Source organism: Micropterus salmoides, unplaced genomic scaffold, assembly GCF_014851395.1.
Source record: "Micropterus salmoides isolate LMB-PRFRI ecotype aquatic unplaced genomic scaffold, ASM1485139v1 Ms_hic_scaffold_13, whole genome shotgun sequence".
Taxonomy (NCBI): domain Eukaryota; kingdom Metazoa; phylum Chordata; class Actinopteri; order Centrarchiformes; family Centrarchidae; genus Micropterus; species Micropterus salmoides.
The window spans coordinates 7859298-7986302 of NW_024040374.1; the positions used below are offsets into that span (position 1 = coordinate 7859298).

Genomic DNA, 127005 nt, shown 5'->3' on the forward strand with positions numbered 1-127005 from the left:
CTATGTCTCTGTTAGTCCCATGATCCATGCCAGTATAGTTACTTGCTACATGTTTTCTTGGAATGTATCACAGCCAGCCTGACATTCATTGTGCATTTTGTAGCAGTTGCATACATGATTTGATTTGAAACGAGCAGGCGAACAAGACATACATTATATTTGAACTGAGGGAAGAAGAAAGAGAGAGATGTTAATCATAAGAACAGACAGTATTACAACATACTGTTATTTAGTACTATAAGACAGCCAGTAGGGGAATAACTGTGTATTGGCATGCAGCACCTCCTGAACAGTGCAGTCCTCTTCTTAGAAGACTTTTGTCTTTCTTTAATCTGGTTATACGGTGGTTATAAAAATCATTTCCTTTGTGCCCAACAGAAACATTTTATCTCCAACTAAGTTTTACAGTTTTTCAGTATTTCACAGATGTTGATCACCATGTCCCGTATGTGAAAAACATCATTACTATTGCAAAAACAATACATTAAATGATATCAAATATCCACTGAATAATGGGAAATTCGACTAAAGTTCTATTCTTTTTTTCAGTTTTCTAATTCGCTGTTTTGGAGATAAATAGGTTCTTTTGGACATCTATATTAGAGAGGCCTATTTACTGTACACGAACACAATAAAAAAGTGCAGTAGAAAATACAGTTTCTGTGTTTGTATATGATTATATTCTGTTAATATCATTCTACATACTATGTTCTCAATAATGGCTTATGTCCAAATATGACAAGGATGATGTCAATGTCACAAAAGAAAAAATAGAAATAATGTCATATTCAATATCGTATATTTGACAGGTAGATCATGTGCTTAGTATTTTGCTTGAAGAGAAAGTTGATGATAAGAACCCTTGACAATCCGTCCATCCCTGGTCCCTCGTTATATTCTCACCATATCCCGTCAATCACACTTGTCAGTATGGTAATTTCTTATCATCAATCCAACCGGCCCCCCTTTGTTGTCTGTCCACTGAGTGGTTGATGCAGCATATCCATAAACACCCACTGGGCATGTTGGCAGAGATGTGGAAGAAGAATGTGGGCATAAATGGCTAGACACCCTCAGAAGTGTATATGTAGTTCCACAGTAAACAGAGCGTATCCACTTTTTCCACTGGTCACACAGTCTTGTATGGTGTCATCTTGCCTTAAATTCAACCTTTTCCCTCTTTGTTGGTGGGCAGAGGGTCTTGGAAATTGAAGGGTTGTGGGTCAGTTAGCTGAAAGTAAACAGGTTTGGCCTGGCTCAGAGGAGGTCTGTGGTAGATGAGGGCTCAGAGGCTCGGGTCTCAGCATGGGCCTTCAGAAGGTCAACTATGTCTTGGTGGGAGCCTCCCTCTGCCACCGATTGTGCTGTCTGTCCATTCTGTGGAAAAACAGAAAGAAAATGTCATACTTTCCTATCAAAGAAATTGCAGTGGGTGTTCTTATCCTGACAGTGGCAGTGTTGTGTTGCTCCTTGTCTAGCAAGTGGGTATTTACAGTATGTTTGCATCTGCCCTGACACAGGCAATACTACTATGGTAACATTACTGGAAGACCTGGGTTCAGTTTCTAGAAAAAAAAAAATCTAGAAATGCCAAATATTCGTTGAGAATATGATTTGTCATGTTTCTGTAAATATTATCTAATTTTCTTCCCAAATTACACATCAAAATGTGCAACAAAGATTGTAATAATATCCCCGGATAAGCTTCTTTGCATCGTGCATGATAATAAGCCTGGGGAGGTTTGGTAGGGAAAGTGAAATGGGAGAAAGACAAAAAAGACATAAATAAAAAACACTATACTTTCTCCAGGAGCAATATGAATACTACAAAACCTATGAAAATCAAAATATATGTAATGTACAAGGTTTAAAGAGAACTGTCTGTCTATTGCTCATCTTAAACACACATGATGATTTTGGTGCTCTTACTGAAGTCTTTATTTTCAATTTCTGTAATCATCACCATCTCAGATATTTCTGTCTCTCATTAAACTCAACATACTTAATACCTATGGAACAAGTCATGCTCCACTAGCAGTTATCAAAAATGAGAATGCTACATCTATATTTGCATTAATGCTGCTTGTTACTTCCTGCATCATTCTCACAGTTTGTCTTGGTGTTTCCTATTCATTTGTCTAATCAAAGACTAGATATTAGATATTACAGCAAACTAGAGCAGACAAGGCTGCATACTGAGAGAGACCTCTTGTCTCATGGGAACACAGATGTCTCAGAACAGTGTGAATGCTCTGAATTATACTTTATGTAAATTTCACAAACCTGTTGATTTACTTGCATATCATCAAATATTGCTTGCCAGAGCTGCATATTTTCTCAGTTTTTAGATGTTTGTCCCCCACTACCATTAAATATAGTGTATGTGCTCACAAGTTGTCATGTACACAGTAAATGATGGCTGAGTTAAAGGATAATTGCAGGATACTTCTGTATAGACAAATATCGGTCATGCATATGGTACAGTCAAATTCTGGTCAAACAACCTACAAACTGAACTGCTGTACTGAGTTTTCATGATTTAGGCTAATTGTTGAGAACACATGAAGTGAGGTGAATTCTAATCCCCCTGGGAATTGGTAGGAAAATGTTGTATATATGCCATAATGTTATAGTATTGTTGGAAGCAATGACATGCAGTGACAATACTTGTATCCTTTGGGTACTAGAATCACAGTTGGACACAGGTGTGGAGCAGCTGCAGTGTTGGAACAGTGTTAACGACAGTGCTCAAAAGATTGTTTGCAAGGGGTAAGTCCACTGGCAGAGCAAGATACCATATGTAATATGACCATTCTTTGAATGGGAACCTCAGACTGCAGAGGGGAATCTAGAGGAATCAATTGTATACTAGGTTAAACTATAAATCTCCCATGCGTGGGCCAGGCACCAACTACTGGTCACCTAATGCTAACCACAGGGACAGCTTGCACTGACTGTGTGACCATTCATGTAGTACGAGCAGCAGATAACCAGCTGTTGAAATGAAGCAGTGATCCCAGGCTTCTCAGTAAAGAATTAAACAAAACAAAACAAAAACAGCACAGATAGGAAGTCTCAGGTTCCCCATCAGTAGGGATCAGTGTCTTCCCTGCTACTTGCTCCATGTATAAATGCATGCTATTGTGGGAGTAAGAGGTGAATCCATACCAAAGCCATGTTTTTTTACTACAGAGAGCAGCTCAATTTGTCTCTGTATTTTATAAACATGTTTAAACACAGGTCTGTCAGTGAGCATATTTGGTGTGGGATGAGCCGCATTCTGTTATTCCCACAACATTGTGATATATTTTAAACTTGGCAGCGCACTAAGGCAACAGTTCACCCATGGGACTGCATGCTAAAACATCAGTGGAGCCACACTGTTTATGTAGTGACGTGCAAAGTACAGATCTGTAGATGCCTCAATTGATGCCCAGTTACAAGAAAAAAATATAAACTGTTTGAGGATACTCATGTACACATCCTAGAGGGAAGGTATGGACAATCTGAAGCTCTTGAAAAGGTCTTACTGTATGTCTTACTGGATGAGACATCACTGGGGGAAGAGACAACACATTCAGGAGGGCTCTCACCTTTGATACCTTCTAAACCATTTTGATGGAGAGTTTGAATTATCTTCACCTTGTCTGTGAGGCAGGTGTCACAGCGACCTGTCTCCATCAGCAAACGAACGATATGTGTGTGTCCATGTTCACAGGCGCACATCAAGGCTGTGGAGCCCTCGCGGTCCTGGGCATTTACATCCGCGCCGCAGCTCAGGAGCAGCTTCACCATGGCAACTCGACCGTGGCTCACTGCAAGCATGAGTGCCGTCTGGCCTGCCTAGAGAAACAGTGAGAAATACAGAGAATTAGAATTAAACAGTGAGAGGGCAGTTTTGAGGGGGAGATAATGAGATAAATGTATAGAGATGCAGGGTTGAAAAATGAGGGAGGAAAAGAAGGATAGAAGAAGAAGAAGAAGAAGAAGAAGAGAAGGAAAGGTGAGTGAAAGTGAAAAATTAAGAGTAAAGATTTATGTTTTCAAATTAAACTTTCATATCTGGGGTATATGTATGAGAGCCTCAAAGTTCTGCTTGGAGATCATACACTACTTTGTGAGAGTACATTTAAGGGTTCCCTTGACCAAAGTATGCTTTAAGTCTAACATGCTTTTTCTTCCCATTTATAAATTTTGGTTGGTATGCACTACAGATGGACTTCCTGTCGAAAAAAAATGCTGATGTTATGGTGTATTCCTGTAAGTGACTTGTAATCATTTCCTAACATGCTCTGATTTCCCCAGAGGATGTATCCAATTCCCAGACTTACTGTCCCTGAAATACAACTTCCTTTACAACAATAAAACATCATACAACACAGCAAATCCTTTGATATTCAGTATATTCAGGGGAACTGATATGTCAGTGCAAGCATGTATATTACCTGTCTGGAGCATGCATTGACGTCACCCAGTTTCAACAGTTGTTGTGCCACTTCCAGATCATCAGGGGTCTCAGCAGCTGTCAGTGCAGCAAGCATCACTGGGGTATAGCCTGCCTTGTTCACATTGTCTGTCTCACATAGACCTGAATACACAAACACAATGTTTTACTGAGTAAAGAGAGCATTTTGTACAGTTTTGTGCAGGGTTTAAATGCCTTATCTAGCAAATGTCTTTAGATAGATCAATTGTGTTTCTGCATTTATGCTCTTCTGTTTTCCATTCCACTGTGTGTGTTGCTGTGTGTGTTTGCATCTCACCAGTATCTAGCAGCAGTTTCACCACAGGGAAGTTTGAATGCGACACACTGTAGTGGAGGGCCATATTCCCATTGCCGTCTGTCAAGTTAACGACATATGGCAGAAGAGTGGGTGTGGTCATGCCCACTTGTCGCAGGTATAATCTGACAGTATCAGCCTGTGAGTTTTTCTGACTGGAAACCTTGAACCACTCCTGGTAGAGCACCACTAAAACCTGGCGCTGAGGAGAGAGGAATAATAGAAATTATATAAATGAAAAAGATGCCAGTGGCAGCATTTTTATTGTTTCCTGAACATAATCTTTACTGTTTGGGCTGTTAAGCAGCTTGCATTTTCAGCCTGAGAAATGACACTGTAAACCACATTTCTCCACAAAAATTGTTTTTATCACTGTTTGAGAAACAAAATTTGGAAAGTGAAAAGGGCGTCATTTTTGCAGAATTAGAAAAAGATACACACAAGGCAAAAGCCTATAGTTGATACAGTGTGGAGGTCAACTTTTCAGATTTGATAAAGTACATAAAATCATCTCCCACAGCTGTCAGCTAAAAGAAATTCTTACCATTTCTTTATCTGGGGATGAAACCTCTTCCATGCGGTCTTTTACATAGAGGCAGGCATCTATAAAACTCTTGTCAACTTTCTCCCTGGAAACAAAGGCCAGATGACACAGTAAGGGGCAGTCTTTTTTTTATACCCATCTTAGATCTTTTTTTTTTATTATTTGTTTTTGGGTCAAGAACATTCATGCAGACCTGTACAAGTCATTTTGTACATCTCAAACAGCACTAAACCTGAGTGGATGACACTCTCACTGTGTACTGTACTCCAGCCATAACATGGAATGATCTGACATGTGCTGAGTGATAAGTTAATACAGTTCCTGTTTTCTCCTAGGGACCCCGCCTAATGTCGAGCCCTGGGGCACTCAAGGAAATGAAGTGTGTCTGTGTGCCTCTATTAGATTGAGAGCAGCTTATACTGAGTCGGGGAGGAGCAAGTTATGTGAAGCTACTGTACATTAAAGTGTATGTGGAAGCAGGTGTGCATTTAGTGTGTATGTGTATAGACAGAGGCTTATAGTGTGTGAGTGTGGCAGTGAGTCTGTGCAAAATATTAAGAAGTAAGCAGGGGTGTACGAAGTGTAAGTAGTTATGAGTGTGTTTTAACTAGATTTCTGGATTGTGTGCGTTTGTGTGTGTGTTTGTGTGTGTATGTATGAGAAGCGTCATTCAGCACCTGTCTCTGACAAAGTATATAGACTAGCTGGCCACAAAACAAAGCACTTATTGTGCTTACCTGACATCACACATCTTTATGGATGCATTTTACGTGATATGACTGTGTTGTGCTTAAATATATTCCGTGCATTGACTGTGTTTACATTCTTTCATTCAATTTATGATATGAGGAACAGTGGGGAGGTCTACTTAATTTTATTTTTTTAATGTGAGACTATTCAGTGCGGTTGTCATGTTTTTTTTTTTTTTTTATTCTCTAATTGACAGCGTAGAACACTGTGAGGATAAGGTTTGCAGCTGAGAGCTTTGATAAATCTGAAAAAAGAAGACGGAGACAATTTTTCAACTTGCCTCCTGTATTCTTCACTATAAACAATCTCTACTAGCAACATAAAGCAGTCCATGCTGGCCAGTCATTCATTAGGTAAACACGTGGTATTTCTGTTGCCACTATAGCCCCGAAGTATAATTACATTTGCATAGGCTCCCTAGCTACCCTAACTCACAAGTATAAATTAAGCTTTACTGTCTTTCTCACCCTTCAGCCTGTTCTTCCAGGAGCTCCTGGCTGACGTCTGGATCCAGCAGGCCTCTTTCACTCTCCTTCTCTGCAGCCACTGCACCTCCTTCCTCAGCTGAGACCTCTGCATCCTTCTGTTGGGTCTCTCCTCCCTCCTCAGACTTCTCTGCTGGCTGAAACTCCGTCTCCTTTTCCTTCTCTACCTCTGGTTCTGAGCTGTCCTCCTCTTCCTCCTCCACCTCCACCTTTGCCTTCTCATCTCCACTAGACTCTTCGCTGGATGTCGTCTCATAGCTGGAGTAGGACAAAAACAAGTGGACATATTATTCACATTATAGCATCTATAATAAAGCTTTTGTGAACTCTAGTCTGTGTTTAAAGACTGTATGTGACAACCTTTGCCTAAAAAGTGAGAAAATAGAAGAAATTCATCTTTAAATTATGCAGGTGAGACAACATTTTGTGGGCTGTGGAGCATTTAACTCATGTTTCTTCACTAAAAGTAAGCAGGTGTACAGAAATTAGACATATACGGAAGCAGCCACATTGATGAAACACCTAAGCAGGTAAAAACAAAGCAGTAAAGTCAACATAGGCCAAGGCTAGATAAATACTAACAGGTCATTCCCCTCTAGACCTCAAGCGTGACATGAAAAAGATGCTTGTCTAATACTAACTTCGCCCACATATCCAAAACATCCTTCACACAGTTAAACGTATACATGAAAATCCACAGGTATATTTTTGTATGCTTACATTTGAAACCTTGGACAAAACACAACATTTTCAAGGCTGATGATATATTTAGAGCTGTGGTTATTTCTGGTGGTGTAGGGTGTGTGTGTGTGTGTGTGTGTGTGTGTGTGTGTGTGAGAGAGCATGTGATCATTGGGGTGTATTATGAAGGAACCTCTGTGAAGCCAATGATCAGATAAGTCTTATTTTGAATGCCACTGATTCATGCTTATTTGTTGACACACACACATGCACACACACTGAGGCACCACACCACAAGAGGCATTCAGGGGGCCACAGCATTCCCTGGATTCCAGAGGAGCTCAAGGGAGAGCAAAGAAAGGTTAGACTATCCAAAGAGAAAAAGTACAAACAGCAGCCCACATCCTGTTGTGGGCAGAAGCTTAAAGATAGTCAAAGAAAATATTGTTGTCTAATATGTTTGTCTCATTATAAATAGAAACTGCTCAATTTTGTTCGGGATCGAGCAGTGTAACATAGAAACGGAGAGATATTTTTTGTCAGGAAGACAAATCTGGACTATCTTATATAACTTATTAATGGTATGGCCTTTCTTATAAAACACACTTAGTGTATTTTTATAAAAGAGTAGATCCTTACAATACCAGTAATAATGTATTATTTGTTTGGAGAATAGCTGTGCAGCTATATTTGCAGGTCATTCTAAAACAGGGAGGAAGAAATAGACACACCTTTATTCTTCCAACAACTACCATCTGCTTACTTAAAATTCATTAGCTTTTAAAAGCACGTACACACACAAATACACACACTGCATCCAGCATCAGCAAATGCTGACATAAGCACACTTGCACAAAGCACTGAGGTATCATCAATACTGACAAAAATATGCACACACACCACATAATGTACAACACATTGCATGCATTCATATGCACACACATTCACACTCTCAGTAGCAGCAGTGAGGTCATATTCAGGGCAGTGTGTCTTCAAATGAGCCTTGAAACTAACAGCATGAATCAGATGTGCGAAACAAAGCTGGACTTATTCCACAGTCCATGTGGTCAAACTCAGACGAACAATGAGAAAGCTGTCTGGGCTTTCGTCGGCTACCTACAAAATTAGTAAGAATTCATGCTGCATCATTAACAAATGCACAGTTATTTAAAAAAAGAAAATCATGAATCAACAAAATAGACAATGACACTGAGTTAACCTGTAAGCTGGTGACCATCATCTATTATTATGCTTACATTTTATTTGTACTAATTTTCTAGAGACAGGTGGGATAGACTAGTATGTAAAATATTGTTGCCAGTGGATTACTAAAATATAAATATGAACAAGTATTTACCTGGTTAAAATTCTCCATGATGAATATGAACAAAATCCTACTAATTAGCCTATATGGGCAATAGATTTGAGCACAATATAGTCTGACTGTACTTTTTTATTTTTCGTAAAGTGTATACTTTACTTTTATTACACTTAATATCATTAATACGGTCTAGGACCTGCTCTCTATAAAAGTGCCCTGAGATAATTTCTGTTATGATTTGGTGCAATATTAATAAAACTGAATTTAAAGTTTTCTGGCTAACCAGCTAATCCAGATGAAGCCATTTTGCAGAATGTTACACATTAAACCTGGCAACGCTGAAAAATTAAAGATATGTAATCCATGTCTTTGAAGAATGTCTTAAATTAAATCAGGATACAATAGAACATTACATTCAGTTTTTCTGCAATAACGTCCACAAAGGATGCCTAAGGGTTAATTATCATTTAGAAGTAAAACAGTAACAAGACATGCATGGGCACAACTAAAAATGTACAACACACTGCAGCCCACATGAAGATATTAATCATGTAGAGATTGGACACTGATCAAAAAGAAGATTTTACCCTCCATTCACCCCAACAAACTTGAGGTTTTTCTTGGCTCCTTTGTTCCCCTGCTTGTCAGCAACACCGTTTTTCTTCATAATAGATTTGAGACCTGGTGGAGAAGAGGACAGAGAGAGGGGGAGAAAGAGGAATGAAAAAGGGAGGGTGGGAAAAATTCATTAGGCCTTTGTAGAATTTGAGTGTTAGTGTTTACAGTATGTGTTGTAAATGCTCCGTACTTGTATAGCGCCTTTCTAGTCTTTTCGACCACTCAAAGCGCTTTTACACTACATCTGCATTCACCAGTCACACACATTCATACACTGAGCCTAAGTGCTCAAACGGAAACTAACATTCACACTCATTCATACACTGGCGGAACAGCCGCCAGGGGCAAATCGGGGTTCAGTATCTTGCCCAAGGACACTTCGACACGCAACCAGGGAGAGCCAAGGATTGAACCACCAACCTTCCGATTAACGGCTAACCCGCTCTACCTCCTGAGCCACAGCCGCCCATGTAGCACATGTCTATGTAGCACGATGCCAGACAATTCATATTCTGTGTCACTTTTGGCATTTTCTCATACCTAAATACAAAACATAGAAGGTTGTTGTCAGTGGCTTCTATGAGCATTTAAGATCTACCACCCTTTTTGTTAAGGTATAGCTCAGTAGTACTTTAAAACTACTTGATTTAGGTTAGGAAGACAGCACATTCATGGTTACTAACCAGTGTCGCCATCACAACTTGAACCATAGCTAGATGTATGATTTGACACTCACTTCAACCCTTCGTAAACTTGCTGTCAATGAATGCATGAGTGCAATGAGAATGGACTTGCAGACTGGTTACCCCTAACTGTATAAGGTCATTGAATGTTTGAATGACAATGAAAATTATGTAAAATATATATTATCTTTGTAAGATTTTAGACCAACATGTTCAACCTCCAGTAGCGTTCCTAAGACTTGTTACCTATAGCTTTATAACAGTTTAAACTTTGTAGTTGAATAGCCTCTAGAAGAGGATGTCTACCTACGTACAAACATGCAGACACTGTTGCTCCATTTTCTGTTCAAATATAAGTTTCTATAAACATATAATTATAAAAAATTTCTGAAGGAGTGTATTTTTGTCCAGCAAAGAAAGAAAATTAGGCTCAGTAAAAGCAATACATCAAACTGATATTGGTAGCTCATGAGACCACAGACAATGGTTGACACACACTGGCTGAATTTCCTTGTGCACGCGTATATGGTCCACTGCCTGTATGTGTATCCCTTAGAAAACACGTTGAGCCTGGATGATATTTAAGAATCTCTCAATACAATTACAAGAAAGTAAATGGTAAATAGATTGCATTTATATAGCACTTTTTATACCTTACCGGAGGTGCAAGACTCTGGCCTACCCGTCGGGAGCAACTCAGTGTCTTGCTCAAGGACACTTGGACATGTGGAAAGGAGGAGCCGGGTATTATATATACCACTTTATGATCAATGCACAACCCGCTCTACCTCCTGAGCCTTATCAATTAGTAAAGCTCATCATATGGAATAACTGTGTTTGCAGGGGTAAGAGAAGCTAGGTCTCCATCTGTATACTCCAGACAGATGGAGGCGGGCAGCTCTGGCTCAGGAGGTGGAGCGGGTTGCCCACTAATCGGAAAATCGGCAGTTTAATCCCCGGCTCCTCCTCAAAGTGTCCTTGGGCAAGTCACTGAACCCCAAATTGCCCCTGATGGCTGTTCTATTGGTATATGAATCTGACATCTGTTTCACCACTTAGGCTCAGTGTATGAATGGGTGAATGCAAGGAAACAGCACTTTGAGAGGTCTAGAAGTTAAGAAAGGCGCTATACAAATACAGAGCATTTACATTTACAAAGAAGTCTGTCCTCTGTACGACACTGTCAAGAAAAATGACTTTTCTCTGCCTGACAAATATTGTTACACGCAAATATGACATGACATGATGACAGATGACAGTACACTAAAAAAATCTTGGTCAAATCAACAGACAATTGCAGTTATTTTCAGGCATATACAAGTCAAGATTTTAGGCTTTGATAGCAACATACAACCTTGACATTGTCAAGTATGTAACTGCCCTATAATTGATTCTGCATGGGATCCTTTGCTGACTCCCCTTGGCTCTAAGCCCAGTATGGCTATCTTAGTTGTGCCTGACAGCAGACATGGTGCAGAGGCTCTGTAATGTTTCATGTAAGGACATAAGGATGTGGCTTTGAGCCAAAAAACACCAGCTGAAAAGATCCCAGCGACCACCATGGAAGAAGAAGAATGCTTTTAGATCCGGTATTTCTCAAGGAGATAGCAGCAGGGAAATGGGAAAGTTAAGAACATATTTGGCATTTATATACACCCTCTTGCCATCTTTTAATGAATAAAAAATAGTGTAATTTTACCTTCCCTCACTGTGTCAGAGACACAGATATTTCACTCATCCATACAAATATCTAAAGCTCAACTCAAATCTGTGAAGACTGAGGTGAGTGAGAGTTCTCAATGTAACAGTGGTGGTTTCTTCTTCCAGTATTTGTAGAAGTAAAACACTGATGTAATTTGAGGTTAGAGAAGTCCGGCTGGGAATCTCAGGTGTCAAAGATGTAGAAAGCAACTTCAAATTTCAAAATCACTCTTGTATACTGTACTCCCAACACTGAACTTAAAATGAACTTTGAACATAAAATATGTGTGTGATAGCAGAGTGATTCTGTACTTCAGCTCCTGGGCCAGAAACAAAACAGCGAGACATCAAAAGAGGGAAGAAAGTGTGTGTGTGTGTGTGTGTGTGTGTGTGTGTGTGTGTGTGTGTGTGTGTGTGTGTGTGTGTGTGTTTCTGTGCTTGAGTGTCCATTTGACTCTGTATTGTAAGTAAGGGCTTGTGTACTTCCTTAAGTGTGTCTGTTAATACTGTGTAAAGCAAGCAATATGTACTTGATATACTCTTGAACGATATTGTACCATGTCATTTCACCAGTGCTTAGTTTGTTGTCCACCCTTTTATGTAACAGCCAATAGTTATTGTATCTTTGACACACAATATATATTAAATGTCTATATATTATTAAATGCAAATGTGCTGCCAACACAGAGTATATGATCATAATATCATCATGTGGTTTACAGTTTCTCAGCAGATTAATGCTATTCTTTTACCTCACCTGTTACGTTAATGTTGTCATTCAAATAATATGTTATATTTGTATTGAATATAATAAACTACAAACAGGTTTGGCAAGTTGATTATTAAAATGGTTAAGTAGAGATGGAGCCTGCTGAGTTAAGCTTTTACCTCTGTAATGTTATAAAAGTTTCAGAAGAAGACGCTACAGTGGAGTAGACTAAAACTGAAATTAAAAAAACAGAGATAACAGAACTTTGAACTAGAAGGCAAGGTAGATGTTTCGCCTTCGGGTAAACCACTGACAATAATTGGTCGTATTAGTAGGTAGATGTGACACTAAATCATGTCCATATCACTCAGGGTCATTAGACTACTGGCAAAGTATCAGTTTATTAAACCCCTTCATTTTTGAGTCTATTACATATATGTAAGTACATATATGACAGAGAGATACAAACATGTATATACAGTATAAACCACAGGTTCCTAACTGAACCACAGGCCTACCTTGTTCTTGCTGTTTGCTGGCAGCAGCAGCTTTCTGGCCTGGTGAGTAGAAGGCAGAGAGGACACTGAGGGAGCTGACCAGTTGACTCTGAATAGAGCTCATTTTGGAGGGACCAGGCTTCCCTGCTGGTTTCCCTGTTGTTGCTGTAGGGACTGCTTTCCCTGCAGGCTTGGCTGATGCTCCTTTGGCTGCCTCTGCTCTTTTCCCTGCCGCCTGTTTCTGTGTGCTGGGGCCTTCCTGCTGGCTGGCCATCTGTTGAGTTCCAGAGCTGCTCCCCAGCTGTGCCCACTGTTCCCCCAAAAGCCCTGTTAACCGTGTTACGACTTGGCCCAAAGCCGCAGGCGATGTTGGTGACTCACTGGAGCCTCTACGAGGAGGCTGGGCATCTCCAGTATCCCGGCGTGAGGCCTGGGCTTCACTTGAACCACCACGCTGGGATGTTTCACTGGAGCCCCTGCGCAGTGATTGTGTCTCGTTGGTATCTTTGTGAGGGTGTTGAGTCTCACTGGAACTTCTACGAGAGCCCTGAGACTGAGGTTGGGTGTCACATGACACCTGGTGAGTCTGGGCTTCTCCGGATCCACGAATAGGAGGTTGTGATACCCTGGATCCTCTCTGTGGTGTTTTAAGCTCTTTGGAGTCCCGTCGAGTTGCACTGGTTTGAGACTGAAACTGTGCTTGAATTGATTTGGGTCGGGTTTGGACTTCACTGGAGCCTGGAGAAGGGCACTGAGTCTCAGTCTGAGGTTGTGATTGAGATTGTTTCTCATTAGACTCCCCAGGAGTCCTCTTTTCTAGGGTGTGGTCCCCAGCCTGAGACAGAGATATGGCTGGATGTTTTACCTGTGGTTCAGAGAGCTGTGTGGGGGTTTGGGTCTTGAGCTGAGGTGGACCCTGTACCTGCACATGGGGCTGGGACTGATCGGCTTGAGTTTCATTGGATCCCCTACGGGGACGCACAGGTGCAGCCTGAAGTTGAGGAGGTGATGGCTGTGCCTGCTCTGCCGAGGGCTTTCGGCCTCTCTGGGGTCGTACAGGAGCTACTGTCTTCTCAGCTCCATTCTCTGCTGCTACTACAACTGTGTCAATGACCACAGTTTCTTTGATTGTTGCACATACAATTTCACCTTCTGTTGTTTGTTTCTTTTCTACAGTCTCAAGTGCAATCTGCTGTGTTTTAACAATTTCTGTTACTTCACTCTTTGGGGCGATCATTTCCTTTGTTTCTGAGTCATTCTGTGCCATAACAGCTTCAATTTCATTTTCTGTATTTTCTCCTGCTACAACAAGTGGACTGGCACAAGCTTCATCCTGGCTTACAATATCTGAAACAACAGTTTGTTCAACTCCGCTTTCTCTTTGAATTATTTCATGTGCTTCCACTCTTTCACTGACCACAGTCACTACATCTTCTACTGTTTCTCTGCCAGCACTTTCTCTCACTTGACTCTCGACTTCTGCATCTCTTCCTGGATTGTTATCCTGTTGTCTGTTTATCTCTGTCTCAGTCTGCTGGTCTGTCCTCTCTGCTTCCTCTGTCTCTGTCACTCTGTCCACTGTGTTCACTCTCTCTGTCTCTGTCCCCCGATCTACACTGCTGGCCCTCGGTCTCTGAGGATGATCTGTTATTGTCTCTCCTTCTGTTTCTGTGACTTGGTTGACCCTTTCAGCAACTGGTGTCTCGGTCATCTGATCCTGAGTGGTGATCCTCTCAGTTACTGTGCCCCGTTCCATGCTGTTGGCTCTGGGTCTTGGTGGACTCACAGGAGCTACTTCTGCCTCCATCTCTGTCACCTGTTCATGTGTGTCAACTTTATTATTCTTTGTTCCTTGATCTATACTTCCGGTCTCTGGTTTGGGTACACCCACTTCAATACATATTCTATCTGTATCTGTTCCCTGATCTACTTTACCAGGTGGTTCTGTCTCTGTCTCTTGGTTTGAAAAATCTACCTTCTCAGTCTCTGTCCCTGTGTCAATACTCTCTCTTCTTGGTCTGCTGTATGCTTCTGTAGTACACACCTCCACTCTCATTCCATCACTCAGTTGTAGTATTCTTTCCTCTTTTACCTTGTTCTCCTCTAATTGTTCTTTCAAAAGAAGATTAGTTCTCTCCAGCTCTTGGCTAGCTTGAGTAAGTTTAGCCTCCAGTGTCATTAACTTCTCCTGCAGCTTCATACGGTCTGGTTCCTCAAGTTTTCCTCCTTTTGCTGCATTACCATCTTGAATACTGCTAGTCTCTACATCTTTTATAGCCATCCTAAGCGATGATAATTCTTGTCCTGCAATGTCCTGTGATAGCTTTTGCACAGCATGTTCCAGTGGACTCTCTGATGTCTCTTTCTGTTGGTCTGATTTTTTTGATGGCTGTGACTGTCTCTCTGACAATGTACCCATGTCTCCATGTGCTGAGGAACTCTTGACAGATTCCTGATTTATCTCCCTCTCTTTTTGTAACACTGTACTTTTCTCTGTCACACTTTGTTTCTCTTTCCCTGTTCCTGGCTTTGCTGGCACACACTCTGAAGCTTCTAAACCTCCAGTGCGTTGAGTCATCAGAGCTAAGTTGAACCCTTCTGAAGGTCTTTGTCCTTGTGGCTGAGTGTGTGTCCCAGAATCATAACTCTGTGCTATTGTAGAGGATGATATGGAAACCTGGGCTTGGGCCTGGGCTTGGAGCTGAAGCAGTAGCTGCTCTCTCTCCTCCCTCAGTGAGCAGATCTGAGCCTTTAGTTCTGGGATTGTTTTGACCTGCTCTTCTAGTTCTCTGACCCGTTTCAGCGCTACTGTGATCTGCTGGTGAAGCCCTGTCCGATCCTGGGGAACACACCGTCTCTCTGTTATGTCCGGTGAAGCCCGGAACATGTTCTCCGTTGAGCCACTCTCCGGTGTTCCCACAATACGGTCTGGACTGCTTGAATCAGAACCTTTCCGCTGCTGTAGGGTGATGGGCATGCTTGATGCTCGGAGCAGGTTCGGCCGACTTTGAATCTCCACAGTTTTCTCTTCAACATCCCGAGCCCCAGCTCCTACTTCATCTCTGGGCTTAGCTGAACTGTAGCCAGTTCCCTGACTGGTTGTTCCCCTGCTGCTCTGGCTTGAAGTTGCCCCTTCACTTGCCTTGAAGTCAAAGATCTGTTGGACCTCTGTTACCCTTGATTTAGGCTTGGGCCCTAGGGTGGATGTCCCAGACCATGTGCTGTCCTTTTCCTTAGGGGCAGGCCTAGCCCCATGCCCAGGAAGGCTGAAATTCCTGGGCAGAGTGCTGAATTTGGGTGGGCCCTTGACCCTGCGCTGAATGTGGACCCTTTTGATGGTTTTGCCTTTTTCAATATCGTCAACATACTTGAGGAAGTCCAGGTCCAGGTGGAAGCCATAGGGAGTTTCCACTGAGTAGGGCAGCTGCTTCCTCTGAACACCGCCCTCACTGGCCTTGGTCTGAAAGCCGTTGGCTATAAGGAATTAACATGAAAATCAATCAATATTGATTGATCAGTCTTCTACTGCTTCTACAAATAGTTACAATGACAACTATAGCTGAAATTTTTGACAAAATGAACATGAACCAAATAACAGATTATTATTAGCATTATTCACCCACTTGTACAGACAGGCTGTACTGTGCTGCACACAAGGTGCTTCATTATGTAAAACCATATCACTTACTGGGAAGTAATTATCATGCAGTGATTGCGCCAAAACATACTAATCAGCATGCAAAATGCTGCTCATGCTGTGTCAACTTATGAGACAGAGATTGGTTATCACCTGAAGGAAAAACCCTTCACTGCTTTTGCCCGTATAATGGACCAAGAAGTTACATGTTTAACCCATTATGTCAGATATCGTATAATGAACACAAAATCTGATTCTACAGCCCATGACTAATTAATTAAAAATCATAAGAAACTGATTTGTGGCACGAGTTAGAATCAAGGGGACTGTTTGTTAAAAGCCCGCTTAGTGACACTCACCACTTTTCTTGTCCATCATGGGAGGCGGAGTTCTCAGTCATCGATTTGTGTTTGCTACAGTTGGAGCTGGCAACCTAGATGAAACAGAAATAAGAGAGCTGCATGAGAAACTGTTATTCATCATCATCACCATCCGAACAGAATTCTACATTCTGCAGTGTCTAAGTTTTACAGAATAATGACAGATTGAATTAAAGAATAGGGTGGCCATGGATCAGTGGATAAGACACATGCTTTTGGCGTGAGAGACCCAGGTTTCAATTCCCACTGTGACACATCCAACAATGTGTCCATGAGAAAGACACTTAACCCCTTGTTGCTTCAGAGGCATGTGACAATTGTAAGCATTAGTAAGTCGCTTTGGATAAAAGTGGCAGCTGAATGAGTAAATGTAATGTAAATGTAAGAAGGAAAACAGTGTCTGGTCTTTGTGGATAAGGTTCCAGAAGATGTGCAACTTAAAACATAAAAAGTCCTTTGTTGAAGTTACTTGTTCTCCAAAATTCACTATATATTTTCACATTTTCAGTACAGCAACTGAAATAAGACAATAAAGTCTGCAGGAGTATTTTAATGACACAACAAAATATTTTTATAGCAAATGGTAGAGCTAGAATAATTACAGTATACAGCAGGTCAGCAGCACTAACAGTCCAGATGACTTGAAGAAAGGCATATAAATTAGGATATATGCAGCTAAGACTTTAAATGTAATAGAACTGTAAATATGCAGTCAATTAGTCTCAGTCACAGCTACTCTACTGAAGACAACATTAGTTATACAACAACAAATATTAATAGCACAATGAGGGGAAAATCAGTGTCATTGTATTCAATAACTTAATTTTATTTGCACTGCTGAGCCAGGCATTTAGAAGCCATTTAAAGTCAACGTAACCCTGGAAAGGCCTACAAAAGGGAACATGTTCCATTTGGTGCTACTTTGTCTCATTTGTTCCAGTTTGAAACCAGAGCCACTTGCCCATTTTTCTACACTTAGCTTACTGAGGAGTAGAGGTAAGTGACATGTGAAACAATTCAGTGAGGGGAGTCAAAACTTTTATGGGCTTATGCAAAGCTTCCTAATAAAATATCCAATACTAACAATAAAACCTAGGCAATTCACCAAGATTTGAGTGAGCTAATCCATATTAAATGATCACTTAAGCCCTTGCAGCCAAATATCAACTTTAAGGCTATTTAGCAATAGGGGCACATTATTCATGCAATTTCTATGCAAATATGTGGAGAACATATCTTCTAGGAGACATAGGGCATATGTGCCTGAAGCTCTGATTTAAAAAGTACTGGAGTTTAAACTTCAACATGTGAGGCAGTTTCAGATTTTTAAATTAGCATTTTCATTATTTTTAGTAGGTGGGCTAGCACAGTTTCTTTATTATGCCCATGGGTTACAAGTTACTGCAGATGTTATAACTGATATTATAATGTAATTATAAACACTTAAATAATTTAATGTAAATAGTTATATTGCAACAGTGTCGTAACGTAATTTCCTTTCTTCATTTTCACTCTCAAGGAAGATAAAGGTCTTGTGTGAATATGAAACACTGTCTCTAAAAAGGCAGGTTTCCATTTGAAATGGCTACTTTGATGTCTTGAAAGAATGGAATATGCATCTTCAAACTGTATCTTTCTACAAAAGTTTAGAATGCTGAAAAAAAAGTCTTATCCATATAAATTTTCAACTGACGGCCTGGGTTTGAATTCTGCATATCATCCCCTCTCTCCCCTGCCTTTTCTGTCTCTACACTGTAACTATTAAATGAAATGGGGAAAAAAGCCCCCAAAATACACAAATAAATTTCAACTGATCTTGTACCAAATGGTATTACTAAAAGTCACTCAGACTTGCATGTGACAGATTTAGTTGCTGTAATTGATTATAATAGTGAAAATGCATTACGACTTCCTTTGCAGCATATTTTGATACTATATGTTTGTGTGCTTGTACGAAACATTACTTAGCTGATATATACAGTAGTTTGGAGTAAGTGCATAGTCCTGCCCACAGGGTAAGTTGTGTGCTGTGCAGTGCTGAGTGGACACATATTGCAAGACAAGCATTATATGAGCTGGCAATGTAATCAATCAAAATGACAACCAGTCCACCAAGGGACATAAACAGGAACTGTGACAAGCTCTATTTGGCCCCTCTACTGTCTTCATAGATTGAGCCTTAATAATGAAAAGAATTGGTGATCTGGAGCAGAATTGTTGTCTCTGTTACCGATGAACTGATACACACACACACACACACACACACACATAGAGAAAGAGAGTGACACACCGATCAACTGACTGACAGCCTCTGCACAGGATCTGACACCATGTGATTGCTACCATGGCAACCATTCTTCCATCCACTACTTCTGCGTGCCCCAGGAGTGAGAGGAGCACAGGCATTCCTGACTCCTCCTGATGCTTAGTGCAACTACGATCGGCTCACTGTCCTTAAGGCTTAATTAGCTGATTTGGGAGCAGAAGAATGCTGCTTGTAATTGCTGAGTGAAGTACAGACAGACCCCAATGGCAATTATACACGGTGGGCAGGCAACAAAACCTTCCTTAATTAGATCATTACCAAAAGGAGAAACAGAGGTAGAGTGTGACAGAATGTAGAAGGGACAGAAAGGGGTAGGTAAAAAAAAATAGGAGGGAGGGGAGAAGAAAGAACAGACATAGGCTGGAGAATATGAGGGGGAAGATGAAGAATGACAAATGAAGTTTGGCAGACAACACAGTAACAATCAGTAACAGAACTAGCTAGGAACTTCCCCAGTAAGGAAGAGTCTGACCTTCCCTACAGTGTGAGCATCTTTTAAAGTTTCTTCTTTTAATTAAAGTCACTCTTAATCATTGTGTGATTACCATATATGATGAGCCATAATATCAGTCTATTAACATCCAGAAGTGTATATATGGTGACGGTGTTATCACAGCATGGTAGCAAGTACTGTAGATTACAAAGGTTAGGATAATGTATAAATATTTAAGAGGCTCTGGTGACACTGAACATGAACAATCCACACTGGATTACAGTCATAATGACTATGAGCTAAAACCTCATGCTAATCCAAATTGCCACAGGCTACAAAAGGCTAAAAGGAAGTCAAGAGTATGTGTCTAAAACTGTGCATTTTACGTGTGTCAGCACCAATTTAGTCACTCTCTTTGTCAGTGTTGGTTTATGTGTGTGTGCTTACATTGCTTACAGAGTGTATATATAGTGTTTATATGTTGTCTGGTTGAGTGTGTCCAAGTCTCACACATGTACATAACCTCTTGAAGGACTCGCAGCAATCTTTCAACACCAATCCAATAAGCATGACAGCTGGTCGAGAGGCGACGACATCGGTAATGTGAAGCCCGGAAGGCAGGAATAATTAGAGTATAGTAAATAAGCTCATACTGACAGCCAGAGGTTTTCATATGTCATCAGTGTAGTGTTTTTTGACAGTATTATGAAACAGAGACCCAGGTAATTATCTAAATACACAGTGTTGTATTGTAGAATTTTAATGTTGTGATGATATGAATTAAGGTTACACTGACTGCCAAGCTTTTTCAAATTATACATACACTTAACCTAGGCATTCACACATACACACTTGACAAACATATAGAAAATTACTACTGACCCAACCTACCAAGTATGGGGAAAAGCATTAATTGAATGTCATGGGTCATTACATTGGAATGGCTGTGTACGGGAGATTGAATTAGTCTGATACCCTGACACTGAGCAGGCTTAGATAGAAGACAGGCCAACAGGAAACAAGATTGGGGAGTGTGAGCAGGGGACAGGAGGCGGGTGGTTAGGAGAGAGAAAGTGGGTGAGGTGAAAAAGAGGCAAAGATGGGAGTGGCAGGTCACTCATACTATCTCAGACATACAGAGCGGCTTTACCGTTATGTTTCCCTCTCTTCCAGCTCTCCTTCTGTCATTTTCTGCCTCATACTCTATATATTATTAAAAAAACATGCATTACGATCTCTCGTGCACACACACACGCACAAAAGAAGCACTAAACCGGTTTACCTGCTTCAAATTAGAAGAGTTATTGTTTAAAGCCAATCAGGACCACACTGTGAATGTACCTTTGGTATTGTTATATAGGTTTGTTTTTGACTTTTTATTATTTGGGTCACATGCAATGAATGTGACTGCATTTAAATGGGAGAAAGGTTGGCGTTTAAGTAAATAAAAATAACCAGCATACAACACAAAGTGCAGTCTGTCCTATGCTATTTTCATATATTTATAATAACACTATGTAACTTTGGAAAGAGGCAATAACACAGTATTACTTCTAAAAATAAAAGTTGAATTAATCAGCAAATAAAATGCCTCATCAGAATCTGAATCTGAATCAGAAGGAGCTTTATTGCCAAGTAGTGTTTTACACATACACTCAATTACACATTATTACTTCTACAAATAAAAGTTTAATTAATCAGCAATAAAATGCATCATTGCCCAGTTCAATACACTTAGGGATTTTGCTAAGATATTGTGTAATGTAACTGACATTCCTCCGTTAGTTCGCTGACTCTCTGACACTACATTTTTACATGTACCATTAGCAACTGTTCATCAAATGTCTTTCTTTAAAGAAATGTAACATATCACATTATGAAAGCTTCCATGTTGCTTCTTTCATCAGGTTACATTAAATCTGATGTCTGTTATCCATTTTGTACTCATTAGACATTGCCTATGATACAACTGTGAGTGAGGGGCGCAGGTGACGGTGCAATTAGTTCAATCTGGTGTGTTTCAGGTGTGGATGACAATTTTGCATAATGACACACTATGGCACAGAGACCCTCCAGAGCAGCGAACTGAGAAAATTGAGGAAATTCACTGACAAGACCACTGGGAAGTGGAAAGTTTCTGATTGCAGAACCAGATCGAATGACAGATGCTGTTCGCATCCAGATCATGAAGAGAGAAGACATTTATCTGATATCTCAGTGCTTAGTCTGTGTGCGCTCTGCAGGAACAGATCAATCCCTCTGCTCTACAAGAACAATTTGGTCCATCCCACTCCAGTCTAAGATTGTCTCTGTCTATGTATAGTACAGTATGTTACAATAATTCTGCTACTACTAGAATGCATCTTCTGGGCCAATATGGCTTTAATTTTTTATTCACTCCAGTTCTGTCGAGTTCACTCTAGTTCATCATCCAGACCTCTTCTTTTCAGTCCGAATCCAGTATGATCTAGTCTAGTCCAGTATGACATTGTCTGTATTCAGAAGGGGCCAGATTGTTCCCTTTGTGCTAATCAACATCTGGCTCTCAACCCCAGAGAAAAAAATTAGAGAAAGAACATCTGTCTATGGGCTTCATTAAACAGCGGCAAAATCATCCCTCAGGGCTATAGTGAGTGGGCTACTGTTTTATTATAGGTCAGTTCAAACAGCTTTTTCTGTGAGGAACTGCAAATTAAGGTTATGGGTTGCACTGGATACTTTAATACAGAACCAATGAATTTTTATATAACTATTATAACAGATGTCTTCAAAGTACAATAGGGAAAAATATGCTTAAAAGCTAGTTACCTCCAGTAGATTGCTGAACCCAAAAGAGACAAAAAAAAACCCTGTCTGTGTCTGAAAAAAAGCATCACTTTAGTTTAGCTTACATTAAACAGTATGTTAAGTTTCTGACTGCTAAATGGAAATTATTGTCTTTCTAAGCCCAGAGCAAACAATAGAAACTCATGCTTTTACAAAATACCAATAGGGACAAACGATGGCTTTTAAGTCTATCTTTGTATTACAAAAAAAGAGACTTACAATGAATGAACAATCAGACAGAGCTACAAGGTTTTGTTTGCTATTCTGCAATAAATGCGGTATGTTTTATTCTATCAGACAACATTTAAAACATTGAATTCAATTTTCCTTTTTTGGTTAAATGAATGGGTTGGGATTAAGTGAAAAGACTGTTAATGACATTGGCAGATACACTGCTCAGTCTCAGCAGATTACAGTTCTGTTCTGTCACCTCCAACCCTTTCTGTGATCATTTATTCTGTATTTCAATTAACACACACTGTTGTTCAAACATGGTGTTCTGACAGACACACTGTATCCATCTCCAGTTGTATAAAACACACTTAATGTTTAACTGTGGTTCATAAGTAATTAATGGACTGCTGAATTCAGACCCTCAATCAAATCTCAATTTTATACACATACATAAGTCATATGACACTTGTGATTGGCTATTTTTTAATACTACATGAGTGATCTCAGGAGAAAAAGGTGGAAGAAATACTTTTTATCAATACTGCTTTAACTTTATCTGCATCAGCATAACATGGCCTTAACATTACCAACCCTGTCCTGCTTCTGCCCTGTCTGTCAAAGGACAGATAACCCTTACACCATGCAACTGTTTTCTTATTAGCCTATCGTTCTATCTTTACACAGAATGAAAGCATCTTCCCTTTTCAGATCTCCTCCCGCCCTTGTGGTATTCCAGCATGAGAAGAAGCTGCCTACTTTTATTAGCAATAAAGGAAGTGAGACACCATCTATTATTAATTGGAGCACACAGCCAACCCCTTCTAGCTGGAGCTGCGTTAGCATTATGGCTATTTGATGAGGTAAAGTAACTGCTACCACTAATTAGCATGTGGGCTATCTATGGAGTTAGATCACTGTTAACAAATGCTTACAGAAGGATTCACAAATGTATTTTGAGATAAATATATAAATGACTCTCCACAAAAATATTTTTCAATGTACACAAATATATTTATCGGTGTATATAAATGTAAAACAAACTCAACTAACAACTGAAAAACACACAAAAAAACCTAAGGTTCACAAATGTATTTCTGATGTACACACAATTATTTCTTGTTTTATATAAAAGTTAAAGAAAACAAATATATACAAATATATGCATTTAAAAGTATTTGCAATTTTCATTAGAAACATTGATATAGAAACTGTTAAACCGGCTTTTACAAACTGCTTGTCATTTCAAGAGGAGAAAAGAAGGGAATGTGGTTTTTAGAAAGTGGTGAAAAAAAGTCCTGGCACCAAGACAGGACAGGGACAGAGGGGTATATCTAGTCAGGGATGGTAGGAATGAGGAGGGGGTGGGCAAAAGGAAAGAGAGATATGACAAAGGGCAGTGGAGGGAGAAGGTGTGCTGTATGTTGCCATAGAGGAGTAGCTCACTTACAGCACTGCCATGTCACATTAAATCCCCTTCCACTCACTATGACAGCTCACACAGACACAAACACCAAACATGTATAAAATATTCAAATGTACAATATAAGCAAGTTTGAGTTGATGGGTAAACACACTCACACTGAAACGTGGGTTATATATAAATCTGGATCCCCATTAATTACTACATACGCTAAAATAGAGGAGACACACACTCACATTCAATCAGGAAATTCTAACACGATCGGGCAAACATGAAATTAGACATTTGTGCATGAAAGCACACACAAACATGCATGCAAACACACAATTTCTTCCCCCACACAGTCACACACCCCCTGGTGATAAAGAGCCTGCCTGACACCAACAGAGTGTGAAGCCAGGCAGGCGATGGTGGTGCAACACTGTCTGCAGAGCAGGCAGGATGACTCTGTGAAGAAATCGACCACTTATGAATTCACACTCTATTGATCTTGAGCCTGATGACAGCCTTCCAGCTCGGCTTCCGCTTGCACACATACAGTACAAAAAACACACACATGTAAGAGAAAAAAAAATCTGACATGTGACACGCACATTCAAACACCGCCTACGAAAAAAAGAGTTGGCCGATTGCCACACCAAGCAGCTCAATATTCATTTCACTGTGTAGCATGTGTGTTCCCTGATTGTCGGCCTGCCCACTTATTCCTCCTGCATTGTGTAGGCTAGCCAAGCTATGTGAAGAGCAGTAACATTCTGCAAACAGAAAACACCACACTGCCTCTCTATACACATATATACAAACACATACACATTCTTTGTTTTTCTCTTTCACACTTGTTTTCACACATCCCAGGCATTAACATGTGAACTATGTCCTACCTTGCAAAAATAGGCTAGCAAAGAGGGAGTGAGAAAAGAGAGGTGAGGTGTAGCAAAAGAGGAGAAGATGAGCAATGTGAGGTAAACAAAATGTAATTATGGCAGATAAAAACAGGGAAAAAGCAAGAGAAAATGTTTCATGAGAGAAAAGAGTTGATAGAGAGATAAGATATAATATATACAATTATATAATAATAAAAATAAGGAGGACACAGAAACAAGACATAACTGTGAAGATGAGTCAGAAAAAAGGAGTAAATTCTCATGGGGTGGTTTGCCTCTCACCTGCCATGCAGCTCCTCTCCTCCTGTCCTTCCTGTTTCTGTTTCTGTGAGTGCTACTGAGCCTGTCTCTGGTTTAACTTCAGCAGAGACAGAGAGAAAAAAAGAAAAAAGGTGGGAGGAAGGGTGGGAAGGGGTGGCGGTGTTGGCAGAGATGGCGCTAAGGGGTGGAGGAAAGAGACGTGAAGTGAAGAAGCTGTCTAGCTGGTCAGACTATCGGCTCTCTCAGTATGATTTACCAGCCAACCCACTGCAACCTACTGGCCCAGAAAACAAAAAACAATAACACCCTTAACCTACATGGGCTCAAAGGAGAACACACACTCTAACAACACACACACACACACACACACACACAAACCATCACTGCCTCTCTGTATGTGTTTATAGTGCAGCATTTTTAAATGTGTAGACATTAGTGTGTGTAAAGTTCGAGATTGTAAAATGCAAATTACCATAAGGGAGACCTGAAGGAGACTAGTCCTGAGTGTTTGTGTGTATGCAAACTTTTTGCATACGGGTCCCTGTTTATTCATGCATCTACTGGTGTGTGCACGCATGTCTTTATCTGAGGTGCATGTGTGTGTGCATTTAGCCTGCTGGCACAAGGTCTGCCCTACAGTGAACTCCCACAATGCACCAGCCTAATTATTACTGGAGGACTTAAAGTCAACCCCCAGTGTGCTGTCACAGGGCCACATGAGGCCTGCACTGACCAGGTTGAACTCCACACTCCACAAAACCTTTTTAGAAGCATCAGACTAGCTTCGCCGAGGTATCATCTCTGTGAAATTTAACAAATAAATTCCCTAGCTTTTTCCATCTCAATAACAGAAAGCAGTCTAATGATTAAACCTAGCAAGTCCAGCCGGCTCTGTAGTGTAAATGAGGTAAATAATTAACAGCCTTTAAATAGGCTTACTGTCCAAGCAAATGGGTCCTATCTCTTATCTTGCTCCTACACCAATCCCTCAGACCAGCACTGCTAATTCACCTCTTAGCGAGTGAGTAGAGCACCCTAAAACAGCTCAGCAGCAAGCATCTGTAAAATCCAGCCTCCACACTTTGGCTTGACATGCCAGGTTAGCGCACAAATATATGGAACACATGAAATACTCATTTGGATATACACTATAGCATTATTTAATTCATTCAATTAATTATGGGGGGGTAGTTGACACACTACAGATATTGTAACTGTTAATTTGCGCTTTAATTGTGTCATAAATCACTTTGTTTACTTTGATGATGCTGTATGTAATGACTAAATAAGTGTTAGGGAAGCAGAGCATGTGAATGTGTGGGAGAGACAAATTGTTAACCTAATGAGCTAACAACAAGAAACCAGACATAGAAAACATGGTAAAGCACATAGATATGACTGTACATTATGGTAACTTTGCTTTGTATGTATGATACATAAGACACATTCCTAAAGCATAACGAATGTGAGCAATAGCAGAACAGAAACACAAAACAGGGTCATTATAGGAAAAAAACAAATATCATGAGATTTTCCTTCACAATACACAGATCAGTGCAAAAGTCCAGTGCACGTTATATATGAAGAATATGGCCTGACATGAACAGAAATTAAATATTAGGTTGGATCTTCAGCACTGGGTTAGAATTACCTTTCAGTATACTTCTTGCTTATGTTCAGTCTAGCACCTGATATCCGTTATATACAGTAGGATGCGCATGTTTTGTTTTTTAAAGTGATAATAGAAGACTTTCTTGCACAGAGAACCTTTATCAAACATAAACTTAGACAATGTTCACATATTCTGTGGCTAAATCCTCTCCTCTCTCTATATGTCGTACACACTGCATAAAAAAATCTCATATCCTTTCATCAAAAGCAGTGGACTGAAAGATGGTATAATGCGGCCAAGAGGGTTAAGCTTCCCTCTTGCTGATCACATGAGCCGTCTCCTGTCAAGAGGAATCAGATCCCACCTCAGACCCCTAGGACTTCTAGAGTCTCACTCCTCTCTTGTCTGTGTTGAGGTTAGACGTCTAGATTGTCTGTCCGTCTCGCTTGTTCATGTAAAAAAAAAATTGAAAACACAATGTCAAAATAGTGTGTACTGAAACAAAAATTGGTTGGGAGTGAGTTGCTGCCTCAAGTGTCTCTTTTTCTTGTTCACAAGCAAGGGTAAGATGGAGTATGGAACTGAATGATGGATTCGGCCCACAGTAAAACAGGGTATTAACCTGACCCTCTCAATCGTGGTGGAGGGAGGGATTTGCACACCCACATGACCCTTAGACCTGTTGGGAAATAGCTTTTGGAAGGGTCTCCCATGGCCCTACGAGCCTAAAGTTTGGGTGAGGCTCAAAACAAACTAGTTTGTATGTCATGTCTTCTGATCGCATCTGAAGGGAATAAATGTTATTCAGCCACGTTCGAAGGCAGGGTAAAAAGCTGTTCATTTATAGAGAGGGACGAGATGCGATAATCGTTTAAATATGCAACGGTGCATACTTTCTTTCATTCATAGTGCTGCATACATTTGCACATACAAAAAGTGATGTAGAAGTAATTATGAAAAGTGGCCAAATACATAATCTGTAACAACATAGTGAAACATTTTTGGTTGTCTGTACCTTCAAAATGTAGTTACAAATCACTGTTGGAAAACGAGAAAAGTTTTATTTATTGACAACAGTATGGTTATGGTTTGGTTAGAGTTAAGCACAAAAATTACTTGGTTAGGTTTGCGAAAAGATAATGTCATTTTGGGGCACTTGCTGTATTTTTCTTGGGAGGACATTCTCTGCTCCCACCTTGTGGGCTCACAAGGGTGTAAGGGTACAGTTTGTGGACAGTGACCAAATCCTGGATTCAGTCATCTTTATCTCTCTCCGTCTAAAATATAGCTTACATTCTAGCACGCCGACATTCCTGTGTGGAACAAAGTGTATTGTTGTCTATCAGCAGTCTCCCTGCTCCAGGGTGTGCAAAAACACAAAGTTGAAATGTTAAAATTACAGCAGGCAGCGTTACGCGAAGTCTGGCACCCCAGGATTCTGCAAATGTATGTGTTTGAATGTGTCTGGCTGTGTGGAAGTGTGAAAACCTAAAAATGTTTTCAATGCTGCACCCCACAGCTCATAAACATATAGTTCAGCATAACAGCTTGGAGTCATGTTTGGAGAATGTTTTTATAACTGTGGGAGTTACAAAGAAAGACTTAATATGCAGTGTATAATTATAACTAATGGTTGGTGGCCACCGCCAGGCACAGCAGTCATCACTCACTTTCAGCCTAAAGTTTTACTCTTTTCAACTCAAGTCAGGTTACATTGTCAAATATTTTGACTTTGGATTCATTGTTAAATGATCTCATTTCTGGGAATAGCAATTAATCTCATGTTTCATTATACTGTAAGGAATTCACTCCTGATAATTACTATGAATGCCTGCTATGTCTCGTAACATAATTTATATGCTATTGTTAAAGTTTTAGAACACTGGCAGCTTTATGCCAAGTCTTGCAACATGCAATTATCTGTGCAAGTGTAATCTGCAGTATGTGTGTGCATGTGTCTGAGTAGGTGCAAGTGCAAAAAACCAAAAACTGTTTTTACTGGCAAAGCTCACAGTTCTACAACAACATCAAATCCAACAGCTTGAAGCCTTCTGGAAAAGAAAGTTTTCTTCTGAAAATGAACTTAATACACAAGCACAAAAATGGTAGAAAATGTAATTAACTGTTAAATTTTAGGAGGGATTTTTTTCAATGTTTGAAATTTATTTTGTGGTAATGTATTACTGAAGTCATGCATCATTGCTTGGATCCACACACAGTGTCAACTATCTCTTCTTGGAAGTAAAAAGGCCCAGCTCAAGACCATATATAATTGAAATTTACCTTGCCCCACTGACTGAAGATATCATAATATCATAATTTTTCTTTGTTTTCTCATTCCTTCAAGGAAAAAGCATATGCAGACACAGAGAGATGGATAAGACACACTTTGACCAAGTGTTCCTCTCATGATTTTTTTTGCCTGTGCAAGCTCCCAAAATACAACATACTCCCTTGGGTCAAATATGTTGTGAAGGTGAATGTGGGTTATTTTGTGTGTCCCAAGATAGGAAGGGAAGAAGCAGTGACATGGCATGGCATTAACTCTATACACCTTCTAAATGTATGAAACAGGAATGAAATGATGTAAAGCTTTTGACATATTGGCTGTTGATTGAGCAGTAAATGATCATTTCTCCAGCCACCAAGACACTGCACTAGGAAACCAACAAACAATCCACTAGACAACTATTAAGAATTCCTCTGGAAGAGTTGTTTTAATATCTACAGGTTGGGATGCAGTGTTGTCATCTGTCCCACATTAAATCCACTTATTTCAGGTTGTTTCCTATCTCAGAATAACTTGAAGCACTGCCTGAGCAAATTCAAGTTCAAGTGTAACAACAAATATCCTTTACTAAGATGGTTTTAAAATGGAAAAAACATTTAATCAAGCTATTACAAGGATTTTCCACTAAATGTGGGTGTGGTTGTGTGTGTGTGTGTGTGTGTGTGTGTGTGTGTGTGTGTGTGTGTGTGTGTGTGCCAGGGCTGGCAGACATCCTGAGGAAGGCCAGCTGCTGATAACGCCTTCAGGCAGGAAAAAGACTGTTTATAATTTGACGACTTCCCCAGTCTTCTCTGTTTTGCAGATTCTGGGTGTGGCTTGTAGGTAGAGCTGGGAGTGTCCAATGCGTCTACCTGCCCATCTGGGTTGGGCTTCCTAGAGGGCATAAAGGGCTGCCTTTCTGGGAGTCTGTCTCTCTGCTGGCCTGCTGCTTCAACCCCAGCCTGTGTTCCTTTGTTCAATTTGCTGCACCCACCAACATGCATTACACTTCATTCTCACTCATCCACACACTTCTGACATGACTGATGTTCCTCATATCTACCCACGCCATCAACTTAGTTAAGTTGTTTGTTAGTTTGAGTTAAATAAACCACTTTTGTTCCTATTATCTGTGTGAGGCCTCCCTTTTTGTTGTCAGCCTTGAGCCAGGCGGTAACAATAGGTTGAAACAGACGCCCACTTAACTAACCACAGTACACACCTTGCTGCTCAAGTGGAAATGACCTGAACTGCGGTGAACTGGTGAGCTCTGTGTGTGCAATGGTGTTTGCATGAGAAACGAAGAGACAGGGCGACAGAGAGTATGCATTATGTATGTCTGCTTGCTAGTTGAATACAGTAGTGAGAAAATACAGAATGAGAGAATGCAAAAACAAATGTGTGCTACCCTCTACATTTCCTCTGAAATTACAGGGATATTGCGCATCTTACTTCAATCATTTCTTTTTCTCCATCTCTTTCTCTAATCTACATGTGGGTGCAATCATTATGTAAATGTAAAGGCTGACAGGGAGGCAAAATGAATGCTGAAAGTAAAGGCCTCCTTATCGGCTTGCAAGAAAAGCAGCTTGGACGGACAACAGGGAAACAGAAAGAGTGGACACAAAGGCAGAGAGATACAATTTGAGTTTCGGCTACATTCCTACTCTGTATGCTTCTCTTGCTTCTGATATATCCTGACAATGTGTCGTCATTGTTTTGAAAGAGGAGCAGAGGGGAAATGCATCTGTGCTATTGTTAATAGTGTGGGTAAGAACATCTTTGGTAATTTTTCACTGTGTGCAAAATGTAAACAAGAGCTGAGCTCAAAGAACATGCAATACAGTATTGCTACTGTATTACTACAATTATCAATTTGAAAACACTGCAGGCCTGTCTTTAAGTAAGCATGATAGCTTGTGTGGAATTCCATTCATTTTATGACATTTTTATTTGTGTCAATAATTTATTTTATTCCTTGTTGGTTTAGTGCACTAGATGAAAATGTTGATCAGCTGTCAGGAATTTAATCTGGGCAATTTCTGAGCTTGCACGTTTCCCTCAGGTGTAAAACAATGCATACGAAGCTCAAACACAATATGATCAGCTTTCATTGATTCTGGAGGAAGCACTTTCCAGCGGCTGATGGTAGCAGAGGAACTTGAGCATTAGTTTCTTATTGTCTGTCTCACTTCCTAAAAAAGATATTTATTTATCACCACGTGTCACTCAATCTTCTCTCAATCTCAAACTATGTATTTCTAAGGTGGTGATCTGTTTGGAAGGACAGAGACAAACTTATCATTAAGTGTGGGTGAAGCATGGCAAAGCGATAACCTGACTGTGGCTTTGGTCTGCTCTCTCCCACAGACAGCCTCTTCCTGTAGGCCTGAACTCTGCTGACCTGTGGGGGCGAGAGACTACACAGACTACAGACTGGCCTCTAATATTGCTAATAAACACTACAGCCAAGAAACCACGTCTAGAATGTTCTGAGGGAGTGAAATAAAGTAGAGAGATAGCGTTTATGCGTCTGTTATTTTATCTGTGTTTATCTGTGTGTATTTTTCTGTGTGTTGTTTGCCTGGTTTATTCTTGATCATAAATCAACCCTGAAGCCACTGAAGCCTAAACAATGACCAGAGTAGACAGCCAATATGTCTCACCCTCCAGTCTATAAGGGGAAACTTGTTAGCTATGCATTAGGGCTGAAACGATTTATGTTTCGCACGGACATTTATTACTGTGGCACATCGCGCTTACGCTGTGAACACGACGTGATTATAATGGAGCTGTTTGCAAAGTGGAGGAAGAGAGAGAAAATAGCAAGTGACAAAGAAGAAAGTTTCCAAAGTATGTTATTATTTCAAGCTAAAAGAAAACAACTACTCTGCAATGTCACAGTCCGTCCACCATGTCACCTTGGCATCAGCATGACGGCAGCTGAACAAAAGCCCCGGTGTTCTGCCAGCGGACCACAGACAAGGTAACAGTAACAGCAACTTCAGCAATTAACTGAAATCATGATTGATTGTTGAGTTGAAGGCTAGCCAAAGTAAGCTGCAGTCCTCAGCTGAAAATGTCCACACGTGCATTTGTTGTTCTCCTTTTTGGGCCATGAGTTGTAACCTCACAGTCATTAGTTAACTGGCTGTCGGGAGCTGCACCTTTTAACTCCCCTCCAGCTCTCTCTGTAGCTCAGACAATCCCTGCTACCTGCCTGTGCTAATCCATCCTTAACCCAGATTCTTTGTCTTTATAACTGTTATCTTTATAATAACAAACAAACAGCTGTTTCGTGTGCAGGATAGCTCATTTCCCGTTTCACATTTCACATGTTTTCTTGACAAAACGTGGTTTGGAGACCTGTATCAGGTGACAGAGCTACTGTCAAGCTCCTGTAGTGTGTGTGTATCCCGTCCCGTCACGTAGTGTGATTGCCACAAAGGCTTCAAGACTGCCGTCATATGACGGCAAGTTGTGAGAACGGCACAGCCATCGGCCGACGCTTAAAGTTGTGTAGTATACACGAGCCTTTAGTATAACTTGTATAGCACTCGGGTGATGTTTGTGTTGGTAAAGCGGCTGTCTAGTTGTTGTTCTGATGTTTGCTGTATGACACACTATGAATTTCCAAAAGGAGTAATAAATATCTATCACCTATAAATGTGCACAGCTGATCCCGTTACTGGGGGGGGGGTGCCACCGCTGCCAAGCAAAAGTACTTCTTAAACGATGCATTAATGAATTGTTGAAATAATCTATCGAAGCTTCGAATACTAAAATCATCGTTCTCTGCAGCCGTACTATGCATGTAAGCTAATGCAATTATATAAAGGAGACAAAGACCTCTGTCCATCTTTGGAAGGTAGGAAACATATGTTTCGGAAAATAGTGGTGGTGAAAATAATACTAGCCTAAAACACTCAAAATAAGTATGGTCTCAGTTGAAACACACGGAAATCAAGTTTTTTTATAATATAATAATAACTTTATTTGTAGAGCACTTACCAAACAGAGTACAAAGTGCTTTCACAGAAGATAAAGAACAATTAAACTCATAACAGTTAAAAAGACACCATTGAAATAAGACGAGGCATGCACAAATTAAATGAAAATACAACAATAAAATGGCTAGCCAGTCAGATAAAATCAGAAAATGTTCCTGAATAAATACGTTTTCAGGCGAGACTTAAAAGAAGACACCCACTCGGACATCCTGATGTCATCCGGCATATCATTCCAGAGCCTTGGGGCCCTTACTGCAAAGGCTCTATCTCTTCTAGATTTCAGCTTGGCCTCAGGAATGCCCAGGAGACCCCTGCTGGAGGATCTCAGGCTGTGTACAGGTTCGTAAGGGGTTAAGAGGTCACGAATATATTCTGGAGCCAGGCCATTAAGAGTTTTAAAAGTAATCAATGAGAACTTAAAATCAATCCTAAAACAATGTAAAGAGAATAAAATTGGAGTGATATCGTCGTACTTCCTAGTTTGGATTAATAACCTTCTTTCTGCACTAATTGCAGGCCTGAGAACAGACTGTTGCAGTAGTCTAGGCGAGACGAAATAAAAGCTATAGTTTCAGCATCTCTGGCATTTAAGATTTATTTTCGCAGTATTTCTAAGGTGAAAGAAATATGATTGGACAAGCTTAGCAATGTATTGTTCAAAGCAAAAATTGCAATCAAAAAGGACACCAAGATTTCTGGCAACAGGCATAATGTAGGTAGACAAATGACCAATAGAGGGTATAATGTGATTATATGTTTACTTTTGACCTGACGACAAGTGTTTGAGATGATTTCAAATTTTTTGTAAAGCTATACGAGGCTTGCACAGAATGCGTTTGATGCAGTTGTTGCTAAAGTCCATGTTTCCCAGATCTCTACAACAGCTATTTGATCATTTATACCATACGATTATACAAATTTGCCAACCATCAGAGATTCTGCGATGACGTTTAATACTGTGGTTAACTTTCCCTTTTATATTTCTGGGTGAATTAGGCCATTGTAAACATAATTGCTGATCAATGAGCTGGACTGATTTATGGCATTACTGATTTAAATGTAGTTTTCAATGATTAGCATAATTTTTGATAATCAATGTGATGAAGTAATTTATCTGGTTTTTAATTTGCTATATTAACCAAAAGTACTTTGTAGTCTGGATCTTTTACTCTAAACAGTTTCTTAATTGATTTTCCAGAAAATATACTATCACAATATATATTGATCACAATATAAATTTATAAAAACAGTATAAGGGGATTACCCGCAAGTAAAATGTGATTATGGCCAATAGTAATGATGGATAAAAATGAGAACATTTTCACAATGAAAAAGTTGCACAAAGCTGCTGGATTAAGGCCAAATGGAAGGGTTAAGAAGTTCAATAAATTAAATTACACAAAATTCATGTTTCCCACTGTATTCCTTTACCTTTGTCCAACTCTCTCCAGGCACATCTGCACTAACTCTGTGCCACACTTTACAAGTGGAAAACAGTGGTGTTAACCAGGAGGCTTGCTTGGCTCTCTCAGCACAGGCAATTTGTTGAGTCTGATGGGAAACTACACGGGGTCGTAACCTTGTCTGAACAATTCCCAGGAATCTCTCCTTACATAAGTGAAAATGGGAGGGGGGAGCGATGCATTGTGGGTCAGAGGTGTGTTGATGCCAACAGGGTTAAATCTTTTCAGTTGGTCTTCATACTGCAAGAGGAATGTATTTTATGTGACAAGATTTGACAGATTCGACAACAAAATGTTATGATTACCAAAAGAAATCAGATGTAAGCCTTAGGGAGTCAAGAGGCTTAAAGATTATAGAGACAAACATCATTTTATACAGCATATAGGACTCATCTCACAGCCTGCAATACTCCTACTCTGAACCACTCAGTATTGCTCACACAAAGGAGAACCATCATTATCTGCCCTAAGGGAGTCCTTTGTGTGAGTATAATGTTTTCTTTTGAGTTAAAAAGGGAAAATCGCAAGGTAGCATGTACATAAATCTTTATAATTCAAACAAAATGCTTTGATTTTTTTAAAACTGGGGCCACATGTTGGGAATGGCTTTGGGGATTTGCATAATTGCTGATAACAATGGAAATAATTTCATTGGGTAAATAAACTCTTTTGTGGGAATTTGTTCCGGGTGTGGATCCAGTACCATGCAAACAAAAAGAATGTGGACTCAGGCTTTTTACTCCTACTAAATGTTTTTATTGTCAAGAGTAAAGGAAAGGAGAGGAGAGATGAGGAAAAACTAGAAAGAAGAAAAAGGGAATTTAGAAGGAGGCAGCACTGGTGACTCAGCTGGCTGAGGTTCTACCATGTACTCTTGAAATCAAGGGTTCAAGTCCTGGCTCACAGCCCTTTTTGCGTGTCATATCTGCTCTCTTATCTTTCCTGACACTCTCCATGGTTCCCTATCTTAAAAAGAGTGTCAAACTAATCTGGAAGATGAAGTGCAACCAAAGGGGAGAGGTTTGTTTATTGGCATTGTAGAGCAACTGACGCCTACAGCTACAAAGAAGAGAGTCAGGAATTTCATTTCTTCAGCCTGCTTCCCCCTCCACCTGTATTTCTTTCTATGCTTTTCTTTTCCATTATCTATCTTTGACCATTTTCTGTGTTGCCACACTGAGAAGAACACTAAATACAGCAGAGTGCTGCAGGCAGAAGGACTGCACAAAGACCAGCAGCGAGATATTGGACAAGCTTGAGGAACAAGGCGCGCCGGGTTCACCACCATAGATGTGGCAACAAGATGATGAGTTGCTGCTCTTTATGTATGATATTGTACTCCATATATGTATTATATGTACGGTATGCTATTCCAGCAGTAGTGCAAATAGAGAAGAGGATGAGACTGAAGGAGCATCACAAGGATTAAATTGGAAGATAAAGAGTGAGAGGGTGCAACTAGGAAAGGTTGATATTCCTGGATTCTCCAATTGAATGGAAACACAATGGGCTGACCTTTAAGGGAATGGAAAACTGGGGAGTGATGAAAAGGCTATCATAGCTTGCTTCACCATCTTTGCGTAAACTGCTCTGAAATAGTCTGCAGGCAGTTATGAGACAGGAGTTAACTTTCTTTTCGTCCGGTGGGCTCGTACGAGTGTTCCACGTCAGATTCAGCTTCCAACTTCAGATAACTGTGTAAATGACCCACATAACATGATGAATACGTTCTGTGCGTAATTGAGTGTGTATCCATGAGAATTGTTAATTAGCATAATAAACGCCCCAATCACATCCTATAAGGATACACATCATGCCCCATGTTAGGAAGTGATGATCGAAGGGCAAAAAGAAGTTCAGAGAGTGTCCTGCTTTTGGAGATCCATAAAGGAAAGACATTTTTTAAAAGCATCAGCAATGGAATTAAGGCAGTAGGGTTGGTCTGGTCTCTCTGTCTATGGAGCTGCAGCTCTAACAAGTTTCACATTTGCAGAAGCCCTTGGTAATTTAAACTGCAACAACAACCATTCATCTGTCTCTGCCAATATATCAGCCCGCTGTCACGCTCTTCAAAGATTACACTCCCAGTTGACCTTATTATATACAGGGACAAATTAACCATAAATTAGTGCATCATTTAAGTCGTTTTGCAGTTTGAAATGTTCACATTGATATTGTAGTGTTATACAACAGCATCAATAGCCAATTTAAATGAATGATTAATTTGTTAGGCTATATGAATAAATAATATTATAATTTGCATTGCAAACAAACAGGATAATGTCAACATAATTATGAAGTGTAATTTATATAGGATTTTCAAAGTCAACATACTTTAAAATAATGAAATATACAATCACTCACTCACTCACTCATCGTCAGCTACTTATCCTGTGTACAGGGTGGCGGGGTGCTGGAGCCAATCCCAGCTGGCATTGGATGAAAGGGAAATACACAATCCATTAGTGAAAATTTTACGATGGAATAACTGCAAACCAATTGCATTGGACTCCTCCCACAAGTCTGGACCACATGTAAATTGCGAAAGAAGCTATTTAGGATATTTATATAGTGAAGTGAGTAAAGAAATAAGACAGAGGAAATAAAACCACATACACAAGAATGAGACAAGATGGGTACAAGGGTATGTTGATTATTGGATATGTCTGTAGTACACAGGGAGTGCTGCTTCCCTGCACTTTTTGTCTTTCTGATCACGTCCATGCAATCGTTTTAATTAACCAACATTTTTTTTAAAGTGCTTTTGATCTTGCGCTGTAAGCATTTTAAGTGGGTCCTGTACAACCCTCACACAGCCCTGTTGCCAAATGTAGCTACTTGATTTTCATATTGACAGCAGTGTAGTTTGTTTGCCTCAGAGATACTGGAGAGATGCTGTGACTGCTGTGCATCCATCTGTCTGTCAGCTGCCGAGTGGGTGGATACAGTTTTTCAAAAATTCACACCACCATACACAAACAGCACATATAACTCACATTTATTGCAGTTGAGCGCATACAGTATGTGCACAAATGTGAGGAGCACATACACACACACACACACACACACACACACACTCACAGATGTTGAGGATCTGGGACATGCTTAGTTGAACAATGGGGATACCATTTCAACCTTCTCATCCCCTTTTTCACTGTAGCTGAATCCCAAAATCTCATCGACCCCAAATCTATCAAAACATATGTCTTATGGGGGGTGCCTGTTTCTGTGTAGCTAACCCCCCATTCAACTCACCTCATTCTGTCGCTCACTGTCTAATAGAAGTCATCTATCTCTGCATTTACCATGTTGTGAGCTGGGAATAAGTAGTAACTTGAAATTCCTACTCGAGAACAGACCAAAGAATTTATTGCTTCTTAAAGACACAGAGAAAGAAGAAGTTAGAGAGGTAGAGGCAATGTTAAAATAAAGACCTCTGCATGTTTATGTGGAAAATTCCCAGCATTCACAGTTTTCTGATGCCAAAGCAAATATTCCACTGCAGAGACAAGGGTCTGAGACAATGGCTACACATTTTGTGGCCATGAACATGCCAGGCTATCTTTGCCAACCAGGCTTGATATGCCTACATGTCCTGTTAGATAAAGGTTGGGGGTGTGAAGCATACTGACCTATGCCAAACATGTATTGTAGCCAATGGAATGCAGTTGATGCCATCTTCACGTTTGCTGACATTACATGATTATGTTATATGATAAAATTCCCTAAATTTACATAATCTATTCATAATAGATTAAAATAATTACTATAGGGAAATTGAGTCATGAATAAAAAAGCTAACAAGCATACAGAGTTGTGACCTGTAAGGAGCTGCTCCCAGACTTATTTTTTACCACTGTTAATTTCCATTTGAAAATTGTATTTTTAAAGATACAATAAACTTTCCTCAACACAGAATATAATGGATAATTTAACAGTCCTAAAGGTTGTCAGTTATATTTATTCCATCTTTGTGTCCCCCGATGATCAGAATAATTAGAACTGATGGCCAGTCCAACCCACAAATCAAGAGAGACAATTCAGAATTCTTCAATGTAGCAATATTTTCAGGATTTTAAAAGACTATGATGGGTGGGCCTCAGACCCTCCTGGGGGGGCCGGGGGCATGCCCCCCGTAAAGAAAATTTTGTACATTTTAAAGTTAAATGCATTAATGTGATGCAAAATTAAGAGGCTATCTATGAAGAACTTTGCACTCTTTTAAACAATGTTGTGCTCTAGTAAACTACTAATCATAAACCCATTGTATAGCTATAAATGGTGATGAAACAAATTTATTTAATGTTTTTCCAGCAACCCTAAATCAAAGAATAGAAAATAGAATAAGTAATTTCCCTAACAGCTTTTTTTGCTGTTTTTTTTTTTTCTTTTAATGGACAAATGTAACATGTTTTATACTTTCGGTGAATATAATCCAAATAATTTTATTTCCATACTGTATACACGTTATTTTGAAAACTGGACGTTGTCACATCTGTATCCTCGCGGTAAATTCATCAAGTCCGACCCAATTTGAGAAATTATATTTCATGTGGTTTTTGTATTGCGTAACATGAAGACTTCACAGCCTCTCTTCAGGTCAGACTCTCATACTGCAACACTTGTCTTTGTAAAGACAGAAACTGACAGGATAAAGTCGCTAACCTGCCTGTTAGCTTGTACTGATCCATTTCAGTGGATTTACCATAAAGGCTTTCATATGTGTGCACTACAAATTTAAGTGCGGCTTGCTTAATTGCCTTCTCAAAACGAGTGACAGACCGTTAACGTTACCGTAGTTACCTCAAAAGAAAAGTGGTTGTCTCGAGTTGGATGCCAAAGTGTGTGAGTGTGCGAGCTTACAGCAGCACCCACAAAACACAACGTTAGAGGTCTGTAATGTTATTATGAGACGTGTAAAAATATTTTCGCTTCATTTTGAAACTATGGCGGAACAAGTTAGACTGTGGCAGGCCACCATGGTAAGCATGGTACAGCAAATAAATATAAATACAGCGTCTTGGTGAGCAGATTCTTAGACTATCATATGTCTGGAATTTACAGGTCGATAACTTTCTAAGTATCAAAGCAGTTATAATATCCATACAGTGAAAATCATTACTCAAAACAAAGCTGCCAACTGAATCAAAACAATGAAAAGTCCCTTGTCAGATATTGGGTTTGGTGACCAGCTGTATTCACATAAATGAAATTGAAAATACCTCCAGGTGTCCAGGACAATCCAAAAACAACAAGTACACAATCACAAACATAACAAACATAATTGGTGCATACAAAATTCCACATTACTGAAGGTAGTTCTTTGACATGTTGACAGAAGTACACATATTCTTAATCTCATCTGTAAAACAGAGCTTATATTCATCATCTGATAGGCAGCCTTAGAAAAACAAGGTTATTAGTGGATTTTGGCATTTATCCATTCCAACTCCACAGAGACAGTTACAGCCAATTTGTATTCTCATTTTGAGCCAATTTATTTTGTTACTGATTCATTTTCAAGTTTGTTTCTTACATTTTCTTTGTAAGCAGTGCTGATCTAATGCTACTTGTTTAGCTAATTGCTTGATTTCAAGTCCTTCATATACTGACTGAATGGGGACCTTTCAAGGTTCTTATTTTCTTTTGAATTAAGTGAATTTAAGAGATTGTCTCCTTCAAATATCCCCACTGAGAGTATTTGGTAGAGTATCATTTTTGAAAATGTAAACAGATTTCAGCACCCGTTTGTAATTTAGCATCCAGGTAGAAACCTAACTCTGTGTGTAGTTGAAGTGTAAACATAGTCAAGTTTTACCCACTCTCCACTTTTCACTCTCTTTCCTAATGAGCAGGAAAAGCTGTTTGGGTACAATTTTCCCAACTCTGTACCACCCGGCTGAGGTTTGAAGTACAATTTTTCCTCACCTCGTTAACCAACTCCCTCTTTTTTAATTATCAGCCCGTTTCTGCTTTGCCCTGAGCGAAATCGAAAATCTGAAAATAAAACATCTTAGTCTGTGTCATGTAGCGTGAAATATGATAATGTATGTAAAAGAAACGTTTTCTCTGGGGAAAATTGATTTTCCACTTGGTTGGGACTGTGGTATAATCCATCACTTTGCATCTTGCTGAACTGAGATGAAGAAAGTATTGGTCAGACGATTGTTTATATTTATGTTTGACGGTATTTATATTTCTTTATTTTCAATTGGCAACTTTTAGGTGTGATGGGGAGACTAAACTCTTATTTCCTTTGTAGTAGAAAAGGTCAGTAATTTCTTGTAGCAATACCTTCTGTCTGTGGGGCAGGTGTTAGTGAGAGCCTGGGAACACGACTATTAAAACACTGGGCCAATGCCAGAAAGATTTACATATTACAAAAGAGACAGGATTCAATCAGGATGATTGAGGTTATCAAAAAGTGTTGGTGAGTCAGTTTGATAGATTTAATATGAAGGTACCTCCAATTTCAGTTCAATAAAAAACGTGCAATGTTTTAGAGGTTTCATTCATTCATCATAACTCTTATCCTTATCCTTTCTAAAAGGAGGTCTCCAGATGCTGAAGTCATTTTTCAATGAGTCAAAAGACAACAAACTGTTTGATATTAGGAATAAGTAAACTCTGACAACTGTAACTTCAGCAGCAGATGGAACTGCAGTGAAAACTGAAATCTTGTCAACTTTTAGCTTTACATCTGCTACCACTCCGATAAGAATTTAAAACTTTAAATAATATAATTTTATATATATATATATATAAAATACAGTCTCTCACATATTGCTGATACTGTTCTTACTCATTCAAAAGCTTCATAAAATGATATGATATTAGACACTGCCATGTTTCACCCACACAGGTGGTGCAACTTATTTAGCCTAATAAGACTTCTTTTCAGAACTGCATGGTTGTGACAGTGCTTGATTGACATTTTGCTCTTGTTGGGTAGGAAAAAATACACCATTATCATTTTCTATTAAAGTGTGGTCAAACCAAAACGTATTCTCATTGTGTGGCTACACAGCAAACTGCATGGTTAGGACTGTAAACAAACTGTGGGACCCAACAATGTTAGCAGGCTAACAACAACATTCCATAATTCATAAATTTTACAGCGCCTTTACCGTCATTAAAGCCCCTCCAGCCAGTTTTAACTGCCGTTTTTGGTGAACGTTCTTTCTCAAATAGAGAATGGGGGTGTGGTTAATAGTCGGATGTAATACATTACCATGACAACCAAAAACTGACCGGCTGGAGTGTTTACTAACGATATGCTGTGTTAACATCACTATACTGTAAAGTTTAGTACACTTTACTGACTGGCAGGAGTAGCCATTACTTACCCATGACAGAAACTAATGTGCGAGTATCAGCTGTTATCAATCATACAGTCGATGGTCCTGTCACGCACTGCACACGATAACTCGCACTACGTTTTATGGTGCACTTACTTTACCGTGGGGGTGTGGGGGTTGCCTCCGCCAGTGCATTGGTAAAATGGCCATCAGTAAAATGCATGTTGCAGACTGTAACGTTTATATAAGACGGTGGCAGGTGATAGTGCGACGCGTTTTCTGTTATCTGTCTAAAAAATAAAATGAAGACCCTCTGTTAGCCAACTTTCTGCAATAACTATGCTAGCTAAGTACACCTGGCTAACTACAACTTAGTTAACTTAGCTAAATAAACTAGAAAGACAAACTAACATGCTCTGACTTAAAGAGGCGTGAAGGCGTGCCTGCACAAGCTTGGTGAATGACGTATGACTTATGGAATTACTATAGTCATACGTCACAACCCCGTTTTAACAACTAAGCAATTTTTGCAACTGTCAAAAAATATTTGGCAAACTATGTGGGTAATCAACATTGTAAGGAAATGACTCAGAAAAATATGAAATATCATAGAAATGTCAAAATACACCGGAGGGGGGCTTTAATCTCTGTCACTGTCCTTACACTCATTACAGCTGAGTAGCATCATTCTGTAATGTAGTTACAGAAACAGTCGCACACACAGTGACTTCAGACTTGACTTGAGACTCGAGGTGCGGGACTCGTGAACAATGTTTATTCTTAGGAAAGTTCTGATGAGCTTGCTGTTATTCCCCTCCCTCTGTTATCTACAACCTGCCTACGTAACACGTAGTATGAGCACACGTGAGAGAGGTTATAGGTTAGTAATCTGAGGTTAGTAAACATTGTTGTGTCCCGTAAGGTCCTGTGTTGGGTAGTGTTTGTGTTACGGGTGTTTATTTCTCGTTCTCTCTCGCGCTCTCTCCAGGTATGCGACGTGATGTCATTCTCGCAGCTGCAGCTGGTTGCCGCTATATAGGTATAAGGAGCCCTCAATGGCGGTGGCGGCTACTGGGTCTGCGTGCCGCCCGCCGGCATCCTCCTTCTGCCTCAAAGTGCAGGTTATATGGTCTTGGTTGGACTCCGGAGAGCCAGGCCAACCAGTGATAGACCGTTTGTTTTGTGTCAGCTACTAACCTAGTCTTTTTTTTTTTTAGTATTGTGCCCCTGTAACCTTTGTTGTGATTATAAAAATCCCCTATTTTGCCTACAGGTTTTAGTTGTTCCCTAACCATCTCCAGTGGAGATCGCTTTCCGTTTGCTCCTGATTATAATACATTTCTGTTAAAACGTGAACCTGTGTCACCTGCTTGACTTTCCACCCCAGGAATTCAAACTAGCTGTTAGTCCCGCTTCCCCTGGATGCTACTGGGACGTAACATGTTTAGCTCAGCATTGGCCATCTAACGTTAGCTTGCTTCTTGCTTTAGCTACGACCTACTGAAGGTTAATTCGGACTGTTGTTTGTTATGACAAGATGAAAGAGCATTTGTTTACTTGCCTTCTGGCAGTCGATTAACTTAATCATCTACGTCCTGCTGTCTGCGATCATGTTAATTATTAATGTTGGCTGCAAACAGGTTACTGGTTTATTTAGTTATAACGTTACACTGGTTTGAGAGTCTGGGAGATGCGTTCACTTACAGTAGTTTATAAGCTGTCATCAGTTGTAGACGCATTAGGCTACATGGTTGTGCTCTGTGAAAAACAGGTTACATGTTTATTGTTGATCATGTAATGTTACAGTTTAATTTAGTTAACATAGCACTGGATTTGAGTCTGCGGGGTGTCTTGACTTACAGTAGGCTAGTTAATAAGCTGTCATTAATTGCACGTGGTTGTGCTCTTTAAGTGGGAAAAAAAGTTACACTTACAGAATCTACAGATTTATAAGCAGCCTAGTTTGAATGCAGCAGGTGATGCAACATTCATTATAACCACGAGTGACTTGAGACTTGACTTGGACTAGCCCAAAGAATTGTGAGCATCTCTGAACATAAGTAAACAATATCTGTCAAACTGACTGGACACTGGAGAGCCTTACAGTGTCAATTTGTGAATGGAAGCAAATCCTTTTTACTTCAATCATCATAGAAATTAATCCAGACTGCACTTTCACCTCTTTGTGTTGATTGGCAGATTGAAAAACCAATGTCGAAGGTGCACATTAACACTTATTGTCTCATAGTGGGTGTATTCATTAAAATATCTGAATAAAGTTTGGTTGATAATATCAACCCCCATCTTCCATGGATCCTTGACCTGTATTCAGTAATTCTTTTAAACTCTATTTCTGCCCAGCCTCACATACTTTATCTCTGAATTATATTTACTACAGTGCATACTAATACGAACATCTTCACTGACAACGATTTCTAGGACTCCTTCCCATTATATATAGATTTTGATTAAAACCTGCATGCTGTATTGCATAGTAATGTCTAGATTTATAGTCTGAATCCCATTTCTTCTCTGGACTGGACCTTTTTATGCCTTTATTGTTTTTATTAATGGAGTTTGTTGACCTCACATACCAGCCTTGCTCTTTCCAGTCTCAACCTAAGCAGAGGTCTAATCAGCCAGAATAAATGAAAAACACCTGGGTAGGTCTGCAGGGCCTTTAAATGGGTCACACTCAGTGGCACAGGTGCTGCTTGTTGACCTAATTGCTGGTTTACACTAAAAATGCATGTGTGCAGAAAGAGACAAAACTGCAAGATACCAGTTTAAAAAACAACAACCTTTGCCGTCTGTCAACACACACACACAAAAAAGACATCTTCTGATCCACAACTTGCAGGCTCTGTCAACTCACTTACACTGCAGTCCAATTCTATTGTCTTCTCTCTGTCAGACCTCTGTGCCTCGCGCTCTCTTCTCTCTCTGATCTTTTATTTCCATCATGACCCCTCATCTCTGCTTTTGTCCTGTTAAAGCTCCTTTACCAGAGCCTTTCTATACTTCCACAGAATGACAGTTCACAGCACTCACTTAATCTTATCATTATCATTTGGGTATTTCTGACTCACTTGAAAGTACAGAGGCACACAGCATTACGAGTACCAATTGATCTCATGGTCACAACTACAACAGGAGAAGAGGAAAATATTGATCAGTGCTTTTTTAACATCAGCAAAATGAGACAGCTGGTAGAAGTTCAGTCAAATGAAACTACGGTAACTATTAGTGTTGGAAGTCCTTGAAATAGTTCTACTATTTTGTGTTAACAAATAGAGTACACAAGTGGAATTTAGCACTTAACAGGCTGGGTTCTGATTTTAAGGTTTCATAGAGGTCAGACAGTCCAGCAATAAGTCCTATAAAATCCATCCATGATCCCTGAGCAGATCATGTGTGAATTCCATGTTAATGGAGCCGAAGACCCAACTCATTAATTCCAAGGGCAGCTTTTATTCTGCTGTAAACCAAAGAGACACACAGATAGCTGGACTTAAAGAGGAAGGAGGGTATATTCCCTGAGCAGGGGGGGGATATCAAATGAAGTCCATCTCCCACTCCTCTCCTTACCACCTCCTACTCTTTCCTTCAAGGAGAAATAACACAGAGGGAAAGAAAGGGTTGCCAAGGTCACTTCTTTCTTTCTTTCTACCTACTTAATCGTTCACACACACAATCAAGTACATACACATAAATGTATGATCTCAGAGGACGGAGGATAGACATAATTTCTGCTAATGTTGAGAGTAATGCTTAATAGTTCAATGCAGTGGTCATGTGACTAATCTCTGGGTTGCTACATACACACAAGCACCCTGACGATACCCATGAGGATATTCTGTTGCTTTCTACAGAGGAACATGAAGGATTTTAAACACCATGTCAGGGTCAGTGTCAAATTAAAAATGACACCTTGGAAAAACTGGAGCCAGAAAAATACAAAGATTTATATCATGACTATTGTCCCTTGTGAACCCTATATAATATAATTCTAATAACAGTTTTAGTCGACTAAGTGGTCGGTCAGTCGCAGAAAAAAGGCTCAGACTACTGAGAGAGTGTTGGTGTTTGTTTATACCACTCGCAAAAGAGATTTGGACTGCAGGGCAGAAGACATTATCAGGCCCAGTTCAAAATACCCAGCGGGGAATGATGCGGGGGACTGGTTCTGGAATGAACACGAGAACCACAGCCGAGTGAGCGGCAACAGAACCAGGGTCGTCAGCCTCCCAGTGAACACAGACTAGGACCGAGCACAGCCTCCAAGACCAGTGGAAGCCAGTTCAACGATGGGGAATACAGCTCTGAGCAAGACTCCAAAGGATGATAGCGGGTGGGGATTGGAGAGGTATGAATTAGGTGAGGAGCGAGTTTGTAACGAGTTCGTTTTGTAAGTGACGTTTTACATCATCCATTGTGTTGATCTGCGAATATTTGTTTTTGTGAAGTTGTAAGTATTTATTCCTGTGTTTTGAAGACTTGTGGAATGTTATACTGTGTTTAAATAAATGAACAAAATGTTCAGCCTCCTTGCTGGTTGTTTAAGAATCATAATTGCTTGTAGTTAACAGATGGCTTGCTTCGCCTCCCTTGTAAAATGTGTATTTTAAAGGCTAATTATTAAGGTTTTGTATTTCTCTGTAATGTAGCACAGTGTTAATAATGGTGTTTATCATTCTTTCTCAGCCCTGAAATTCAAACCATTTTCTGATGCACCAAAAATATATATTTAAATAATTAAATTAATATGATGATCATGCAATGGCTACTTGACTAATGGCTTGAACTAAAGACTACTTGTCGACAAGGAAAGTCTTAACATATATAATTCAGGGGCAGCCCTAATTTTTACAACATGGTTGGTCTAAAACTGGTTGGAAAAAGACAGAAGCCTACATCCTCCAATCCCTCCCCCCTCACCTCAGCTGCACAGATATCAATATCAGCCAGTCTAAACCACAGAGAAAGAGAGAGCAGACAGACACAGTGAAAAGACTGCTATTCCAGCATCATTTTGTTTCCAAAGCTTCCCAAATTACCAGCTTCTTGAAATAGGTTTGAAATGCTCTCTGGTGAAATGAAATTGGTTTATTTAGGTTCACTGTGGGACAAAGGGGGAAGATTCAAAAGTGACACAGACACAATCTTTGTGTCTCTGCCACACATTCTGTTACACTTGGCAAGAGAAACACACAAGTATGCACAGATACACAGACTAAGAGCTTCTGTTTGTCACTGTGTGCTTTGTGAGATTATTATGGAATACCATCTGAAACAAAATCACTGGTTTGGCTTTAATTGCAACTAAAAACAACAGGTCTTATGATTTGTTTTCTAACAGAAGCAGCACAGTTGACTTGAGACCCCTCAAAACTGGGTTGTGACTAAGTTTCAGGCACTTCTCACATGGTTACAACACTGCCTCAATGCTGCTGAATCCCAGGAGGAATCCTGCAACACTGACTGTAAAAAACATTTAGGCAGCCCATTTGATGTACCTCTTTTGAAGCCTGGAGTTAGATTTGTCACCAACTGTCATCTTGTCTGTTGTTTGGAGTGTAATAGACTAGGACATCTGTGAATCAAGTACGCCTCCTCTTCTTGTAGAAATTATTTATTGACTTGGTGTTTCTGGACAAGGTGGAGGTTTCCACTTCACTTCAAGTGCAGTAAGATTTTCCTTGGAGCCTGCATCTTGTAGCCATTAAAGGCAGATTAAGCGTATTGATCAAATTTACAGATATTTTACTTGTGTATAAATTGCTAGGTTTGGGGTAGTGGTTATGTCATTGATTTACTATTTGTATGTGCTTTTGTGTGTTTTCTTTTTACATTTTTATATGCCATCAACCTGCCGAGGACTGCAGATGAAAATTAGCTTGTATGGCTAAATCTGGCACATTTACAGTTGTGTTCAAAATAATAGCAGTCCAACATGGCAAATTTATTAGTGGGTGTAGAAGAGTATTAGAAAACAGACCCAAGAGTCATGGCATGCATGCTGCTGATTCTGTGTAACTGAATCATTAATAGCAGTGTGGAGTTAATTTAGTGAGGTCATTAATTCTGTGAAAAAACAATGTCAAACAGGTGGCTTTTCTTTAAGGACGAAGGCAGCAAATGTTGCACATGCTGGTTTATAGTGCTCTCTCTGATAACTACTTAATAAAATAAATAACCTATTCAGTATTATTATACTTAATAAAATAAACAAACATAGGGCCGTTTGTCTTTTGCTTCCAAATTCAGTCGCTGTGAGTTCGACTTAACATAAAAGAAATCACTAAAATGGGTTTTGTAAGAAGGGCAGTGCCAGACCAGGACATGGGCACTAGGTCATTCAACTGCACATTCACACACAATGACAGCTGGAAAATCCAAATGGAAAGAACACAATATGGTTTGGCCTGAAGGGAGCTAATTTAACAACACAGACTTTGTTCAGGCAGCAGAGAGGACTCTAAAACAAAAGGCTGGCTGGCTGGCTGGCTGGCTGACTAGAGGCAGACATGCTGCTTTGAGGCACTTCAGATGTTTATAAAAGATGTAAATGAAAGAAGTAGGAAATTGGATGTCAGGAAAAACATTTCATAATTTGATATCCTTGCACTGAAGTAGAGTTAATAAAAAGATACAAAATTAAGGTTGGATGCATAACACATTTCCCTGATACCTGATGTACTTGCTAATGCCAACATAGAGAGGGTAACAGGCAGGAACACAATGTACCTGTTTAGCTGTGATAACCCAAACTTAAAAAGTAGCTTTAGATATGCAAGGATCAAGCAATTTTTACAATTATAGAGTCCTGGCCACCAAGGAGTGAACTGATGAAGTCATATTGCTTTCCAAAAAGTGGCAGTTGCAGAAGGCACTGAAATGGGAAAAGTACAGGCTTTGAAAACTTGGCTGTGTTTGGCAACCCTCTGTTCTGGCTCGGAGCATTCGCTCAACCATGTGTCTCCAGATATGAATGTCATTTGCTGTGCGATATTTCAAAGATCAAAATTATTTAAAAGATTATTAATTTGAAATGAAATCTTTGAATTTTAATTTTAACATGGATTTAATGTGAAAAGGAGAAGTAGAAAGTTGTGCAACAATAAACAAGTGTTTAAGAGTGCAGGATAAATATAGTTTTACATTCATACAATATTGGACATATACAACCAATATAACCACAGCTACTGTTTGGTCAATGGGCAGCTTTATTGGTACTGCTGGGAATTAAGTCCCTAGCTAAAGGGAAACATAGTGACAGTTATTGACGCTAGATGGAGCTTTACTTATTTCTTCAACTAGTATTTTTCTCATACTGAAATCTAACCAAGTGTATTCTGAATGGTTTTCTGTTTGTCAAAAGGCGTGCTCAGAAGTCTTCCCTGTATCATCATATGGTACAGGGAAGAGAAACCACAAACAGGAAACTGGCAGAACGAGGCATTCTGTGAGCTGGTCAACTCAGTGGGATTCCCTTGCTCTTCATAGGACCATAACTGTATCTCTCTCTTTAGTTGATGGATTAAAGCCTTGTTTAGTTCTCTCTTATTTTAGCTCTTGGACTGAGTACGCACTTGACCTTTTCTCTAACCTGTCTCTGCATTTTGCCTTGGCTCTTTTTCTCATACTGCTCCTCTCTCTCACTACTGTGGCCACAAAACCATAACAACTTCATGCTGTTCCTCCATCTCTCCGTTTCGCATTGGACTACTAACCTAGGAAGTACGTGGATTGGCTGTCAACCTGCCAGAGTTGTAAAAGCCACTTTGAAATTACAGCTTTGCAAGCTAGTCAGAATAAGGTTGCTTCCTACAGCTGGGAGGGCTGGACACAGTGCTGCGTGCCTTTTCTGGACCTTCAAACTTGTCAAGATGAAGAGAATAAGTGAAGAGGACAGAAGAGTCAATGGAGATTAAATCTCAAAACATGAGGGGCAGCAATAAAAAACATTCAAAGGATGGGAAAAGGATTTAAAGGGTGAAGACTTTAAATATGCAACTCATTATAGCCAAATATGGCTTATAGTGCTCACAGTGACACTACATTAACCGAATTTTAATCTAGCTTCACAGCACGAAATTAAGTGATTAGTCATTTAGTTTATAAAATGTCAGCCAATAAGTGTCCATCACAGCTCCCCATTGCCCAGAGCGATGTCTTACAATTATTTTGTGCAACCATGAAAAAGGTTATGTATTTAATTTACAATGATATGAAATAATGATAGGCAAGTTCCAACAGTCTATCGGTCTGCCCGGCACTTTGACACATCTCTGACTCTACAGCTGGTTGCCATATATGGTTTGTGAGCACAGGTTACATGTATAAGTAACAAATCTGGCAACCTCACTGTGACGACGAGACTCCAGGAAGTCACTGCATCCAGCTGTTGTTCGCTGTAAGAGTGGTTTTTGATCTTATTGTAAGTCAGAAATACAGTGAATTCGCATATTTCCCAAAATGTTGAACTCTTCCTTAGATGAAAGTGACCAACAACATGCTGTCCCCCCCAAAATGATGCAGAACCGAAACGAATAAGTTTGATGGAGAAAAAGAGGAAGACGAGGAGGTGGTAATATTAGCTAGCATTAGTGTTAGCATCCAAGCTGTTTGTAACCTGTGCTGTTTGTTTATTAGAAAATCACCTTGAGGGAAGTGCCCTTCGACTCAAACTATCCACTTCGTTTCATGATGCTGATGTGAGAAAACCATCTGTTACTTTATAGTCTCTTACTACCACACACTGTGAGTGATGGAGGGGGGGGGGAACAAAGTCAAATAGTTTAATCTGCTCGCCTCTCCATTGAAAGCACTGAGAAGTGTTTAGACCGCTGTCAAGAGGTTGAGAGAGCAGATGGCCAGAGACATACAGTACAGATGGCTAAAGATGAACTCTATGTGTGAGGCCAGTGTGTCTGAAAGAGGAACAAATAGAGATTCAGCAAATGATTCAGAGATTCAGAGAAAAACCTGAAAATCAATTATGTAGAAAATGATGATGGAAGATTTCAGCAAATGATGCACAAAGGAAGAAAAAACAATTCAAAGCCAGAGCAAAGGCCCAGCACAGCTAAAGGCCCACAGGCCTACTTTATTTCCTGTATTCATCAAGATTATAACATAATGTCACCAGTACACATACTGACAAGCCTCCATATGTTACAATGTCTAATATGGCCTAAAGAGGGCTTTTTTCTTTTCTTAATGAGCAGCAACTAGCAGCAGAATTGTGGTCAACAACATGTCTGTTGCTTCATCACTACACATACCAGCATGCATCATCTCATATCTTGGCTGTATATTATTGTCTCAAAATGATTTCCTTTCATGTCCCCTGCTATGTCTGCCAGGATAAGATGTCACCATTTAAGTTACAATTATGAAATCCTTAAGTAAAAGAAAGAGGTGAGAGAAATGTACACCTTGTGAAGTGAAAAGAAAATTACTAAGTGGAGAGATAGTATGATGACTAACTCCGTAAAATCACCCAGTATGTTTGTGTAATTGTTGTGTAAAGTTGAAGCTTTTCCTCTCCTAATTGCCAGTATACACTACCACTCTTTGTTCTTCGTTACTGTCTCTCTATCCACTTTGTTAGAATTTCTTGTGTTGCCTCTTTCTCATACAACCCACAGAATAAATGCCAGAATAAACAGTACAGACAGTATGAATAAAAGACCAAGATCTTGTGTTATAGGCTGCTAACTGTGTTCCCATATCCAAAGCTAAACCACACAGTCACGACCACATCCCACCATAATCACATTTTAATCTCCCTCAGAACATGACAAATGGATTACAGCTGAATTTATCCAGACCATGGATATGTTATATGAATCTAAAATAAATAGCCTTCTTCCTCTGTTGGGCTGCAGGCGAGTTCCCAGACTCCAGGCTATCACACAGAGACTCTACAGAGCTCAGAGCTTTTTTCCCCATCATAATAATGCCTGACCTAACTACTGATAGTTGACCTCAGTTCCTTACTGTCATCGCCCCTCATGCCCAATGATCCCATGAATCACACATCTGGGAATGAAGTATGGAAAACTGGACACTATTCTGTGTGTCTCTGGATGTTAACATATCCCGCCTTACTGGGGTACTGCTAATAGAGGCGTACAATACAGTGAGACTGCTCAACTGAGGCATGCAATAAATTGGTCAATATTGTCACCTACGGTCATGGCCAAAGGTATGGGCAACCTCAACTTAATAATAACTTAAATCAATCGCCTCCTGTAATGGTCAATGAGTTTCTTACACCTCTGTACTGGAATTTGGACCATTCTTTGAGGCTGAGATTTGATGGGTGCCTTCTCCCAACTGCTGTTCTGACATCTCTCCGAAGGTTCTCTAAGAGATTTAGATCTGGACTCATTGCTGGCCCCTTCCAACTCTCCCCTGCTTTGTCTAAAACCATTTTGGGTGCTTTGGGTCATTGTCCTGCTGTAAGAGCCGTGACCTCTGACAGAGACCCAGCTTTCTGACACTGGGGAATACATTGTGCCCCAGAATTCTTAGGTAGTTTTCAGATTTCATAATGTTTTGTACACAGTTAAGACAACCAGTGCCTGAAGCATCAAAGCAACCCCAAAACATAATGAACCTCCACCATGTTTAACAGTAAGGACAGTGTTCTTTTCTTTGAAGGCCTCATTGTGTTTTCTGAAAACAGAAGAATGATGTGCTTTATCAGAAAGCTCTATTTTAGTCTCAGAAGGATTATGGCTTTCTCAGGTTTTTGTTCACTGGGTCCTCCCTTTTCATTCAGATGGTGACAGTGCGAGCTGACACTGTTGTACCTTGTGTCTGCAGGTCAGCCTGAATTGGTTTAGAAGTTAATCAAAGTAGTAGTAGTAGTCAATTATGTGACAGACATGCAGGGGTGCCCCTATTTATGGCCATGACTGAAAATAGTGAAAAATGTGTGTTACATTTGTTTGGCCAACTCCAAACCAACCCCAAAAATATTAGTTTGAAATGTTATAAAACAGGAAAGCAGCACATTGTTGTGGTGTTATATGTTGTTGCTTTTGAGAAGCCAGCAACACCAGCAACTGTTGGGCACTTATGCTAATAAATGTATGAAATAACTGACTGGTGACCAAAATTGTTGTCGATTAATTTTCTGTCAACAGAATAAACTTAACCAAGTAATAGTTTCAGCAGTCATGTTATCACATTGCCAGATATCATTATGATTTTACCCTATATATGAGACAATGCTGGTGAGCGCTTTCATAAATATGAAATGCAAGTCAATAATCACAATCAATTGACATTTTGTCTCGCTGTTTGAATTATTGTAGTTCAGACATCTGGAATCTAAGAGTAAAATGTTTGCACTATGGTGATTAACCTCAAAGGTTGCCGCAATGTAATGAAAAGTAGGTCTTTATAGCATAAACACTGCTTTTTGCTAAAAATCCAACAGTGATTTGGCTTTAGTGGATGTGTAACACTGTAACACAGTTATGCACATGTCAGTGATGATGCAAAATTATGATGATTCATGACTGTCTCAAATGCAAAATTGTTACCCACTGCAGAGTAAATTATTGCGTATTCATTATGTGGTGAATAGGTAAATGAGGGAGTGATTTTGGACATAGCGTCTCTCTATGTCAGTCAAAATATCTGATACAGGCACAGAAATAGTGACATGGATCTATTTGAGGTATAAGATCTACACCATCCCTTAACAATTCCTAATACATCTTAAAGGGGTGAAAGATGATCTAGTGACAGCTAGAGTATTCTTTCCCATCTTTGCCATCTCCTCTCCCTTAACCTTGACTTTTCTAAGAAGCAATAGTCAAAGAAAGACATTATAAGAAAGGGACAGAAAGAAGAAGATGCAGAGAGCGCAGTTAAGGAAGAGTGAACGTGACCGGGGACACAGTTTGTTTGTGTTTATGTGTGTAAGACAGACATTGGGGGTGCTGTATGAGGGTGCTGGCCACACATGTCACGTCAGGAGGCATGATTATCCACCAGGATTACATTTTAATCAATCTAAAGCACTAGTCCCTGTCTGCCAGTGTGTTAATCCCATCAAAGGAGGGCTCTTTCTGCCTGTCAGCTTATCCTCTTCCCATTCACCACCATGTTAAACACCCCCACAAAGCTGTATGTCAAGAGTCAACTGGGCTCTGGCGTGCCCCCGCCCCCCCCCCCCAGCATCACTGCATCCAATCCACCAACAATTCATTCAATTTCAAGAGGCTGCTGGGAGGATTTTCACACTGACGAGGCAAATTAATTGTGGCAATGAATTTTAATGTTAACATTGATAAGAAAAATTGCATTCATGTTTTTTTTGCCATTATTGGTGGCTGCCGTAGTGATTAGCTTCTTTATATTCATATAATGGCAGTTTAACCAAAGAAAGGAACCATCTATAGCACTGTTAAAACCATTAGTCAACTTATCAAAGATGTTTCCTTGGGCTCTGGGAAGATACAGTTTATAGATTAAATAGTAAAACTAAATAATTAATCAGAAAAACAATAGACAGATTTAATCAATACTGAAAATATTTAGTAATTGCTGCCCAAATCCAAAGGCCTCGACTATCTGCTATAGTTGTGTGTGAAAGAGAGAGTGCACATGTGCAAACAAACAAACAAAAATATGCAAAATGTGTATTCATGCTCTTACTCACATTCAGTAATATGCATGCAACCACCTACCCACCCACACACACGGACACACACTGTAAAATCTAAAATGCACTGTCACGGTTCCTTGGTAACTGACTTATCCTGGTTATTTTTGAGGTGCGCACACACACACACACACACACACACACACACACACACACACACACACACACACACACACACACACACACACACACACACACACACAGAATTGGTTCTGAACGAGGCACATCTTTTACAATCCAAAATTCTTATGATTTAGCCAACACATTAATTTCATCAGGAAGTGGAACATTAATTGCCTATAGCACTGTCAGAATGCAACACACAGGAACAGGTGCATTCAGTTCAATCCAGTTCAACACACACACACACTCTACATTAGGACTGTCTATGTGGACTGTCCATGTGTGTTTATGATCTGGACGCATTGGCCATAACCCCACTCTGGAGTCTTTCATCACTTCTCTCCCAGCCTCACTCTCACACAGCCCTGATGAATGGATGGATAGCAAAAGGGTGGGAGTGCAGAGAGAAAGAGTTGAAAGGAAGAGAGAGGAAAAGAGAAGTCACTGGGGGACAGAGGTACATAAAAAGGAAGACACATAACTTACAAGCATTCAGGATAAAAATAACCCAAGAGCCAGGAAGAGATAGAAAATCTTGTTTTTTTTCCCTGCAGACATTTCTCCATCTATTTGTGCATGCAATGCATGTATGTGAGCATGCATGGTATTAAAGCTCAGAGGGAGCATGTGGGAGAGAATCATGTTTTCAGAAGAGAGATGAAACACAAACACACTCATTCGTATACACTGCCTCATAATACATGAGGATACAACTAACTATAAATCTACCAGATAAAAGACACACAGGTACAGGTTGTCTAGATAGCCTATATCTTTTCACAGTAAACAAACAGATGGCCACCAACGATGATATGCCAGATAAGTGTGCAAAACATCAAGACACTCAGATAACGAGACGACAGGATTGGACCAAACGGACATACTAAACATTACCCATCTGCTTGATCTGCTGACAAACTGGGTTTGTTACACAGGATAGTTATTTCTCTCCATATTAAACCACAGTTGGCACAACCGTCTTAACTAAAATGGTTTAGGACAAATCTGGGGCTCTGGGTTGTGGCCAAACTGCCGCATTGCATAGAGAGGTCTGAAGCGGCTTAGTCAGCTGCATACAATGCACAGCAGTGTCATCATTGACACAGAAAAACAAAGCGTCAGTGGGTCACTATTGGTTTGTGTTTGTGCCACAATGCAGGCTGGCAAAGCATGTGTTGGCTTTAACTATCTACAGGGAGACAGCATGACCACACAGCAGGAACAAACTGTGATGTACTCAGGCCTGATGGTACTAACAGCCATTTTTCTTGTTTTTAACAATTCTTCCCGTTTTTCTGTTGACAGGTGCAATATAGCCTACGGTGCAGTCTGTGTTTGGATAGTGACATTTTGTATTGTATTGGCTCAGTGGATTCAAAAGGGAACAATGGCTGATTTTTCCTTGCCCTTGTACACATTTTTATCCATCATGTCCGACACCATTCACCCACATATGAATGTAAACACTCAAATTAAAGCCAAAAGTTGACGTCACTGTAATGACTTAATTTCAAATGTACAGAGCCATAGTGTTGCCAACTTTGTTACCATGAAATAAGGGACAAAAAGTGGAATGCTGCAGTTTGTCAAAATGATAGCTAATCTCTAAATTAAATATTTGGTAGGTTTAATAATAGTTTATTTACAGCAGGCACCTTTAAGACATAAATTGAACCACTACCTGTTACCTTTACTATTTGTCTAATACAAAAACCATGTGACTCTTGCACTGGAGGTTACAAAAGGTTATCTCCTTCATGTACATATGACAAACTAAAAAGAAAATGGCTACTTGTGATGTGTGTGTGTGTTTTATTTCCAGTTCATGCCTTTTCAGGCATTTCATCAGAACTTGATGAATACCATTTGCAGTTTCATCACTATCTTCATAAAAGTCAAGTAACTTGCACCGCACTCCGTCAGACAGAAGAATATCTCACACACACTGGAAACAGTTTCCCTTGTTTGAGGCGTCTGTGGCAACAGAGTAAAACACAGACTTACCTTCAGTCGGGGAGAGACCTTTCATGATATCCTGCACAGTCTTTGGTCCTAAAAAATTCAGTGTGATCATCTTAGCTTTCATTCTTACCAAGTGCATCTTCTTCACAGCTTTTGAGTCATGAAACAACGCACCGTTTAGTTTAAGAAGACAGTCGGTGCTGTTACACTGTCAAGTGCTGTTACATTGTCAAGTGTCGTGATCAGCACTGCTGCTGTTGTATCAGTCAGTGATTAGATCAGCGTAGTAGTCCAAAAACGGGACAAGAGAAGTCATGTATGGGACAAATCAATTAGGCCTAATATAAGGGACATCCCGGTTAATACGGGACAGTTGGCAACCCTACAGAGCCAACACAACAAAAGTGTGTCACTGTCCAAATACTCCCAGATGGCACTGTGCACTGTGGAGTACCCATACTGTGAAACAAGACTACAGAGTCTAAAGTCATGCTAGCTGCTCTCTGAAGCTTTGCTTGAGCACAGTGGTGCTTTGAGCCATATGCTAATGTCAGCATGCTAACATGATGACAACGGCAATGTTAACATGCTCATGTTTTAGTACAATTATTACCACGTTCACCATCGTAGTTCACCGTGTTAGCATAGTAATATTCATCTTCTGGGGACAATGAATGTCTGTATAAAATTTCAAAGCAGTCCATCCAGTAGTTGATCTACCAACATTGCCTTCCCCAGTGCCAGACTGCTTGCACACCTAAAAACATCAGTGTAATGAGTAAAATGGAATAAAACAAATGTAATAATATGACTACAGAAACATGCCCTCAACTAAATCCATCCAAAACAAGACACAAAAGCCAAAAGTAATAACTTTGCAATTGTATTGTCTTGAAATGCTGATATGTCAGCATACACAGTACGGCACATTCCTCAAAGGTTGCAACCACCAAACTACATTCAGAGCTAGATACTGATTGTGTATTTGGAGACTGCTCCTTTCTGTTGCGCTTCTATTACATGCATCCGTACACACTATGAAACTGCAGTTGTAAGTAGATCTGTACCCCTGCCACGAAAATCTGAAACACTGAATGTGTTTGATAGTTAAAATAATTCACGCTGACAGCTGACCAAGCAGGCTAATTTGAACAGGAAGCCTTCTCTGTCCATTGTAAATGTGCGTCACAGATCGTAGTTGTGAGAAAACTAATTTACTCTGAGGCTTGGTCAGGGCTCAGATGAGAGTTTCTTTAAGACGCTAATGTTGCTAAGGAAATATGATTGAAGTGCGAGGAAACATACTCCAAAGAGTGAGCGTACTGGTGCTCCCAAAACCCTCATTTAAGATGCCAAATATATCAGGGATGCAGATTCTGCTCTGTGACTCGCTCACCTCCAACCCACCACTTCTGTTTCCTCTCATCTTCTTCCCCTGTTGCTTTTTTCTTCCCCTTTCTGTCCTTAATGTTTCTCTCTTCCTCTTTCCCTTCCTCCAGCTCTTCATCTGATTTTCTGGATACAAAAAGAGATGCCTCAGTGTTTCCGGAACCCATTGCTGACTTATGGAAATATCTGATTGGGAAGCAGACATACGGGCAGGAAGATAGATGGTGGGTAAAACATGGCCTCTGGAATGCTCTGCTGGCATTTGCTCTCTTCTTCTCTTACTCATTCATTCCTTTAATGTCTCTCTGCCAGGCATTGCTATAGCTGACATGGCAGAGGTGAGCTGAAAGAAGGTCTCTGTCTCCCTCCTCCTATCATCCCTCTATTCAATCCTTGCTTTTTATTTGTCCCCAACATCCCTGTTTTCATCTATTCCCCTCAAATCACTCCTCTCCTCCTCTATTCATTAATTTCTTCATCCTTAAAATCCAAAAGCCCAATATTATCCATTTCCATGTCTCCTTTCTCATCGCTGCATACAGTAAACACACCACAGGATCCTATCTGTCTAGTAAAATGCTTTCTAGCAGCAGGATGAAAGGCATGCAGCGCTGACTCGAAATCAGGGGCTATCTGTTATCTGATTGGCTGACATAGAGAGCTGTCTGTGGATTTTAGTTACCGGGGAGAACAGGGAGATAATGGCACCTTGTCAGCAAATTCTGGAGCTGCAGGGGCCAGAGGAAGATAGATACAGATAGCATGGCCAGTCATGTAGATGTTTTGTCGCAGTTTTTGCATATTTGGTCAAGAGATATGTATTATTTTTGTCTTAATTCTTCATAACGACAATCTAGGAATCATCTTGTGAACAGTGTGCCCAGGCTCTGCAAACATCACTGCGAGGCATGGCAAGAAAAAATAATAAATCAATGAAAGTATAAACACATACTGTATGTAAACACATACATAAACTTTCTCTCCAAACATGCATTGAAGGGCAACACTCTTGTTTATTATAATCTATTAAATAGAGTTTTTCTTGGGATTTCTTACTGAAATAATTTGCTTTCTCCTTGAGTCATGATTGTTGTAATCAAACTGCCACTGTCCAACAACTTGATCCACAAATGGATGGATTTCGAAACCAACATTGTTTAGAGGGTTCTGTGCTAAATCGGTTTTAGGCAGAGAGAATAACAGGTTTACAGGAAGAAGCCCATAAGAAGCCAACTTTCAAACCATGGTACTAAGTCCTTCAGGAAGCATAGTAGGAACAAAATAATACAAGGTAGATAATAAAACAGTGTTATTGAACATACAGCATGGACTAGGTGCATCACATAACTATGTGTCATATAAACCACTTAGCCAGTCCTTAACAATCTAATCTTTCCAAAATTGCATTCACTGAAATAGGGATCTTCAAAGGTACCATTCTTTCCCATTACACTAATTTGTTGTACTGTCGAAAAAATTAAAAAACAATATATTTAATAGGAGTTCTGCGACATAAGATATTTCAGTTCAGGGACTAGATTTCAAAATGAAGAATGGCCTCAAAGGCTAGGCCCTGAATGACAGAAAATGCCTCCCTGATGATACAATCCTGCTGATTGGAGTCATTCATGGTGGGTGTGCCAGTTCAAGTGCTGCAATCTAGTCTGATTGTGTTACAGTGACACCTGCACTTTTCCTCTCTCCCTCCTCTTATGCCTCTGCCTCATTCTTTTTTGGAGTCTTTGGGTGCTTCTCAAGTCTCTTAATTGAATTCATGTTTCCCTCACTTGCATCTTATCCTTGCGTCTTAGTCCCGCCCACCAGCAATGCATGGAGAGATGCAAGGAAACCAAGCCAGGAGAGAAGGAACGAGGAAATATGTTTTTAGAGACATGAGACGTCCTTTCCTGAAGCTTCACGTGAAGCAACGTCCATTTTTGATGACGGTGGCAGCTGATCACAGCTAGATCAGCTGTCAGTTGGCTCTAACAGCTGTAGAGACTTTTGATGGATTTTTTTTTTTTTATTGATCACTTTTAAAGCTCTTCATGGCCTCTCGCCTTGTTATATTTCTGACCTTTTAGTCCCATACGCACCAGCACGTACCTTGAGATCCTCGGGCAGAGGTCTGCTGTCTGTTCCAGAGTCTCGACTGAAAACTAAAGGGGACAGAGCGTTTGCTGTCAGGGCCCCGAGGCTCTGGAACAGCCTGCCCGAGGAAATCAGGTCGGCTGAGTCAGTGAACTCTTTTAAGTCCCTTCTTAAAACATACTTTTATAGGAGAGCTTTTTCCGATCTTATTTGACTTTATTTTATCCCTTTTATTTTATTGTATTTTACTAATTTTATATTAAATTTTCATGCTCTTATCTTTTTTTTGTATTATTCTTTACACTTGTTAAAGCACTTTGTAACTTGTTTTTGAAAAGTGCTCTACAAATAAGGATTATTATTATTAATATTGTGTCTGAACACATGTGCACTGTTGGTACTAATAAAGTCACAGTTATCAGTGCAGAGCAGCATAATTTTCTCTGTAGCTGTTACCTGTTTAACAAACACCTGCACATGAATAGTTATAGGTTACTGTAGGCCTATGTCCAGCTCAGAGGCACCAGATCATTTCTACTGGGACAATGCTTATATTATCTGCATTTAAATTTATTGATTCTGATTGTGAATTCGTTATTGAATAAACCAGAATATGATCATGAGTGTGTGTCCTTCAGTGCAAATAAGAGCTTTGGGATGGTCTACAAGACGGTGGGCTGGAACAACTTCTGGTTCAAGCAAGGATCGAGGAGCGAGGAAACTTGAGAAGCACCCTCTGTAGTTGAGTGCTAAGTAGTCCGGGGCCACCTCCTTCAAAGGATGCACAGTGGATTTGGGGATTCTAAGGGCTGTAAGGATGCATCAGAGGCCACAATTTTTAAAAATTGGTCAGAAGGGGACAGACGTTGTCAATCCGTTTTGATGTAGTCATTCTTGAAATGCACATCAAAGGAAGCAGGTCCTGATTTAGGATGCAGCTATAGATATAGTTTTGCCAAATTGTCTAATTTGCCTAATGTTGCTATAGTGGCAGTTTTCTTTTGATTTTAAACTATTTCTGTATCTGTATGCCTGCCTTTTACCTGTTACCTGCCAGCTGTGTATGTTTTGCCTGCCAAGTCTGCTCTGTTTGTTTGCCTGATCCTACATGCCTGTTATTGAGTGTTACCCTCCATAAACTGTATTTGGATTCTAGTACCTATTGCCAGAAAAACCCAGTTGAGAGCTAATGTGCCTTCATATCTGCAAGCACACATAAGAAAACACTGGGCAAACACTTACTAATACTGAAATGTCCACCTGTTCCCTGGTGAGAAATTAGTGTTTCAGCAGCACCAATAGGAAGCTGTGAGAAACTGAAATGCACAACACACATCACAGGTGGAGGAGCAGACGGGGTTCAGGGCTCATTAAATTCCAGTCAGGCAGCAGCTCCGCTGAGGCCAAACACTCTGCAACTCACACGAAAAAGGTTCTGACTGAGACAAACACACACACACACACACACACACACACACACACACACCTGAAAGCAAAACCTGCTAGTTTACAAGTGTGTGTGTGTGTGTGTGTGTGTGTGTGTACTGCATACTTGTGCAGTGTAATTTCACTCTCTCACACCACAAGTGCACCGACAGCAGTCATATGCAGCAGTGAGCATGCATCACTCTGTTGATCTACATTTCTACATTCCTGAGCTTCATGCAACCCATTAGTGAAAGCTATCTCACCACAGTTAGTTTGAAAGATGGGAAGAACATCAAACAAGCTTTGGGTGCACACAGACACACACACACACACACACACACACACACACACACACACACACACACACACACACACACACACACACACACAATTGAACTCTCTTACACTGAAAGGTCTTTTCTCTCCCCTCTTCTCTGTTGATCTCAGTCATCTCTTCACTTTTTTCTTCCTTTTCATCTTTGTTTCATACCTGCCATTCTTATGCTCTTCTATACTTCCATCACTTCAAATGTGTGTGCTTTAACATTTGAGAAAGCAATGACTACCTTAGAAACGACAGAGGAGTTTGTGTGTGTGTGTGTGTGTGTGTGTGTGTGTGTGTGTGTGTGTTAAAGAGAAAGGGAGAGAGTGCCGATTCTTTTCTCTTTGGCTTGCAAATGGGAGTTATAAAACTTTCATCAGAAAAAATGAGTTGTCAGATTGAGAAAGCATGTGTTGTGGTTGTCCTGGGAATGAGGTTGGATGTTTGGAGTAAGAGACAAACACAAAAACCACCACTCAGTACTCACAGCTGCACATAGGCCCCGACACACAAGCACACATGAATGAAACAATACTCAAAGGCAGTTCCATCAATCCATCCATCCATCCATCGTCAACCGCTTATCCTGCGCACAAGGTCGCAGGGGGCTGGAGCCTATCCCAGCTGACATCGGGCGATACAGGGTACACCCTGGACAGGTCGCCAGTCCATCGCAGGGCATGAAGTTTGAATACATTTTGTTAATTAATGATACCTTCAGTAACAAAACAGAGGGTAAAGAAGACAATGAAAACAACTTAAAAATCTGCACACACACACACACACACACACACACACACACACACACACACACACACACACACAACAAAAAGACACACACATAGACATGTCTACATCTGCAATTCTACTCTACTATTATGCTGCTGTTTCTCTATTTGCCAAGAGGTAGCACAAGTCTGCGGACACTGCAGCTCTGCAGCTGGGTGATATTGGTTGTGCCTGGTTTGTGGTGCTCGCTAAAGATGATTCTGTGTTCAGTATTTGAATTCTCTTTGTTCTCTTTGTGTGTTTCTCACACCTGAGAAATATGTCTTAGGACATCTTTGACTTGATCCACCAGCCTCTTAAAAGATGCCACTTGTTCCTCTCACCAAGTCCATCTATGCAATTTTCCATCAGCATTTATGATGCTAACCACAAGTGACTTGTTGGTCATTTATCAGCCAGAATTAGCTATTGTTAAATTGAAATCAATCATAAAAATTGTTTTTGATTAATTTTATATTGATCAACTAACCTATAAATTGACTAATCCTAACCATAATATATCTCCTCTACTCTTTTACATTTAGTCAGTCTATTTAAGAAATACAGTCTTAACTTTGTGACCAGTCTACAGAAAAGACAGCAGCATTCTAATATGTGGGGGAGCCAGAAAGTAAACCTGAGATTTATTTTTGACGCAACCCAACATTACCCACAAAACCACTGACTTGGTGTGATATAGCAGTTAGTTCCCATAGACTTCACACTATTGTCTAGCGGGTACAGTGGCAATCACAGTCCTCTATACTCTAACATAGTTGCGGTTTACCCACAATCTCTCCTTGTCACTTGAGCTATCCGCAAGAGCAACAGTGCTCACTGTGCTCACTGAGTATGTAGGTGTGTATGAGTTTTTGTGCAGTTCAGCCAGCGAGCTCTCATGGACAGGACTTACAATGTGGATGCAGAGTATGTGCCGTGTTGATAATTGACCCCCTGTAAGGATACATTAAGTACAGCACATTGGAGAAAGTGGGAAATGCTGTAATGCTGACCAGCAGCGGAAGAACTAACAGCAGTGTTTGCAAACTGAGCAGGAAGGCAGCATGGGAAAAGATCACAGCAAAAGAGTGAGCATAAATAGAACTTCTTACTGCAAATATATATTGTGTTTCAGTAAGTAAAGTATGTTAGGTTGATGTATGTTATATTGAGTTTAGAAGTGGAACTTAAGTGGTCTGCCAAGAAGACAATACTTCCACGACCTTCACAAGAAGAACATCACACTGTATCCACATATACAGTATTTATACACTCACAAATATCTTAAATATTAAAATTTACACTCAGAAAGCCAAAGGTTATTTCAGGCTCAAAACACACAACTGCCTCCCACAAACACACACACACACCTACATACACACTCAATAAGTCTTTGCCTTTTCGCAGGGAGTGGTCACTTCCAGCAACACTCAGAGAGGAAGTCCCTGCCTCCTGCAGCCAATTGCAAAAGAGCATTTAACGTCGAAGGTTCCATTACGGAAGTCACATGTTCCCCTCTGCACTCTCAACTCCTCTCACGACAGATTCTGTTTTTTCCTGCCTGTCAATGCCAGGAACCCATTAAGGAGCAGTGGTGGGGATACAACGTAGGGAAACAATGTAAGGATGAATCCAGCCATTGTTCCTCAGCACTGCTCCTTGAAAAATGTCCGGTTGTGGTAATTTATTTCTGGCTGAGCTGCAGTACAGGTCCTTGTTTCAAATTTTACCTGAAAACCTGACTGTATTAATTATTGCTCTGATCCTGACTCACTTAAAACTGCATCCCAGGGTTTATCATGTTATAGCTTACTGACTACAAATCACAAATACAGTCTGAGGTAGGTAGGTTTAAGAAGCAAGTGGATACTGTAGATAATCCATTACTGTGAATATTTAGTAATGTTACCATCTCATGGTAAGGCAGATTTGAGAATTTCTTTATTTATTGGTACATGTCATTTTGTTAAATGCACCAAAAAATACTGTAAAATGGTAACTGTTTTAATGATTTTAATTTCCCTCTGTTCCTTTCAGTTTGAAACCTTTTCACAAGGACATGTCCACAGCAATCCCTATTGTTTACAATGTAATGATAAAGATGAATAAGGAGATAATGAAATACTTTGCTTGCTTTGGAAAATGGTAGCAGAGCTGTGATAAAACACTAATAGAGTATTTTAAAAGGTGAAAAGATCTGAGTGTGTAGTTTTGCTAGAAAGTGAAAACCAGGCCTATGCCCCCCACCCAACCAGGGAAAGAACAAGGGAAAGACTCACAGCTTGTATTGTTCCTTTGATTGCCAAAGTTCCCCTCGGCGATGAACTGCAGCCCACCTCAGTGACCCTTGTCCAGCTAAACTCACCCACTCACACATCCATCAAGGAAACTCCACAGAAACACATTGTTGAGCTCAGAAACAATGCAGATCTACACACAACATAACCCACTGTTTTCCAAAGATTGATTTCCAAGGGTATGTCACAAGAAGATATTACATGCTGTTAATCTTTGGGATGTTCAGAGACTGTGTAGGTAGCCCTTTTTATTCTGACGATCTTCCCAAAGACTACTGTCACATAGAGAAATATCTCTCATAGGTTACATTATGTCCTCCATCAATAACAACAAAATATCAGAAATTATATTTTGAAGAATCCGAGGCTGATTTTGATCACCAAAATATAGGGCTTTATTCACTAGAAGCCACACAATGTCCTAACCAGCAGTAGTTGAAGGGGTGATGCTGATCAATAGGACTATATTTTGCCCTCTAGCCCAACACAACTATATATTTGATGACAGCTGCATTGTTTTCTATAAATTCCAATGCCACTCAAAATACTATAAGAGAGGACATTGCCATTGTCAGTACTCAGCTCTTTTTGTGTTACTATTTTCTAGCAAGTAAATAAAAAAACAGGAGTGTACAATATAAGGGTATACCATCACAAAGGAGCAGTTTAGATGACTAGAATGGCAAATAAATACATTTTAACCCATACAGTAGAAATGTGGACATATAAAGTGGTGTGTTGTAATGTGTCATGTCATGAGTCACAAACTAAATGACTCAAACTAGTTTGCCAACAAAACCAAACCGATAGTTCAATTGGGGTTAAATGTCAGTAGGAAGACTATTCTGTGTACAGGCCAGCTGATATTCCTTTGAACATAAAATGTGCTTTCAGGGCAAAGAAATAAATCTGCCTACCTTTGCAATGACTTCAGTGCTGGCTGGCTACTTTCCAAAAATGAGCTTTATAACACATCTGAAATAAAGTAAATGAACACTGGATTGATATAAGAATGAAATATTAGTTCTAAATATATTCACTAATAATAATCTCACTACTTCCCTACCTGAAGAAACCATCTGAGAACAACAGAGTAACTTTATCTGAAATGCTGCAAAGTCCCAGTGTTTTTTTTTCTAAAGTGGTGCAGTATGTGGGAAGCTGTGGTTTGCAGAGCATATGTGCTGGAGGCACAAAATACACACACCTCTGGCCCTGTGTGAACTCACCCTTCTGCAGACACTGATAGGAAGGAATACACCTCTAGCTTTAGGATACCAACATGGAGCTGTGAAAGCATGGCACAGCTGAGGAACAGTATGTCAACAGAGAATGAGATTAGTAGTGCTATCCCTAGGCGTTCGCTCAGCTGGTCTGTGTGTGTGTGAGCATGCTGACTCCTGGCTCTCATGTATCTGTGTGTATTCTCAGCGAGGGGTTTTTGGCTTCTTTGACTGACAGAGAGTTTAGGGAGTCCCTCTCCCTCCCACAGCACAGCTAAGAAGCCCTAAAGCTCCTTAGCTCAAACACTGCCACTTGTTTGATGAAAGAATATCTTCTTTTCTTTTTTTACTAGAAATACTGTGGAGATAAAACAATAAAAAATTCCAACCTGTGTCGCCTTGCATGGCTCAATCTCAAGCACACATGCAAGGAAGTGTTTTTTAAAGCTCACGCACAAGCACAGATTTTTTCTTTTTCTAGCTTTGTTTTGTCTTTGTAATGGATTATTTGGTTCTGAACATCTGAATCTCATTAAGCAATCAACTTAGCACACACCTTTGTGTACAGACACACTCATGTTGTGTGGGCCAACAAAGGCATTTACAGGTTCAGAGAAGCCTGAGGAGGAGTTAGTAGACATTTAAGCCTGGAGAAGATGAACCAGATAGAAGCACCAGGCACTCGGCCAGTCCAGACAGAGCACAGACTGGCATCGACTGGCCCCAGCCAACTTTACACACACACACACACACACACACACACACACACACACCATCCACATTACTGCCCATCTCAGTTCTCGCTTAGTGAGAAAACAACCTGCAGCGCACTGCTCTAGACATGCCAGACACACACCCACATTGATACCATGTTTGTGTGAAGGAATCGTGTCACGTGCCTAGTGGTTTGCTATGTGTTGTTTAGCTAACAGCTATCTTGACAAATACAAAATTACCATTGTGACCATCACGCAAACACGCACAAAACACGACCAGAGAAGTGTGTGTTTATTCAGTGTGTGTGGTGATGAGGGTAGAAAGGCATAGCATGTTTAGCTGTTCGGAGTGAAGCAAGTGCTTCTGTGCTTTGCTCTGTAAAAGAGCAGCCATCCCAAGATGCTCACTGGAGTGGCTACAGATTCTGGGTGGGCCCAGAGCGTGTGTTTCTGTTTCTGTGCTTCAATACACTTTCCATCAGATTAAGCTGCTAAGACTTTCCTATACAGTTGTAACTTAGGCTTGGTCCCTAATGGTCTGGTCCACCAGCTTAGTTTAGCATGTCAGCATGCTAACATTTGCTAATTAGCAATAAACAGAAAGTACAACTGAGGATAATGATTAGTGTTACGGAAGTGGTTTGATTACAAAAGATCAGATGAACAACAAACCACGGTAATATGTAATAAGTGCAAGAAGACTGTAACAATGGAAGAGGGCAATACAACAAACGTTTTTCACCACCTCAAGCAGAAGCAAAACTAGTTTAGAGTTTAAGGGGAGCCAAAAATCCCTCGAGGAGAGCTAAATAGCTATTGTGTCCTGAACCAAAAATATTTTTCAGTTTTATCGTCAAGAATATCTTTGTTGCAGAAATACCCTGATGTAATAATATTTTAGGGCCATATCACCCACCCCTAAACCAAAGTATTCGACAAATAAATATCTTGACCTGATTATGAGGATGAAGGATATCCAGGGATCACCGAAATTTTTACAATTCATCCTTTGGGGACATAAATGTCATTAACAAATTGTATGGCAATCCATCCAATAGCTGCCGAAAGGAAAAAACCGACCGACACTGCCATCCCTGGAGCCACTTTTCCGTTCAAAACAAATGTATTATTTTAAAGTGGCCAATGCAGTGCAAACCTACAAACTATGCTCTTAACTTAATAACTTAAAAGATTACAAGCTCTTCTATGTGTTTAGCAAATTCTATGAGACTTGGGATTATAAAACCCTGTTAGATCTCTGGGATAACCTTAAAAATTCATGGGCAGCGAGCTACAAAAAAAGGCGGTTTTGCTTGTTTTCATTTCCTGAAAAGTTGACATTTCACAGATTCATCAGACAGTGTCTATTTGCAAATCACACATCATGGCATCGTTACAGCGAATGCCTGTAACAGCCACCAGCATGTGAGCTGGTATGACTCACCTCTCTGTACCTCCAAGGAAATCACACTGACACACACACTCTCAGTACGGGACTGTGCACTAATGCGGGTCAGCCACATCTCGGAGGACAGCGTGTGTGTTTGTGTGTGTGTGAATAACGATGTGCCCTTTAACCTGGGCAAGGATGGAAAGTTCTTAATGTCAGTGAAAGCAGCATAAAACACACACGCCCACAATGTGACACCCTGTAAACATGCCCCATGTAACAGGAACGCTTTGCCTATTTAATGTTGTGTAGCTGCGGTTCACCAGCCAACCATGGCCAATTTTCTGTGGCAGGCAAGCAGAGCAGTGACCAAGACTAACTGAATACATGCAGACCATAAAAGAGCAGAGACAGAGAGAGACAGGGAGGTTTTGCATTAGAGAGAGGTAGAGGTAGAAAATTAGGGACAGCAAGCTAAGCAAAGATGCAGAGTGAAAGCATGCAGATCACTAAGAAGCATCCATGCAAAAGATTGCGTATATGATCGCTCTAAACAACAGTCATTGCATGCTATTTCTTCTCCGCTCAATCCACTGCCTGTTTCACATACTTTTTACTGTATACACATGTGTATGTGCACATTTCAAGCTCCAGATGAAAAACATTAGTCAGGCCAGACGGGAATTTTACTGAAATCTGGCCCGGCTAACAAAAATGCTACAGAAAAGGGATCAAATGGTATAGAGAGACATAAAAGACAAACAGACAGAGGGAGAGAAATTCCCTTGTTGGCACGTTTGTACATATGCACACAAATATGTGCGTGCAAGACCTCGCAGAGAACGAAAGATTATAAAAGTTGGAGTCATCGCAGTTCCAAAAATGTCTTTAACATGAACAGAGGCAGAACTTAGACAAAAAGAAAATGACGACAGAAAAGAATATGGAAACTAAAGCACCAGATAGTAGCAAATAAATAGGAAAAATATAAACAAAGATGGATGAATATGATAACTCAATAAGGAGGGGAGGAACTAAATGATCAGATGGGAATGGGGAGAATGAGAGCAAAACAGTAAAATAAAGAGAAAGAAATAGAAGAAAGTGCAACCCACATCTATCCTTCCCTTACCTCTGTAGCTGCGTGTGGTATCCTTTGGGACAAAAAACGTAGTGGAGAGAAAACTTCAGCTTCAACAGCGCTTCTACAGATCTGTGCTTTCTAACTCTTTCCAAGGTAATGTACATATATCTGTGTCTATCAGCTCAAATGCAAACTCTTCAGTCCACTAGCACAGTATTCTGTCTACCTGCGTGGGTTTTTTTTTTAGTGTATCCTAGATGGTGATGAATAGCAGTGAGTGAAAGGAGACTACTACGCTAGAGGGCAGACAGACTGGCTGAAACAGGAGAGCAGGGAGAGTAGAGAGCAGACTGAGTAGGATGGAAGACTTACTGCTTCCTAACATCAGAGCGGCTGGGCTGGATACACCCACCTACTCAGCGTGCATCAAATGGGAGTCGCTCAGATGCTCTAAAATATGCAGAGAGAGAGAGAGAGAAATCCTATGTGCGTCCTAAGATCTGATTTGATATATGCGCACATATGCATGCGATGTTATGCACACCTACAAACACTCATACAGGATCTAATTACACCCTCCCAACCCTTTTTATTCACACACATATGCACTCACACACAAAACTACTCTCTCGACTGAGCAGAGCCTGCGTGAGATGTCTGCTGGGGCTTTCAGTAAAGTAGTAAATAAACTACCTAAAGGGAGAGCAAAGCAATAACAGCCTCCATGGCAAAAACAGCCTGCAATGAGTTTAATTTAGTGTTCACAGTAAGTTGAGTCTGTTGATTAATCCTGTGGTTCCCAACCTGTGGGTCCGGACCCCCAAGGGGTCTCAAGATAAATCTGAACGATGAGTGACATACTGAATATTTTCAACTTTTTAGTTTTCTGACTTCTGGGAACAAGAATGTAAACAAACAATGGCTTTCAAGAGGTGTGTATGATATTGGCTATCTTATGTTCAGAAAAGCCTAAAAAATGCAAGTATGCAAAATAACAACTCTGACCTTTTCTCTGTTTCATAGTTCCACCTAGCAGCACCAACAACATCATTCTCCCCAGATGCGGCAACCTAAGTCTGAAATCAGCATTACATGTGCTGGCAGACGGAGCCAGGCAAGCAGTTTCCCCTGTTACTAGCGTAGCATCGTCTTTTCATGGAGTGGTATCAGTCTTCTCATCTAACAATAAGTGTATTTTCAAAAATGTTTCCATTAATCTCTTAATAAAAAAAAGTAGTGATTGTGAAATAATTGCGAGCCCTTATAAATTGGTAATATATGTGTTTGCATGTGAATATGTGTGGACTATTTGTGAGTGAGAGTGACAGATTGTAGGAATTAGTGTGATTAAATGGTTAATAGTGTTGCTATATCCTGCAGGCCTGCAAAAATAGGCATGAAAAGAAGGGGGAAAAACTTGGACACATGTTTGGACAGAGGGATTTGTTGTTGAGAGGTAAACTGAAGTAGACCTCAGGACATGCTTCTCATTCTTGGAGCGCACCATTGCTTGTCGCTCAACATGCTTTCATTTTCCCTCAAGTGTTCCCCTGGCCGTGAGAGCTCCATGCCTCCTGGGACAAAGCCTGCCTTGATAAAGGCCAATTCCATGGCTCGGTGCATGGAGAATGGTCCTCATTACTACTAACACAGGTTAGGGGTTAAATTCTTGCGGGAACAGCCAGTAGGTGGCAATGTCTCAGAAATGTTAGCATCCACAGTAGGGGCAGTTTGTCCTAATACAACAAGATGGATTTTTTTTCCTGTATTTTCTTTCTTTCAGTGGTCCCACAAGTACAGGAGCACATTTCCAGGGATGGTAAATATTCGGCGTCATTTCATTGCTCAAATATGTCCACTGACCTTCTTCAGTGTCTGACTGTTACATCCAGTGTGTAATGTAATAGGCAATCAAATACAAGGCCTTGTGTCGATTTCACTGTATAGTATATGACTTGGGTGGCAGAATCTGCCTCTTTGGAGTAGAGGCAACAAAAAAAGCTCCTGATTTTATCAGAAGGTGATGAGGGAAGTGAAACACAGTAATCCCTCTTTATAATGTATCTCCTGGTTAGGCTTTAGAGGGGATGTGAGAGAAAATAACACCTCCCACCAGCCATCCCTGTTATATCTGGATTCTGGTTATTACATCCATAATGAAATATATTTTATTAGGCAATTATTAAACATCATATGCAGGGGTTTAAAGATAATTTCAACCCAATAAAAATGAGGTTTGGGATTCTGGTGGACTCGTTTTTTGAAGAAATGTACTGTTAAAGCCATCCCAGACCTGGAGATTGCAAAGATAACATATTCTGAGGATGGTGATGGTGGCATGCTGTAGCTCCGTCACTGCCACAACTGGGAAGGCTACATCCCCGCAGACAGTCCAGAAGCCCCAAACTACTCCCATCCACTACTGTATCAGCATCCTCACTGCAACATCACTTGATCACCAAGCCAAAAAATAAATAGAGTGGATTCTGGAAGCTCAGTCGCTCATGTCCATCGATCCATCTTTGCTGCTGACCAAGCAGCCACTCTGCAGCAGCAGCGGCAGCGGTGGGTCCTCCACACATACTGTAACATCGTATTGACAAATTTTGAACTGACAGTATGGGAGGAGGAAACGACGCACCTGTCATTTCTTCTGGTGTGCGTATGGTAAGAACGCACGCCAGCAACAACATTGTGTAGCCCTTTTAAATATCACACTACAACTGCTGCAAATAAGCGGAAACAGAGGTTAAATGGGCTATAATAGGTAAGCAGTTCATGCAGATTTTAGTTTATCTTTTCAAGCAGAAGCCTGAGAAATCGTAAATAGTACCTTACCGTTAAAATCGTGGAAAGACAGCCACTGCTGACAGTCAGATGATGAGATGCTCTAGTGGAAGTGCGAATGATGCTGGACGGTTCACCCTCCATTTCCATGAACATTGTTGCCCCCTTCCGGCAGAAGGTGTACACTGCCCGAAACCCCCGTATATTACCGTTTACAGTGAAGAGCTGTTTTGTTTCGTGTGGTGTAGGCCTATTTATACATAAGAAATGTTAAAAAGTATATTGAAGAGTAAATGTTGCAACATGCGACTATCATTGATATAAAATATCCACAAATTTATTGTTTAAGGTTTAGATCCGCAAAAAATTGTTAGAGAGTTAAAAAGCTAAAAGTTAGACAAAATACAACGTACTTCACTTCCGCTTACTATCTTCAAAATAAAAGCCGAAAAGCCCAATGAAGAACAAGAATGGAGTACACTTAACATCTGTGGTGGAAATGAACTAAGTACATTTACTCAAGTAAAGGATTAGGGTTAAGCAAGTTAAGTACAGTTTTGAGGTACTGGAACTTTACTTCAATTGATTCAATTTTTCTCATGCTTTATACTTCTGCTCCACTACATTTCAGAGGTAAATATACTTTTGAGTGATATGTGTTATTATTGATTAAGATAATACCACGGGGAAATAACAAACTTTATTGATCGCAGGGGGAAATCCCAAGCTACCCAGCAGCATATAAAGTAGTTAAAATTAGCTCCATCTTTACCAGCTGCAATATTAAATTGATGTAGACATGGATGCATCGATATAATAATGTACATTATTCTGAAATAGGCCATTCTGCAGAAGATACTTTTGATACTTTAATTATATTTTGATGCTAAAACATCACTTTTACTTGTAGCAGAGTGTTTCTGCACATGATATTGCTACTTTTACTTAAGAAAAAAGTCTGAGTTTTTTATATATATATATATATATATATATATATAATCACACAATGGTGTGTGGTTCAGACATTTTAGAGGAGCCTATAAGGACTTTGGGTAAACCCAACTGCTGTCATTTCTGAGTGAATGCATTTAACTTTTTTTCCAGTGTCCCATTGGTATTTGATCCCATGTTCTTGCTTTTTTTTTCAGTACCCCACTTGACTTCTCATTGTCAATATTGGATGATCAGACTAATTTCACTATATTGTGTTTTGTATCCAGTTTAATGATGAATATTCTCTGGTTAATTTATTTACGCATTTAAATAGCCTAAATTAGTCATCAGTAACCTTTTTCAACAGATGACCACTGCTTCTCAAAATGGTTTTTGAAGGTTTATGCAGTAAATTAGGCAAATACATAGTATCCAATTAAGTAACAGTGAAGGCTATAATTGTATAATTGACCATGTCTACATTTGAAATTAACATTACATAGAAACTAGTCCTTAATAATTAATAGTCCTTTAATAAGTGAAAGTCTCCATACAACATATTAAAAATCAGTGAAAGTCTTGCATTCAAAATCTTAGAGCAGTTTCAAAGTTATTTTTTTAGTTGTAGCTTAATTTGACTCTTTATTAAGCCCAATTAGAGATCACATGATTTACTAACCAACTACTTATTCCCTTTTACTTTGAAGGAAGGATCTAAACTGCCACTGCCAGTGTCACTCATTCTAGCTTGACGCGTCTTGACAAAGGACTACAAAAATGGCTTCTGTAACTGGCTATAGGGGCCTAAATAAAAATAGGTGACTCAACCTAAGCCTGAGGTCTGGAATATAAGTCTTTGCGGTTATATAATTGTACAGAAGGCAGAAAAACTTTTGCGCATCAGTTTGAAATACGTTTAATAAATGAGGTGGCCGTTATTTGGACATTTTTGCCGGACGTTTTGATGTTGTCGCGGTGTTTCACCGGCGATATAGCAGCCAGTGGGTATTCAGCAGGAAAAAGCGCCAACTTCTACTGCACCGTCCGAATCGTCTAATACTCCTGTTAAAGACGGTTAAGGCTGGATAATCCGTGAAATATATTAAACTTCAATCTGGAATGACTCATTCAGGTAAAAGTACAAATGATTTTGACTCATCTTGAGAGTGTGTTTCCTATAATTGTGAAGTGTTAGAAACGGCTTGCTGCCTGTTCTCTGGTTTTCTCCTCCCACTTCTTCACCGCACCGTTTTGACCCAGTTTTGCTCAACAACGCCAGTTTACTGTGCACTATTTGTTAACTTACGTCGTAGCTAAGTTATTCCTTAACGCTATAACGTTAACGGTTGTCAACGTGAATGTGTACTGTTATATTTTAAAAGTTGAGGGGGGCATTGAAAACAAGTTAACGTTAGCGTTAGCCAGCTAACTTAATACGTTGTTCATTCAGTAATTGGTTTGGATTTAGTAAGTTAAAGAGGAGCTGTCTACATTTATTTAATTTAGCGTTTGGGTGTACCAGGTCGTTACATAACTGCACAGTATTAACTTAGTAAGTTACGTTCAATAGTTCTCGTTGAACTGTGATGGCGCCCATTGAAAATAAATTCTGTTTCCCTTTCTTGCCAGTGAGGTGCGCTGTTGCATCTTAGTAGGTGGAAAAAATATATCACCCTCAAGGTACTAGGTGGAAAAAAGATGCCAGGTCTGCAGGGTGAAAATGTTGTGGCGGCGCCGGGCAGCCCCATCAAGAAGAGTAAACTGTCTCTGAAGTTCCTCCAGAAGAAAGAAACTAAACGGGCTCTGGATTTCTCTGAGCCTCAAGCGGAAGAACCCAAAGCAGTTGAGCCTGAGACAAGGTGGGTGTGTGCTGTCAATGTGGGATTTATTTGGGGTCATACAAAGTTCAAAATACTGCTTTATTGCCCAGCCTCGCTGATTAATGGTGTACCTGGCTGGCATTTTTTGGGGGAATGGAGTAGCCACACATTAACATATATTTCACACAGTTTCAATCACTCTATGCCCACTGTGCTAACTTAACAGGCTTTGTGAGGACATGATGAGGGATATGTAGATGCAGATACCTTATAATTTGGTATGGAAAGCATCTTTATTTTCCTTAAATCCCTGTCCATGCTCTTGAAAGGAGAATATTCTCCTTATCAACCACTGTTTACTGGTTACCATTTATTATTTAGTCATCATTCTCTCGTTCTCTATTTCAGAGCTGTTCATACTGTTTATATTGTATATACTGTATACCAAATCCACCTACCTCAAGTACACAACACCTGCACATAATACTTATTCATTCCCGCATCCTTTGCACTATGCTCCCTCGCACTGTGGACATGTATGTGCACCTGTATTTCTCAACCACCTCCGACATGTACATAATAATAATAATTTACTTTGTACTCTGCTCATTTCACTGTTGTCTCAACCTGTCTATTGTTTTTGTTTAGAGTGTGTGTGTGTGTGTGTTCTCTCTATACTGTAGCCTGTGTCTGATATTATTGTATAAGTAAGCACATCGTGAGCAAGGTACAGTCCAGATTCAAATTCTTCGAATGTGTACACATACCTGGCAATAAAGCTGATGCTGATTTTATATTTATATACATGATCTGACAGCTCAAAATTGACTGGGGAAAGAACTAAAAATAGTCTCATTAGCCAAACAACACTAAGAAACCCTGACTACCACATAAGCCTACTAAAACTTGATATTTGAATAATTATAGGATTGTATAAAACCTTTAAATATGTCAGATAAATGCTGGGAAGCCAAGGCAAGTTGTAAAATGGGAGAACTCCCCCTGAATATTTATGATCAAGGGATAGAGGGCTGATCTTGGTCTGCTCTCCACATACTCAGAACATTATTGTATTGATAAGCTATTAGTGAAATCTTATTGTGATGCAATAATTATGTTATCGTTGGAGTTTTGAGCAAACTGTAAATATAAAAAAAAACATGTAACTAGTAGCTGATCATGGTTTTCTTCTCCACCATTCAGTGGCTGTGATCAGGTGGTCCCTGGTCCTTCTCCATGTCCAGCCTCACCTGGCCTTGTCCTGCCGTGTGAGAAGAGAGAGAACTTGGTGCCTTTTGTGGGGCTCAACAACTTGGGCAACACCTGCTATTTGAATAGTGTTTTACAGGTGGGTCATCACCAGAAAGACAGAGTGGATGTACACTTTAATGGCAGTTAGACTACAACATACATCAATATAGAAGCGTGATTGTTACATATTGCACTCATGAATATAAAGGATAGTGCTTCACAAAGGAAGTGCATTTATTTGACTGAATAACTTAGAAATAAACAGACAACCAGGGCTTTTTAAAGGGACTGTGCCTATCTTCTGAAATGCAGTTCCTGTTAGGGGTAGGGGAAAAAATCGATACAGCATAGTATCGTGATATTTGCCATGGCAATACTGTATCGATACATGAATGGCAATGGATGGTGATAATATCGTATCGTGGGGCCTCTGGTGATTCCCACCCCTAGTTCCTGTGTCATGTCATATATTACACTGATAAATTGTGATCCACATTTATCACTGACCTTCGTTGCAGGTTTTACTTTTCATAACTTAACAGGAAATAATTGCTGTAGGAAACAAAATGTCACTAAGAATATTGTTGAACCTTGATACTGTATGTCATGGTGTTCTGTAACTGATGTGTGTTCAAATCACATCTGTGGCTTATCTGTATTGGCAGTGTTTGGATATAAATAGACAAGAGACAGACAGGCACTTGTGTCTGCTACAGCTGTTCATATAGAGTTTCTGTAGATGTGGGAACGTATTTCATCTCTTGTTTGGAACAAGACGTTTCCCCTGTAGAGGAAAGAACATGCAATATGTGCTAAGGCAACTCTTACTTCAGGCCATTAGTAAGACAGTAAGGTAACCTCTAGCAGGAAACTCTTCAGTGTTGTATTACTACTTGTGTTATTTTTGTGTACTGCGTTGACAATGTACAAGGTATTTGCAGTTTTAAAAAGGCTTATGTATTAAATAAGTCTTGAATTTCTCTTACATAGTGAAACTTAAAACAATTATTTTACAACAATTATTTTGCCTTACATATGTAGAATAATTCCTTATACAACGTTTTTGTATGTGATTTAAGCAAATTTTATCAGAACAATCCTAAATTCTACTACTCCGCCACTCACCACTGACCTCATGTTAAATATGTAAATAAATTCATGCACTTTGTAAATAAGTCAAGGCCTTATCACCCCTACTGTTTTGTTGATATTGTTCATACTTTTCTGGGAAATGGCTATTAAATTGTATTTTATGTTGTATTACAATTTGTCGTAAAAGTCCTATCATTGTGAATCCTGCAGAGAACATAAGCCATTGCATATTTTAAAAAGTTAACAATGTCAGAGTTTTGGGCTTTTGTAAGGGAAAAAATGTTAATGACTTTTTTTTTTTTATGCACATGTTCAAAATGTCAGTTTTTGGTTTCTTCCATGCGACCCCAAACCGTGACCTCCTGCTCTGAAAGTGTCATTTAGGAAAAAGTAAAGAAGTCAAGGTAAAAATATGATGACTAATCATGTTGATGTCTGATTGTTGCAGGTGCTATACTACTGCCCAGGGCTCAGAGAAGGCATAAAGAGCCTGTACAATCTGTCAAAAAGAAAAGACAAATTAAAGGAAGAAACAGATAAATGTGAAGAGGTTGGTGCAATACAAATAACATTTTTTATTTAAAAAAAAAAAAAAAAAGTACACTTGCAAACCATGGCTTCAGAAATTACAATATTCAGTAAACACCACTAACAATCATAAGCTTTGCACATGTAAATTTAGAGCCGTTATTATAGTACAATCAAACACTAGTGTTCTTGTAATTCTGTCAATTTGATATATATTATATATGAAGGTAAATTTAAAAGATAATTCATTTACTTTTTATTTGTATATTTTCTTTCTTCAACCACATTCTCAGCAGTCAGATGTTGCAGCCGAGGCATTGCCAGCTCAAATTGAGCTCCTTGGGAGCTTCAACAGTCTGATTACATCTGTGGAGCAGCTGCAGTCCAGCTTCCTGTTAAACCCCGACAGCTTCAGTGAAGGAGAACTCGCCACACCACCTCGTAAAATACTCCACACGCTCAGGTAATGATGTGGTTATTTAAATTGTGCCTAAATGGCTGTCATACATTCAGATGGTAAAGTAGCTCATTACTACTCAGATTAATGAGCAGTGTAGGACAAAGCCATGCCTTTTCTGGTACAGAAAAATCCTAAACAGGTTGTGTTTGTGTGTGACATACATGAGTACAATTTTGAACCTTTTGAAACATTTTCTTAAACCACCGTCTGTTATCACCACTGTTGTGACATTTTTGTAATCAACAAACAACTAAATGCACAAGTGTGTATTTAAAATGAAAATTACCACTTAACAGCTTCTCAAGGAGCATGAAGCTCTGCTTCCCAGAGAAATGAGTATGACCACATTGCTTTGATAAATGCATGATTGTTTTTATGATTTTTAAATTTAATTGCTCTAGTCTATAAAAATCCAAATGATGCCCATTTTAAGTTGTCAAACCCAAACTGATGTTAAAATTACAAAATTATTTTGAGCAACAATCAAAACTCAGAATACCACTACAGCTGAAACGTTCATCATTAATTATTTTTCCACCAGTGAACTAATTGTAACAGATGTGTTTGCAGGCAGCTGAACCCCATGTATGAAGGTTATCTTCAGCATGATGCCCAAGAGGTGCTGCAGTGCATCCTGGGATATATTCAAGAGGCCTGTGAAACCATCAGAAAAGAGCAGGAGTTGGAGAGGGAAGGTGAGGATGTGACTGAAGTTAAAGTTGAGAATGGAGTCCAATTGGGTTCCAGCAGCTCTGTCGCGGAATCCAAAACTACCACAGAAGAGGACGGCCAAGTCAGTGGCAAGAGAAAGAGTGACACCGAAGTGGGAAATGCCAAAAAGAAGCCAAAATCTGTCACGTCCAAGAAATCCGATGCTGACGAAGACGCTGTTGTTAGAAATAAACCTCTCACTCGCTCCAAGAGGAGGTCCTCCAGTGACATCACAGTTGACAGCACCCAAGACAAAGACAGAGAAGATGAAGGGATGAAGAAACTGAATATGAAGGAAGGAGGCGGGAGTGATGGTGAGGGGAAAAGTGATAAGGCATCTAAAGAGGCAGATGGGAAACGAAAGAAGAAAACTAGGCTGAGCTGGCTGAGGCCTTCTGGGAAACAACCAAGTATCTTCTCCAAATTCCGCAGCGTGGGGAAGATCAGCTCCATGATTGTGAAGAACCAAAACAGACCAGAGCAGGAGAACGGACTGACGGACGAACAAAGTCAGAATGAGAAGACCAGTGAGGAGAGATCACCACAAGATATGGCTGAAGACAAGAAGGCAATGAAACATCAAGGTATTACATTATTAATGAGGAATGGGACATGGGAAAGATATTTAAACTTATAAATAATTTTAATATGGGTGATCTGTTTTGCCAGGTGCAGAAAATGAGGGATTCATTGAGTAGAATTGATAAATACCAAACTGATAAACTGACAGGTTGGTAACCAGTGTTTCCCATTAATTAACGAGACCATGGCCTACCACAATCTAATTTGTTCCGCCATAGTTTCAAAATGAAACAAATATTTTTACACATCTCCATAATAACATTTCAGACACCTAAAATTGTGTTTTGTGGGCGCTACTGTAAGCTCGCGCGCTCACACACTTTGGCACCCGACTCAAGACAACCACTTTTCTTTTGAGGTAACTACGGTAACGTTAACGGTCTATTTCTGTCACTCGTTAGAGAGAAGGCAATTAAGCTAGCCGCGCCTAAATTTGGAGTTCACACATATTAAAACCTTTATGGTAAATCCACTGAAACGGATCAGTGCGAGCTGACAGGCAGGTTAGTGACTTCTATCCTGTCAGTTTCTCACTTTACAAAGACAAGTGTTGCAGTATGAGAGTCCTACCTGAAGAGAGACAAGGATACACGTGACGTCGTCTGGTTTTCAAAATAAGGTGTCCAGTATGGAAATAAGATTACAAAACATATTACAGGTGTCCATTAAAAGTTAAATAAAAAATTTTGCACCAAATTAATGCATTTAACTTTAAAATGTACAAAATATTCTTCTTATGATGTTGGTTTAGTGTTCTCTCTCTCTGGGTTATTTTATTTTAAAAGCAGCTTTCAAACAGTTGGAATAGAGTGTTAAAGAGTAAGAAGGGAAAAAGATTAGACTCCTGGTCACTGAGTTGAACCTCTGGCTTGGGAAATCAGACCAATTCATTGCATATGTTTTCAGTCATAAAATAACAGATCACTCAGCCATTTCTGTTTTTCTGTTATATTCAGATGGTCTGGACCTGATGGAGCGCTTGTTTCAAGGCCAACTGGTTCTGAGGACTCGCTGTCTGGAGTGTGAGAGCTTCACGGAGAGGAGAGAGGACTTCCAGGACATCAGTGTCCCAGTGCTCGATGATGAACCCAGCAGCCCAGACGACCCCTCCGAGGGTGAGGATTTTAACAGCTCTTTGCCTCAAAAAACAATCTATTTATTGCAAACAATCTAGCTAATAATTTAAAGGAGCTGTAAGTGACATTTCACTGCCATTAAATGTCACTCTAGAGCACCATCATCTCGGACCAAAATAAACCCATGTTACAGCCAACCATACTCCATTGAGATAACCAGTAATTTTACCTAGTTGCAGCTCATTTTAAAGGGGTAGTTTGGGATTTTCTGAAGTGTGGCTGTATGAGGTTCAGACAGAGTCAGTGTATTACCTGCAGTAGATGGCTGTCAGGGCACCCCCACTTTGGGGAAGCAGAGTTGTACCAGCACAGAAGCTAAGGAATATACTGCTGTGGACAAGGGCAGCAGCAAATCGTATTTTAGCCACCAAAAAAACCCACTTCAAGTGTACACTATATTTACAATATTTTCGGTGCTTTACCTTGCCGTCAGACAGCCATTTCCTTTGCAACTACATTTTTCAATTGTAGAAGCTCTGTATTACTACGCTTAAGCGCAACTTGGCTGCGCACTGAGTTACACCGCCACCATAAGATCCATTTTGTTTAACCAGAAACAGCAGTTACATTGCAAACAGACATGAAAACCTTGCCCAGTTCATTGTTAAAGTATTTTATATCCAAATAATTGATCCAATAACTGGTGTCTCCTCTCTTCACAGTCTCTCCGGATCCTAAATCAGAGCTGAAGACTCTGAAATGGGCCATCGCCCAGTTTGCTTCAGTGGAGCGCATCGTTGGGGAGGACAAATACTTCTGTGAGACCTGTCATCATTACACAGAGGCTGAGAGAAGTCTGCTGTTTAACAAAACTCCTGAAGTGATCACAATTCACCTGAAGCGCTTCTCTGCCAACAGTTTAGAGTGAGTTGATGAATTGTCAACACATTTAACTTTTTTGTATTTCAGTCGGTTTTTTTCTTCTTTTTTTCAGTATTGTCTTCTAAAATACTGTAGAGTAACTTCTGTCCTGCAGTGGCCACATATTGACAGAAATACACGTTTTAAAGGGAGCAAAAAGTTGAACTTTTTGAGCAATGTTGCTGGGCAATCTTGCTGGTAGCAAGTCCAACTATGTTTTGAAGGGGGGGCGGGGGGGGATTACGGTTGTAATCTTTAATCATTACTATTGACAGCAACATTGCCCAGCACCATTGCTCTAAAAGTTGCTCCGTGTATCATCAGCTTAAGTCTGCATCTGAAAAAATGTGCTGTATATGTTGCTGCATTTTTAAGTAGAACATGCTTACACTAATAGAAAGTTGAGAGAAAAATTTGTTATTGACAGGTAACCAGACTAATAAAAAAAACTGCACTTGGCATTTTTAAAAATAGATTTTAAACTAGAATTGTATCCTAAATAAAAATTTCAATTGTTATATTTGAATAAGGAACTGATTTTGCCCTCAGTGGTTACAGTAGTAACCACAGGCTGCTTGGCTTGTTTGCTCACATTGGCAACATCATTGTAATCAAATAGGTATTGATAAATAATCAATAAAACACTATTTATACAAGTGGATTTAAATAATGTTCTCATACAATAAACTAATGAAGTCTGGTATTACACAGGAAATGTCTCAGCCAAATTCAGAATTGTCCTTTTAAATACAGTGATTGTGATAGATGTGTGGTATTAATCCCTTCCTCTCCTGGTTTCTTTCCTTCCTAGTTTGGACCCGTATGCAGGTCTGTCTAAAGTGAACACTCCCTTGCAGACGCCTTTGACCTTGTCTCTGGACGAGTGGTGCACTCGACCCTCATCCACAAAGGGTCAACACTATGAGCTGTTTGGCGTGGTTATGCACAGTGGCGTCACCATCAGCAGCGGCCACTATACCGCATACGTCCGCATGTCCGATCTGAAAGATGTGAAGCTCTGGCTGCGGGACAAAAAAGAAATGGGGGGGGAGGAGGAAGAGGAGAAGGAAAGTAAGGAGGGACTGCGGGTGAAAGATGAAGAGCTGGACTACGATGATGGGGAGGTGTCTTTCAGCCTGAATGCAAGGGGACAGAGAGGTGCGAGTTTGGCTAGCAGCAAAGCGGGAGGCAAGAAGCTATCAGAGGGGGGGGTTGGACTCTTGGGGGGCCAGAGGAGTTTGTCTAGTTGTGACCTTGGGAACAGCAAACACACAGAGAAAGCGGCCAGCAGTGGAGCAACAGAGGGATCCAAACGGAGAAAAACCATCAAGAGCCTGGGCCAGAATACTGAAGCAGGACTTAAAAAGGAGTCTGAGGCTGCAGAAGGAGAGGAGGCATCGATGACTTCCTGTGGTGGGGTGGAGGCCACGGAGCAGCAGGCTTTGAACAACCTCCTTGAATATGAGGGCAAATGGCTGCTGTTTGATGACTCTGAGGTGCGTTTGTTTGAGGAGGAGGATTTCCTGCGAGCCTGCTCTCCTGACAGATGCTGCTCATCGACACCTTACCTGCTGTTCTACAGAAGGATGCAGGAACCTGCGCACTAACATGAACACGAGGGGGAGGGTTGTGCCTGTCAGGCTTTTTGGCAGCTGAGCACCCAGACAGAGGACAGTTGTATTTTGCAATACAACAAACAGTGCCAAAAAATACTGTGGCTGCCATATTAGCACCTGAACTAGAGATAATTTTCAGCCCAGAAAACCTCACAGCTATACTGTGGTCTCACTGTGGGACCAAAGATATTTAGACCTCATGGACTCGTATTCCAGGACTCGCCTCAGATGTCCATGAGCCAATCTGGTCATATTTAGAAACCCTCTGACAAATGGGGATTTAATTTTCTACATGCCAGGGATGACTTCAACCTTTAGAAACATTTTTTGGGTGCGACTCTTACCTTTTGTAAACAGTTGCATGTGTTTTTTCTTTTCTCAGTTATGTTTGTACAGTTCCTTTTTACAAATTGGAAAAGCACTTTTGGACTAAAATTTTATCGAATGAAAATGTTGAGTACTTTTTTTAATTTCATTTTTTATAGAACACTGTCAGTGCTGTGTATATTTGGAATAGATTACTCAACTAAAAGCCAAATAAGACAAATCATTTCTACTTGCAAAGCAATGCATAACATGCTTCATGATGTTAGTGAACAATATTCTGCAGGTTTAAGAAAAAGCCTTTGCTCACCTTTTGCACTGACTCCAACATTTTTGCATACAAACATGAACACTGTTTCATAGATCTGAAGCCTGAAATTGATGGAATCTATGCTGGAAAAGCCTACAGTATTGGCCTGGCTTGTAAGATTTTGTAACAGCACATTTTTACATGAAACACACTAAAATGTTAAGCATCTATTATATACCAAGCATGTACATATTTTGTTGGTACTAGTGATACTCAGTTTCTGCAGGGTGCTCAGCAGCAGCAGCTATTTCTCACTCAGGAGCCTTTTCAAGGTGCAAATTCAAGAGTGAAGATACATGAAACTCTTAAATTTATATCTATACTAAGCGATCATGTTGAGTCAAAATACATTTAGCAAGGTTATGAAAAACTTTCTCTGAGAACACTCTTTCATAACAATTTGCATGTGCAAATGTGGATCTGTTTATTTAAGGGTTTGTTGCTTAATTCGGCGAGAGGGAAGGGTCAAAGACAGGAGGGTTTAGTATACAGAGTAAATCTAACCTTCTCAGTGAGACAGACTCCCACAGCATGACCCGCTTTCAGTTCTGTTTTTGCACTTGTTCTTTAGAGAACAGGATCTGTTAAAGTTTGGTCAAGACAAAACAATTAAACAAGCACAAATTGAGAGTGCAAAGGGACAGATTCATATGACTATAACAAGTTTGAAGAGTCACATGTGCAACCAATTTTAAGACATCTGAGCAGGATGGATCTGACTGCTTGCCTATTTCATAGCTGCATACTTTCACTGTCAGCAGTTTGTATTAATTGTGTTAACTGTAACAGAGCATTGCAGAACTAAGTGCTTTGACTTGCAGTGAATTAACATTCTACCGCACTCAAATATTACGCTCGTCCCAGGTGTGGTCATTTTTCCAGACAAATCTAATCCCAGCAACCGGATTTCAACATGTCTTTTTGTTCACTAATGTTCAGGTGCTCACAATCAGCCAAACAAGCTGGAGAAAATGTGTGATTTGATTTTGCTCTCAGAACTTGTTCCTAGCTTATGAACTTATTCCTGTGAATGCTCAAATGACTTTCCTACTGATTATAGTTTTGTGCTTGTTTAGTGTTTTTTTGGTAATTAATAATATTGCACATCTTGACGTGTGAAAAATATGATAATTAAGTATTGCGCCTATGGAGTAAAATTATCAGTATAGGTGAAACTGTTCATCTCAGGTTATGCAGCAGACTGTTTGAAAGGCAGTTTCAGGGATTGAATCAGTTATCTAGTTGTGCTTTGTGAGTAACACCTACGGGCTATTATTTCGCTATAAATCATAAAACTGGGAAAGGTTTCCAAAGCAAGTTTTGGAATTTAACAAAGTGCTTATAGATCTGGTTTAATGTGATGTGACAACAGCCTCAATAAGTGTTGTCTCCTTTAAACTGTACCTCATTCCAGCTGTTATTCTATTATGTTGGCAGGTTCATACTATCAGCAATAAAGTTTTTACCTTCACAAGTCCTTTGCCAGTCCTTTTCATTGTTGCCAAAGATAGTGATACTCTTACATCCTACTGATTTGTTGTCTCCAACATAACAATCCTTTATAAACACAAAACACATTAGGAAGCAAGAGGTTTACCAGCGTACGCCAACTGAACATTAAAATATTTATTTAGTAAAATATTTAAAACAAAACAAAACTACATAAAATTATACAAGTATGTTTGAAGTACCTAACTTTCAAAACATTATTTCAACTAAAAACGATAAAGCATCATGATAAATAATGGTACCATTTTTTGCATGTTTTTTTTTTTGAATTACATAAACTTTCAAGTTGTAAAATGCATTGCTACACCGTGATAAAAAAAGTGCACACATGAAAATTAATACAGATTTTTGACACAGTACATAATTAAATAGACACCTTGATTTTTAAAATCTTCTCTGCAGACTTGTAAAAATGTGGCAAAAAAAAAAAGTTTTTTGGCACTTTAACCGCTAAAGGGATTTCAGAATCTGCTTGATGGAAACTAACAGGCCACAGAATATGAAGAACGCTCTGTTGGTTTCAAAAGTAAAGGCTAATATTAGCTCTTTTAATGGTACCATAGGGACAAATATAAAGACTTGCTCCCTTGTGTGACGACAAATGGTCAGCAAAGAAAAATTCTAAATGCCAAGGTATCTTTTTAATATTTAAGATCCACTTGTTCGTCCCTCTCATTGTGTAAGTTTGTCTGTAAACAAATTAAGACACTGGAATGACGTACCAAACTGTAACACCTTAGCCTGTCTTTTAGCACACGCTCCGAAACACTGACCAACTCCTATTTACACTCAAGAATAAATTAATATTGCAATTTCTGTTATGCGTGTGTGTGTGTGTGTGTGCGTGTGTGTGTGCGTGCCTGTATTCTCTTCCTCTTTAAAAGTCAAGCTTGCGAAGACTCATTCTGCTGAAGGAATCTCTGGAAGTCAGGAAAAAAGAACATGTTTTCATTTACAGACAGAAAGATCATCAGACTTTTTCATTGATCAAGAAGGTGATTTTGGCGATTTGGCCTTTAGGGTACCACCAGGATAAATTTAAGACCTTTTTAATACCACCTAGGATGAAATCTAATGCCAACTTCAAACACACTGAGCCATGAGATTTTTTGTTGGCGCAGCTATGCAGCTGCCAGAATTACGGTGTTTCTGCCGTTGTTCTACGTCAACCACAGTTATTGCTGTGCTGTTACTGCTACAGGAAGTAGCCCTGTAGTAGTATTTCATTGGCTATTAACTGGCTTCACTGCTCTCCATTCAAATCAGCGGGGTGGCTTTGTCCAGTAATATACTATCTATAGTCAGTCCGCACGGAGTAAATTGTAAAGTCACACACATAAAAAATATTTATGATATTAGTGCATTTATTGAATCCTACGAAAGGACAAGAAAAGATTTACGAACTTTGTAAATTAAATTAAATACTTTGTAATGGAAATTTAATACTTTTAAGGCCTTAATTTTAGAATGTAAAATTGAAAACTTCTTAAATACTTTTAAGACCCCGCGGGTACCCTGTTTAAGCACAATGATTTTGGCATAATGTAGGCTGGTAAAACTGCTATTTTCATTGTTTAAGAAATCTGGTATGTGAGAAGTGAGAATAGCAAACCTGGGAGGACTAAAATGTCCAATAATATTTTCATCTGTAGAACCAAACTTTAAAATCCACATGCTATATGACTGAGGTAAAAGACAAATATAAGATTCCCACTGTGATCAGCATTTACATATGTCATGTTAGGCTGTAATCACATTGACTAAATGGCACTATTCATTCTTTACTTGCTAAGGTTGATGTTTTGTTTTGTCTTTTTAAAGTTTATGGTCTTCACTAGTAGACTTGTCATTATGAATTGATAATACTGTATTGCTGAAAAATTCTTTTCTGGAAGGGAGCTTTAAACTGCCCTTACATTCCAGAAATTCAGTGACTGCTGGAAACCATAGAATATAATACAAACACAGGACATAGAGACTCACAACAGTGTCACAAACTACCTTGTCAAGCTGTCCGTTTGCTGCATGATTTTTACAGAGGCAAAAACAAAACAACTGATTTAATGTTCCAGGTCTCTCTTGCAAAAGAGATTTTAATCTCAATGAAACTCACCTGGTTAAATAAAAAATATTCCATCCAAAACATTATCCACACTCACACTTGCTCACTTTCTCTCTCTCTCTCACATACACACACACACACACGCACAGTGTCCCTGTTCAGTCCTACCTGTGCGAGTTGACCTGCAGCACAGGTTTATAAAGCTGAGGGATCTTTCTGTTGATGAGGGGCTGCAGCGCCTCTTTCAGCCGGTGATAATTCCTCTCCAACTCCCTCTGGTACTCTTTCTGGTCTGGACCAATCAGGCTCTTATTCTTTCGCAGGGCATCTTCACACCTTTGGCAGAGAAGTCCATCAAACACTGGCAGGTAGATTCTGTACTACACTGTAGATGGAGCTTACTGGGGCATTTAGTCATGTTAAGGTCGTCATCTCTAGGTGTAATTCAACATTCACTTTTAAGCTAACTGGTGAAGTTCTCAAAGCAGCCATTAGAAATAAAGAAGTGTTGTGTTTTGCCCAGAAATCAAAATGAACCCATGAAACGAGAGGCAGACACTCTGCAACATCAACAGCAGCTTTTTGACTTATTACATAACTCTGATAAGATACTAATTTCTCTTAATTACAAGATAATGTTCTCATGTGTCTCTCTAATGTGCTTCCATATTAAATCATTTCCAACATGCTGCATCTGTTCACAGGTATGTGAGTCATCATCCATAGTCCATACCTCTTTGTGAAGTCTTTGAAGCAGAGCCTTAGCTTATTGTGGTGTCTGTACAGCTTCGGGTCACTGGGGATCTCGGACAAGAACACCTGAGCTACCTCCAAAGGACCCTAAGGAAAACAGTTAATATGATTATCCTTCTACAACTTTACTCAGCCCAATGTACCAATGCAAATAAAGCAAGCTTATATACCTGACATCTAGAAAACTTTACCTGGTTGACAGTTGTGCCCACTGATCCCTGTAGAACCATCTGTAACATCTTTGCATCAGCAGGGTCCTGGTGGGTGGCAAAGGCCAGCTCCTGAGTCTTCTTCTGCATGTCCTCTATTGCCACCTCGATGGGTGTGGATATAATCTGGAAAGTGACAAGGAGACAAGCAGTTTTAGTGACCATGGCGCACAGTGAGAGTTGGATAATACAGCTCCCTTTTATTACCACCTAATTTTTTAACTATTATCCTTTCACAGGTGGAGATAAGCTAATATATGTTTTTTAAAAATAAAAAAATGTAAATATGTAATAATGGCGTGGTTGGCTCTCTGAGAAGAAATCAAGAGAAACTAAACCAGTTACTGGAGAAAAAAAAGAAGCTTTAAATGAAAGTAACGGTTCACCAACCTCCTCTTTGTGGATGATGTTTATGCGTGTCTTGATGTAAGGGAAAGCGTGTGAAGTGGTGAGGATGGTCTTGCGTTTGAACTGTTCGTGCAGGTCCCCATGGGCCCGCCCATCCAGTGTGAAAGGGGTGCAGTAGACGAAACGTCGCAAGTTGTAGTTCTTGTCAAAGTAAGTGATGCGGTCTTTCATCTCGTACGTGTCAAAGTACGGCTCCACATATGTGATCTGGATGAATGCCTGTAGAAATAAAAGACAATATTTTTTATTAGTTAAGTTTTTTGATTGTGTAGGTAAAGATGGATGCTCGGACTAAAAGCTTGAACACAATCCCTCTAAACAGTGTTCACAAACTAGGCCATTTCCATTCCATTTATCTAACAATGTGGGAATGTACACTTGACCTTGTTTGGGTCCAACTTGCACTTGTCCACTGGGTTGGAGTCCTTTATGACTTCTACCTGGTCCTCTCCAAATCGCTCCCCATAGAAACCCTGAGAAGAACCAACACAAAACCTCATTAGTTCTTAGCAGAAGACTACAAAAAGCACACAAAGCAAAGGATTTTAAGGATCATGATATTACAAGAAAATCTCCTGCCTGCATGGAGGTATTTACCTCTAGCCTGTGAGAGATTTCCGCAAGCTTCGTGATGGCAGGCTCTTTGTACACAAACTCCTGTTCGTCCAAGTCGCCAAATTTTGAACCGTAAAATCCGACTCTGAAGTACGTACCAAACATCCTCTTTCCATCCTGTGAGCAGAGGAAGATTAATGTCAGTGCTGAGCAAGAATAGAAATTAAATTCATGTAAGAACATGTTTATTTTGATCCACACCATAAAACTGTAAAAATTAGAGAGCAGACTGAGATACTGCGTAAACTGGAAACTCCCACAATGGTGAGCTTTTTATGCTGATTGCGATTACATTTTGTAATCAACTGTGGCAACCAAATGATGGCCCTTTTTTGCTTCATCATCTGATGGGAAGTCAATCCATCATTGGCAGACCTCAGTTCCAGTTGTGATTGTGTAGTTCACAGGAGTGAGGAAATGGAGAAAAGGTTGTAGTTCATTCAGAGAAATAACAGCTAAAAATGCAACAGCAAGTAACCTGCATGGCAATCTGCATATATAGCTAACATAGATAAAACGACATCAATTTCATGTAAGTGACCTGCTTGCTTATTGTGTCCACTGAGGTGCAGTCTATACAAGAGCATATGATTGGTTTGAAAAATGTCTACTGAAGCCAGTGTCACATAGAAAACAGCCAACATGAAGTCAGCAACCCACAGTCCCATATATTTGAACCCCTTGTAGATGTTTCAGTTTGCATGATCTTATTCTGCAGCTTTTCCACAGTCAATTCTATACTTGTTAAGTACACAGAGGACAGCAGGTGCAGCGTTTCACTTCACGGTAAAAGGCAGAGTGTAAAAAATCAACACGAAACAACAACCTCTTTCACCAGCTAGCAGAATAGTCACAAGTTTACTATTCAGTTCACTATTATTCAGATAAAAACTGAAATCAACACATATTTTCTGTCTGCGTTCTGCTGGGTTCTGAGAAAAATAGGCCAAGCTCAAAGATAGCAACAGAAAAGGTTGCTTGGAAAGAACATCCAGAAAGCAACTTAGACATTAAAGTCTGAGAGCACAGCAGGTCTGATACAAGTGTATGCGAGTAATCAAGTGTGTATGTGTGTGTAGAAGATGAGAAAGGGAGAAGCTGTGGATAAGCTGTGGATAAGTTGTGTAGGTTGGCAACTGACTTCTAGTAAAAATGTATTAAATCAAATCTGTGGTAGTTTGAGGCAAATCTTAAAAATCCATCTTGTATTTTCATTGCAACTGCTGATTCAAAAGGAAATGTCAGCAGACATTTAAGAGGCCCTGAAAACTAAGGAACTTACCACAAGACACAATTAAGTAAAGTGGGAAGGAAGGGTCGGCAACCAGGCAAATCAAAAAGGAGAAAACAGAACAAATTTTAATGAGGATTGGGTTCCTCCAGAGAATTTCAAAAACAACACAAACAAAAATACATCAGCAAAAATATCTCTATTGATTTTGAGGAAGAACATAAACTTATTGTGGTGGATCCAGACCATGCAAAGGCAGACAGTTACGAAGAAAAAAGAAAGACAAAGTGAGAAAATAAAGATCCACCAACTTCAGAAGCACAAGATGCACTCTCAGTGCATTTCCAAAAGGAACAGAGTGCTCTGTCCATTTCATGCAACAAACCATGAGAACTCAGAGGTTAATAATGTTAACAAAAGAACAGAATGGATGAAAAATAATCAGGGGTCGATTTAGTTTGAACTATTAAAAGAAAGGACAACAATAAGAACTAATCAAAATCACAAGGGATAAATCAAGTAATCCTGAGATTACTGTGAGTTGAACCCTCTTGGAAAAAACCTGACTTCCTCAGGAATTTGGTTCCAGCTTCGACCCAATGCCAAGTCTGCAACACATTGTGTTTTAAAAGGCTCATTTAATGGTGTAAAAAGAACGACCAATGGCTAGAGCAGGGACGCTAAAAGATATCCTTCGCATAAAAACAGTGCACTAAAATCGAGCCCTGTAGTTGAAGATGAGATGAGATGAAGTGTGACAGAAAACCAGTCAATGAGTGTGTTCTGACTGACACACCAGCAGACAGACAGAAGATGAGGACAGGGAGAGTGCGGATTGTGCAGGTGATGCATTCATTGAAACTTGTGTCATTAGTGTCACACACTGTGGCTCCCATGCACAGCCTGCCAACACTGTCACGTTATAAAAACAAGCTCCTCTCGCATATTAAGAAGAGGGAGGAGAGAGGAAAATGGTGAGGGTGCTGCTTATACAGCAAGTGTCCCCAGCGGGGGCAGACAGTTGACATTGTCTGCAGATGTTAATGGATTGAATGTATGTAACAAAGCAAAGAGAGCAACTGAATGCCCACAGCTAGCAAATAAAAATAACAATACAAAAAGATAAACAACATGAGCAGGGCCAAGCAGGAACCGTTTAGCCACCTACCTCCCAGCCAGTACTCTGTGTGACAAAGAGAATACAGGACAAGTGAACGACAACACACATACACGCCCTACACACAGTGTGGCATTTGCACACAGTGATGTTACAGCAAGGAGAATGGACTCTTTGAAACTAATCCAGGTTACTAACTGTCGAGCTGGAGAACAGAGCAACTGGCCTCTGCGAAAATAAAGGGTATTAAGGATAAGTTGCTCTGCACACCAGACGACTGTAACCTTGCCCACACTGTAAATTGACATCGTCATTATGAGTCACACAACTGGCCTTTAAGAAAAACCACTACAGGAGTCTCTTCCAACGTCGTTTGTTTCATACTTCACAAATATAATAGAACATGCAAGGTGTCTTATAAATAAATAAATACACTGGAATTAAAATGGCAAATAATATAACCATGCAAAGCTGGATCTGTGTGAAGGCTAAACAACAAGACTACATTTCCAGGGTATTTCCTATTGTATTTGGTGTCGTTATGCAGCCTTGTGCTGTATAATGACAAATAAAACAACCTTGAACCTTGTTTCTTGTGTCAAGACCGTGAAGACTGCAAAGTATTCAGAAGCATTGTAAATGGAAGAACACTGCTCTTTGTAGCCTGACCCTGTTTTTGTCCCATGTTTCTATAATAAGATCCAGCTAGAAGAACCTGAACCCTTCTACAATGCCCACTACCTGTGACGGATGTAATATGTGACAAAAGTGCATATGTGCAAAACATTCACGTGACTGTCAGGGAGGTTTTGGGATGTTCCTTTTGAGTGAAGATATTTGAACATGCTATTCTTGATTTTATATATATAAAAATCAAGAATAGCATATATACTGAATTTACACAGTAACAAACAAAATGTACTATAACCGTATGTAACCCAGATGTGATCTTTTCATAGCAAGAGACTGACTGACTCAAATCTGAGTCACACTGAGATAAATAAAATTACTTTTGGTTCTTGTGTAAATCTAGTGTCAGCTTCACTTCCAGTGTGGAAGGTGAGGTCTACACTGTGTGTGTTTACCTGATGCACAATTTTGCCAAAGGCTTCCTGTAGTTTACCATGAATGGTGGCTAGCTTCTTTGCATCCCTGTTGGCTTCATGGATAGGGATCAGTACCTTATACACTTCGTTTACTGCCTCATACATGCCCGCCTGGAAGGGAGTTACAGACAAATGTTATTATGGTACAATCAGTCATCCAAAAGTAACAACACCTCAGCCTAAATGTATATATTTTCAGAGATTTAAAGGCCTGAATTAGGATCACTGGAGAAGTTACACTGACATCTGACTATAGATTTGTAATCATTACTCGTTCTTTACAGATTTCCCCACAAGAAAATTGGGGTGAATACACTGCTGAAGACAATGACATATTTATGAGAGTAAAACGTGTCAATGTGATTGGTGAGAGAAAGAGGAAGCCACTTGCTACAAAATTCCTGACTACATCATTGGAATGCTCGTCAACATCCATTCATCAAATCTCCCATCTATGTTTCACTTCTCACCATGGAGAAAGAGGCAGCAGCCTGCTCCAGGAGCCCCACAAGGCCAATCTCAGTGAAGTATTTCCCTGAGCAAATGCCCTCTTCATCTGGTGACACCACATCATCAGAGACTGCAGATTCCTCTAGCACGTTGGAAGAAATATTCTGGATAACAAATACAATAAAAAAAATATAAGCACACACATCAGCAGACATTTCTATTGCCAAAAGACAAGCATATGTGCGCACATTACATGTGTCTAGCACTCTGCTTACCTGGAAGGTGACACAGCCTACAGGCAGATACTTGCGGTCCTCCAGCATGCTCAGGTATTCTGCGACCAGAGCAGCGCTGTGCACCAGACACTGAGCAGCCTCAGCGTGGTTGTTCCTCTCCGAGTGTTTTCCAGCCATGTTCTGAAGCCATGTCAGCCGCAGGTCTGGGGACGTCTGGTAACCCTTTGCAATCCTGAGGATGGACATGAAAGTAAAGACACAGACACATGACAAACACAAGACAGCACATAAACAACAAGCTAATGATGAGCACAGTGCAGAAATACATCTGCAAGCAATATAAAAAAAGTGAATGTGCATGTATTCTGTACCTGTACATGAGATCTATCAGCATCTCAGGGTCTTCCTGGTGCTCCTTCATCTTGACTGTGTCAGACAGGATCATGTGCAGATTAAACACAAGGTCCTGGACCTGGGGGGGTGAAATAATGGAGACACTGGGTTATTGCTTCCCCAATCTTTTATCATAGAGAAATCAAGGGGAAAATCTGTTAATTCAGTAAATAAAATCAATGAAAGTTGCCAGTCAGTCACCCGTCTTCTCACACTGTGATGGACAACAACTAACCATTTTAAAGAATAAATCAGTACCTGGTCTGGGAATGTGGTCTCTCTCAGCTCCAGGTCCTCCTCTGCATAGGTGAGGATGGTCTTTAGAGAGCGACGCAGAAACTCCTCGTTAAAATTCTGAGATGTTCCCACCAGTGAAGACAGAGACATGGTCACTTGCATCTTCACTCTTGCGAAGTTCTGAAAAGGCAACCAAAAAGACAAGAAAGGTTCGAACAAATAATATTTTGTCAAAGGTACTAGTTTTCATGTGACCGATATGGACAATGAAGGAAGCACTCTAAAGAACAGATGTCTATTCTAGCTTGGAAGTCATTTTCATAAAGGTCTGTGTGCGAAATGTCTGCCTGTACTTAAAGGAAATGATGCATTCACCAGTAAATTGGCCTAAAGTTGATGGCTGATTGCGGTGTTTGGTTTTGTACTAAATTGGGTGATGTAACATGAAAGAAAAATAGGAAACCAAACCAACAAACCAATAAGAGAATATAGATGAGAAATGGCCAACCAGCAAGTGAACAAGTAGGGCCTGCAAAGCACATGGCTTCTTAACATGTGAGATTCAATTACTTTAACCTTCACCACTGATACATTGTACTAGCTCTATGAAAACTATACTCCAGGGTTTCTTTAACATTTACAACCCCCCTTTCGTGAACAAATGTAGCTATCAAACTACTAATATGACATTTTGGGTTGTAAACCTTGAGTTTGTCAGTAGTACTCACGTTGCCAATCTCAAAGTTTTGCCTCATGAGGAGGTAGAGGGAGGCGCTGGCATGGGACCTGATGGTACTTATGCTGCTGCTGCAGCTCCTCAACAATCGCAAACACAGATCAGCACACTGCTCCGTTTCTTCCTCGAACAGAAGTTCAGGAAACTACACAGGCAGAGAGAAATACACCCCAATTGACATAATACAAGAATGAAATCCTGGAAGAAATTGCAAGGACGACCTGAAGCACTTTAATACAAGTCCAGTGATCTTACTTTAGACACCAGTGCCCTCTGTGTGGCAAAACAATGCTGGAGGTAGAGGGCACTCTGGTTGCAGGCCATGCTGTGGAGCAACACCTTTAAAACGCCACCCAGTATACTCTCCTTGGACTCGGTCACTGATACCGTCTGGAGAAAGAGGGACACATGCAGTTGTTATGGGAGCATGTCAGGGTTTATGTATGCTTAAGTGTTAGACTACGTTACTAAATGATTTCAGTATTTTTGATTATATTCCCATTCTGCATGGGTACATGATGAAAGTCCTGTTCAATTTCATACCTGTACAATGATCTCCAAAGTATCAAGAATAATTATGTTGGCTTCTGTTGCAAGGTTACCATCAATAAGTGCTTCATGTTCCAGCTCTGCTCTGGTCCTACAATCAAGAAACCAGAAAACACTGTCACAAAAGGATTACCTTTCCCAAATTGCGATGTTAATGACGTACCCTTCAGTGTGCATATGCTTCTAGTGACCAACCACAAAAGGCCAATTTTGTTGATTTGATAAACTTGATGAAATATAGAAAAGATATAAAATAGAAAAAAAAGAAAGCTGTTCATCTATCCATATTTAATTACTTTTATGGTGCAAGATGTCTCTTAAACTACAAGGGACAAACTTCAAACTATTCAATTGATCCAGTGCATGCTAATCCACATGTACAGTTGGTTCAAACCTATAGCTTCCCTCACCACGGGGGTATGAGGTTGAAGGCGTTAAGGAGGCTGTTCTTCAGTATTAGTGAACAGCTAAGTAATCCATTCCTGGTTGACATATGGAACACAAGGGCTAAATGTTTTGTCTACATGTCCTAAAATGGCTACATTTGAGAATATGAAAGTATAACTGACTGGCATTTATTCATGATGCATCTGAGTTTTATATTTTGCACAAGAACAAAGAATCTATGACAAACAACAGAAATTGCTACATTTGTGTTGCTTTTTGCTGAAGATACACAAATCAAAACCCCAAAACAAGAAGCACACTGGTTAAAAAGCAAAACAGACCCACAGCAACCACTACCCTGAGACAGACATTGTTACCAGGACAAAGGGACTGATGGAATGGGGGATTCAACTGTCAGAACCAGGATCAGGGGGTCTCTGGTGCATTCATATGCAGGTGTGAGTTAAGGAAGTCACAATGGAGAAGAAATGAATCATAACATGGGTGCATCGATGGCTAGAATAATTAACAAAAACAAAATGAATTAGCAAATCATGACTTGTTTAAAGCCAAGTTAATCAGTAGGAAATCTAATACAAACTATTTAATTCATTTTGTGTCCACTGCAACTGTCTAACTGCCCACAAGCATGTGAATACACCATAAATGAGGAACTGAAGCAGGGGGGGGGAATTTAAGGGGCACACAGCAAATGTGGACCATACAATACCTGACTGATCTGTGACTCCTACATAAACACACAGCAATGTGAGAGAACAAATGGAAATTAACAGAAAACAAAGGCTGGAGCTGAATTTACAAAAGAACAGACAAAAATAAAAAATAAAAATAAAAAGCTTAGCACTGTATCTTTTGTCACCCTTTGACAAAATGAGTACAGCTTGCATTGTGACAAAAGTGACATAAGATACAAAACTATAGTTTTTTTTTTAAAGTGTGCATGCAACACAGATATGTGAAGATGCTGGGCAAATATAGGCATTGTAACAATTTTAAAAGTAAGACTGATTCTGTTGCTATGTAAGTAAAGCAAAACATATGAACAATTACAATGAACACTGAATGGGCTTTGTGATGGTTTGTATTTATCACTAGATGGACTTTAGTGATATCCTGATAAGATGATTAAAGGATGATAATTTTCACACTTTTATTTCACATTTGAACACAGTACATAATGTATTGGTTTATGTTTCTAAATGACAGATTGTACTCAAATAAAAATAGAAAAGAAGCACAGGTGGTGAAGATTTAAAGTGGTGATGGACATATTCATACACATTTATGGATTATGTTAAATTATCTATGTGTGTTCCTTTTATAGAACATAAACCACAGAATAATCAGCTTGGGATATTTTGGGAGTATCTTTTAGGTTTTTTGACAAAGTAAGAATTAAGAAAGTGGATTAAGTGTTCAAAAGAGCTTACTTGTCCATCTTTTCACTGTTTTGTCTCCAGTGGGTCATGTCCTTCCTCCATCTAAGGTTCTCCTGACTGCCAAAAGCACTGCCAGATGGACTCCGCTCTAAATGGTGGAGAAAGGATTATTTACTTTTTTATTAGTGGTGAAAGAGTGTGTACACAGTAAACATGGCACAATACTTTGGCTGAATGGCTGTAGCTGTATCTACAGTACTATCAAAAGTTACAGTTGTATGTGTGTGATGTCTGTATGCATGTGTGCAGGTTGAAAAGCAGCACATAGTAATTATTGGTGGTCTGTGTTTCACATGTTACAGCCTTGCTTTGTATTTGTTTATGTATGGTTCTACTGTGTTTTCCCCCTGATATGCAGTTGTGTGAGTGAATTTGTGAGCATGTGCCAAAAAGCGCACCCCCACCTAGCTGTCCCCGGCTGCGTCGCACCATCTCCTGCCTGGCCCCAATGCTGCCCAGTATGGCCTCCTCCAGCTTGGCCTTCATGTCTTTGGACTTCTTAAAGGTAAGGCTGTTCATTCGTTCAAATGCCTTCTTCCCCTGCATGGTGAACACAACATGGGCCTTGTATCCATGAGGCACAGGATGAGTGAATGGACAAAGAACACAGCGGGGAAGTTATTTGTAGCACAGCACTCAGCAAGCAAAGCAGGTTAGCAGTATAAAAGCTTATGTGCAAGCACAAAAACAGCAAACAAACAGCCTAGCTACAAGAGCTTGAAATACACAGAAAGAAATAGATGACTATAGTATAAAAAGCAGCAAGAATGCTTTTATTTTACCACCACATCCAGAAGTAAAAGCACATTAAAGGTGGGTTATGCAATTCTAATCCAATACACATCTTTGTCAAATTCAGGGAATATCTCCTATGTGCTGAAAAAAGATGTTTGTACACAGCCCTGGCTCTGTAAATGGGAAAAAAACAAAGCTGTTTTTGTGATGTTAGCCATAACAGCAGGAGAGTTGCGAGTACGACTGTGGCGCTGGTATGCTGGCTTTGGGAAACGGTCTTGCCCTCTCTGCGTCTTAGCTTCACAGCAGCAACTGTAGGGACAGTTTGCTAACCACAATTTAGCTAACATTGTTCACTCCATTTCATATCATCATCATATTTGTCATGATATTGGATTTATCCAGACTCACACACCCCACTCTTTAACTGCAGAGAAGCTTATGTTCAGCATGGAAGAGGAGAGCTATCATCCACAGAAAATTAAGACAAAACGTGAACATAGGTGAGAACATCAAAATAGTTTTTGTTCAATCATTGATACAGCATATGTGACAGTGCACTACAAAGTGTAGCTCACTGAGTTATGTTTGAGATAGGCTTGCTTTTTATTGTTTTCTATGTATTAACCTTGTGCTGCTTACAATTTCTATCTGTTATCTCTACATAGGATGGCTGATAGGAGTATACGGTTTCATTCAAGTATCAAGTAGCCAAAAAGATTCCCAATTTGTGGGACATAAACTTGGAAGTACTGCTGAAGCCACCAACCCTCTGTGTGCCCCTGACAACAACAGAGTGGTATCAGTGGTACAGCATCAGCCTGACTTGTCAGTTAGTGAGTATATTCACTGTTCGTGTTACCTTGTACTCAAAGCAAGACACGCAGAGGTAAAGGAGATCCAGCAGGCGGTTGAGCTGAGACACTGACAGGTCTGTGAACCACTTCTGTAACACCAGCTCATCAGCATTCTTCAACACCCACAGCAGACAGATGAGCAGACTACGACTTGACTCGGCGGAGAAGCTACCGTGCTGACGACTCGCCTGGAAAGACGGACCAGGAGGAATCAACAGAGAGGAAAGAACACAGAAGGACAAAAAGAATACAAAAGAGGTATGACAAGAAACAATGCCCTCATTTTTGTTTAAGAACGATGTGCAGTAGTACGACTCCATTTACTGCAGATTGTCACAAACAGTGTACCTGCGAGTTGAGCAAGAAGCTGCTTGGTCGAGACATTGGGGAGGCGGTGGAGGTGCCTGCTATTGCCATGGCGACAGTCTGGCTGATCATGCTGTTACCCTCACCCTCTGCCTCTTCTCCGCTGCTACCCATCGCTGCCCCCTGGGGACCGCCTGGCCGACCCCACTGGTTATGGGACTCTAGTGACACAAAACGGAGAGAAAAGAAAATTAACAAATTAACTATAAATAGAGACAATACAGGAATGTGAAAATTTGGACACAAGAAAGTGAAAATGTTAAGTGTATGCAATTGATTTAATAGAGGTGGAACAAGCTGTTTGTGTACCCTCTCAACTCTGAATGACTGTTAAATGTAAACCTAATTGGAATGTTGTGAATGGGATTTGATTCAATTTTAGTAATAATTACTATTCAAAAAAGGTTACAACTAGATCTGGTCTCTCAAAATAAGCCAACTTTTATTCAGACCAAGCTTCATAAAATGAGCTTTACTGATTCTGAAACTACTGCTCAGCCCTTTATGAATGTGTCATTTCAAAACAAGTTCAAGGTCTAGGAAAGGCAGGTTCACAGGAGTGGAGAGTAAGAAATGAAATGTGAGAAATGTGCGAGCAGGATGAACTGAGATTAGAGATCAGCTGGTACATTGTACTTCAGCTGGTAAGTTATGTAACATCCTTTGGAGGTCAAATGATAACCTTTTGAGTTCCAATGGATGTGCTATTGATAAGAGTGCTGCTGAGTGGACAGTGGGAAGACAGCAGTTGGATATAACAACAGACACATTTTACTGTATGTTAAACTACTGTTATCTTTAAAGTAGTTCCTACTCTTTACCTGTAAAATCATGGAGCTGTGGTAGTGTTTCCATGACAATGCCAATTAGAGGCAAGTAAAGCATGGCAACTCGGGCCTTGACCTCAGGATCGGCGTAGCGTGGGTCAGAGTCATGGCTTGACAGGAGGTTATGAACGACACTCACCACTTTCTTATGTAGGCCAAACATCCTACAGTGAAACAGAAGAAAGAAAAAAAATTAAAAACAACAAACAAACCCCCAGAAAGGAACAAAGAAATACAGAGGCTCTAACCAGAAAACATAGCTTTCCTTTCTCTACAGTACTTTACTGGATAGACAAACATAAACTCAACCATCTTTTTAACTCTTCAATTCACCATCCCTCAAGACATAAACTCTTTCTGTGTAAAACAATCTTCATAATTATGAATCCAAAGCATGCTAACCCCTCATTTTCTGGGTCCAGTATTACGGACAGCTCAGATAGCACCAGTCCAGCCAGATAGTGTTGCTCTCTGAAGGGGACAGACAACTCAAACATGTTGGCTATCTTTTGGTCCTGGACATGTGTGGAGAACCCAGAGCTCTATGGGAGAGAAGAGAGAACAAAACAGAACGTCCACACAAGTAAGTCCAGTAATATTTTAGCTGATTACTTTGGCTTTTGTGATTTCTAGAGTATCTTTATGTTAAGGAGCAGTGAACACTTATAATCTGACAAGACAATTTACAGGTGTTCTCATTTAAAATTTCAAAGTTTGCAGAAATTTTAGAAATGCAAAAAAAAAAAAACCTGGCAGTGGGACCATGATCACTCGGAAAATCACTGTACAATTTATTTTGTTTTGTGTAAGACTATATCACAGGGGTCTTTTTGCTTGAAGGCGTTTCAATTTCACTACAGCACTTTATGTCTGACCTGTGAAGTTGCTGAAGAGACAGACGGGGAAGGCGAGGCAGGCGGGGTGAGCAGACTGCAGGGCAGATTGAGGGTTACGTAGTGTTCATGGCTACAAACGATTCTCAAGAAATCAAGCCTCAAAGACTCCAAGGTTGGGTTCTGCAAAGCGTAAATCTTTGTGGACACCTGGGGAGAGGTAATAGTACACATTAATGAATATTTTAAAGAAAAATACTTGTGTCATAGCCACACAAACAAAAAATAGGAGTACGTGCTTTCATGAAATATCATCACAAATTAATTCTTAATATATTGTTAGTGCTGTGAAGAAATCACAGAGAAGAAATCAAATGTGAAGAAAGAAAAAGACAATATCTGTCAGTAGCTTCCAACAAATACCCATAAAAAAGGAATATCTTAATTCATTTAGGGAAGTCATACAAACTAATTTGCATACTTCTATCTTACTATAGGTGTGTTACTCAGCTATCTAGGTCTGTTTTATCTTCACTCATACTTATCTTGCTAAAACTGTATTATTCTTTATCATGAAAAAAAAAAACAACAACACACAGAATAAATGTAGAACTTATTTTTGAATCTAAATAAGGCCTTTACCTGTTTCCAGTATGCCCTTATTAGGGTGAAGACAAAGCCTCGGTCCATGACTGACAGCAAATCGTTGAGGAAGAAAGCCAGACTAGTGTTTAGTCTCTCCACCAATTCTAGGTCCTGAATAAATGAGATATAAGGGACAAAGGGACAAAAAGGATCATATGTGACATTGCTTGCAGCCTCAAACTTGTGGTGCCACATTATTAAAGCCAAAAGCATTCACAAAGTATAAACAACATTAAACAGTACAATGTGTTTTAATATAACTTGAAAAGACTACTATGTGAAATTACTATATCCACTTACTTCCCTTGTAAGTCTTTGTGATATTCCACAAATGCATGCCCATTGGGACCCTGTAATACCATAGAAAACTTCACCAGGCCGTTACTTACCTTCTGGAAGCGAGACACAATGTCGCCAGCGATGGTGCTGACCAGGGCTGTAATGTCATCCATGAAGCGTTCTGGAAAACGGTTCTTCCTGGGTGACTCTAAGCGTTCAGTGAAGTACAAGTGGTGGATAATGCTCTTCACCTGTGGTTAATGTGTTAATTGGGATGAACACAAGATAAAAATGAAACGGCGCTGCACTGTGATGCCTGATGAGAACAATAACGGGCATATCTATCTAAGTCAAAATGTTTCTTACCATGAGTTCAAAGAAAAACCAGGCCTGTTGTAGTGCGCCCTCCCTGACGCTACCACTGCTTACCACCCACTGGAGTGCCAACTCCTCATGGAAGAGCTGAGAAGAACAGAAAAGTAGAAAAGAGACACAAAAGTGGAGAGGGAAGAACAGAGAGGGAGAGGCAATAAAGCCAGACAGAGAAAATGTGAGGCACCAGGAAAAGTATCACTGTCCATCTTAAACTTAAAACCTAAATAAAAATATACCTAGTTCTACATGTTAGAAACAAATTATTAAGTAGATGTTAAATATATTCCAAAGTGTTTTTACTTAATGGGGGATGTGACATGAAAGGAAATTTAAGTGGGTTTAGTTAACAATGATTAGCAACCCTAACATTCTCTATATGAAACAATAAGTCCAGTAGAGCTCCTGAAAATGAACTTGTTTAAAGACAAAGTACGGTTTAACGGAAAAATGTTATATATACACATATGTGACAGTAAGGGTTACCAACTCCAAACACTCTAAACAACTACATTAAACTCTCAACACCATGCAAATTATTCTATTTCAAAATGTAACTTCCCAATAATGATATAAATCGCTAAACTGTTGATGAAAATAATTGTATTTTCTTTTAATTCATTTCTTTTAAGTGTTACACGTCAATAACTTTAATTTATTTAGGTGTATGTGATGCACAACCAACATCCAACACAGTCTGGCTAACACACTGGCTCTTGTCCAGGGTCTGGCAAGTCTTTCTTACTTGTGTTGACATATTGTAAAGATTAGGAAGGGCGAGGATCTGTTGATCATCATCTATTAATTACTGTAGTGCAGTAATAACGACACATTTCATTAATCTTTTTGCTGTTGAAAGCTCTGGGGGAAAAGGCTAGTAAAGGAAACTACTTCTTTAATATTAACTTTACAGCAGATTGTATCCTGTTGGTATCCTAACTAACCACATGTTTGTATTTCTTGTACAGTATCATTTGTAGGGTCAGAGTAAACTGATTAGAAGGCAAACTGTGTTGCACTTTCTCAAATAAAAATCAAACACATGCACTCAATGCCTGAGTGAATAGTACACACTGAACGGATGCTTCCCAGACTTAACTTAGCCAGTGTTAGCCAGACTACTACCAACATTCATGTCACATCAAAAAATCCTTGACACATTCAGAACAATAGGCAGATCGGTGACATTCAGCATTCAACAAGACTCCACAACCACCAAATACAACATCAACCAATCCAGAAGCACACATCCACAGACAAGACAGGTGAGGAGGCGAATAAAGAGGTGGGCGGGTTGGCTCCTCCCCCAGTGCAAGTGGCTCTACCTTTTTTGTGGGCAACCGTCCTGTTAAAGTTTGCAAGAAACTGGCGCTCTCAGTGTGCGAAGACATGCGATTGCCACAGCGCTCCATGGCCTATGGTGGAATGAATGGAACGGTGACAACAAGGTTAGTGGAGGAGCAACGGGAACGTGGGGTTGCACCGTCTGCACACCGGAAAAATGAGTCTGCTGAGTCACACATACCCACACACACATGCACACTATATACTTTTGTGATCTGTTGCACAGACTTGTCACACATGAAGACACAAAACAAATAAGACAAGACATGGACATAACACTTAATCTAAACCCATAATCTAAAACAGTCAGATACATTGGTAGTTGAGTGCCTTTAAAAAAGGGATGCAAAATGGATGCATGAAGGGCCATGATATCATGTTAAGACATCATTAAGCAATGGCTGTAACATCAAGGAAAAGAAAACCATAATGATGTGCCATTACACTACATCCGTCCAGGTGAATACAATACTTCAGAGTACACAGTATTAAACGTATTATTATTGGTAAGTAAAGTAACATAATGTTCCATCTCAGATAAAATGCTAATTATGAATGTGCTCTGTCAATGTTGGCACAATTCATTTAAGATTGTAATTTAGACATGATTTTATTATTACAATACGCAGAATTAATTGTATCTTGGTTTTTTGAGCTTTATAGTATTAGAGAGAGACAAACATAGGCTTATGTCATGACAACTTAAAATGACAGATGACATAACGTCACATGAAGATGGAAAGTGAAGCTGATAAAGACCTCACACATGTAGACAAACACCCACTCACACTCACAGATATACCATGCTCCAGTGATAAAGTGAATGCTATGTAGGGTTAGTATTCATGCAGGGATACTAGCTGAGTGTGAATAACTGTTAGAAGCAGAGAGGAGAATTAATAGATGAAATACAATGAATGTCTTAAATATCTACTCTGCTGATGAAGATGATTTCTAACACTACTCCTTTTCTCTACTATTCCAACAATCCTCTGTCTGAAATATACAGACACACAAAAAGATCACAGTATGCATCGGTTTTGGGTTAAGCAATAACCGACCACTGTAAACCCAAAATGGCAGGCAAGCTTGACATAGAAAGAAAGGGAGGCCTACTGTCTCCAAGAAATTGCTGCCATAAATAAATCTAGTCAACTGACACTGAAATATTTGGATTTACACTGTGTCTTTTCATGCTAGTACTGAGAAAAAGGAAGGTGTTAGATGTGATAAGTAAAGAGGGATGACACCTGAGACTCTAGCATGAGAGATATAGGGTCATGGAGGCGGCTGTGACTCCCATGTGTGGGATCATGGGTGGGTTGTGATTTAAAGTTTACCAGAATACTGTAATATTCTGAAGTTTTGGTATTTAGTGTATTTGTGTTACACTACTCACATTTTATATGGTTTAGAAATATCTCTAGTTTGGAGAAACTTGGCAAAAATGCACTTACAGTAATGTGACTTAAAACCTCCAGAAATAGCTTCACAATAAATGAAAGATGTGATCATGACATAAAATTGCAAATCTTAAAATACTCTTTGGGGAGGAAATTAATTGCCCCAACTCATACCTGTCTTTCAGTAACTCTGGCAAAGTACACAAATAAACCAAAACTCTCAATATCCCAGTATCCCTTCAAGGTGAATAGGGTGAATTGTTTTTGCAGTGAGGCAAAGTGGAGGACGGGGCATTCATAAAACCACCTGCATGGTTTCTGGAGCGGACCCAGGGCTGGATCCCCAGGGGGCACTCTTACAGCCCATGGTGTGCACCCACGAGTTGGAGCGGTCTAAGCCCTAGGCGTGCCAAGGTCAAAGGACACATGGCGTGCAGGAAGCAAGGGAATGAGCGAGCAGCACGGGGGAAGGAGGAGGGAAGGAATAATGACAAGTTAAAGAGGTTTAGAGGTCAGGACTGCTGGAAGATACCAAGGGACCAAAAAAGGTTAGCTGTAAGTGAATTATAAATCCAAATTATCACCACAGAGGACCAAAGCACAGAGGTTTCTCCCCCCCTTTCTCTCTCTGTGAAAGAAATAACTTCCCCTCCCACAGATACAAGAGAAGGAAGGTTTAGTTAAGTATTAGCAGCAAAGGGAACATTCATCAAATTGAGGGTTGCATTCACTCACTACTCAGGTACTTTTGGGTTAAACAAAACGTGTCTGAAGTGGGAAATCACAAATTATACAAGACAAAATACATGCCAGACAAATAAATTAAATAAAATTTAAAAAAACAAAGAAAACCAGTAGAGATTGAGCTATTCTTAATGTCTTCAAAATATATATGACTATATCTATTGTTTCTTCTTGACAGCGTGTGCTTTCTGATTTGACTGTAAACTAAATGTCTCTAATATCTTTCATAATCTTCAGAACCTGTGTGTCTGTGGGTGTGTGTCTGAGGTTGCTGTTACAGCGGTTAGAGAGATAAGATGTCCAATCTTATGTTTACGGAATGGCTATACAGTTTACATGCTGATAAAATAGTCTCTGGGTCATTGTGCACATGGAAGGTATCTGCCTTGGTGTGGGTTAAGAACTAAAGATTCACGTTGAATGAGCGTGTCTAAAATACATAAGCTGCTGGACTACAGCAATGTTAAATCTTGAACTCTGACTCCCACATGCAGTGTGGACAAGACAAATATTGCAATAGGGTTAAGAGCACAAAAAACATTGTTATCATCTATCCCTGCTGGTTCAGTCCCTATTAGGACCACATGTAGAAGTTTAACCACCCCTTTTATGCCTTCAACTCTAAAAGCACTGAGAATAAATAAGTTATAGGCTCATGTATAACCAAAGACATTGTATGATGACCCTACCTTGCTGCCAATAATGGAGCGGACCTCATCGTCAGGAGAGGTGGGTGTACCGGAGATGTCAGGGTTACTGTTGCTAAGGCTACGGGAACGGTTGAGGTTGAGGCTGGCTGGTCGAACAGCTGAGCGAGCCATGGTGGCATAGTGAACAGAACCTCCCAACCCTCCCGGGCCTGGTACAATACACAGAGAAAGAAAAATTGCCCAATTGGGATGTGATGAGAATAACTACTTCTACCAAGCCATTGTAGGTCCACTGACTTGATGGTTACATGTTATCTCTGCTCCCAATGCCCATATTTAAATTTGTACCAACCCTGCCTCTTATCAAAAAGCCAATGTACCATCCCCCCATCTTGCATGTGGTGAACACACAGTAGGTAGTTGATAAACGTATTTATTCATAAATGATTAGCAACCAATGTGTCTTGGCAGTTAATGATTTACTAGCTAATAGTGAACAATGGCAAGTAATGCTATACCAAAATGTTATATTACTTAAAGAACTGAATGTAACTGAGATTTTAGAGGGAAGAATAATTGCACACAGATTAAGATATACAGTGGTGGGCCATATCTACCTGTTAAGGATGAGTTGGAGTCTGTGGTGAGCAAGCAGAAGACAAAATGGATGTGGGAGGAAAAAAGCATAAATACAAAAAGAAATAGAAGAAGAAAAATTATGGCAGGTAGGTTTGATAAAAGACACCCAGTGAAGGTGAGTTGGGGGTTTGATGAAGTGAACTTAAAAGGAGAAAACAGAAAAACAGATATAGAATAAAGAAAAATGTGAGGTGATTAACTGTATTGACAGCAAAATACCTGGGGAGGGTGAGTTGGGATCAGTGCTGGGCAAGCGGAAGACGTAGTGGATGTAAGAGGACAGCAGGCCGTTGCGGCCATGCATGTCCTGGCTCGTGTCCAGGTACTTATGAAGCCGGTTCACTATAGATGCCATGACCTCAAAGGATGCCTGGCCCAGATTCACTAAACACACAGAGAGACAGAGAGGTAAAGACAGAAGAAAAATGACACATGCAAAAACTCACCATGGCCACGAGCAGTGCATATACACACAAAGTAACAGTGTGTGTGTGTACAGGATGACTCACACAAAACAAGACATCCAAAAAGATGATCACACAACAAGACATTTCTTAGCATAAATATTTAGACCCTTTCTAGGTCTCCCAAATATTGTTTAAGTGTAATGATTCAGATGGCTGTTTATATCAAGAAAGGTTTTTAGAGTAACTATGTCCTCTGCATAATCATAATAAAACTTGTCAGCAAGACCAAGCCCCAGAATGTACAAAAAGACTCCCAGGACATATTTTACTGAAACTTCTGTTACATAATACATATTGACATATTCCATTTTATAGCTTGGAATGGATGCAGATTCAGTGGTGACAAATCTGAGCTTGACACAACAGCCCAAATGACATCCCTGTTGCTATGATCAAATTCAGGAGCTCTTTTAACCTTAATTTATTCATCATCTCTGTAAACTAAAGACAATTTAAATCTACAGCTTAAAGTGGCACAATTGACACCTAACTCTTCTTGGTAGATTTACCATCACCTGCAAGCTGTTCTAAAACCAACCTGTGATCCCTGGCTATTTAGTTAAGTATAATACACCATCATACCTATCTGCCCAGCAATGACTGGTGGCCGCACAACAAGCAACACCAACTTGTCGAGTAGAAGGTGAAGGAATCGGACCACTGGCTCCAGCTGGGAAGAGTTGAGCGCCGCAATGCTGGACTTGAGCTCGGCCTCCAGGTTGTTCTCCATGATGCGCATGTCTCCTATCCTAACTGGGAACATGTGCTCATCCAGGGCGTGTACCAAGGCAAAGAACTTATCCAGGTACTGGTCCTGGAGTAAGAGAGTGGTAGAGGTGGAGGTGCAAAAGAAGGGAGAAAGTGAGAAATTTGTTGGCAAAAGACATGCATGACAATGCAGCTAAGGGGATACAGAAATACATGGAAAGCAAAAGAACAAAAGGGAGAGATGATAAAGATGGATGGAGTGAAAAGAGCGCAAAAGAAGTGACCAAGCTTAGAGGGTAAAAACATAACAGTATTACAGGTAAAGAAAGGTGTAGGAGAAAAGGGGGGAAGGGAATCGCAAAAACAAAAGTAATGCTTGGATCTACTGGCCTATAAGTTGGCTCACCAAGTGGAAACCACAAAACGAACGTTACTACAAGAACAAAGTAGAATCCAGCAAGTCTAATCTGCGCCAGGAGCAGTGATTTATGAGCACATTAGTCCCAGTTAGGCTCCTAGGGACCACAGTCAAGCCCTCCAAACCCCAGCCGACACAGAGATGGAGTAGACCCCAGTAAATTACTGGCAAGGAGAGTTTCACCCACTAATGAACTGGTGCTGGGAAGGAATTACTGTCTAAATGTGAAAACACTGTTTTCTCTACTTTAATTGAAATTTAAAATGATAACCTGTGTGTGATGCTTATGAAAATGATTCCATGGCAAATTATAATTCAATAAAATTATGAAATACAGTAAAGAAGATGAGAGGTGAAGGTTTATACCCAAATCCTCCAAAACACCGTTAGTAAAACTACTGTATACAGTACTGTTACCTGTGTGTGGATGGTTGAAACAGTCACCACTTCCACATTAAATACTCCTCGATGGTTGTCCACCCACTTCATTCCTGGGAGAGGAACCTGAAGTACAATAATACTTGAGTCTGTGCTGTAGTGACAAACATTTTATAAGCAGTGAAAATGAATGACTACTGTGCAATGGTTACTGTGCATGGAAAGCTGACATTCTAATTAAATTCAAATTAAAAGGGTTTAAAGGGTCTTCAGAAGCCTTTCCATCAAACCCAAATGTTGAACAAAGAGGTTAGTAAGTGTTCACTATGTAAAAAAAATATTATATACTACAAAGGATCGTATGACTGCAAACTTTTAAATACATCCTTACTAAATTCTTTTCATACTTTAATAAATTCATACTTTAAAAACACTTGCATTCTTAAAAAAAAAAGAAAAGTATGTCTTACATCTGGTGAGAGAACAGAGTAGGATTGTGGAGGCTTTTCCAGAGACACGGGCAGACAGAAGTGTCCAGTCCGCAGACGCCCATTCTGCTGCATGGGGATCCACTACAGAGAGAGGGAGACAACAAACGAGGTTAATATTATTTTTTCATTTCATTCTAAATTCATTGTGGTCTTTTTAAGGCTTCAAATGTGCACTTGCACATTTTTCTAAAATGACAAAAAATGCCCCTAATGTGTGTGTAATATACTTGTGAATGAGGATGTCCAAGTTTACACACATGCCTACATGAACATAACAGCTGTAACCACAATAACAGCCTATGTGATTATTGTAGCTGTACCAGTGACTGTTGCCTACCGTGTATCCCACAGGGGTCTCCAGTGGTGTGTTCTGCTTCTGCTGGCAGCTGACGTGGTAAAAGGTAAAGAGAATGTGGTGGTGGTCCGACAGGGATGCAGGCAGCTTGATCTTGATTTCATCATGAAAGTCAGGAGATCTGTTCATAGCAATAAGTAACATTAATATAAACTATTTAACAGTGTTACAAGCTGATTTATATCCAAAAACCTGATTAGGAAAGACAACAAACTAAAATAGATTATTTTTCAAACTATGTAGATTCAGACTGCCATCTAAATGGCACTGAATTCAAACCTTATAATTCTAATTATATCCACACTGACTATGGATCTCCTATTGCCTGAACACACTATCTAACCAAAACAATGTCTCCATTTAGACACTGCTTCTTCTATTGGGTAGGTAACGGTTCAAATGTTACCCATTAAAAGTTTCTCTTGCATCAAGGCTATGAAGGTGAAACTGATTTTCTCTACTGATTTCCTGCTCTGTGGTAAATGCCTCGCCAATTATGATGTGCACCCCGTAGAACAAGTTTTTGAATGGGGAACAACTCAGTCATAAACATCCTCCCATTGCTTTCCCAGGACTTTTATACGACTCATTCTGGAATCTATCTAGAGTGGTTTGCTCCTTGCTTTACGATTCAGGCTACACAGGCTTACATACTTGCTGAAGACTTGCATATTTGTACATTTCCAGCAACTTTATATATTGGGAACTTTTGTCTCAAGTGGAAGTCTGGTCATCTAAAAAGACAGAAGTTACATAACACATCATAATTCACTTCAGCTGAATTCTTTATAGTCCCTCCGGAGGAAACTTTGTCTGCAGGCCAATGCTCAGAAACAAACAATGCCCAAATACAACAGGCCCATGAACAAACCCACTAGGACAGCCTTAAAGCTGGAAATGACCAAAACTGCTTAAAAAGGTCACAAAAGGGCCCTAATTTCTCATGGGAACAAACATTTTGGTTATGGAACAGAAAAAGGAACAGGAGCAATAAGAAAAGATAATGGGTTATTAGCTAAGCACATAACATCAAAGCCAAGAGTATATACAAGTATAAAGATAGAAATTTTGAGATTACAAAACACCTCTATAATAAAGACAGCAATCTCTGTGAATGTGTGTATGTGTTTGTATTTCTATTATGTCGGAATGATGTTGCTGTGGACCCAAAAGAGTGCCGTGTTTCATGTGGTGCAATATGGATGTCCGACACATTCAGAATTAATAAACTTTGAAAACCTACAGTACAGCACGAGCCGTTCCACTCTGCAACAGCAAGGAAGGGGTACGCTTGCGGGATGGGGGTCAAATGTTCTGTCATCACGCAGGTTTGATATGTTAAAAACGAATGTGTTGAAACAGAGTTTTAAGAGTTTTATGAAGTTCTAAGGAAGTGCTGAACGTCTATCAGAATCTCCACCATTGTCGTGTTGTTTCAGTGTTATTAATGCTGTGTCTTCAATGCTGTAGGTGAAGCCAATGTGATCTAAAAAGCGCAGGGTGGCGTCATATTGACACCTGTCCACTGCAATAGTTTCTTAAAAAGATGTGTTTTCTTTTTCTTTTTCATTCAGTGTTCATATGTCCTTTTAAGAGTTTTGACAAGAGAAATATTGTGCTAGAGTTAAATGCAGACTTTAATTGACCATTATAACCACTTCTAAGGGCTGGATTAAGTCCTGATGCATGATTGCCCTTGTTACAGTAGTACATTATTCATAAGTTGATTCATTTTAGCCTTGAAGGTGTGATCCCTGGGTGACAAATCTAGACGTCATTAAAAAAATAAAAAATAACAACAACTAATAGTGGTGACAAAATACCCCTTAGCTCTGAGATGGAAGAAACTTGTGCCAAAGACACCATGTGACAATAATCAGAAGGTTGATTAAGCAGATTCTTTGAGGAGCTGTTATGGTGATGAATTATAAGGATATTTGTGAATTTAATTTTCACTCAACCAATCTCATGACAATCATGGAGACCATGAGTACAAGGCTAAGTATGTCAATTATTTTCAGATCTAGCATTCAACATAGCATAAACAAAATATGCCAAAATACAAAGAACTTACCTGTTATGGTACACCACAGCAGTATAGGCTTCTTTAGCAAAATCTGCACAGCTGGACTTCCCAAATATCACCTGGATGATAAAACATTTTTTTTTGTTTTCAGATGAAACCACGTTTTTACCCAGAGCATATATGGCCGCATGGACCCAGCTGCAGAATAATGCAGTGGTATTACAGTGCACAGCTTTGCCATATAACCACAGCTTTACCAAATGCCAATACATTGGACCAGTGTTTTCACTTTACCATCATGGTAAAAGTCATTGTTTGTCAACATAACAGCATATAACACTAAGATGGCTGACTGGACTAAGATAAATTAAAACAACAAGAATTGTTTTCTTTTATCTTATCATGGCATACCGGCATTGCATTGTTTGGGTCCTCTCCATTCATAAATTGCACTTTGACTGTGATGTTGCGGGCAGAGCCTTGGCGGTTGGCAAAGTTAAGACTCTGAGGGTTTACATACAGCAGATTCCTAAAAGACAGACATGGACACAGAGACACAGAGACAACAAGGTGCATCATAAATGATGTCAATGAAGTAACTGCGTCTAAGAAATATGAATATAAATCTATTTATAAAACTATACTATAATGAGTAACATACACACAAAAAACGATAAATATTACAGTAACATATTAAGTATAAAAGCATGACATTATTTTTTATAGTATGTAAAATATATTAAAGTAGCAATATTTTTCCTGCTCTATCAAAAATAATCATTTACACTCCAAAGCATGGGGGATTTAAGTGATAAATATATTCCAATTAGCAGCAATATTAGTTGTGCAGAAACATAAATGATGTATTAGTATCATATACATCCATGTTTTTACTTTCCCTTGCTTTGCAATTTTAGATAAAAGGATGAGTAACAGCATGTAGCTTTAAAATACTTGATCATAAACTCTCATATGTATTCAGAGTTAAATGGCTTTTATCTATTACTATTTAGGAAATAAACAGGTGAGTTTTATGTCCATACTGCATAGTGACTTATCAAATATATCAGAAAGTACAAGATAATCTTAATAACAATGTCCTCCTCCCTTCACTATATGAAACTAAAACCATGACCTCTTTTTCTGATATCTAAACAAACTGTCTTTGAAAGTGTGTTTACTAGTTACCTCACATTGCTCTACCAGATTCCACAAACTGATCAATTTAAGAGGGCATGGTGGGTACACCATCCTCTAACTGATTTAGGAGGCTTGGACGGTCAGTTACCATGGGAGGATGAACCCAAAAATCATCAACTACATTTTTCAGAAAAGTGGAAGGACAGGTAGTAGGTAGGAGGACAGTAGTGATTAGAGTTTGACTCTCTGTAGATGACTATTAACTGTCTAAAAAGATAGCAGGTCATTTAAGAGGTGCAATCACTGATTGTTAGCCCCCTCAATCATACAGTGGTAAAATTAAAGTAAATAATTTTGCATGATCAAACCCTTTTTTTTTTTTTATTACAGGATAAACCTCTCTATAAAAATGTAGCACAAACTTGACAGATCTGGAGGATGAGTGAAGGTCATCAAGAGAGTAAATAATTCAGATTACATTACACAACAGCGGACTTTCTCCTGGCATAAAATATATGGTGGGCCTTAGTAGATTCTGCCTCAAAGCTCGACTGTTACAACATATTAACTTGTCGTAATAAATTGTTAAAAATGGATCTTTGAATAAAATACGAAAAGTGGTTGGGGAAGTTTACAATCCTGATCATTATTGTCAGCAAAAAGTAATGGTACTGTACTGTCAAAAACATTGGTTACTACACTGTTCGGAAGGGAGACAAGCTCCCACATTAGGAAGTGCGAAGTAACCTGGGATCAGCTGACAAACCACAATGACGTAGTCAATTCTGTGGGGGATGGCCCCATAGAGACCACAGCTGGAACCACAACTGACAAAGAAGCGTGGGAATCTCTGGTCTGATTATTCAAATTTGACTCATTCCCTTTTTGTGTTACCCTTCATCTAGCATATAGCTTTACAGTGAGCCTTTGAATTTGAGTAGAAATAGAACCCAAGATACGTTTACTGTGGCAAATACCCAAATAAGCACAACTGGCGGTATCACTGATTGGTCAATTGTTCTTATCAGATTAAAGTTTGGTAAATCAATATTGCAAAAGCAAACTTTGCATTGCAAACTCTACAAGTCTCCCAATATACTCCCAACTGTCAGACAGCCACACACCTTCTGCATTTTAAGCCCAGAGGCAACACAAGGGGACACAATCATTGTTTACTGACTCGAAACATAGATGGTGACAAAGTCATTCTCTAGTAGGGCTGAACGATTAATGGTTTTTAAATCGAAATGGTGATTTGAAAGAATGCGATTAGCTAATCGTGATGAAGGTGATTAAAATGTAGGTTAATTATACAGCGCATCTGACCCTGTTAAACAGTCGTGCAGTTACAAATTCATTCCGTTGTCATGCTTGTGTGACAGATCTGCTCGCCAATCACAAGCGCCATGCGCCTCCTGTTACAGTCCTACTCACAGATCAGAGCTGGCACAGGACGTGTACATTTTACAACAACAAAAGAAACTAGAGGAAAATGTGGGATAATGGCACTAGCCGAACCAGCACAGGCAGCAGAGTTGTCCGCCCGGCCTCGTGTCACACTTAAGTGAAACAGCTGAGCGTTTAGCCTGCCCTACGTTGTTGACGTGTTGTTAATTTGTCATTTTGTGTGCTTCAACTACAGACAACAGCTCTCTGTGAGCCCATTTCGCTCTCTGCAGGCGAACGTTACATATCCACATGGAGCATTTCAGAATAAGAGCGTTTTGCCTGTCTGATTTTCCTGACTTGTTCAGATTATTGCTTATTTGTTCAGTTGTCCTTGTTTTTTTGTGCTTCTACCATGGTTAAGTAGCTACGTAGTTAAATGTTTATTTTTTGCCTGTTTTAACTGTGTCTATTGTTGATGTATGATTGGGAATCTGCAAATGGTGTTTTATTTTGAATATTGACTGGATTCTCTATGCCGTTCTGCGTCAGACTTCCTGCCTGGTTCATCTGCTCTGTGCTGCTTCATGTGGCTTACATCAAAAATGAATGTGGCAGTCAATATTGAACTTTAGCAAAAAAAAAAATTTAAAAAAAAACATAATCGCAATATCTGTCAGAAAAATCGCAATTAGATTTTTTCCCCAAATCATTCAGCCCTTTTCTCTAGTAATTCAAAGTGTGTAGAGAAGGAATGGTAAATAAAAAGCAAGTCTATTTTTGCACATATTCCTATAAATAAATATATTAAATAAAGTAAGAATTTTGAATTTGAGTTTAAGAACTTAAAACCAAACTGTGAGATGCACTTATGTTTAAATTCAATATAATTTAATCTTATCTTTGGTTAACGCAGCCCTAGTCTTATTCCTACAGTACAAAGGTCTGCGAAAAGATACAGCAAAATGGAAAAATAAAAACTAGAATCAAATTAGAATGCCCAAAGTTAACCTCCACAAAACAAATATGGCTAGTTTACTTCTCTTTATTTACTCTGGCTGCTGAGGTGGTACAGTGCCAGTTTGTAATTTAACAAGTGATATTCCACTGCAAATTTGAACTTCGGCAGGAATATGTTTTCAGGGGTGCTGAAGCACACCTAAATTTCATCTCAGCAACCCTAAGAAAATAGTGATGGGGGTTATAGAGTTACAGCAAGGTTGAATAAAGATTCAGAAAGTCTCTGGTTATAGTTCCACAGTGTGAATAGTTACTAGCTAGACTGCTCAGAGATAATTGGCTAATTAGCTCTCTGAGCTAGTCTGCTTGCACTGCACACTTGCCAGCTAACGAGAACTGATGTACTATATTATTGTAGTAAAATAGTCACAGTGTTCTGAAAGAATTGGGTCTTATGGTATATTTATAGTACATTTGAATTGAAGCACTGGAAACATACTCTTTCCTTCCCTGTGTTGTTCTGTTTAAAGGTCCCATATTATGCTAATTCTCAGGTTCAAACTTTTATTTTGGGTGTCTACTAAAAAATCTTTACATGCTTTAAAGTGGTCATATTATGCTCATTTTCAGGTTCATAATTTTATTTAGGGGGTTGTACCAAAACAGGTTTACATGGTTTCATTTTCAAAAAACACCTTATTTTTTGTCATACTACACATTGCTGCAGCTCCTCTTTTGACCCTGTGTGTTGAATGCTCCATTTCAGCTATGTAGTGATGCATCTCACTTCTACAAGATCTCTGTTGGGAGTTGCAAATGTGCAGTACCCAGTTAAGGACTACTAACTAGCCAATCAGAAGCAGAGTAGGGTGGGCCCTGAAAAGCTGGTAAACAGCTTAGCAACATACAGTGGAGTAAGAGTTTCAGAGAGGTGAGTTATTAATCTGTAACAAAAGTATCTTTCATCCATAAAGTTTTAAATGTGCACTGTCTCTACATCACAGTAACAACTTTATGTCCATTGACTGACTGGAGGGTAGCTAATGTTTGGAAGGGAGAGGAGAGGCAGCAGACGGACGTCTTGTTTTTCCACTGGTGTTTTTTTGATCACAGCAAAGCAGAAGAAAAGGCTGGACTACAAAAAAGCTGTTTTTAGGCAGTTCAGAGCAGTGTTTTCTGTGTGAGATGGGAACTCCCTTTGGGGTGGACTTGCACAAAAAAGACTCAATATATAACTCAATAAAGGAGAGGGAAAAGCCAAAAAGCATTGAAGATAAGCATTTTTCTCATCCTGTCCATTGCTTCAGCTCCTATCTTCACCCTCTGTCTGAACCATAGATTGTATAAAAGAAGTGGACATAGTCAACGTGACATCACCATCCTGGTCTTTTGGGACCAGACACTGGACATGCAGCTGGGCAGTACGGCCAAAAATGTTATCACAATACAAAATTTAAAATCATTCGATATCGATAATTACCACGATAAATGTCAAATCATTATTTCTATTAAGTTTAAAGGCTGATTTTTGCTCTTAAGTGAAAGTTGACTATTATTTCAGAACATGACAAACAATTGCCAAAAAGTGACTCACTTAACAAATCTGAAGTAGAACATTCAAAACAATTATAATAAAATCTTTTTTTAGCAAATATCTTATTAGAAAAATATAATTATTCAAATTAATTCAATCAAACATTTATTGAACATTTGTTATATTGTTTTTGAGGAAAATTATATTGTGATAACCATCATTGTTTTAATGCCCAGCCCTAACTGGATGTGAACATATTTGGACAACAGGGTTGCGCTAGCTAGCTTGGTTAGCAAGTTGCATCTGTAATTCACGCTAAGTGTGATATTAACCGGGATGCTCATTTTGGCTAGCGAAAAACAGGAAAAAATTAACAGCCTACACCTTATAAGCTCATTCAATGGAGGTATAAAATAGTTTACCACACCATATGTTAGCCCCTTTAGTAACAAAGCTATTGACAACCCACTGTGAGCTCTGGCTAAAGAGTTACGGCCCATTTAATCGTAACATAGCATTGTGTTCAAAGAGACAATGCTGGCAAAGTTTTAAAAAAGTGCTGTTAGCCAGCATTTAGCCAGTGTTTGATGCACATACCGCTGAACTTTCATTCATTGTTTTGACCCCGGCTTCCTATTCATTCTTATAACAATTCTACATTTAATTTATTGAAGGATCTGCTACAGCAGCACAGCAATGTGAAACTTACAGAAAGAAACTCCGGATGCTACTGCCACTCATGCTTGGACTCATCGGGAAAGAGTGGCGTTAAGCAATGTCACATTTTCTAAAAATACTGAATATTGCTCTTATAAATACATGTACAGAAAAACAGTAATTCAAAAGTCGGTATTTATTTGCTTTATTTTTTCATTTCAGCCGATGGTGTAGAGAAACATATGTTTTGTAAATACCGTACTCCTTGCTGCTGTTATGAATGTGATATTAGTTCAAAAGTCGGGAGAGACTGCTCTGTTTGGGGGGGAGAGGGGTGGTATTGAAAGTAGTAACGAAACGAGTAACTTAACTAGTTACTTTTATCACCTAGTAATAAATTAAGTAATATTACTTTTTTAAGGAGTAATAAGTAACTAGTAACTTATTAGAATTTCTGAGTAACTTGCCCAACACTGATCAAATTATATGAAATTTTTTAGCTGCATACAATTTGCTTTTGTGTGTCAGTGCAAAGAGGAAGGGGGAAGGATGGAGAGAAAGAGGACAAAGAGAGAGTGAGAGCAAGAAAGAACCAGGTGAGAAAGTAGAGTCAAGATTGATATACAGTACGTCACATTCTCATTAGGGGTCTGATACTAGAATCACCCCTGGTTCAAACCCTTAACCCTCTTGCTTTTAAACCAAAGCACTAACCACTGTGCTGGCATGAAGGATACTGAATATCATTACCAGATTTATGTTGCTGATCAAGCAAATTCCTGGAACACTCACTCAAACTGTGGCCAGACTGTTCTTTTCCATAGAACCTTTTCTTTCTGCTCTGTGCATATGAAAAAAGTAGAGGTCCATTACTGAGAACTGAGGTAATCCATCCCTATAACCACAAATTACTAGAGAAAGCTCATTAAGATGACTGCGTGGTATTTTAAGGTGCACTGTAACAGCCAGAGTGCTGAAATGTTTCCATTTTAAACCCAAGCTAATGAGAGGAAATGGGCCAAATATCCCAGGATTTTCTGCTATGTGATAATGTAAGTTCTCATAATAATGTAGGAATATTTTCATTTGCCACACAAAGTGACTTTAAAAACAATAATTTATAGTATAGCTCCATAAAAGTTGTAAACAGGACATTTTCAAAGTTTACATGCCTGTATGTACTAGAACCAATTTTAAGCTTTGATTAGCCAAAACATACAATGACTGCATGACATGGCAATCATTCTGTAAGGCCTTTTTCTCACCACATTTACGGGACACGCTTACTTTAGAGGTTGGGAACCACATAGCATGGAGTGCCAAAGTATAAATATTTATATTACAATTAAGTAGTACACCAAGACATTTCACTGATTAGTTCCAACTCCACATATTTCACCAACATTCAGTCTGCGTGAAACAACTTACTAAGAATTCCCCATAAAGATTGTCTTTTACGATAGGCCAGGAATGATCCTTTAAAAGCTGCAAGCTAAATCAGTAAACTATACTCCCCATTTTATGTCAGGTGGCATTGACAAATATCACGTAATGCATGACAAACTTGAAAGAAAATGACAAGGCTGAGCAATAAACCCCAGATGATGAGTACACACTGTCCAAACTCTCCAACATCACTCATGCCCAGAAGCTCAACCCTGGCACAAATGACAGACTCACACCCCTCCCAACGCAAAGAGAGAAGGAGGAGGGAGAGATGCTGGTGCTTGGCTGATTCAGCAGGATGCTAAATCAAACCCAAGAGCATTAATTACACACAGCATTATCAATCAGAGCAAAGTGTGTGCAGGGTTATAAGGTTTGAGATTGATCAGACTGACGATCCATCAAAAACCTGTGATGGCTATTGTTGGCTTTCTGCTGATCAGCCAAAGCTCTGCACCACAGATGGAGAACAGGGTAGGGTGTGGTATAGAGAGGGGATTGGGGTTAAATGGGTAGTAGAGAAGGGGGGATGTATATGTCATTTGCTCACTGCTGTGATTTGTTTGTTCAGGAGAGGGAGGGCTCGAGGGGGATTTGGGAGGAGGTAGGGTACAGAGCTAAAACATAGTAGGGTTTAATGATCAACTAATCCCCCCTCCTCTACTGAGAGGGCTGTATATAATACAGGGCAGCCTGCTGCTCTCACATCATTTAAACAGCAAGGAAGTCTAGGTTATAGGCAGAGGGAGAGAAAGGAGTGTCGCGAAGAGCACAAGCTAGAGGAAAGCAAGAGCAGCGAAGCACTGGGTTAGAAATTATTCCACAATCCAGGATTGGACCAGAAAGTCATGATGAAGCTGTTTTGCCTGTCGCTGCTGCTAGCTAGTTCCACTGCTGCTGTCCCTCTGGAATCCTCGGGTAGAGAAGTGTCCCCCACATTGCCCTCCCAGGCCATTACCCCAGTGCCAAGCCCAACTGAGGCAAAGTCTCGCTTTGCCATGCTGGATGATGTTCGTCTACTTGCAAACGGCCTCCTTCAGCTAGGCCAGAGTTTACGGGAGTTTGTCCACAAGACCAAGGCCCAAATCAACGACATCTTACAGAAGTTGAACATTTTCGATCGCTCTTTTTACCAGCTTTCAGTTGTCACGTCAGAGATCAAGGAGGAAGAGGAGGAGCTGAAGAAGACCACCAATTTTTTGAAGACCAACAACGAGGAGATCAAGAACCTGTCGCTGGAAATCAACTCTAAAATCAACAACATCCTGCATGAACGTACACAGCTGCAGAGCAAGGTGGGGAGTCTTGAGGAGAGGCTGAAGGGACTGTCAGAGAGCATGGTCCCTGTTGACCAACTTAGTGAAATCACAACGCTCAAGGTAAGCAGCTACTACGTGCTACAGCAATTCTACTGAGTTCCTTATTTAAGTGTGCATCAGTTAGTGGATGATATGTGCATATCAAAAGAAGAAAAACCTATTTAACAATGGAAATGCATTTAATGAACTCTACTGACCATGATCTATTGCTCATTACAGTAATAATTATTGACAAACAATGATAAACAATGTGTCATTAACTATCTTTTTCATTATTGTTTCTCCACTCCAGTTATACGTTTCAAAATACAGTATGTGGGAAATATGGGCTAGAATTGTGCAAATGTATACTTGCCGAAAAGAAATCAACTTAATCCATTACAAAACCTTTTTTGTGTACTGTTGTTCGGCATGACTAGTAGTGTCTCACTTTACATTTTGTTACTGAAAAAAAATTTAATTCTACTAATTAAAGAAAAGAAATAACTTAACAGCTGCTCTTACAAACATTGCAAAATACAATGTATAGGTATAAAGGAGAAATAATGTTTTACTATGGCATTTTCAGGAAGTGATTGAAGCTCAAGAGAAAACAATCACCAGTCTGCTAAAAGCTGTGACTGAGCAACATGATCAGCTTGACCACCAGAAAATCAAGATTAAAAACCTGGAGGAAAAGGTAGACAACTATTCAACAAGATTTAACAACATTTTGCCTTTAAATGCCAAACAACTGCAATCTGTAAAAATATAGTTTGGTACACAGAACTATTTGTGCAAATTCTGTTTTATATGGGAATGGAATATGAATATGGGTAGGGAAACTCCCTAGACAACATAATTTAACATTTGCATTCTCTTGCAGCTAAGTTATGACAGCTTTCAAGATACAGTCGATAAGCCAATGGATTCAGACCATTCAACTCCTAATATGTTTGAATATCTGACAGGAAACTCAACTGGCCTGGACACAAATGGTAAAATAATTATGTCAAATTTATTATCAGTTGTCTAAAATCTTGGCGTGAATATGAAATTATTAAAACAAAAAGAGAATGCAAAGGTTTGGGGAAATTAGGATGCATTGATTTTTCATTTTCTTTGTTGTGTTTCAGACCTCCCCACAGACTGCAGTGAGTTGTTTAACAAAGGAGAAGCAAACAGTGGAACCTATGTTATCAAGCCAAACCAATCTGAGCCATTCAATGTCTACTGTGAAATGGATTCAGGTGGGTGAGACTACAGAAATGTGAGATCTAAGTGAGAGCATCAAAAGCACTGACATTATAAGAACAAGCAACAGGCAAGGAACAAAAAACGAACTACAACAGGTTATCCTAAAGGGCAGACAACGGGCATTCACATTTTTAAGATAAAACGGCTTCCTGATCTTTGTGTAAACTTTTGTGTACAACAACTACTTGACTTGAAATACATTTCTTATCTATTCCACAGATGGAGGTTCAACTGTCATCCAGCACAGGACCGATGGTTCAGTGGATTTTGACCAGACGTGGGAGAAGTACGAGAAAGGCTTTGGAGAGCTGGAAAGTGAGTACTTTTGTTTAGTTCAAAATATGCCACATTTGCCAGAAACATATCCAATTTGACTTAGACTTTTTCCTTACTAATAAATACATATTGGTTAAAAAGGTACAATGTGTAAGATCTGGCCAGTATTTTTGCTTAAATTTGAAAAAAATAAACTAACATGATTATCAGAATCTGAAAAATTAAAGGTTCTGACTTCATATCATGTCCAGTATTGTGTTGCAGAGATATCTACTGGAGTTAGCATGTTAATCAGCTTATCCAAAGCACTGCCCACTTCCTTTTGGCTCTCATGTTAAACAATTGGGCTGTTTACAGAGCGAGCAGATGTAGGTATAGCCGCAAGAGAATCTGACAGAGAGGAGTAGACACACACTGGCAGGAGTGAAGCCCCTCCCCACAGATCACCACACAAAGTGATGGTCCTTTTATCTTCATTGTTGCAGAGGAAGAGACCGCTAATCCAGGAAGACATAAAACACTTAATTTATGATGTTATTATAAAGATAAGCTTTACATGTGATTAGATGAGAGCTGAATCGCAAGTACGTCCTGTAGGCCTAGTCATCGGAAATAGTAATTACTACATATCAGCCCAGAACTGACAAAGTGAAGTGTGAAGCGACTTCCTGTATTGTACACACTAAATTTGGCAGCTTTCCCTGCAGTACTCACTGGCTTAGACAGCTGCTCATAGGTACAGTCATGCCACATTCCAAAGTAATGGCTCCTGCAGACATGAATTTTAGTTAATTTCACAACTATCTACCTATTGATTACACCTTAAAGTTTTAGATTTTTTTCACATAAGGATATTCTAACTGACTGATGTGTTTTGCAGAAGACTTCTGGTTGGGCTTAAAGAAGATCCACAGCCTTACACAGCAGGGAGTTTACATCCTGCGTATTGATTTGGAGGACTGGAAGGAGGAGAAGCACTGGGCTGAGTACCGCTTCTCACTGGAGGGTTCCTCCAAGGACTACACCCTCCAAGTCAGTGACTTCTCTGGTGACCTGCCTGATGCCATGGCCAACAGCACGGGCATGATATTCTCCACTAAAGACCGAAATAATGACAACCTCCGAAACTCCAACTGCGCTCGCAATTACACAGGTAAACAGTTTTACATGCTGATTCAGCACAAGGGCCTCATAGTAACCTGTATACTCACCATAGTGATTAACAAAGTAATGAGCCGGCTTGCAGATATTCCTGCTATTTTCCATACTCAAACAATGGTTGTTTGGTAGTATAAAAACACTTAAAGAACAAAGTAATTTTGTTAATACCAACTTATAACATGTGTCTTTTGTCCTGACCCTTTGGCAGGTGGTTGGTGGTTTAATGCCTGCGGTGAGACAAACCTTAATGGAAGATATCTGTGGTTGAGGGCAAAAGGACGCTCTATGAGAAGGAAGGGCATTCACTGGAAACCTGGCACAGGGCCCTCATATTCCCTTAAGATGACCAAGATGACCGTACGACCAGCACCTACAACTTAAAGCTTCAACTGAACCCCACAAGTCATACCTTCTCTTACAACAATACTAGCATTTTTAACAAAAATTGATAATATCTAATGCTCAGTTGAAAGGTTCCATGGAAAGAAAAAGTGATGTAACACAGTCATTATATATGACACCAAATCCATAGTCATTCTCCAACATTAAGCTGATTGCTTCCTAATGCTGTTTTGTCAGAGGTTGGTGCTGACTGATTGATAATATGTTGCAACCATGGCATGCAGGTCATTAACCTATTGGATCTGATCCAGCAGGGACAGTACAATTGTCATTATGCAACATTTGCCATCACTTGCAAAATGGACATATGGATCAACATCAGCAACCTGATTCCGTGTTGGCTGCAAAATGTCACAGTACTGCAATAGAAAGAAACAGACTGTGGAGAGATTCCGAAACAATTCCAAAACAGAGATTTCTTGTCTATATTTTCAGTGAACTTAAATGTATTTGACAGCCTCAATGTTAGCTATTTGAGCTATTTAAAATGTATTTTATCTTTGTGATGTAAAACTGCTGCATGTTGCAAGGAGTTACAGGCTGAAATACACACAGGTTATGACAAAGTATGTAAATCATATTACACGGTTCAAAAGAAACACTGCATCTCCAACATCTCAAAAAGTGTCCATATTGATGATTTTTTTTCCAATGAAGACCTTGTCATTTTCACCCTGTATTCTACACTGTTTCCTCCCTAGGTTCATGAGAAAAATCTACAAAGTGGGGGCAATGTCAGCGGTCAAATACAGAACAATAGATACAAAGCTTTGCAAAGCATTGATGAGGTCCTTTCCGTACGTTTGTTCTATGTTGTTGTTTTTTTACACTAACGTATTTAAACCATTTCCATGCTATATCATTTTTGCTGGTATTGTTGGAACAACACATTTCTGCATATTTGCTATTTTACTGAGTCATATTGACTCTTGTCCATTTTTACAACATAACTAACTGCCCTGTAAATGTGCCTCTTACTAACACTTCAACCTGAAAAGTACCAATGTGCTCTAACAAATCATATTTATGAAAACAAAATAAAAATTTGTAACCAAATGACTGAAGTTTTATAGTGTCCTGATCTATAAATGTGTACTAAACCAAATGGAATATTTGAGGGAAAAAACTAAATCAAGAAAACGACTTCATATAACCATAGTAAGATGAAGTACTAACAGTACTTAAGACAATATATTAATTCATAATTTAAAAATATGTCTCAGCTCAGTGTCTGTGTCCTAATGCTAGCAGCTTACAAAAATAGAGTTTAGTAACCTGGCATCACTGTTCAGGTTCAATGACCTCGTAAAGTATATCTGACATATATAGAAAATTGTCTTTATAGATATATAAAAAGTAGTGACAGATAATAGTATCAAGCAATAAGGTTTTGGGAAAATGTGAAATTTCTTTTGGCAAAACAATGATTCAAAACAAAACAAAAAACATTTAGAATAAAAATGCAATGCTCTGTGGTGGATCAGTTAGGTCTGGCATTGGTTAATATACAATAGGAAGCCACATTATCATCTGCAGACAAACAAGGCCTGTGGTCACGAGGCTGTGTCAGCAGAAACATCTGGTAATATTAACATCTCTCCAAGTGACCTTGACAAAAATAGCACTTGTTCACGTGTAATATGTACGCAGTACACTGGCACACATAAGGTGAACATTAACAAGCCACAGTGATAGTCATTACTTTGCAAAGCTTTGCTGACTAAATAAAATCACTAGCGTGCATTTGAATCCTGCTCATGAAGGATGTGGCGTTTTGTCACAATTCACCCATATATCATAAAAGCTATCAACGTAACTCTCTCATGCAACAAAACAACATCTGCTAGTGGTAATATCCCTGTGTAGTTCTTGGATAATTAAATACTTCCCAAAAAAACAGTTAAGTAAGAAAGTTTAACATGGAAATGTAATATTTATACAGATGTTACTCCACACGTAAGGCGATGGAGCTATGCGGGAAAGACAGGCAACAATAAAAGGCTATGTTTCAATGGTCGATTCTAGGGCTGCAGCTAACAATGATTTTAGTATTCGAACCTTCTATAGATTATTTCAATGATTCATCGATGCGTCGTTTAAGAAGTACTTTTGCTTGGCGCCCCCTCCCGGTAACGGGATCAGCTGTGCACGGTTATAGGTGATAAATATTTATTGGTCCTTTCGGAAATTCATAGTGTTTTGTACAGCAAACATCAGAACAACAACCAGACAGCTGCTTTACAAACACAAACCTCACCCGAGTGCTATACTAAAGGCTTGTGCAGACTACACGACTTTCAGCGTCGATCGATGGCAGTGCCATTCACACTACACAACCTGCCGTTATGTGACGGGAGTCTTGAAGTCGTTGTGGCATTCACACTACGTGACTGATCAGTCACTGGGGGTCACACACTACACTAGCTGACAGCGGCTCTGTCACCCGACACAGGTTTCCAAACCAGGTTTTGTCAAGAAAAAAGACGTGAAATGTGAAACGGGAAATGAGCAATCCTGCACACGAAACAGCTGTTGTTTGTTATTATAAAGATAGAAATTTTAAGACAAAGAATATAGGTGAAAGGATAGATTAGCACACTCAGGTAGCAGGGATTGTCTGAGCTACAGAGAGAGCTGGAGGTGAGTTAAAATGTGCAGCTCCCCGACACCCAGTTAACTCATGACTGTGAGGTTACAACTCACGGCCCACAAAGGAGAACAACAAACGCACGTGTGTACATTTTCAGCTGAGGACTGCAGCTTACTTTGGCTAGCCTTCAACTCAACAGTCAATCATAATTTAAGTTAAATGCTAAAGTTGTTATTGTTACCTTGTCTGTGGTCCGCTGGCAGAACACCGGGTGCTTTCTGATCAGATGGTCATGCTGTTGCCGAGGCGACATAAATTTTGTTTTACAGTGGAGGATGGTAACAACTCTGCCTCCACTTTGCAAACAGCACTATTATAATCACGTCGTGTTAACAGCGCAAGCACGATGTGCGACACTAATAAATGTCATGCGAAACGTGCGAAACACTGTGCTGTATAGTTATACGGATTAAAGGAAGCATCGATGCAAAGAATTTTTATTAATCCATTTAATCGATGAATTATTTCAGCCCTAGTCGATTCATTAAAAATCTACTACAAAAATTTAATCTTGTCAAATTAATATACTCTCCAGCCAAAATTGACTAAACTAAAATATAAAAAACAAAAGCTCAGATTTCACCCTCAAAATGTTTTTTCTGTACCTGTAAGTGGTGTTTGGCACATAGACGTCCCTGGCAGGGAACTCCAGGATCTCCCTGGTGGGGCGTACCCTGCTGTCTGGGTAAGGTTTAACTTGCAGAAGGTCAGGCGTCAAACAATAGTGGGGATTCTCTGGAGCGGGAGAAATGTCCAACTTCAACTGGGCTGTGGTGACAGTCACAAAAGACAGAATGGGAAGGCAGTTAGAATACAGAGAGGTAAAGAAACAGAAAAAGAAATCTAGTAATTCTTCATATTTCCAATTAATTCAAGGAAATCATGATATCAATTAGTGATGAGGTCAGATTAACCAATGGGAACAATACATCAAAGAACACTGAATCCATATCTATACCTGTGATGGGCCTGAGTCTCCTCAGCACTGAAGAAGGCCTTCTCATATCGGCTAGGAACTTATACAAGTCCTCATCACTCAGCCTGTCCCCCTCCTACAACACACATGTGCAGTGTATAAAAATGTAACTAAAATATTGAAAAAAGACAGCACAACACTGTGTGATATTCCACAAAACATATCCCTCCTTTGTCTGTGTGCATGTATCCCAAGATCTGCATTAAATACAT

General features: G+C 39.7%; 4 protein-coding genes across 19 annotated transcripts; 2 read left to right on the forward strand and 2 right to left on the reverse strand.

The window, feature by feature from the left end:
- Positions 1-212: 212 nt before the first annotated feature.
- Positions 213-69585, reverse strand: kank4 (KN motif and ankyrin repeat domains 4). 2 transcript variants are annotated; one of them, XM_038715289.1, is made up of 10 exons: positions 69293-69585; positions 16767-16840; positions 12792-16244; positions 9150-9243; positions 6543-6818; positions 5326-5410; positions 4764-4983; positions 4446-4588; positions 3643-3843; positions 213-1377 (listed from the first exon to the last, which is right to left on the reverse strand). In XM_038715289.1, the coding sequence occupies exons 2-10, from the start codon at positions 16783-16785 to the stop codon at positions 1258-1260; spliced, it is 4611 nt and encodes a 1536-aa protein (XP_038571217.1). In that variant the 5' UTR covers positions 16786-16840; positions 69293-69585; the 3' UTR covers positions 213-1257. The 2 variants fall into 2 exon arrangements, with proteins under 2 accessions (XP_038571217.1, XP_038571218.1); XM_038715290.1 differs by lacking the exon at positions 69293-69585 and adding an exon at positions 25133-25190.
- Positions 69586-73866: 4281 nt separating this feature from the next.
- usp1 (ubiquitin specific peptidase 1) lies at positions 73867-85129 on the forward strand. Of its 2 annotated transcripts, none has more exons than XM_038715307.1 (9): positions 73867-74096; positions 74594-74823; positions 75988-76132; positions 77576-77677; positions 77952-78118; positions 78686-79410; positions 80365-80523; positions 81207-81408; positions 82217-85129. In XM_038715307.1, the coding sequence occupies exons 2-9, from the start codon at positions 74663-74665 to the stop codon at positions 83010-83012; spliced, it is 2457 nt and encodes an 818-aa protein (XP_038571235.1). In that variant the 5' UTR covers positions 73867-74096; positions 74594-74662; the 3' UTR covers positions 83013-85129. The 2 variants fall into 2 exon arrangements, with proteins under 2 accessions (XP_038571235.1, XP_038571234.1); XM_038715306.1 differs by having other exon boundaries at positions 73868-74096; positions 77949-78118.
- A 132-nt stretch (positions 85130-85261) lies between these two features.
- dock7 (dedicator of cytokinesis 7) lies at positions 85262-126869 on the reverse strand (the record flags this gene model as incomplete). 14 transcript variants are annotated; one of them, XM_038715296.1, is given in 38 exon segments in its annotated part: positions 85262-86084; positions 87395-87562; positions 87960-88066; positions 88171-88314; positions 88579-88815; positions 88980-89069; positions 89194-89319; positions 91611-91625; positions 92645-92776; positions 93136-93279; positions 93391-93583; positions 93723-93823; positions 94003-94161; positions 94710-94862; positions 94973-95107; positions 95261-95357; positions 97105-97201; positions 97518-97653; positions 98711-98893; positions 99054-99232; positions 99893-100062; positions 100301-100440; positions 100774-100941; positions 101374-101487; positions 101766-101906; positions 102022-102117; positions 103353-103442; positions 106208-106377; positions 106786-106806; positions 107027-107191; positions 107857-108088; positions 108818-108904; positions 109249-109350; positions 109607-109745; positions 111699-111769; positions 112062-112179; positions 126423-126585; positions 126776-126869. In XM_038715296.1, coding segments are annotated over 38 exon segments (4920 nt in total), but the record flags the coding sequence as incomplete, so codon positions are not given.
- angptl3 (angiopoietin-like 3) lies at positions 119475-124226 on the forward strand. Its single transcript, XM_038715308.1, has 7 exons — positions 119475-120152; positions 120661-120771; positions 120958-121069; positions 121208-121321; positions 121548-121643; positions 122485-122757; positions 122974-124226. Exons 1-7 carry the CDS (start codon positions 119622-119624, stop codon positions 123144-123146), a joined length of 1410 nt encoding a protein of 469 aa, XP_038571236.1. The 5' UTR covers positions 119475-119621; the 3' UTR covers positions 123147-124226.
- Positions 126870-127005: the final 136 nt, after the last annotated feature.

Excerpts from the sequence above, each read along its gene's own strand:
- kank4 (XM_038715289.1), bottom strand. Across the intron at positions 9,244-12,791 it reads CAGCAAACAGCAAGAACAAG|GTCTCAAATCTATTATGAAG; the intron begins GTAGGCCTGTGG and ends CTTCTCCACCAG. Across the intron at positions 5,411-6,542 it reads CTGGAAGAACAGGCTGAAGG|GGAGAAAGTTGACAAGAGTT; the intron begins GTGAGAAAGACA and ends CTTTGTTTCCAG.
- usp1 (XM_038715306.1), top strand. The coding sequence starts at position 74,663 with ATGCCAGGTCTGCAGGGTGAAAATGTTGTGGCGGCGCCGGGCAGCCCC. Across the intron at positions 78,119-78,685 it reads AAAATACTCCACACGCTCAG|GCAGCTGAACCCCATGTATG; the intron begins GTAATGATGTGG and ends ATGTGTTTGCAG. Across the intron at positions 80,524-81,206 it reads CCCAGACGACCCCTCCGAGG|TCTCTCCGGATCCTAAATCA; the intron begins GTGAGGATTTTA and ends CTCTCTTCACAG.
- angptl3 (XM_038715308.1), top strand. The coding sequence starts at position 119,622 with ATGATGAAGCTGTTTTGCCTGTCGCTGCTGCTAGCTAGTTCCACTGCT. Across the intron at positions 121,070-121,207 it reads AACTGGCCTGGACACAAATG|ACCTCCCCACAGACTGCAGT; the intron begins GTAAAATAATTA and ends GTTGTGTTTCAG. Across the intron at positions 121,322-121,547 it reads CTACTGTGAAATGGATTCAG|ATGGAGGTTCAACTGTCATC; the intron begins GTGGGTGAGACT and ends TCTATTCCACAG.